The sequence below is a fragment of the Oncorhynchus tshawytscha genome, linkage group LG16, assembly GCF_018296145.1.
Source record: "Oncorhynchus tshawytscha isolate Ot180627B linkage group LG16, Otsh_v2.0, whole genome shotgun sequence".
Taxonomy (NCBI): Eukaryota; Metazoa; Chordata; class Actinopteri; order Salmoniformes; family Salmonidae; genus Oncorhynchus; species Oncorhynchus tshawytscha.
This window is the reverse complement of record NC_056444.1, coordinates 29,688,285-29,832,463: the sequence shown is the minus strand read 5'-3', so window position 1 is coordinate 29,832,463 and position 144,179 is coordinate 29,688,285. Positions and strand designations below refer to the sequence as shown.

At 42.2% G+C, this 144,179-nt stretch overlaps 2 protein-coding genes and 1 long non-coding RNA gene across 3 annotated transcripts; 1 reads left to right on the top strand and 2 right to left on the bottom strand.

The window, feature by feature from the left end:
- The first annotated feature begins 26,653 nt into the window (after positions 1-26,653).
- Positions 26,654-93,014, top strand: LOC112253442. The gene is made up of 7 exons (XR_006079058.1): positions 26,654-27,468; positions 37,486-37,615; positions 50,816-50,935; positions 51,632-51,852; positions 90,509-90,668; positions 91,237-91,373; positions 91,591-93,014. It is a non-coding gene; the product is annotated as an uncharacterized LOC112253442 (long non-coding RNA).
- Positions 93,015-110,587: 17,573 nt separating this feature from the next.
- LOC112253443 (myelin and lymphocyte protein-like) lies at positions 110,588-112,907 on the bottom strand. Its single transcript, XM_024425420.2, has 4 exons — positions 112,727-112,907; positions 111,484-111,648; positions 110,965-111,096; positions 110,588-110,850 (listed from the first exon to the last, which is right to left on the bottom strand). The coding sequence occupies exons 1-4, from the start codon at positions 112,811-112,813 to the stop codon at positions 110,773-110,775; spliced, it is 462 nt and encodes a 153-aa protein (XP_024281188.2). The 5' UTR covers positions 112,814-112,907; the 3' UTR covers positions 110,588-110,772.
- A 10,748-nt stretch (positions 112,908-123,655) lies between these two features.
- LOC112253159 (myelin and lymphocyte protein) lies at positions 123,656-125,908 on the bottom strand. Its single transcript, XM_024425143.2, has 4 exons — positions 125,725-125,908; positions 124,478-124,642; positions 124,043-124,174; positions 123,656-123,928 (listed from the first exon to the last, which is right to left on the bottom strand). The coding sequence occupies exons 1-4, from the start codon at positions 125,809-125,811 to the stop codon at positions 123,851-123,853; spliced, it is 462 nt and encodes a 153-aa protein (XP_024280911.1). The 5' UTR covers positions 125,812-125,908; the 3' UTR covers positions 123,656-123,850.
- Between the last annotated feature and the right edge of the window lie 18,271 nt (positions 125,909-144,179).

Below are 144,179 nucleotides of genomic sequence, written 5' to 3'. Positions count from 1 at the left end.
GCTGCTGTCATCCTGACATTGTATTATGTTTGCTTTACGTTCTCCCACAATAAAGAAATACACTTTTTACAGCCAGGCTGTACTAACACTAATGGAATCGCCTGTGTGTGAGTGAGAGAGAGAGCGAGTGAGTGATTGACCTGTGCATTTTGTCTTTATGACTTTTTTCCCCCTTGTGATAGGGGAGATCCATTATAGGGGAGATCCATTGCTCTCTGTCTCTGGGCAGACTGTATGCCAGAGCAGTTATAAAAAGACTAGATATGTGCTTGTCATATAAATGCATTAGCTGCAGAGGGTGAAATGTTGTCCAGGATTGAGTCTCAAAGCCCTTGTCTTGTGAAAACCAAGCTTTTAAGCCTCAGAAAGTGAGGCCATCATCTCTAATCCAGGCACCACAAATATATGCCATTTAGCAGACGCTTTTATCCAAAGCGAGGTACAGTCATGCATGCATATATTTTACGTATGGGTGGTCCTGGGAATCGACATGTGCCTGGGATAAATCAGAGCACCAGAGAGAAAAGAAAGAAAAATCATTTCTTCCTCCCTCTCCCTCTCTCTTGCACTCTTTCTTTCTTTCTCTCTCTCTCTCTCTCTCTCTCTCTCTTGTTCTTTTTCAGGAAGAGAGTGAGAGAGAGAGAGAGAGAGAGAGAGAAAAGAAAGAAAGAAAGAAAGAAAGAAAGAAAGAGTGCAAGAGAGAGGGAGAGGGAGGAAGAAAGGATATTTCTTTCTTTGCTCTCTGGTGCTCTGATTTAGCCTCCCTAAATCCTAGGGATTTTGGCCCAGAGACAAGAAAGAGTGTCAGCCGGCTGTCAGACCGTGGGATGGAGTACCATGAAGGACGAAAGAGGGGAAAGAGGATAAGAACAAGGTGGGGGAGGGGAGATTTCTGTGATGTAGGTAGTAAGGGAGTTGTGCCCGGGGTCCATTTTCTAGTCTGGTCATGTTTCAGAAGAGTGAAGAAAAAGACAGGAAGTAATTTGTCAATTCTAAAAATAAGCACTGCAGTAGCAGTAAAGAAGTGTGGAACTCCTGGTCGGCTGTCGAAACCTTCAGTCGCCTGTGGGATGGCAAAGGCATATGTAATTAACACACAATCATGTAATCTGTCTGTGAGTAATGGGGTGAAAGGAGAGACATGAGAGGGACAGATCTTTTTAAGACACAGAAAGTGCCAACACATCCAACAATCAAAGATAGAATAGAGACAATAGAGTTGCTGACTGAATGATGAATATATCTGCTAAGAGCACTTATAGCTTTCCCACTGGGCACAGCCATCAGTTCAACATCTAGTTCTGATTTACATTTGGTTGAGTGAATTTAACATGAAATCAACAAAAAAAATATAAATTGGGTGAAAAAAAGACAAAATGCCCTTATGTAGCTGACTTTTTGCAAATATAATCAGTTTTCCACATTGATTCAATGTCATTACACAGAATTGGGGGGTTTAAATGATATGGAAACAATGTTGATTCAACCAGTTTTTGCCCACTGGATTATCATACCTCATCTCTCTGAGTCAGCACTTGTGGTGTATATCTCAGACCTTAGCATGCTGTCAACGTAGAACAGATACTGAGGTATTAACCACTTCATCATGCATTTGTTGCTTTTAGCGTATAGTAGCATAGCCTGCAGTAGCCAACAGCTGATGCTACACAGCCAAAAGTAGCTAAAATAATAGTTTTGTTGTGTTCTGAGTAGCTGAATGTAGTTGCTGTTTGCAGCTTTGCCTCACAGCCATGTCATATAAAGCTATAGTTGATGGTTGACCCTAACTATAGCATACAGCTTAAGCCTCAGACACAGATAACTTTTACAGAAACATTTTGCTTACTCTTGACGTCACATCCATTTATGCAGCTTTTAAACAGCTAGGAGCTCTGTTGAACAATAGGACTATTAGGACCCGTTGAGCATTGGCGAGGGGCTTAGGGGAGAAAACAGTCAAGTTAGTAGCAAAGAAAGCAGGGTTTTTATGTACTGTAGCATGAGACCCCTAGGGAATCCTTACACTTGAGTTAGGCCTACCTCTGTTGGCTATGCTCAAGTCTGAAGGCCCATTCTAATACATCACCCTAAACAATCATCATGAATTAAATCAAATCACATTTTATTGGTCGCATACACATGTTTAGCAGGTGTTATCGTGAGTGTAGCGAAATGCTTATGTTACTAGCTTCAACAGTGCAGTAATACCTGGCAATACAAAACAATACACACAAATTCCCAAAATAAAAATAAAGGAATTAAGAAATATAGAAATATTAGAATATAAATATATACAGTACATTACCAAAAATATTTGGACACCTGCTCGTCGAACATCTCATCCCAGACAACTTTTACACACTACGCCCTACAGCACTCGGCCGTCCCGTTCTGTGAGCTTGTGTGGCCTACCACTTCGCGGCTGAGCCGTTGTTGCTCCTAGGCAATTCCATGTCACAGTAACAGCACTTACAGTTTTATTTTATTTAACCTTTATTTAACTAAGCAAGTCAGTTAAGAATAAATTATTATTTGAAATGACGGCCTACCAGTTGACCAGGGCAGCTCTAGCAGGGCAGACATTTGACAAACTGACTTGTTGGAAAGGTGACATCCTATGACAGTGCCACATTGAAAGTCACTGAGCTATTCAGTAAGGCCATTATACTGTCAATGTTTGTCTATGGAGATTGCATGGCTGTGTACTCAATTTTATAAACCTGACAGCAACAGGTGTGGCTGAAATAGACGAATCCACTCATTTGAAGGGGTGTCCACTTACTGCTGTATATAAAGTCTATGTATAGACGTTATGGGCAGTATATGAATAGAAAAGGTGTGTACAGCAGTAGTTATATAGGATAGGCCTTGACTAGAATACAGTATATACATACAGTACACTATGAACAGTAAAACAGTATGTAAAAATTGTCAGTGATGTGCATACAAGGAACTTGAATATTTATACCCTCTCCACTGTGGCTCATCAATGTGGATTGGGGCGTGCTCCCTCTGCTGTCTTCTGTCCACGATCAGCTCCTTCATTTTGTTGACGTTGAGGGAGAGGTTATTTTCCTGGCATCACTCCACCAGGGTCCTCACCTCCTTCCTGTCGGCTGTCTTGTCATTGTTGGTAATCAGGTTTACCACTGTTGTGTCTTCCGCAAACTTGATGATTGAGTTGGAGAAGTGCGTGGCCTGTCAGGAAGTCCAGGACCCGGTTGCATGGGGCAGGGTTCAGACCAAGGTCCCTGAGTCTAGTGATGAGCTTGGAGGTTACAAGGGTGTTAAAGGCTAAACTGTAATCGATGAACAGCATTCTCACATAGGTATTCCTCTAGTCCTGATGGGATAGGGCAATGTGCAGTTCGATTGCTTCATCCGGGGATCTGTTGGGACAGTATGCAAATTGCAAGGGGTCTAGGGTGTCAAGTAAGGTGGAGCTAATATGATCCTTAACTAGCCTCTCAAAGCACTTCATGATGACAGAAGTGAGTGCTATGGGGCGATAGTCATTTAGTTCAGTTACCTCTGCTTTCTTGAGTACAGGAACAATGGTGGACATCTTGAAGCAAGTGGGGACAACAGACTGAGATAGGGACAGGTTGAATATGTCTGTAAACACTTCAACCAGCTGGTCTGCACATGCTCTGAGGACGTGGCTAGGGATGTCGTATATGCCGGCAGCCTTGCGAGGGTTAACATGCTTAAATATCTTACTCACGCCAGCCACGGAGAACGAGAGCTCACAGTCCGACGGTGGCCAGCGTCGGCGGCACTATGTTTTCCTCGACGTGGCTGGTTTTCCCTTTAAAATCTGTGATTGTCTGGAGTCCCTGCCACATGCGTCTCGTGTCTGAGTAGTTGAATTGCGACTCCACTTTGTCTGTGTACTGACATTTTGTCTGTTTGATTTCCTTTGAACTTTCAGTTTAGCGCGAACGCTGCCATCTATCCATGGTCTTTGGTTTGGATACGTTCTAATCATCACCGTGGGAACAACATCTCCTATGCACTGCCTGATGAACTCAGTCACGAGTCAGCGTACACACTCATTGGCCAGATTATTAGGTACACCCATCTAGTGCCGGGTCGCAACCCCCTTTTGCCTCCAGAAAATCCAGATTTTTTGGGGGGCATGGAAACTTTGCTTAATTGGTATCAAGGGACCTAACGTGTGCCAGGAAAACATTTCCCACACCATTACACCACCGCCACCGGCCTGTACCGTTGACACCAGGCAGGATGGGCCATGGACTCGTGCTGTTACGCCAAATCCTGACCCTGTCATCAGCATGACGCAACAGGAATGTGAATTCTTTGGACCAGGCAATGTTGTTCTACTCCTCAATTGTCCAGTGTTGGTGGTCTCGTGCCCACTTGGGCCGCTTCTTTTTGATTTTAGCTGATAGAAGTGGAACCCGGTGTGGTTGTCTGCTGCAATAGCCCCTCCATGACAAGGACTGAAGAGTTGTGCTTTCCGAGATGCCGTTCTGCACACCACTGTTGTACTGCGCCATTATTTGCCTATTTGTGGCCTGCCTGCTGGCAAGTGCGATTCTTGCTATTCTCCTTCGACCTCTCATCAATTAACTCTTTTCGCTCACAGGACTGCCGCTGACCGGATTTTTTAAATTTTGCACCATTCTTGAAAAAAACCCTAGACATATTGTGAGTGAAAAGCCTCATGAGGCCAGCCGTTTCTGAGATACTGGACTGGCAACTGCGACCATATCACACTCAAAGTTGCTTAGGTCACTCGTTTTGCCCATTCTAAAGTTCAATCAAATAGTAACTGATTGCCTCGCTTGCCTGTCTGCCTGCTTTATAAAGCAAGCCACGGCCACGTGACTCACTGTCTGTAGGAGCGAACCCTTTTCGTGAACGGGGTGGTATACCTAATAACCTGTTAAGATCTGAATCCAGAGTGATCTGTTAATTGCAATTTGTCGTCTGTGACATTTCAGATTTACATATGATAATTTATCACAAAGTAGTTTGGATGTAGCAAACTACTTTTTCAAAGAAGTTAAGTAAACTATATTTTATTAAGTGTAGCTTTAGTGTAGCTTGGTGAACTATATTTTCAGAGTAGCTTCCCCAACACTGGTTGATTTAAAAACAAAACAAAGCTAAAATATTTCTCATCTAGCCTACGGGTAGGGTCTCGCACCCATCATCCCTCGGAAATGTGCCAATAAATTCCTGTATTGTTTATCTTGCGCGGTCTTGTGTAATTTTAGTTAGGTGTTCTAGACAGCACACCCTATCTCATGCACTACTTTAAGTTTACCAAGAAGAGTGTGTGCAGTGTTTGGGATTATCCATTCTAAAATGTCAATGACAACGTTTTGTGCTATGCATTATACTATTATCATTATATTTGTTTTTATGTCAAATAATCTCATTTTGAGGGATCTTTTTGTTTCATATGAGGATCCACCTGTCATTGGTATTGGTTGTGTTCTAGGCAGACTATATTCAGAGATATGGATATAATGATGCTTGTGTCGCCACCCTAACAATGGGATTGGTTGTCCACAGAGTGGAATGGCAGGCTGTCCATCTCCCGCCTATTTCTCTCTTTGGATTGGTGGATTCATCTCGTTATTTGAAGAAAAAAAATGAATGAGATGTGTTGACATCAACTGCCAGTATTCAATGGAGTGATATGCTATACTAGCCTCAGGAATATGCATAGACATCTCGAATTTCAACAGGGACAACTTCCGATATAAAGTGTTTTTTTTATCAAGTTGCCGGGATGACGGGTTCATCGCACTTATATCAGTACATTAGTAAAAACCTAAGCATTATGGAACTTCTATTAAATCAAATAAGCCTCACATATCAAAATAGCAATTCATGTTTAACTTGACTTAATTTGACACTCTCTCATTGCTCCCCATACAAAATCTCAGCACCTGCTTAATAATTAAGGATCTGCTTAACGTGGATAAATTTTGGGCAGAGGTAGGGCTCTCGTTTCGCCTCCCTCTCTCTGCTACAATGCAAACGTTCTATTGCATCAACCAATGGTTGCAAGCCACATCATCGACTGTGTGCTCCAAAACCCAAATAACTAGGCTACCTGAATGTTATTCTTGACAAACTGGAAACATAAATCGTAGTAATGAAAAATAAATAAAAGTGCAAAAATAAAAAATATCCCCGGAACCATCAGATCCTCCTCTCCACTCTCTCAAGACTGGGCTTTTCAGGCTCTGCACACTCTTGGATGGTATCCTACCTGGCAGGCCACTCCTACGTACTCTCACTACTGGTGTTCCCCAGGGCTCAGTTCTAGGTCCTCTCCTCTTCCCTCTATACACCAAGTCACTCGGCTCCGTCATATCCTCACATGACACTCAACTACTTTTCTGCTTCCCCCCTCCATCACGGTTGACAACTCCACAGTGTCCCCCTCCCAGAGTGCAAAGAACCTTGGTGTGACCCTGGACAACACCCTGTCGTTCTCTGCAAACATCAAAGCAGTGACTCGCTCCTGCAGATTCATGCTCTACAACATCCATAGAGTACGACCCTGCCTCACACAGGAAACGCTGCAGGTGCTAATCCAGGTACTTGTCATCTCCTGTCCAGACTACTGTAAATCACTGTTGGCTGGGCTGCCCGCTTGCGCTATAAAACCCCTGCAACTTATCCAGAATGCTACCGCCCACCTGGTGTTCCACCATCTCAAGTTCTCCCATGTCACCTCGCTCTTCCGCACACTCGAAGCTCCCATCCATTACAAGTCCATGGTACTTGCTTATGGAGCAGCAAGAGGAACTGCCAGTCCCTACCTTCAGGCTATGCTCAAACCCTACACCCTAAGCCGAGCACTCAATTCTCTGTCCTGGCACCCCAATGGTGGAACCAGCTTCCCCCTGAATCCAGGACAGCAGAGTCACGACCTAAGACTCACACTTGACTTTTCTCCACCTTACTAGCTCTGACTTTACAGATAGCTACTTTATTGATGAAAATGTACTAATTGTGACTGTGATATGTGGTTGTCCCACCTAGCTATCTTATGATGAATGTACTAAATGTAAGTTGCTCTGGATAAGAGCGTCTGCTAAATGACTAAAATGTAAAATGTAATACCAATTTTAGTGAGGTGAAGAATGAATAAGTAACACTTGTCCTGCTCTTCAGAGCCCACTAGAATCCACCTGTGTAGGAGTGAAGATGAACCTGAGGGTTTTCAGCCTGGTAACCTGGGGATCAGGAAGTCCTCATGGTCTATTCATTTCCAGCAGGCTGATTGTGTGGCTGACAGTTGTGTTTGTGTCTGGGGGCAGTAGGGGGTCACTCTTATGGACTGTACCAGTGATTTATCCCAACCCCCTACCCTCAGGTGTCAGGGAGCCCTACCAGCTCCATCCACATCGGAGAGAAACAAATTATCGTCCCAGCTGACCCCCATTCCTAACCCCGCCATCTATGAAACAAGAAGTGTGTGTATGTCTGTGTGTGTGTGTGTCCTTTCCTTATTCCTACAACCTAGACATAGAGTGCCTATATAGAGTATCTCACCTTATTTGTGATGATTACAGTGGAATTGCTGCACCATTTACACATTTCTCAATTGAAATGTCCTTAAATCTTTGTGCCTCATGCATGACAGACCCCATCATTAACTCTACTTTTTGTATGTATTTTGCAGATCATTTTTAACATCCTCTCAGAGGGCCTGTTAGCATCTTTATAGCCAAACTCTCGTTTATTTCTCCTTTAGTTACACCATTGAGCCGTTGTAATCCAGGCTGGACACAGGGGCAGCCCTCCATCCTCTCATTACCATAATGGCAGACACTGCTTTGAATGAGAGAGAGAGGCTCCTAGAAACCAACCATTTTCCTCCGTTGGTAAAGCCTTCCGCTCTGCTCAAATCAGTCAGTCATGCCAAGGCCCATCTCCTTGGTGACATGTTTGATGGCAGTCGTTTTTTTATCTTTCTTTTTCTTTATTAGTCTGACAGCTTGTTTGTTATGTAGATAAATGCATTTTATACACCCATTCGGAAACAGATGCTCCATCTACTGCTTGATTTATGCAGCGAGTGATAATTAAAAACAACATGTAATAGGAATCACTACATTGATAAATGATCACACAATGTTTTTATACAGTATCAATTGCACCATGCCTTGACCACACTCATCGCCACACGATATACGATAATTATGGGGTAAACATTTATCATATTTTAAAGATGTACATGGTGTAGAATGATTGTGTGTTTGTGTACTGTATGTGTGGACTTGAGTGAGAACGCACACACACACACACACACACACACACACACACACACACACACACACACACACACACACACACACACACACACACACACACACACACACACAGTCAGATGTGAGGGGACACTAGTCTGTGAACTATAAGGTGAAATAATACTAGATAGAACATTTTCTGATCTGGTCCTGGGTTTAGCAGCAGTGGGTCTCTGGATGTGATTACTGTGCTGCATCTTCTCCCTCAACCACAGTCAATAACTACTGACCTGTTTGTGTTGTGTGTGTGTGTGTGTGTGTGTGTGTGTGTGTGTGTGTGTGTGTGTGTGTGTGTGTGTGTGTGTGTGTGTGTGTGTGTGTGTGTGTGTGTGTGTGTGTGTGTGTGTGCGTGTGTGTGTGCATGGCCAGATTAATGCAGGGGCTTACCGGGGCTGAAGCCCCTGGGCCCAGGCCTGTGGGGGGCATAAGAGACAGCAACATTTTAAAATATATATATATACACTATATCTTAGATAAGTAGTAGATATTTTTCTTTTTTTACTGCAACCGCCAAAAAGGATTCAGGAGCCCTTTCTCAATGAGTGTACACAGCCTGCTGCTGCCTGCCGCCACTCTGCTAATCATCAGATGGGGGAGTTGAGGATGTAGGGGGCCCACGTGGGTAACTGGGTGGCCCTGCCTTGATTGGCTAACTGATTAATACAAATAAAGTAAATCAACTGCATAGTAAATACATGTGACTGGTCAATTGTGTCAGGCACTGGGCCCAAGAGGAGCCTGCTCTCTCACACAGGAGCCTGCTCTCTCACACAGGAGCCTGCTCTCTCACACAGGAGCCTGCTCTCTCACACAGGAGCCCACTCTCGATGTTCAAAATACACCAGAGAACATAACTTAGATACAGAGGATCAACAGTTTCAAAAAAATATATGTGGATTACATTTTATCATAAGCTCATACAGGTAACTGCCATAATAAAGGAAACAGCAACATAAATTGTCTTAAAAGGGTGTTGGGCCACCACGAGCTGCCAGAACAGCTTCAAAGCTCCTTGGCATAGATTCCACAAGTGGACCTAAACCATGCCAGGAAAATGCACCTCACACATAAACTTCATATCCCCCATTTACTCAAGTGTATCCTTTATTTTGGCAGTTACCGGTCAAATATACAGCTTGTTGAGTTGCTGCCATAGACATATAATCCATAGAAGGGTTTTACCCTGGCAATTTGACTGTTAAACTCATTGGTACACTGGTAATGGCTGCCAGTCCTGACTTGAATGGGTATGGTTATCTTTGAATTATATTTCTATGGTATGTTGGTCTGTTAGCTTTTTGCAAATGTCAAAATACAATCGCGGGAAAAATGAACAGTTTGGAAAGCAAATGCCTGCCGCTGAAAAGAGAAGACTAATCTGTCTATAGAACCAATTGAATTTTAAGGAACATCAGAATGCTGCACTTTGTTTCTTCCAGTTACTGATAGACATGCGCCCATCAAGAAACTGACTGTTAGAACGGCCAAATGGATAGATGATGAATTGAAAAAATGTATGGCTGAGAGGGATGAGGCAAAGGGAATAGAAAATAAGTCTGACAACACAGCAGACAGGCAAACATACAGGAAACTGAGAAATCACGGAACTAAACTAAACAAAAAGAAGAAGAACTATACTATGGAAGAAATATAAATTATATAAAGAATGATAGTAAAAAGCTCTGGAGTACTTTAAATGAAATTCTAGGCAAGAAAGCAAACTTGGTTCCATCTTTCATTGAGGCAGATGGCTTTTTATAACAAAACCCTTTGATATTGACAACCACTTTATTACATTTTTTGTTGACAAGATTAGCAAACAATATCTATTTTTTTCTCAACAACTCTCAATTGTTTTGCAAACAGCAGCACTGTTTTTCAAAATACCTCATCTTGAGATGAGCTATTGCCAAGAGGAGTACATCGGCCATCACCGTGAGTAGTAGCCTACGGCTTCATGTTCATCATTAGGTGAGTTAGTGTGCCACTGGAAATTGTATTTAGTCGCCTACTGCAGGATATATATGTATATATATATATATATATATATAAGTATGTGGACACCCCTTTAAATGAGTGGATTTGGATACTTCAGCCACACCGTTGCTGACAGGTGTGAAAAATCCAGCACACAGCCATGCAGTCTCCATAGACAAACATTGGCAGTAGAAGGGGCCATACTGAAAAGCTCAGTGACTTTCAACATGGCACCGTCATAGGATGCCACCTTTCCTACAAGTCAGTTTGTAAAATTTCTGTCCTGCTAGAGCTGTCCCGGGTCAACTGTAAATACTGTTATTGTGAAGTGGAAACGTCTAGGAGCAACAATGGCTCGGCCGTGAAGTAGTAGGCCTCACAAGCTCACAGAGCGGGACCTCCAAATGCTGAAGAGCGTAGTGCGTAAAAATCTTCTGTCCTCAGTTGCAACACTCACTACCGCGTTCCAAACTGCCTCTTGAAGCAACGTCAGCATAAGAACTGTTCGTTGGTAGCTTCATGAAATGGGTTTCCATGGCTGAGAAGCCTCACACAAGCCTAAGATCAGCATGCGCAATGCCAAGCGTCGGCTGGAGTGGTGTAAAGTTTACCACTATTGGACTCTGGAGCAATGGAAACGCGTTCTCTAGAGTGATGAATCACACTCCAACATCTGGCAGTCCAATGGACGAATCTAAGTTTGGCGGATGCCAGGAGAACACTACCTCCCCCAATGCTTAGTGCCAACTGTAAAGTTTGGTGGAGGAGGAATAAGGGTCGGGGGCTGTTTTTCATGGTTCGGTCTAGAACCCTTAGTTCCAGTGAAGGGAAATCTTAATGCTACAGCATACAATTACATACAACTTGACTGGTCTACAAGCAAAGCCCCGGGGCCTATGATTTCTTATTCCAGCTCTGTGTGTGTGTGTGAGACTCATCCCATTCCCATAACAAACACACACAACATGTAAATGAAAAAAAACAACAACATGTAATTGAAAATCATAAGTTGCAGACAAGAACCCACATGAAGACAAATGAGCGAGAAAGACAGAGTTTAAATCGACCTAGTCATACTTTCCCCAACATATATGTTGTAATGGACGTTTTTGTTATGAGTAGATGGCATTACATAAAAAAATGATCTCCCCATGTTCATGTCAAGCAACACAATGTCAACAACATGTTCCAAGTCATAAGCTACATAATATCAGATCATCGTCACAGCATGGTAATAAATTACTTTCGTCACACACTTTTAAAAACCGTCAGTCAGTGGCTCTCTAACTGTCCCAGTCTAATTATTAACCATGTTAACCCAGCCCATGTTTATCTCATTTTGAATTATTAACCTGCTTTAAATATTCAACAGCCGTAATAAGTCCTGAATGTGCGCTAATGAATAATGAAGGGACGATAATTTAAAAGCACATTTTCTGGGGAACGGTAACTGCCTGCCTGGCAGTGTATAAATAGGAGCTGCCATTTTAGAGACAGAGCGATGGGTCCAAGCCGGGGCGAGGTCACTGTCTGTCCACTGATAATGATTTACATCATGTCTCCCTGGATATATTTATTATAGCTAGCCCCCATCAGATCCAACAGACAGACCGTTAGATAACTGCATGAGCACAGTAATGAAAGGAAGTTTTCTCACTCTATTTCTCTCTCCGTTATGTCACTATTCATGAAAATGGTTAAGAAAGATAAATTCCACCGTTTCCTCAGGATTATAATGGAATGAATAATTCATGGACAGTCAGGGAGAAATTCTAGAATGCTTTTAGCTTGCAGTTACCGTGGATGCAGCTCTTTAGAAGTAATTACGGCCTGGTTAGCTGCTGAATGGGAGATAGCAGTTTACTTCATCAATCGTACCGGCTTTAGTACATCCGATCTGCCATTCCCCTGGGCACAGACGTCAGTTCAACGTTTAGTTGATTGGTTCAGTTGTTGGTTCAGTTGTCAAACTAACGTTCAATCAACAAAACATTTCACCATATCATTGGATTTAGGTTCAAAGTTGGTTCCACGTTGATTCAACGTCATCACATAGATTTTGGCAGTTGAAATGACGTGGAAACAATGTTTTGCCCAATAGGATCAATTAGTCTAGTGTGGTCTGGCTCGGTTTGCTCCAATTTGCTCTACTGTGTCTGGTTTGTTGTAATATTTTCTAATTATTACACAACTGAGAAAAACAGACCAAATATAACTTCAGACAACTCTACATACAGTATCAGTCAAAAGTTTGGACACACCTACTCATTTAAGGGTTTTTCTTTATTTGTACTATTTTCTACATTGTACTGTAGAATAATAGTGAAGACATCACAACTATGAAATAACACATGTATTAACCAATAAAAGTGTTAAATAAATCAAAATATATTTAATATTTGAGATTCTTCAAAGTGGCCACCCTTTGCCTTGATGACAGCTTTGCACACTCTTGTTATTCTCTCAACCAGCTTCATGAGTTAGTCACCTGGAATGTATTTCAATTATCAGGTGTGCCTTGTTAAAAGTTAATTTGTTGAATTTCTTTCCTTCTTAATGTGTTTGAGCCAATCAGTTGTGTTGTGACAAGGTAGGGGTGGTAAAACCAAGATAGCCCTATTTAGTAAAAGACCAAGTTCATATTATGGCAAGAACAACTCAAATAAGTAAAGAGACCGTCCATTATTACTTTAACTCAGGAAGATCAGTCAATCCGGAAAATTTCAAGAACTTTTAAAGTTTCAAGTGCAGTCGCAAAAACCATCAAGCGCTAAGATGAAACTGGCTCTCATGAGGACCTCCACAGGAAAGGCAGACCCAGAGTGACTTCTGCTGCAGAGGATAAGGTCATTAATTGCACCTCAGATTGCAGCACAAATAAATGCTTCACGGAGTTCAAGTAACAGACACATCTCAACATCAACTGTGTGAATCAGGCCTTCATGATCGATTGCTGCAAAGAAACAACTACTAAAGAACACCAATAAGAATAAGAGATTTTCTTGGTCCACGAAACATGAGAAATAGACATTAGACCGGTAGAAATCTGTCATTTGGTCTGTTGAGTCCAAATGTTTGATTTTTGGTCTTTGTGAGACACAGAGTAGGTATTTGGATGATCTCCACATGTGTGGTTCCCATCATGAAGCATGGAGGAGGAGGTGTGATGGTGTTGGGGTGCTTTGTTGGTGACACTGTCTGTGATTTATTTAGATTTCAATGCACACTTAACCAGCATGGCTACCACAGCATTCTGCAGCAATCCGCCATCCCGTCTGGTTTGCGCTTAGTGGCACGATCATTTGTAAAGGTCATTTGTAAAGGTAATTTGACCAAGAAGGAGAGTGATGGAATGCAACATCAGATGACCTGGCCACAATCACCCGACCTCAACCCAATTGAGATGGTTTGGAATGAGTTGGACTGCAGAATGAAAGAAAAGCAGCCAACAAGTGATCAGCATACTGTATGTGGGAACTCCTTCAAGACTGTAGGAAAAGCATTCCAGGTGAAGCTGGTTGAGAGAATGCCAAGAATGTGCAAAATTCCCATCAAGGCAAAGGGTGGCTACTTTGAAGAATCTCAAATAGAAAATATATTTAGATTTTTTTAACACTTTTTTGGTTACTCATGATTCCATATGTTATTTCATAGTTTTGATGTCTTCACTGCTATTCTACAATATAGAAAATAGTAAAAATAAAGAAAAACCCTTGAATGATTAGGTGTGTCCAATCTTTTGACTAGTACTGTATTTGCAGTTGCAAAATATATTATAATTTTGTCACCAAATCCAGGCTTCTAAAAAATAATGTTGAAGTGATGTTTGAGAGGAGCTGATCCTAGATCAGGACGTTGGGATGAACTCCTCCTGGAGCAGGTGCTACTGTTGAGTTAATCACCATTTAGCCATGTCCAAGAGTTATGAGGGTGGGGGGATAATAATCTGGACAGAGAAGTGTGGAGAAACATGTCATCATGAATTAATTTTTCCTTTAACTTGTGAATGTGTAAAGTGAACACATAAGTTAGCTCATCTTTCTTTCCCCTCTTGAGGCTGTGTTTCTTCATTTGCATCTTTTAAGTATTATGTACATGTATTTTTCATGTGTTCCCATGTGTTGCGATCTTTTCTCTGAAGCCCAATCTTTCAGCTCAGGAAGATGTCCGAGAGGGTTTCACTGAACCCACACAACAACAAGGCATAGAAATCAGTGCCAAGGCTTTTAAAACAACTAATGTGTGAGGTCAGGTTAAAGGTCAACGATAAAGGCTACATTACACTTGCCATTGTGATCACAGGTCAAGTAGATCACATGACCTTCGTCCTTCTCCCCCTGGCCAGTGATGATGACCTTATTGTACGGTTGCTCTATGTACAGTTGTTGCTGACTCACCAGGAGAGGTTTAGAACAAAAATCTACCCAAACACCAGGAGAGCTGTTCCATTCCATTCCACCCACAGTCCCTCAATTCATCCAGCACATTACAGCCTTGTCCTTTTAATTCAGCCACTTGAAAAGAGCCGTACTTACTCAATAAAACCATAAAACCATGACTGTGACTCCTGCTCATTCATCTATGCCAAAATCAAACAGTCCACTCATGAATTCATATACCTGCATAAAGAGATCACAATTGAGACACATGTCCTTTAGCTCAGAGGTAAAAGTGAATCATTGCTTGACTAATATCTTATGACTAATGTCTGTTTGTCCCCATCAGTGCTGACTGCCCAGACATCAATGATTATTTGATGTTCTATAGCCTTCATACTCAACTGGTGTACAGCAGGACCGGATCCGGACCCAGAACGGGTTAAATACAGACTGCAAGTCCTCCCCAAAAAAACTTGGTCGAGCTTTGACCCCTTGTATCATATAAACACAGATAAGACATGGAAGAATGCATAGAATTGAAGGAAATTAGCTTTAAATAGAGCAACATTTTCTCTCCGCCAACAAGAGGGGTGTGAACAGTTTGGGATGGCATGGGTTGCGAGGTGGGGGTTTGTTACTAAGCCGATAAATTACATTATTCATCCAGACCTTTGTCACCTAGGACATTTGTGTAACTTGACCTTCTGAAATAGTACTTGAGTACCCCTGCTCGATAGGTTTGAATGGATTGTTTGTTGTGAATCTCCATTTCTCTGTGTTCATATGCTTCTTCTCCAAAGACTCTGTACAGTATATATTTGTGTTCATATGCCTCATCTCACAAAACTCTGTACAGTATATCTCTGTGTTCATATGCCTCTTCTCCCAAGACTCTATACAGTATATCTGTGTGTTCAAATGACTCTTCGCCCAAGACTGTACACATCTCTGTGTTTATATGCCTCTTCTCCCAAGACTCTGTACAGTATGTCTGTGTTCCTATGCCTCTTCTCCCAGACTTTACAATGTATCTCTGTGTTCATATGCCTCTTCTCCCAAGACTCTGTACAGTATGTCTGTGTTCCTATGCCTCTTCTCCCAGACTTTACAATGTATCTCTGTGTTCATATGCCTCTTCTCCCAAGACTCTGTACATTATATCTCTGTGTGCATATGATTCTTCTCCCAAGACTTTACAATGTATCTCTGTGTTCATATGCCTCTTCTCCCAAGACTCTGTACAGTATATCTCTGTGTGCATATGATTCTTCTCCCAGACTTTACAATGTATCTCTGTGTTCATATGCCTCTTCTCCCAAGACTCTGTACATTATATATCTGTGTGCATATGATTCTTCTCCCAAGACTTTACAATATATCTCTGTGTTCATATGCCACTTCTCCCAAGACTCTATACAGTATATCTCTGTGTTCAAATGCCTCTTCTCCCAAGACTCTGTACATTATATCTCTGTGTGCATATGATTCTTCTCCCAAGACTTTACAATATATCTCTGTGCTTATATGCCTCTTCTCCCAATACTCTATACAGTATATCTCTGTGTTCAAATGCCTCTTTGCCCAAGACTGTACAGTATATCTCTGTGTTCATATGCCTCTTCTCCCAAGACTTTACAATATATCTCTGTGTTCATATGCCACTTCTCCCAAGACTCTGTACATTATATCTCTGTGTTCATATGCCTCTTCTCCCAAGACTGTACAGTATATCTCTGTGTTCATATGCCTCTTTGCCCAAGACTGTACAGTATATCTCTGTGTTCATATGCCTCTTCTCCCAAGACTTTACAATATATCTCTGTGTTCATATGCCTCTTCTCCCAAGACTCTGTACATTATATCTCTGTGTGCATATGATTCTTCTCCCAAGACTTTACAATATATCTCTGTGCTTATATGCCTCTTCTCCCAATACTCTATACAGTATATCTCTGTGTTCAAATGCCTCTTTGCCCAAGACTGTACAGTATATCTCTGTGTGCATATGCTTCTTCTCCCAAGACTTTACAATATATCTCTTGGTTAATATGCCTCTTCTCCCAAGACTCTGTACAGTATATCTCTGTGTTCAAATGCCTCGTCGCCCAAGACTGTACAGTATATCTCCGTGTTCATATGCCTCTTCTCCCAAGACTATACAGTATATATATGTGTTTATATGCCTCTTCTCCCAAGACTCTGTATCTCTGGCCTCTCTGTGTCCCTGTTGTCCATGGTACTCTACAAGTCTGTCTGTGTCTAGGAACATAAAGTGTGTCATGTTCCAGGTCTGTGTCTGTCTGTTTGTTTTCTCTGGGTGTCTATATGTTCTCCCTGGGTGTCTGTATGTTCCCTCTGGGTGTCTGTTTGTTCTCTCTGGGTGTCTGTATATCCTCTCTGGGTGTCTGTATGTTCTCTCTGATAGTCTATATGTTCTCTCCCATAGTCTATATGTTCTCTCTGAGTGTCTATATGTTCTCTTTGGGTGTCTATATGTTCTCTCTGTGTGTCTATATGTTCTCCCTGGGTGTCTGTATGTTCTCTCTGGGTGTCTGTATGTTCATTTTGGGTGTCTATATGTTCTCTCTGTGTGTCTATATGTTCTCCCTGGGTGTCTGTATGTTCTCTCTGGGTGTCTGTATGTTCTCTTTGGGTGTCTATATGTTCTCTCTGGGTGTCTGTATGTTCTCTCTGGGTGTCTGTATGTTCTCTCTGGGTGTCTATATGTTCTCTCTGATAGTCTATATGTTCTCTCTGAGTGTCTATATGTTCACTCTGGGTGTCTATATGTTCTCTCTGTGTGTCTATATGTTCTCTCTGGGTGTCTATATGTTCTCTCTGGGTGTCTGTATGTTCTCTCTGGGTGTCTATATGTTCTCCCTGATAGTCTATATGTTCTCTCTGGGTGTCTGTATGTTCTCTCTGGGTGTCTGTATGTTCTCTCTGGGTGTCTATATGTTCTCTCTGATAGTCTATATGTTCTCTCTGTGTGTCTATATGTTCTCTCTGTGTGTCTATATGTTCTCTCTGGGTGTCTGTATGTTCTCTCTGAGTGTCTATATGTTCTCTCTGGGTGTCTGTATGTTCTCTCTGGGTGTCTATATGTTCTCTCTGATAGTCTATATGTTCTCTCTGGGTGTCTGTTTGTTCTCTCTGAGTGTCTATATGTTCTCTCTGATAGTCTATATGTTCTCTCTGATAGTCTATATGTTCTCTCTGGGTGTCTATATGTTCTCTCTGTGTGTCTATATGTTCTCTCTGGGTGTCTATATGTTCTCTCTGGGTGTCTATATGTTCTCCTGATAGTCTATATGTTCTCTCTGGGTGTCTATATGTTCTCTCTGGTAGTCTATATGTTCTCTCTGGGTGTCTATATGTTCTCTCTGGGTGTCTATATGTTCTCTCTGGGTGTCTATATGTTCTCTCTGGGTGTCTATATGTTCTCTCTGGGTGTCTATATGTTCTCTCTGGGTGTCTATATGTTCTCTCTGGGTGTCTATATGTTCTCTCTGGGTGTCTATATGTTCTCTCTGGGTGTCTGTATGTTCTCTCTGGGTGTCTATATGTTCTCTCTGGGTGTCTATATGTTCTCTCTGGGTGTCTATATGTTCTCTCTGGGTGTCTATATGTTCTCTCTGGGTGTCTATATGTTCTCTCTGGGTGTCTGTATGTTCTCTCTGATAGTCTATATGTTCTCTCTGGGTGTCTATAAGTTCTCTCTGATAGTCTATATGTTCTCTCTGTGTGTCTATATGTTCTCTCTGGGTGTCTATATGTTCTCTCTGATAGTCTGTATGTTCTCTCTGGGTGTCTATATGTTCTCTCTGGGTGTCTATATGTTCTCTCTGGGTGTCTATATGTTCTCTCTGGGTGTCTGTATGTTCTCTCTGGGTGTCTATATGTTCTCTCTGGGTGTCTATATGTTCTCTCTGATAGTCTATATGTTCTCTCTGGGTGTCTATATGTTCTCTCTGTGTGTCTATATGTTCTCTCTGGGTGTCTATATGTTCTCTCTGGGTGTCTATATGTTCTCCCTGATAGTCTATATGTTCTCTCTGGGTGTCTATATGTTCTCTCTGATAGTCTATATGTTCTCTCTGGGTGTCTATATGTTCTCTCTGGGTGTCTATATGTTCTCTCTGGGTGTCTATATGTTCTCTCTGGGTGTCTATATGTTCTCTCTGGGTGTCTATATGTTCTCTCTGTGTGTCTATATGTTCTCTCTGGGTGTCTGTATGTTCTCTCTGAGTGTCTATATGTTCTCTCTGGGTGTCTGTATGTTCTCTCTGGGTGTCTATATGTTCTCTCTGGGTGTCTGTATGTTCTCTCTGGGTGTCTGTTTGTTCTCTCTGAGTGTCTATATGTTCTCTCTGATAGTCTATATGTTCTCTCTGATAGTCTATATGTTCTCTCTGGGTGTCTATATGTTCTCTCTGTGTGTCTATATGTTCTCTCTGGGTGTCTATATGTTCTCTCTGGGTGTCTATATGTTCTCCCTGATAGTCTATATGTTCTCTCTGGGTGTCTATATGTTCTCTCTGATAGTCTATATGTTCTCTCTGGGTGTCTATATGTTCTCTCTGGGTGTCTATATGTTCTCTCTGGGTGTCTATATGTTCTCTCTGGGTGTCTATATGTTCTCTCTGGGTGTCTATATGTTCTCTCTGGGTGTCTATATGTTCTCTCTGGGTGTCTATATGTTCTCTCTGGTTGTCTATATGTTCTCTCTGGGTGTCTATATGTTCTCTCTGGGTGTCTATATGTTCTCTCTGATAGTCTGTATGTTCTCTCTGGGTGTCTATATGTTCTCTCTGGGTGTCTATATGTTCTCTCTGGGTGTCTGTATGTTCTCTCTGGGTGTCTATATGTTCTCTCTGGGTGTCTATATGTTCTCCTGATAGTCTATATGTTCTCTATGGGTGTCTATATGTTCTCTCTGGGTGTCTATATGTTCTCTCTGATAGTCTATATGTTCTCTCTGGGTGTCTATATGTTCTCTCTGGGTGTCTATATGTTCTCACTGGGTGTCTGTATGTTCTCTCTGGGTGTCTATATGTTCTCTCTGATAGTCTATATGTTCTCTCTGATAGTCTATATGTTCTCTCTGGGTGTCTATATGTTCTCTCTGGGTGTCTATATGTTCTCTCTGGGTGTCTGTATGTTCTCTCTGGGTGTCTGTATGTTCTCTCTGGGTGTCTATATGTTCTCCCTGATAGTCTATATGTTCTCTATGGGTGTCTATATGTTCTCTCTGGGTGTCTGTATGTTCTCTCTGGGTGTCTATATGTTCTATATGTCCTATATGTTCTCTCTGGGTGTCTATATGTTCTCTCTGTGTGTCTATATGTTCTCTCTGGGTGTCTATATGTTCTCTCTGGGTGTCTGTATGTTCTCTCTGGGTGTCTATATGTTCTCCCTGATAGTCTATATGTTCTCTCTGGGTGTCTGTATGTTCTCTCTGGGTGTCTGTATGTTCTCTCTGGGTGTCTATATGTTCTCTCTGATAGTCTATATGTTCTCTCTGTGTGTCTATATGTTCTCTCTGGGTGTCTATATGTTCTCTCTGGGTGTCTGTATGTTCTCTCTGTGTGTCTATATGTTCTCTCTGGGTGTCTATATGTTCTCTCTGGGTGTCTATATGTTCTCCCTGATAGTATATATGTTCTCTCTGGGTGTCTATATGTTCTCTCTGATAGTCTATATGTTCTCTCTGGGTGTCTATATGTTCTCTCTGGGTGTCTGTATGTTCTCTCTGATAGTCTATATGTTCTCTCTGGGTGTCTATATGTTCTCTCTGATAGTCTATATGTTCTCTCTGGGTGTCTATATGTTCTCTCTGTGTGTCTATATGTTCTCTCTGGGTGTCTATATGTTCTCTCTGGGTGTCTATATGTTCTCTCTGTGTCTATATGTTCTCTCTGGGTGTCTATATGTTCTCTCTGATAGTCTATATGTTCTCTCTGGGTGTCTATATGTTCTCTCTGTGTGTCTATATGTTCTCTCTGTGTGTCTATATGTTCTCTCTGGGTGTCTATATGTTCTCTCTGGGTGTCTGTATGTTCTCTCTGTGTGTCTATATGTTCTCTCTGGGTGTCTATATGTTCTCTCTGGGTGTCTATATGTTCTCTCTGGGTGTCTATATGTTCTCTCTGTGTGTCTATATGTTTCTCTGGGTGTCTATATGTTCTCTCTGATAGTCTATATGTTCTCTCTGGGTGTCTATATGTTCTCTCTGTGTGTCTATATGTTCTCTCTGGGTGTCTATATGTTCTCTCTGGGTGTCTATATGTTCTCTCTGGGTGTCTATATGTTCTCTCTGTGTGTCTATATGTTCTCTCTGGGTGTCTATATGTTCTCTCTGTGTGTCTATATGTTCTCTCTGGGTGTCTATATGTTCTCTCTGATAGTCTATATGTTCTCTCTGGGTGTCTATATGTTCTCTCTGTGTGTCTATATGTTCTCTCTGTGTGTCTATATGTTCTCTCTGGGTGTCTATATGTTCTCTCTGGGTGTCTGTATGTTCTCTCTGTGTGTCTATATGTTCTCTCTGGGTGTCTATATGTTCTCTCTGGGTGTCTATATGTTCTCCCTGATAGTATATATGTTCTCTCTGGGTGTCTATATGTTCTCTCTGATAGTCTATATGTTCTCTCTGGGTGTCTATATGTTCTCTCTGATAGTCTATATGTTCTCTCTGGGTGTCTATATGTTCTCTCTGGGTGTCTATATGTTCTCTCTGGGTGTCTGTATGTTCTCTCTGGGTGTCTGTATGTTCTCTCTGGGTGTCTATATGTTCTCCCTGATAGTCTATATGTTCTCTATGGGTGTCTATATGTTCTCTCTGGGTGTCTGTATGTTCTCTCTGGGTGTCTATATGTTCTCTCTGATAGTCTATTTGTTCTCTCTGGGTGTCTATATGTTCTCTCTGGGTGTCTGTATGTTCTCTCTGGGTGTCTGTTTGTTCTCTCTGATAGTCTATATGTTCTCTCTGGGTGTCTATATGTTCTCTCTGGCTGTCTGTATGTTCTCTCGGGGTGTCTATATGTTCTCTCTGGGTGTCTGTTTGTTATCTCTGGTAGTCTATATGTTCTCTCTGGTAGTCTATAAGTTCTCTCTAGGTGTCTATATGTTCTCTCTGATAGTCTATATGTTCTCTCTGATAGTCTATATGTTCTCTCTGATAGTCTATATGTTCTCTCTGATAGTCTATATGTTCTCTCTGATAGTCTATATGTTCTCTCTGATAGTCTATATGTTCTCTCTGATAGTCTATATGTTCTCTCTGGGTGTCTGTTTGTTCTCTCTGGGTGTCTGTTTGCTCTCTCTGATAGTCTGTTTGTTCTCTCTGGGTGTCTGTTTGTTCTCTCTGATAGTCTATATGTTCTCTCTGATAGTCTATATGTTCTCTCTGGGTGTCTGTTTGCTCTCTCTGATAGTCTGTTTGTTCTCTCTGGGTGTCTGTTTGTTCTCTCTGATAGTCTATATGTTCTCTCTGGGTGTCTGTTTGTTCTTTCTGATAGTCTATATGTTCACTCTGATAGTCTATATGTTCTCTCTGATAGTCTATATGTTCTCTCTGATGGTCTATATGTTCTCTCTGGGTGTCTGTTTGTTCTCTCTGATAGTCTGTGTGTTCTCTCTGATAGTCTATATGTTCTCTCTGATGGTCTATATGTTCTCTCTGGGTGTATGTTTGTTCTCTCTGATAGTCTATATGTTCTCTATGGGTGTCTATATGTTCTCTCTGGGTGTCTGTATGTTCTCTCTGGGTGTCTATGTGTTCTCTCTGTGTGTCTGTTTGTTCTCTCTGGGTGTCTGTTTGTTCTCTCTGATAGTCTATATGTTCTCTCTGATAGTCTATATGTTCTCTCTGATGGTCTATATGTTCTCTCTGGGTGTCTGCTTGTTCTCTCTGGATCTGTTCCTCCTCTACCTCCCTCTGTTTTCTGTCGCTCCTCTCCCAGAATCTTTCTTTTTCTACATCTGTTCCTCCTCTACCTCCCTCTGTTGTTTGTCGTTCCTCTCTCTGGGTGTTTCTCTGTAGGTCACCTCTGCTCCTGTTTCATTCATCTCCAGTTAGTCTGCTGTCGTTTCTGATCCTCCTGCTGTTCTTACAGCCTCGGTCACCTTCCCTGCTCGGCCTGTCAGCCTCCTAACAGCACATTCAAGTTCCTTCCTGTCATTACCCTATCATGCTCTATCTCTCATTCTCCCTCATTCCCTCTTTCCCATCTCTCTTTTTCAACCTTTCATTCCCTCTTCTCATCTCTTTTTCTCATTACCTCTCCATCACTTTATCTCATGTAGCTTTTCTTCCCAACCTCCCCGTACTTGGTCTGACTATGTGTCTAATTCGGCCCCACAGTGCAGGGACATTCAAATGCCTGTCTTAATAAAGAATCCTTCCGGTGCATTCATTTTGTTTTCTTTGTCAATCCCTCCGACGATGTGATTCGCCCCCAGCACTTTAATCAGTGACAATGTTGCTCTCATCTGATGAAATATTGTGTCACGCTCGTCATAATGAATGGACAAGGCGCAGCGTGCGTAGAGTTCCACATATTTTAATAAATCAAAACTCACCAAACAAAAACGGACTCCGACCGCAAAACGCCAGACTCAATAGGGGAGGGTCCGGGTGGGCATGTACCGTCGGGGGCGGCTCCGGTGCAGGACGAAGTACCCACTCCGCTCACAGATACGTTGTCCTCCATGGCGGCTCCGGTGCAGGACGAAGTACCCACTCCGCTCACAGATACGTTGTCCTCCATGGCGGCTCCGGTGCAGGACGGGTACCCACTCCGCTCACAGATACGTTGTCCTCCATGGCGGCTCCGGTGCCGCTCACAGATACGTTGTCCTCCATGGCGGCTCCGGTGCAGGACGAAGTACCCACTCCGCTTACAGATACGTTGTCCTCCATGGCGGCTCCGGTGCAGGACGAAGTACCCACTCCGCTCACAGATACGTTGTCCTCCATGGCAGCTCTGGTGTAGGGATCGTCGCTGGAAGCTCCGGACAATGGGTCGTCGCCGGAGGACCTGGAACGTGGGTCGTCACCGTAGGAACAGGACCTTGGATCGTCGCCGTAGGAACCGGACCGTGCATCGTCGCTGGAGGCTCCGGACCGCGGACCTGTCGGAGGAGGAACCGGACCGTGAAACGTCGCCGGAAGCCCTGGACTGGGAACTGTCTCCGGAGACTCCAGCGGGATTCTCAGTCCAGAGCCTACTGCGAGGGTTCCCAGTACGGAGCCTCCAGCGACGATCTACGGTGTGGAGTCCCCTGCAACGATCCACAGTCCGGAGCCTCTGGCGACGATCTACGGTGCGGAGTCCCCTGCGACGATCCACGGTCCAGAGTCTCTGGCGACGCGCCCCGCCCCCGATGGTAGATGCTCACCCGGACCCTCCCCTATTGAGTCAGGTTTTGCGGTCGGAGTCCGCACCTTTGGGGGGAGGGCCATAGAAAGCTGTTTGTTCTCTATGTTGGTTGGGTTGGGGTGTGATTTAGGGTGGGTTATCTAGGGGAATTGTATTTCTATGGTGGCCTGATATAGTTCCCATTCAGATGCAGCTGTTTATCGTTGTCTCTGATTTAGCCATTGTCCCCATTGTGATTTGTGGGATCTTGACTATGTTTGTGTGTAGTTGCTTTCTGCACTGCATGTAGCGTCAAGTTTCGTTTATTCGCTTTTTTGTTTTAGTGCTTTAAGTTTCTCTTCTAAATAAAAGGATGGAAACAATTCATATGAAATTGTTTTTCACAATCAATATTTAATCTGACAGAGTTGGTTCAATTATTTGTCGGTCATGTGAGATTTTATTTTAAATTATGAAGAAATGACTCTTGAAAGGCCAAAAGGCCATCATGTAAGCTTTAACAAAAATAAGTGATACGAGCAAGAGCATTGTGCTAGTTTGTCTTTTCTTTAAAGTAATCACATTGTTCCCATGCACCTGCAACGAGATAACTCAGATGTTCAAGTGCTTTTTTTTCCATTTGAAATTATGAAGAAAGCAAAGAGAATAGCTATTTTAATGCATTCTGTTATGGTTATTAGGCTCTCGGGTTTGATCCTGTGCTGTTGGAGTTAACGGAAGTTCTCAGTTTTGACTGGGAAGTTTCACTTGAACAACTCTCCAAGTCGTAATTATAAGTGCATGGGAAACTCAGAGAAAATGTTGTTACACGAGTTCTGACAATTCACCACTTTTCAACCAAAAGATGAAAACAAAACAGTTTTTGACCATTCCAAACTCATCAATGTGGAGAATGTAGATGTCACGTGTCCCTCTCCAGCCTCTAGGTCACATGGCTGCTCGTTATGGTGCACACCTGTCACCAGTAGAATGTAGATAGTTTGACCATATTCTTACACGCATTATGACATTATGACACGCACCTGGACTCCATCACCTCCTTGATTACCTGCCCTATATACAGTATGTCACTCCACACGGTTCCTTCCCCAGGCATCATTGTTTCTGTTTCTTGTTTTGTATTGTGTTATGTTTATTTATTAAAACACTCACTCCCTGAACTTGCTTCCCGACTCTCAGCGCACATCGTTACAGTAGAATGTAGATAGTTTGACCATATTCTAAATGTTAAGCAAGCTAGCTAACTTTATTAGCAACGTCAGCTAGCTTATCTAGCGATCTAAAATCTTATTGGTTGAAGAATTCTTCCAACTTCAAAAGCACTTGAACACAATCATGTCAGACATAAGACTTCCAACAAGCACGTGAATGTCCCATCACTCATCAATTATTATTCCTATAATCATCGGCTGAGACGGCGCTTTCATTTAGAACAAAACAAAGGGGTTACCCTCAAACAGAAACATGGCTGTGTTTACACAAGCAGCCCAATGCCGATCTTTTTTCCACTAATTGGCATTTTGACCAATCACATCAGATCTTTTTACATCAGATATTTTTTAGAGCTGATCTGATTGGCCAAAATACCATTTTGTAAAAGAAATATCAAAATTGGGCTGCCTGTGTAAATGCAGCCAAAGTGATGCTTTCTTCATCACTAATATATTTAATGGCTGTTTCAGGGACATCAAAACAATAGCAGAAAGATGGCCAGTGGACCTGCCAACACTTTGTTTCATGTTTAGCCAAGCCCTAATGTGACAACCTTCAATTTCACTATTGCTGGACTATCACTTTAGTTAAATTTAGCCTTTGTGTTTCCAGCTAACCAAGTACACAGACTAGTTTTCCTCTAAATGGAACTGGATACACTGAGTTAGTCTCTTTGGTCGTGTTCCCAGAAAAGCCATTATTTCATATCAATAATCTTGAATAAAAACTCTGGGGCAGAATGGCTAGGGAGCAATTTCCCTGGCGAGGAAAACAGCATATGCCTGACAGTCAACATTGCTCACAGCAGCGCAGTAACACTGATAACCCCAAAGCAGGGAAAATTCATCCAAAATGAAAAGACTGTGTCCTTATGGAATGTCAGCAGTTGACAATTTACTGTAATGAAAAGTGCATCCTAGGTGTGCTTTCATTTGTGTCCTGATGAACTGGTTCCCAAAATAAAATGAATGATATACAATGGTCTGTTGAGAAGAGGTACTGGGTGATTTGATAGAGATGCTTCTGGGTGATTTGATAGAGATGCTTCTTGCAATATTGGTCAGGAACACTGATGCTCTAAATTGCACCGGTGGACTATCTTGAATGCTATTGTGTCACTATTGATGTTTTCTCCCTCCTCCCCCTCTCTATTTTCTCTCTCCTCACCACTCTCTTTTCTCCCTCCTCCCCTCTCTCTCTTTCTCTTTTCTCCTTCCTCCCCACTATTTCTCTTTTCTCAATTCTCCCCCTCTCTCTGTTATCCCTACCCCCATCTCCCTCTCTCTCTCTCTCTCTTTCCTCCTTCCTCCCCCTCTCTTTTCTCCCTCCTCCCCCTCTCTCTTTCTCCCTCCCCTTTCTCTTTTTCTTTCTCCCCTCCTTCCCTCTCTCTCCTCAGTAGCTGCCAGAGTCAGTGGCTTGGTCCAGGGCTGCATGGTGCCAACAGGGATGCATCGATCCCTGTCAGGTTGTGCCCAGAGTGGCCTCACTAAATCAGACTTCACCAGGTGGCTATGGAGATTACAGGCTGACATCAATCAGCGTGAGGGCTGGAGGTTTGCTCCTCATCAACCCCTTCAGGGTCCCCTAAGGGTCTCTTCAGGAAATGCCTGGCCTGGACAATAGACTCTGGACTAGATATGGATAAGAGGAATGGGGACTCTGTGTGTATGGATAAACTGTGTGTGTGTGTGTGTGTGTGTGTGTGTGTGTGTGTGTGTGTGTGTGTGTGTGTGTGTGTGTGTGTGTGTGTGTGTGTGTGTGTGTGTGTGTGTGTGTGTGTGTGTGTGTGTGTGCTAATGCAAAACTTGCTTTAACTCACCTCAGTTAGTCAGTTATCTCTTGATAACAGTATCACACTGCAGCACAGCAGTTACCCCTCCCTTACAAAATAACTTGATACCATTACCTTCATTATCAAACAGAAAAGGAATATAATGCTGCCACATTTACACTGAATGCAATTGTGACACACTCTATATTTTCCCTCGCCACGAGTCCTCTAGCGGGAGTGATGGGTGACCCGCCACACACAAAACCACTTCCTGTGGCTGAGGGCCCAGCTGGTAGCCTGAGGAAGGGTAATTATACAGAGCACGGTGAATTGAGACTGATTATGGAAGCGTCTGTCACAGACCAGAGGAACAGGCATGGAGATCTGAGGAAAAAGAGCATGCAGCACTACTGGACCGAAGCTTGAAGAGGGGTCAGACAGAGCGGGTAAAGTGATAGGGTTATCCCTCTTGTAAGAGAAGAGTCATTACAGTGTCATTACAATGTCTTTACAGTGGTGTTTCATTACAACGTAATATTGCCAATGCTCCAGGACATATGAATGGACATGGTTCATTTTCTGCAAAGTAATCAAAGTAGCAATATGTCACACTTGATTAACATCAAGAGATACTCTGTGGAGTGAGTCAGTATAATTGACAGAGGAAAGTTATCCCCTCTATGACCTGAATACAGCATGGATTGAGAAACATACAGCTATTTGTTCCTTTAGATACTTAATGGATTATGGTTATGCAACACCTGAATCATTATTATAAGACAAACTGTAGCTCTCCTGCCTTCTACACTGCCCCATACTAGTGCTGCAGCTACACTCATGTCTAACACAGTAAACACTCATATTTACACTTAGAAAAGGGCTGTAAATTATGAAGAAAAGCCTCAGAGTCATTTGTAATCAAACCCCAAGGAGAGCGAATAATAAACCCGGAAAGATGTTTGTCACATGTACAACGAAATTGCCATATTCGAACCCTGTAGATTTTTAAGTGTATTTTAAGCTTCAACTCTGCTCGTTGCACTGGCAGTGGGAGAGGGACCTTCCAGAATATTTTTAATTTGTTTCCTGTCTCCTGTCATATTTTCTGACAGCTTCGGCTGTCAGACAGAACATTTTAGAAGCCTGGGTCTGGGATGAGGTTTATCCTGTTGAACAGCAGTTTATCCTGTTGAACAGCGCCGGCAGAGATGGCCACCTCGCTTCGCGTTCCTAGGAAACTATGCAGTATTTTGTTTTTTTTACGTGTTACATTGGTACCCCAGGTAATCTTAGGTTTTATTACATACAGTCGGGAGGAACTACTGGATATAAGAGCAACGTCAACTCACCATCATTACGACCAGGAATACGACTTTCCCGAAGCGGATCCTCTGTTTTGCCCACCACCCAGGACAATGGATCGGATCCCAGCCGGCGAACCAAAACAACGACGCCGTAAAAGGGGCAGAGGAAGCTGTCTTCTGGTCAGGCTCCAGAGCCTGGTTAGGCACATCTATGGCCCTGAACTAACTTTATTGGACTCTATGTAAACTGGAAACCACATATCCTAAGGCTGCATTCATTGTAGCTGGGGATTTTAACAAGGCTAATCTGAAAACAAGACTCCCTAAATTCTACCAGCATATTGATTGTGCTACCAGGGCTGGTAAAACCCTGGATCATTGTTATTCTAACTTCCGCAACGCATATAAGGCCCTCCCCTGCCCTCCTTTCAGAAAAGCTGACCACGACTCCATTATGTTGCTCCCTGCCTATAGACAGAGAATAAAACAGGAAGCTCCCACGCTCAGGTCTGTTCAACGCTGGTCCGACCAATCTGATTCCATGCTTCAAGATTGCTTCCATCACGTGGATTGGGATATGATCCGCATTGCGTCGAACAACGACATTGATGAATACGTTGATTCGGTGAGCGAGTTTATTAGCAAGTGCATCGGCGATGTCGTACCCACAGCAACTATTAAAACATTCCCAAACCAGAATCCGTGGACTGATGGCAGGATTCGCACGAAACTGAAAGCGTGAAGCACTGATTTTAACCAGGGCAAGGTGACCAGAAACATGACCGGAAACATGACCGAATACAAACAGTGTAGCTATTCCCTCCACAAAGCAATCAAACAAGCTAAGCGTCAGTATAGGGACAAAGTAGAGTCACAATTCAACGGCTCAGACACAAGAGGTATGTGGCAGGGTCTACAGTCAATCACGGATTACAAAAAAGAAAACCAGCCCCGTCGTGGACCAGGATGTCTTTCTCCCAGACAGACTAAACAACTTCTTTGCTCGCTTTGAGGACAATACAGTGCCACTGACACGGCCTGCTACCAAAACCTGCGGACTCTCCTTCACTGCAGCCGACTTGAGTAAAACATTTAAACATGTTAACCCTCGCAAAGCTGCAGGCCCAGACGGCATCCTCAGCCGCGTCCTCAGAGCATGCGCAGACCAGCTGGCTGTTGTGTTTACGGACATATTCAATCAATCCTTATCCCAGTCTGCTGTTCCCACATGCTTCAAGAGGGCCACCATTGTTCCTGTTCCCAAGAAAGCTAAGGTAACTGAGCTAAATGTTGTGTCACAATGTTGTGCCCCGTAGCACTCACTTGCGTCATCATGAAGTGCTTTGAGAGACTAGTCAAGGACCATATAACCTCCACCCTACCTGACACTCTAGACCCACTCCAATTTGCTTACCGCCCCAATAGGTCCACAGATAACGCAATCGCAACCACACTGCACACTGCCCTAACCCATCTGGACAAGAGGAATACCTATGTGAGAATGCTGCTCATCGACTACAGTTCAGCATTTAACACCATAGTACCCTCCAAACTCGTCATCAAGCTCGAGACCCTGGGTCTCGACCCCGCCCGGTGCAACTGGGTACTGGACTTCCTAACTGGCCGCTCCCAGGTGGTGAGGGTAGGTAACAACATCTCCACCCCGCTGATCCTCGACACTTGGGCCCCACAAGGGTGCTTTCTGAGCCTTCTCCTGTACTCCCTGCTCACCCACGACTGCGTGGCCTTGCACGCCTCCAACTCAATCATCAAGTTTGTGGACGACATTACAATGGTAGGCTTGATTACCAACAACGACGAGACGGCCTACAGGGAGGAGGTGAGGGCCCTCGGAGTGTGGTGTCAGGAAAGTAACCTCACACTCAACGTCAACAAAACAAAGGAGATGATCGTGGACTTCAGGAAACAGCAGAGGGAGCCCCCCCCTATACACATCGACGGGACAGTAGTGGAGAGGGTAGTAAGTTTTAAGTTCCTCGGGGTTCACATCACGGACAAACTGAATTGGTCCACTCACACAGACAACATCGTGAAGAAGGCGCAGCAGCGCCTCTTCAACCTCTGGAGGCTGAAGAAATTTGGCTTGTCACCAAAAACACTCACAAACTTTTACAGATGCACAATCGAGAGGATCCTGTCGGGCTGTATCACCGCCTGGTACGGCAACTGCTCCGGCCCACAACCGTAAGGCTCTCCAGAGGGTAGTGAGGTCTGCACAACGCATCACCAGGGGCAAACTACCTACCCTCCAGGACACCTACACCACCCGATGTCACAGGAAGGCCATAAAGATCATCAAGGACAACAACCACCCGAGCCACTGCCTGTTCACCCCGCTATCATCCAGAAGGCGAGGTCAGTACAGGTGCATCAAAGCAGGGACCGAGAGACTGAAAAACAGCTTCTATCTCAAGGACATCAGACTGTTAAACAGCCACCACTAACATTGAGTGGCTGCTGCCAACATACTGACTCAACTCCAGCCACTTTAATATTGGAAAAATGTATGTAAAAAATGCATGACTAGCCACTTTAAACAATGCCACTTAATATAATGTTTACATACCCTACATTACTCTTCTCATATGTATATACTGTACTCGATACCATTTACTACTTCTTGCCATCTTTATGTTATACATGTATCACTAGGCACTTTAAACAATTCCACTTTTATATGTTTAAATACCCTAAATTACTCATCTCATATGTATATACTGTACTCGATACCATCTACTGCATCTTGCCTATGCCGCTCTGTACCATCACTTTATGTACATATTCTTCATCCCTTTACACTTGTGTGTATAAGTTAGTAGTTGTGAATTGTTAGGTTAGATTACTCGTTGGTTATTACTGCATTGTCGAAACTAGAAGCACAAGCATTTCGCTACACTCGCATTTAACATCTGCTAACCATGTGTATGTGACAAATACATTTTGATTTGATTTGATTTGGAACTGTGTTGAGTTGTATTCACATCCACTGGTTCATTTCCTGAGCTTTCTCTCTCTCATTCGACGCTTCTGTCTTTGTCCAACAGCAGACAAGGTAGATAGATAAATTGTCAAAACGCCAACAAGAAAATGCACGTACATACCCTCACTTTTCCATGTTCAGTGCCCTGCTGCTGGGAGTCATTTCCGAAGCTGCAGCACACATGGCAGCTGTCACAGATATGAGAGACATGATCTGTAACAGGATGTTCTGTTCTAGAGGCCTTTTTTATTTTCACAGTTCCTTGCCTTCTGCAGGTGTGAGAAGTCTCAAGAAATGCTGAAACGCATTGTAATAGAACACACAGTGGCAATAAGCATAGCATGAGCTTTGCTCTTTAAGTTGAACCTGTGAGTACATTCAACAGAAACAGGCATCAGAAATCAAGCTAATTTAACAGACAGAAAATGCATTTGTACAGCTATTTCACACAAAATAGCAGGATTATATCACCCAATAATTCTTTACCAGTCACCCATGTAGCCTAATACCAGGTCCAGGTCAGATGAAGCCGACATGCTTATAATTTAAACACTTCATTATAGCTTTCCTAATAATCATATTTACCTGTACATTATCCATAATGTAATGTTATCTCATCTTCTGATGAGGAGTAAGAGATATCGGACCAATGTGCAGCGTTGGAAGTGTCCATTTTAATATGTAAATCTGAACACTACAAAATACAAAATAACAAAGTGAAAGAACGACACAAATGAAACAGTCCCGTGTGGCACAAACACAGACACGGGAAAATAATCACCCACAACTCAAAAGTGAAACCAGGCTACCTAAGTATGGTTCTCAATCAGGGACAACGATTGACAGCTGCCTCTGATTGAGAACCATACCAGGCCAAACACAGAAATCCCAAAACATAGAAAAAGGAACATAGACAACCCACCCAACTCACGCCCTGACCATACTAAAACAAAGACATAACAAAAGAACTAAGGTCAGAACGTGACAAAATTAAACAAAATCTTATTTTTTAACCGGCACATCTCAGTCTACTTGTTGTGCTGTTCAGGACCTTTCATAACTTCAAAATGGCGCCGTCCATACGGATGGGCTGTGCCATCCGGATTACACTAGGAACTGAATATATTTCCCAAATTACTTGTTTTAACCCTAGAATATGTAATTGGGTTGCATACTGAACCGTGTAGTCTGTTTTGAAGGACAAAGGCTGCACGCTATGCTATGGCTAATGCTAACTTGTCATACTCAGCTTGTCAGATTTAGCGAGACAGTCGGCAAGCTAACTATTTAAGATCACCATTCCATCAGAAATCATGTCTTATCGATAATAATATATTATCGGGATGTACGTTGCTCAACAAATCCGTTCTTATCTTTCGTTTACATGTCTTTCTTGATGAATGCCTAGCTCTGGTCCATCGCGTGAAGACAATCCGTTGTCCCCGTGCTCTGTCGCTTTCCACGTCCTTTCGTGGAGGATTTCTTGACTGCGTACCAAGACTCCGAACCTCATGTCCACTAGATGCATCAAACTCTTTGCATTCCGGTGGAAGTCATTCATTTTCAATGGAACAGGCCGCAACGGGTGCACTCTGTGTACACATGCGTTAAATATTTGACTGTTTTTTTACCTTTATTTAATTAGGCAGTAAGAACAAGTAAGTTAAGAACAAATTTTTATTTACAATGACGGCCTACCCCGGCCTAACCCGGGAGGAAGCTGAACCAATTGCACTACAGACCCTGGAAACGAACCAGGGTCTGTAGTGACGCCTCTAGCACTGAGATGCAGTGTCTTAGACCACTGTGCAGTGGTACAAACGGAGGTACACACCGACTCCAACTAGCTAGCTTTTAGCAAGTTAAAAAAGTGGAGCACGTGCATCAAATCAAATTGTATTGGTCACGCACACATGGTTAGCAGATGTTGATGTGAGTGTAGCGAAATGCTTGTGCCTCTAGTTCCGACAGTGCAGTAATATCTAACAAATAATCTAACAGTTCCACAACAACTACCTAATACACACAAATCTAAGTAAAGGGACGGAATAAGAATATAAATATATGGATGAGCGATGACCGAGCGGCATAGGAAAGAGGCAATAGATGGTATAAAAACACAGTATATACATATGGAATAAGTAATGCAAGATATGTAAACCTTATTAAAGTGGCATTATTAAAGTGACTAGTGTTCCATTTATTAAAGTGGCCAGTGATTTTGAGTCTGTATGTAGGCAGCAGCCTCTCTGTGTTAGTGACGGCTGTTTAACAGTCTGTTGGCTTTGAGATAGAAGTTGTTTCTCAGTCTCTCGGTCCCAGCTTTGATGCACCTGTACTGACCTCACCTCCTGGATGGTAGCGGGGTGAACAGGCAGTGGCTCGGGTGGTTGATGTTCTTGATAATCTTTTTGACCTTCCTGTGACAGCGGGTGCTGTAGGTGTCCTGTACAGAAGATGTGGGCTAGACATCCAGAAAACAAAGGGGGCATAACTCTGGCCAAATGCTATGCAACACCCAAGGACGTACAGTACCAGTCAAAAGTTTGGACACACCTACTCATTCAAGGTTTTTTTAGTGAAGACATCAAATAACACATGGAATCATGTAGTACCCAAAAAAGAAAGTGTTAAACAATCAAAATATATTTTAGATTCTTCAAAGTAGCCACCTTTTGCCTTGATGACAGCTTTGCACGTTCTTGGTATTCTCTCAACCAGCTTCATGACATAGTCACCTAGAATGCATTTCAATTAACAGGTATGCCTTGTTAAAAGTTACTTTTGTGGAATTTCTTTCCTTAATGCGTTTGAGCCAATCAGTTGTGTTGTGACAAGGTAGGGGTGGTTTATATTTGGTAATAGACCAAGTCCATACTATGGCAAGAACAGCTCAAATAAGCAAAGAGAAACGACAGTCCATCATTACTTTAAGTAATGAAGGTCAGTCAATTTGGAAAATTTTGAGAACTTTTAAAGTTTCTTCAAGTGCAGTCGCAAAAACCATCAAGCGCTATGATGAAACTGGCTCTCATGAGGACCGCCACAGGAAAGGAAGACCCAGAGTTACCTCGGCTGCAGAGGATACGTTCATTAAAGTTACCAGCCTCAGAAATTGCAGCCCAAATAATGCTTTGCGGAGTTCAAGTAACAGACACATCTCAACGTTAACTGTTCAGAGGAGACTGAATCAGGTCTTCATGGTCGAATTGCTGTGAAAAAAACACTACCAAAGGACAACTATAATAAGAAGAAACTTTCTTGGAGATTTTTGGTTCCATCCGACGTGTCTTTGTGAGACGCAGAGTAGGTGAACGAATTATCTCCACATGTGTGGTTCCCACTGCGAAGCATGAGGGAGGAGGTGTGATGCTGTGGGGGTGCTTGCTTGTGACACTGTCTGTGATTTATTTAGATTTCAAGGCACACAACCAACATGGCTACCCCAGCAATGTTATATGCTTGATGCGCTGCAAGTCCCGCCTCTCCCATCTACTCTTTGGCTTTTATGAGCATATACTTACAGTATGTGGGTGATTGAAATAATGAGGTCCACAGTCCAGTCCAACTGGTGTCAGTAAAGCACCTTAAAGTTGGTTGCCAACTGCCATATAAAATCCACAGAAGAGGAATGAGGAGAGAGAACTAACTATACTGAGAAAAAACACAAATGCAACAATTTCAGTTCATATAAGTAAATCAGTCAATTGAAATAAATTAATTGGGCTCTAATCTATGGATTTCATATGACTGGGAATACAGATATGCATCTGTTGGTCACAGATACCTTGAAAAAAGGTAGGAGCATGGTTCAGAAAACCAGTCAGTATCTGGTGTATCCATCATTGCCTCATGCACTCTTTGCATAGAGTTGATCAGGCTGTTGATTGTGGCCTGTGGAATGTTGTCCCACTCTTCAATGGCTGTGCGAAGTTGCTGGATATGGGCAGGAACTGGAACACGCTGTTGTACACATTGGTCCAGAGCAGAGCCTGCTGGTTGTGCGGGATTGTTTGGTGTACACTTCTGTGTGGGTCACGGTTTTCCCATTTTCTTGGGTTTTGCTGGACTGTTTAAGTCCCCCATGTTTGGGGCATTTGTTTTGGTGTGTGCCCTGTGTTTCGTGGGGTTGGCATATGTTCACAGGTTTTTGTGCATTAAAAGGTATGGCACTACCCTGAACTCTCTGCTTCCTGCGCCTGACTTCTCACCCACGACACCCCGGACGTTACAGAACACACAATTTTGCATAAAGATCCAGCAACAAAAAAAAGGACCATGTGCATTTCAGGTAAAATAATCCAATGTTTATCTCCCAGGACAAATTAGCTAGCAACACAAAGCTAGCTAAATGTCCATGAATGTTTCATGTGTTTCGACCTGTTCCCAAATTAATATCGTTGGTCCACAGTTGGTTTTGATATAATAACCTGTGTGTCATGAACGGTTCTGGTGTGGTTGGACAAAATCAACATGCACACGATGGTGGAGGCACTTTGGTCAGCATGTTTGTTTCTTTTGAGCAATGTTCTGGATCTGAGCACAGAGTTTCTAAACCCTGAGGCTTCGCTAGCCAACCTCGCCATGACATTGCCTACAAGTGTGATCAGGGATTTCTTTTGGAGAAGCAGTTTTAGCCTTCAGTTTTAATCTTCAAGGTAAATGTCAAACATTTTGAACTTCATATTCATCATCTCCCAACATCAACATATGTGAAAATGGAGTGTTTCTATGTTTCTATGTAACAAATATAGAGGAAGATAAGTGTTTCCAATGACATCATCAACCAATTAGTAGGCAATGCCAACTCCTAAATGGTTCAAATCACACGATGCACACCGATGTCATTGGAAACGCTTATCTTTCTCTATTTCTTTTACTACAAAACATAGAAAGACGCAATTTTCACATGTTGCTGTTGAGGTGGTGCTGGAGATGATGAATATGAAGTTGAACATTTTTTACATTTCCCTTTCATACTGTACTGTCTTTTGATCTGAGTACCTTACCGAACATGAACACATTCGTGGCCATCTGATTGGTCCAGAAACCGATGCGTTGGGCCAGAACACACGTGGGTAATGCCAGAGAGGAAGAGGCAAAGAGAGGGGGATAACTCCAAAGATTACACGTTTGCTAGCATAATGGAAGGAAGTGGGGGTTTATTCGAACGCCTTCAAATTCTCAGAAGGCAGTCGGCCCTTTGGCCCCCTCTTCTCCGCCTCCTCTTCACACATATCACAGGGATCTGGGCCTGTTCCAGAGAAAGCAGTGTATTGTTCCCTTTGGGCTCGTCAGACTCATTAAAGGTAAAAAAGGATTCTGCCTGTCCGTGTTGAGTAATCGCAGTCCTGGCGTCTGAAGTTATTTTAGGTCATAAGAGACGGTAGAGGCAACATTATGTACAAAATACATTTTCAATTTTTTTTTTACTAAATACGCTAATAAATGAACAAAAAAACACAATCGGTTGGGGACACGTAAAACCTTCTACTTCGGCAGCATTTTAATAAAAATAAATAATCAAAAATCAACAAATCTTTTTTAATTCTGGCCAATTTAGTGGATAATGTGGAGAAGTGGCGGTTAGAAAATGTGTCATTAGATACTCTGATTGGTTAGAGACAATCCAATTGCTGATGGCTTTGTTTTGTACAACACCCCTCATTCCTCGCGGCACTACAGACAACTTCAATGAGTCTCAGACTAAAGTATGTAGCGAACAACAGTGCAGCGGCAGAATTTAGTGTGAGTCGCCAGGCCCCCATTTTGTTTAGCTACCCCAAAAAATTATGAAATAAATAGCAAATTAAGTCATATAATCTAAATCTTTAACTCACCAAAGTAAAGACGTTGAGTGCTGGATAACCTTTCTTTGTATGCACAGGGTGTAATTTCTCCAAAATACTAAATGAATGACAATCCATAGAATTAGCATACTTAATAATTATAGTAGGATCTCTATGCGACCAGACTCTTTGGCCCCTGCATATCTAAGGACCAGACGGTTGCGTGGACTAGAGCTAGTTTGGCGGTATACAAAGTGCTCAAAAGTCGTTGACACCCAAATCCAAAATTAAGAAGATTGGCTCATTCGTAGCTGTTCTAGGTCATTTAATGTGCAGTAAATAACATTCCCTGTCTGTGCTGTGTTTCAGGGGTAGCGCCACTTCGGACAGCACGGGGTGCCCTGCCTCTCTCACCTGGCCAGACCCACTGGCTCTCTACGGACCCCTGCTGCCCCTGCTACCTGGATACAGACCAGACATAGCAGCTTCTTCAACAAGCGTAAGTACTGGTGTTCCCGAACTCTGAAGAGTTGATAGAGTACCTATATTAAAGCATATCTATTATTTTCATGTTAACTCATTGTCATTATCAGCCAAGCTCTTATGTCAAATGCTTATTTTTTTTATCAACAGAACACACTTCCTTTCCACATTACTCTATCAAGTGAAGAAATTGATTCATTCTAATATTAGCTGACATCAGCTCTGATACAGTATGTGCTCAACCCTCACTATAATGGTGCTGTTATTCACAATGCGAATCATCCTGACTCTGGTCTACGACTTGAACCTCTCGATACTGCCCCAGTATTACCAGAGACGGCACTATTTGGTATTTTATTAGGATCCCCATTGGCTGTTGCAAAAGCAGCAGCTAATCTTCCTAATCTTCCAGAAGCTAATCTTCCTGTTTAAAAACATGAAACATAATACAGAAGGACATAATACAGAACATCATTAAACAAGAACAGCTCAAGGACAGAACTACATACATTTTTAAAAAGTCACACGTAGCCTACATATCAATGCATACACACAAACTATCTAGGTCAAATAGGGGAGAGGTGTTGTGCCATGAGGTGTTGCTTTATCTGTTTTTTGAAACCAGGTTTGCAGTTTATTTGTGCAGTATGAGATGGAAGGAAGCTCCGTGCACTATAATATAGACCAGGGATGGGCAACCCCTCCTCCCCCAGCAAGAAATACTGCTGATGCACAATAAAATAATTGCACCATGTATATTCTACTAGTCTGACGCTAAACAGTAAGTTGAGACCCCGAGACTGAGTTCAGAGAAATTGATCCGCAGGCCTGCAAGAGGCCAGTTGCCCATCCCTGACATAGACATATCTACTTGAGCATTTCAATAGGACACATTAAAAAAGGCCCGAGCCAAGTGAGACTTAATCACAGTGGGTGAACCTGTCAAACGGAGAGCTTCCATTGGTGTGTGTCTGTCAGCTCAACTCAGCACAACACAGGCAGGCAGCCCACTCTCTCTTTCAGCTTCTCTCTGAGATAATTACCCATGCTTCGTCTGTCACCACCAGCTCTGTCTCAGCCTATGCAAGAAAACCCAAACATACACCCAACGTTCCTGACTTTATTAACCTGCCACCTTCAGTTGACACTCTCTCTGCATTATATTTCTATTTATACATACTCAAGACAAGTTGCTACTTTAATTGCGTTGCATCTCCAGACTTATTATTGGAAATTATATGCCTCTTAAATAGTTGAGAAACTGCTTTGGTGTGTATTATGATGTTTCAGCATACTTTTTAAAGATTTTGCTGGCAAATGATTCTTTAGCAATGGGTTTTCAAAACTGACTGACATCCTGTTGAATTGTTTTGGGAAGACTTCTTTAGTTATTTTTTGATATGGAAAGGTACACTTTTCCAAGAGATGTCGAATGCCAGAATTGTCACTAGATTCTATGTTAACTTAAGTGTGTGATCTTTAGCACAAGGAAGGCTAAGACTAATCTGATGAGATGCTATGTACTACACTGAACAAAAATATAAATGCAACATGCAACAATTTCTAAGATTCTACTGAGTTACAGTTCTTATAAGTAAATCAGTCAATTGAAATAAATGAATTGGGACCTAATCTATGAATTAGTCATTATTCCCATGACTGTGAATACAGATACAGTATACATCTGTTGGTCACAGATACCTTAAGAAAATAGTAGGGCGTAGATCAGAAAACCAGTCAATGCCTAATGAGTATGGAGGCCATGGAAGAACTGGGACATTATCAGCTTCAAGGACTTGTATACAGATCCTTGCGACATGGGGCTGTGCATTATCATGCTGAAACATGAGGTGATGGTGGTGGATAAATGGCACGACAATGGGCCTCAGGATCTCGTCACGGTATCTCTGTATATTCAAATTGCCATCGATAAAATGAAATTGTTTCTGTTGTCCGTAGCTTATGCATGTCCATACCATAACCCCATCGCCACCATGGGGCACTCTGTTCACAACGTTGACATCAGTAGACTGCTCGCCCACACACACTGTCTGCCATCTGCCCAGTACAGTTGAAACAGGGATTCTTCCGTGATGAGTACACTTCTCCAGCGTGCCAGTGGCCATTGAAGGTGAGCATTTGCCCACTGAAGTCTGTTACAATGCCAAACTGCAGTCAGGTCAAGACCCTGGTTAGGACAACGAGCAGGCAGGTGAGCTTCCCTGGTTTCTGACAGTTTATGCAAAAAGTCTTCGGTTGTGCAAACCCACAGGTTTATCAGCTGTCCGGGTGGCTGGTCTCAGACAATCCTGCAGGTGAAGAAGCGGGATGTGGAGGTCCTGGGCTGGCGTGGTTACACGTGGTATGCTGTTGTGAGGCCGGTTGGACGTACTTCTGAAACAACGTCGGAGGCGGCTTATGGTAGCGAAATTAACATTCTCTGGCAACAGCTCTGCGGACATTTCTGCAGTCAGCATGCCAATTACACACTCCCTCAACTTGAGACATCTGTGGCATTGTGTTGTGAAAACTGCACATTTTAGTGGCCTTTTATTGTCCCCCGCACAAGGTGCACCTGTGTAATTATCATGCAGTTTAATCAGCTTCTTGATATGCTACACCTGTCAGGTGAATGGATTATCTTGGAAAAGGAGAAATGCTCACTGACAGGGATTACACAAATGTGTGCAGAACATTTGAGAGGAAATAAGCTTTTTGTGTGTATGGAACATTTCTGGGATCTTTTTTTACTTCAGCTCATGAAACTTGAAACCAACACTTTACGTGTTACGTTTTATATTTTTGTTCAGTGTAATGTGAAAGATGAGTGAAATTATTGGGCCAAGTAGAACTCGGTTGTCTCTCTGCCTGACGCCAAATGTTCTAATAGCTGGTCATGGCAGCCTAGCCCAGGATTATTACTACTGCTAATGAAAGAGATGCTGGGCCGCCTGACTGACTCGCTGATTGATTGACTGACTGGCTGGCTGACTGGTGGCACAGCAGATATGGCTGCTGAATCTAATGAATGTGTCAGACATGTCTGATATGAGCATCTGAGTGGCCAGCTTCACTGACTGGGCGTGTACAGGGAGTCAAGAGAGAACAGAAAACAGGGTCCCTATGCTTGTATACGGTGTCCATGTAAGACATTTTGTGAAAAGGCCATGCTCTGTTAGATCACAGAGTGATTCATTTTTTAAGACTCATTTGTGTTCTATAGGCTCTTTTGCCTGAGGGCTTGGTTCTTTTGAAGATACTATTTTCACTAGGTCATGACAAATTGTTGGAGATGAGCTGGAGTTTTAGTTTTATACTCACTCAGAACTCTGTTCAGACCTCTTTGATTGTATTTTGTCTGTGAACAAACTGTTTAGATATGCAGTACGCCTGTTTACTGCTTTAGTCTGTGTCCAATTTGAAGACTTCTAGCATAGAATTCTCATAGCCATGAGCAAAGTAAGGCAAAATAAAGTGTGTGTACTGTAGGAGAGGGAAGCGTGGCTTGTTGTTCTTTTCATGCCTTTCAACTTTTTTTGTGTGCCTCATTCCTTTTGTGACATAACTGGCATCTGTTGTAGCGTGGTTGTGCCAATATATAGGAGAGATGGAGGGAAGGGATAAAGGTTATGGGTGTGTACAGGCCTAAAGGAGACTGTGGAAGCATTCTAAGCTGCTAGCATATGCTACACAGTTTTTGTATGGGTTTGTACAGGCCTAAAGGAGACTGTGGAAGCATTCTAAGCTGCTAGCATATGCTACACAGTTTTTGTATGGGTGTGTACAGGCCTAAAGGAGACTGTGGAAGCATTCTAAGCTGCTAGCATATGCTACACAGTTTTTGTATGGGTGTGTACAGGCCTAAAGGAGACTGTGGAAGCATTCTAAGCTGCTAGCATATGCTACACAGTTTTTGTATGGGTGTGTACAGGCCTAAAGGAGACTGTGGAAGCATTCTAAGCTGCTAGCATATGCTATGGGTGTGTACATGTCACACCCTGACCAGTTTTTTGTATGGATGTGTACAGGCCTAAAGGAGACTGTGGACTGTGTGTTTGTGGGTGAGCATTCTGAAGCTGCTATTTTGGTCCGACTCTCCTTCACCAAAAGAGAACCGTTACAGTACAGGCCTAAAGGAGACTGTGGAAGCATGCTGCTGCTAGCATATGCTACAGGCCTAAAGGAGACTGTGGAAGCATTCTAAGCTGCTAGCATATGCTACACAGTTTTTGAATGGGTGTGTACAGGCCTAAAGGAGACTGTGGAAGCATTCTAAGCTGCTAGCATATGCTACACAGTTTTTGTATGGATGTGTACAGGCCTAAAGGAGACTGTGGAAGCATTCTACAGTTTTTGCTGCTACAGCATATGCTACACAGTTTTTGTATGGTGTGTACAGGCCTAAAGGAGACTGTGGAAGCATTCTAAGCTGCTAGCATATGCTACACAGTTTTTGTATGGGTGTGTACAGGCCTAAAGGAGACTGTGGAAGCATTCTAAGCTGCTAGCATATGCTACACAGTTTTTGTATGGGTGTGTACAGGCCTAAAGGAGACTGTGGAAGCATTCTAAGCTGCTAGCATATGCTACACAGTTTTTGTATGGGTGTGTACAGGCCTAAAGGAGACTGTGGAAGCATTCTAAGCTGCTAGCATATGCTACACAGTTTTTTGATTGACCAGTATTATCACTCTAGAATGGATTCATTTCAACACTGTCTATAGTATCTACAGCACCTTTAAGAATGTATTCACACCCCTTGACTTTTTCCACAATTTGTTGTGTTACAGCATGCATTTAAAATGGATTAGATGTAGACATTTTGTCACTGGCCTACACACAATACCCCATAATGTCAAAGTGGAATGTTTTTCAAAATGTTTACAAATTAATTAAAAATTCAAAGCTGAAATCTCTTGAGTCAATAAGTATGTAATCACAGTGTTATGTCAAGGCTAAATAAGTTCAGGAGTAAAAATGTGCTTTAACAAGTCACATAAGTTGTATGAACTCACTCTTTGTGAAATAATAGTGTTTAACTTGATTTTTGAATGACTACCTCATCTCTGTACCCCACACATACAATTATCTGTAAGGTCCCTCAGTCAAGCAGTGAATTGCAAACACAGATTCAAACACATTGGTTTTCCAATGCCTCGCTAAGAAGGGCACATATTGGTAGCAGACATCGAATATCCCCTTAAGCATGGTGAAGTTATTAATTATACTTTGGATGGTTTATCAATACATTTACTACAAAGATACAGACGTCCTGCCTACCTCGGTTGCAGGAGAGGAAGGAAACCACTCAGGGATTTCACCATGAGGCCAATTGTGACTTTAAAACAGTTACAGAGTTGAATGGCTGTAATAGGAGAACTCAGGATGGTTAACAACATTGTAGTTACTCCACAATCAGGGTGGGAAATTAACTTTTTGGTCCACCAACCACTGTGAAGGGTAGATTTAAAAAAAAAAATCTACCAGACAATTATTTTTTCCTCCATAATTGTACAAATTATTTATTTTTAAATGGATGAGCATGCTTTCTGTTTCAAAAACAACAAATATGTTACTAGTAAGAAGTAAATGGGTATATTGCTTAATTTCATTTCATTTTTGTGACCTGTGTCTATTAACCATTGTATGTTCAAATAAATAAAAACAGATCAATCTCAGACTGAAATGTTTTCCTAGCAGCAGACAGTTGCAGCAAACTCAAATTAACTTTGAAAACAACCTAGCATGTGAACAAAACGAGGTAACTGGCCAAGATACAGGACAAAGTCAGACTTTTTTTGTAATATTTCTTGTCAATTCGACTAACTTCTACATGTGGGCTTTGGATAAAAACATCTGTTCCCAAATGCTCTGTGTGACCACCCACCACAGTGGCTGGTGAAATCTACATTCTTACCCGCAAATAACAAAATCTACCTGCATGTGGCGTCACAAGTAGGGGCGAGCCGGGACGAAAGTAACCCGCCCACATTCTCAGATAAGATAGGAGCTAGAATGAAATAGTGACGTCAGCATATTCCTAATGCGGAGGAGTTCCCTGCAAAAAAACAGCCAGTCCAACCATGTTTTGCCAAGTTATCAACTAAAAAAAAAGTTGCCCGGAATCGCCCGGAATTGCTTTCAATTGTGGAGTTGTTTAATAAGGTTCCAAACATATGCCATTTTCTTAACCCATCTAGTGAATAAATTACTGCATAGGTTTCAAGTACCATGCTAGCTAGTCTTGGGTGTTATCCTGGGAGACGTTACAGGAGAGACTGGTGGGACAAAGGTATTAGCTGGGTATACAGAAGATAGCCCTATTTGGTAACAGACCAAGTCCATATTATGGCAAGAACAGCTCAAATAAGCAAAAAGAAACGACAGTACATCATTACTTTAAGACATTAAGGTCAGTAAATCCGGAACATTTGTGCAGTCGCGAAAACCATCAAGTGCAATGATGAAACTGGCTCTCATGAGGACCGTCACAGGAATGGAAGACCCAGAGTGACCTCTGCTGCAGAGGATAAGTTCATTAAAGTTACCAGTGTTAGGTTCTAATTCTCAGAGTCAAAAACTCAATGGACACTATGAAAGCTAAACCAAGTTTATTCTTCCCAGAGGGTCAATACAGCTGTACTAGACAATGACATTTCACACAAGCACTGATATTTAACCCTTCCTCCTAGGCCGAGTCTCCTGATACACATCTGAACAGCCAATGCATCTCTGTTGCTAGACAGAACCTTAGTGATATCTGTTCTTCCTCACTTCATCTGACCTGGCCTCTGTGGTCACTATTCCCCAAATCAAGGCTATCATGGTGCCTAGTACCAGACTGTGTCTCTTCTCCTCCCAGAGGATCCCTGATGGCTAACAATAAAAATCATATCTTGACATAAGGTCATGTATAACATTTACATTATCTCCCTCAGTGACATAAGTATATTTCATATTCTCAGAACCCAACACCAGCCTCAGAAATTGCAGCCCAATAAATGCATCCCAGAGTTCCAGTAACAGACACATCTCAACATCAACTGTTCAGAGGAGACTGTGTGAATCAGGCCTTCATGGTTGAATTGCAGCAAAGAAACCACTACTAAATGACACCAATAAGAAGACTTGCTTGGGCCAAGAAACACGAGCAATGGACATTAGACCGGTGTAAATCTGTCCTTTGTTCTGGAGTCCAAATTTGGGATTTTGGTTCCAACCAACGTATCTTTGTGAGATGCGGTGTGGGTGAACGGATGATCTCTGCATGTGTATTTCCCACTGTGAAGCATGGAGGTGTGATGGTGTGGGGTGCTTTGCTGGTGACATTGTCAGTAATTTATTTAGAATTCAAGGCACACTTAACCAGCATGGCTTCCACAGCAATCTGCAGCGATCTGCCATCACATCTGGTTTGGGCTTAGTGGGACTATTATTTGTTTTTCAACAGGACAATGATCCAACACACTTCCAGGCCGTGTAAGGGCAACATTTTTTTACCAATAATTAAAGTGATTGAGTGCTGCATCATATGACCTGGCCTCTACAATCCCCCGACCTCAACCAAATTGAGATGGTTTGGGATGAGTCGGACCGCAGAGTGAAGGAAAAGTAGCCAATAAGTGCTCAGCATATATGGGAACTCCTTCAAGACTGTTGGAAAAGCATTACAGGTGAAGCTGGTTGAGAGAATGCCAAGAATGTGCAAAGCTGTCATCAAGGCAAAGGGTGACTATTTGAAAAATCTCAAATATAAAATCTATTTTGATTTAGCCATTTTTGGTTACTACATGATTCCATATGTGTTATTTCATAGTTGTGATGTCTTCACTATTATTCTGCAATGTAGAAAATAGTTAAAATAAAAACCCTTGAATGAGTAGGTGTTCTAAAACTTTTGACTGGTGGTATATCTAGAGGTTATTAACATTCTGTCAAGCCTTGGAAATGTGATAAACCTGATGAGTTTGCCTTGTGAAGATATACAGGTATATTTTTTTATTCTATCAAGACACGAGGAGTGTGCATGACAAGGACAGCTGGAGCACACCTGATTGGTAGGGCTAAGCATGAATAGTCATTCTAAATGGTGAGAAAGATATCCTACTACATTCTCATTAGTGAGATGAGAACATTATGGTTGATATAGGTATTATGTGACCTATTTTAGTCTTATAATATTGCAAAATATGGTGGTTGTACAACATTGTGATGTTGATGCATGGTGAATTTACATAAATGTAGAACCTTTATGAATTATTAAAATCGCCGAAAGCATGAAATGATGGATGATGACACGTTTGTTGAAAGTAACAAGCGTTACAAACCAGAAACATGGAGATACACTATATAAACACCAAAGTTTGTGGACACCCCTTCAAATTAGTGGATTAGACTATTTCAGCCACATCTGTTGCTGACAATTGTATAAAATTGAGTACACAGCCTTGCAATCTCCATAGACAAACAGTGACAGTAGAATGGCCTTACTGAAGAGCTCAGTGACTTTCAATGTGGCACCGTCATAGGATGCCACCTTTCCAACAAGTGAGTTTGTCAAATTTCGGCCGTGCTAGAGCTGCCCCGGTCAACTGTAAGTGCTGTTATTGTGAAGTGGAAACGTCTAGGAACAGCGATGGATCAGTCACAAAGTGGTAGGCCACACAAGCTCACAGAATAGGACTGCCCAGTGCTGAAGCGCGTAGTGTATAAAAATCGTCTGTCCTCGGTTGCAACACTCACTACCGAGTTCCAAACAGCCTCTGGAAGCAACGTCAGCACAATAACTGTTTGTCTGGAACTTCATGAAATGGGTTTCCAGTCGGACACAAGCCAAGATCACCATCCGCAATGCCAAGCACCAGCTGTAGTGGTGTAAAGCTCGCCGCCATTGGACTCAGGAGCAGTGGAAACCTGTTCTTTGGAATGATGAATCACGCTTCACCATCTGGCAGTCCGACGGAGGAGTCTGGGTTTGGCGGATGCCAACAGAACGCTATCTGCCAGGAGGACGCTATCTGCCCCAATGCATAGTGCCAACTGTAAAGTCTGGGACTGTTTTTCAAGGTTCGGGCCCCTTAGTTTCAGTGCAATGAAATTTTAACGCTACAGCATACAATGACATTCTAGATGATTCTGTACTTCCAACTTTGTGGCAACAATTTGGGGAAGGCCCTTACTTGTTTCAGCATGACAATGCCACCATGCACAAAGCGAGGTCCATACAGAAATGGTTTGTCGATCGGTGTGGAAGAACTTGACTAGCCTGCACAGAGCCCTAACATCAACTCCATCGAACATCTTTGGGGTGAATTGGAAAGCTGACTGCGAGCCAGGCCTAATCGCCCAACATCAAAGCCCAACCTCACTAATGCTCTTGTGGCTGAATGTTATAGCAACATATTAATGACCATGATTTTGGAATGAGATGTTCAACGAGCAGGTGTCCGCATACGTTTGGTCATTTCTTTTTCAGCTCATGAAATGTTGCGTTTTATATTTTTTGTTCAGTGGATATAGCAGACGCAGTAGTCTAAGGATTAAGAAATGCATGTCAGTGTTGTAGCATGCTGCCGGCATATCATTCTCTCTGGGGCCTAAGCTTCTCCCCCTTTCTTTAGATCATTTTCTTTTCAATGGTGGACACCTAAGCCTATTGGTCTGTGCATGCAATGTCCTGATGCATTTAGTGCTCAAATCTCTGACAGCTGAACTGTGAGGTGGACAATTATTATTTTAGGAAATGAAAAAACAATTAAACAATAGGCTATAGAGTTTTGCAAATGCTGCACAAGGAATAGTGTTTTTGTTATTTGTTATAGGCTGTTTTTAAAGATGTAGATGCCGTTCATTTGACCAATATCCCTTGTTTATTGATGGTGCTTACTGGATGGGTGGATGCCCTAATGCCTATGGAGTACTGGTAAATTTATCATATGTCCAATACATTTTTATCTTCCTACTCCTAACGGAAACCCTGATATAGATATATAGTATAGAATACAGTAGGCTACAAAATGTACTTTCCAGTGACACTGACTCACCCAATGATGAAGACAAACTCTCTTTTCAGACGTATCCTCACAGCAAGGACACTAGAATTAGCCTCAAGCAATGTTTGGCTTATTGACAGTGTTTTGTTTCTTTGCTGTAGTACAAAGCCTCATTAAATGCTCAAGCACACTCGTTACATCTCCCTTCTCATGCTTTAATGAACTCATAATCAAATCTCAGAGCGGCACCGAGCATCTCCTCCTGAATCCTCGAGAACCAAGCAAACTGGCTGAAATGAGCTTTTCTTTTACAAAAACAAGCCAGCATTCTCTCTCACTGAGTAATACCGGGTGTTTGTTTGCTGAAATTCAGTGCGCTCCAGCAGGTTTGATTAGTTCATGACTGTAGCTGCAGATTGTATTTTCGGGGCTCTTGTGTTGGAGGTCGATCCCAGCCGTGTTGCAGAGAGATTTGTTTACAGCAGCAACACCAGCAGCACGACAGACCCTGCGAAAAACAGATTTGTACTTGCAAATGTGTTTCCAAATGGTAATATTATGCTGTCTGTTCAGACATTCAGGTGGTTGAGGGGACAAGGAGGGCCTGTAGCGAATTTAAAACTGAAGTTATTTTTTATTTCTTTTTTTGTCTAGACAAGTAGAGCTACATTTAAAGAAGAAATTCAATATATTTCAAACTCTTTAGCCTTGTTGTAATTTTCTATTCCTAGAGATCGTATTAACGCCACAACAGCGGTCACAAGTCATGAAGTCAGACAAATTCCATGTGACCGTTTAGTCACGGTAAATAGGCTCCTCCAAGCTCTGATGCTGCTGATGGTCATTAGTAGCCTACCAAACTTGCTAGTGCACTCTATTGTCCCTCTATATCACTCTGACATCAATGCAAATGTAATCAGAAATCTAATCAAACACTACATGAGGGCCCATGAGCTCATGTTGCGCAACATTTCTATAGGTTATGTAATTGCGGGAGAAAACAGGGTGATGTCCACTAATAAAAAGAGGAGGATCCCATCAGCTTTTTATAGGCTAGGCCTACTATATTTATTACTCAACTTTCCTAATGTTAATCACGTTGTTTATCGTTATGATAGGAGTATAGCCTACCTGGCTGTCATGAAGATAAACCACCGGAAAAGCATCCTCCATTTGCTTTTTATTGCATTTTCTTCCCACTGCCCCTGTTTCAAGACAGGTGCATGATAATGGTCCATTCTAAATCAAAACTAATTTCACACACATATAATATTTAGTATATGTAAAGATGAGATTAAATCAAGAATAGTCTGATGGGTGACAATGTTAGCCTATCACTTGTGAATGATGCCCAGCAGAAGAAACTGCCTTTTTTTTGTTAATTTTTCTAATGATAGTCTCACACCTCATGTAGCCTAGCCTATAGGCCTATATGTTTTGATAAGGTTTGTATCACAACTAAAGTGGACAAAAAAACTTTTCAAAATGAAGCACATTAATCCACTTTACAAGGGGTGCAGAGCCTAACTGGTATATATACGCAGCACGTGAGTTTCAAGTTCAGAGAAGATCATTTTCACCGTAAAAATGCACCTTTTATAATAAAAGCATTTACATGCATAATCGCATTTGCGTTCAATTTTGATAATGTTTTTCTGCTAATGGAACATTTGAGCTTATAGCCTTCTGCCGTGTACACATTACTGAGCTTATAATGTGAAGAAATAGCCTAATAATGTATCAACAATTTCAGCTAAATGTTCTGATCTGTTGTGTCAGCCACATTATCAACAAAAACAAATTACGCAGTGGTTGTATTAATTTGGGATCTATTGAATCCTACAACTGTCCCAGACTATGTTTGGAATATTTATTTCTCGCACAGAATAGAATAGGTCGACTTTTGTAATATGGGGAATAGGAGATTGACATAGGCTAGTGCTTTTGCTGTTCATTAGGCCTCCTCATCTTGTTGGCTGATGAAAAGTAAATGTGGACAGTTCTTCCAATATCTTCAAAATGCACCTTGGAATTGGATCCGTCTGATTGAGAGGTGCTAATGGAGTGTGCAGCACTCAGGGAGAAGGGCACAACGCAGCACTCCGGGTCAGAGCGGCCACTGGTTGCAAAAGGCATGGATTTTTTGGGGTGCATTACAGCCACAAAGGGGATGCAGCTGGGAAATTCAAGGCATTATCAAGTGCTTGTCAAATTGTGAATGAGAGACTGATGAAGTGTGTACAGCCTGCGCAAAAAAACAACAAATCAGAAATCATGCCTTTCAAGCTACTTTTTTCAAATCATCATTAGAGTCTCATCATGCAGCCTTACAATGTATTAAAAATCTAAACATATAGTCCACCATTTGTAGAACAACTAAAGTTACATAACTATAAATTAAGCACATAGGAGTATCTATTTCTATGTTAACTGCTCAACACAGAATAGCCCATGTGTTCACTCCCTGAAATCGTTTGGAAAAAATGTCCTTTCTATTTTATTCAGCTTTGTTCAATTGTATTCTTCATACTATAAAATAATATCAAATAATGCCATGGAATAATAAGCAAATCTTGTCTACTAAATGAACTAGTGTAGCCCACAGCCATTTAGCATAGCCAGATCAGGACCTAACATAAGGACAACTCAGAGATTGCTATTCTGTTCTTCTGAAATAGACTACATTTTCTTCATATCATATTTCTTTAGACCTATCTGAAATAAATAATGGATTTATTGTGAAGGTGTAGGCTATATTACATGGATTTATTAGACTTTTTCAAATGTAGATGTTCCAAAGGTCTGCATCAGTGGCCTGTAGGCTGTGTGTGGAAGCCAGGAGATGCTAAATGTGTTCATGTTAATTAATAGTCAATTACTGTGAGACTGACAGTTATTTGCTTGACAATCACCGGCTGATGACATTTCGTGACTGCCACAGCCCCATACACATGCAGATCTCTGTGACATTTTGTGACTGCCACAGCCCCATACACATGCAGATCTCTGTGACATAGGGCTATATAAGCTGGGTTCTGTGTGCCATTGGATACTCGTCATCAGTATCCTACAGGTAACCAGACGTCTAGTTTATTCACTGGATATTTAGCTTTCGATATTCTAAACATAGAGGGATGAGAAAACACATACTGCGTTGAGGTTGCCAGATTGGTCAGATTTCCCAATTAAATCCCCCTTTTGGTGTGTTATCATTGCAATGACAGCAGAGGAGCTTTGGAGGGGAGTTCTGGCGGAGACTGGCGCCGGAGCTCGGAAGGGTCGAGGGAAGAGGACCAAGAGGAAGATGAAGAAAAATCTGAACTGAGGCCAGAACATCGGAGAAGGTAAGATTGATATATTGGATAGATCTATTTAATTCATAGCTATTTATATATCCCTATAACTCAATAATGTTACTTTATGTTGGAGACGGAGAGTAAATCCAAACCCCTGAGAAAACCAACACAAGCATTGGTTGGTATCATGTTTCTTTCCATCTTTGATGCCAAAGCTGAATTCGAGTTTGTGTATCGATGGCTAAAGTTTGATCTGAATTTCATTCTTCTAATGGGCATTAAACAGGCACTGTGTAGACTATTCATCTGTTATCAGTATTATTTTATTAATTACACTCATTTATAATGTCTCTTATAAAAAGTGGAAATTAATCAGGTTATTTTATTGCTGACCTGTCTGCTACCCAGACGGTCTCCCTGTCTTTCTTCTCCGGCTTTGTTCAAATCCTTCAAACCCTACAGCTGTGACAAGATTGTGTAATCAGTGCCCTATTGGAAGAGAATAGGCGTGACTTCTCTTCCTATGTTCTTTTGATTTTTGGCTGCACCTCGTCACAGTGGTTGAAGTGCTGTCTACTCCCCTCCTAATCAGTGCCCCATCTGTCCCGTCTGTCCTGGTCTCTCTGTAACGACTATTCTTCAGACAGTCTGTAAGGTAAAATAAAGTTGCTGCTTTGTTTCAGTTAGGATTGCAGTGGAGTTTAGAACAAAGCAATGCTCCTTCCTACCCTCTTTCTCTGTCAGGGCATCGGGGGGTTCCTGTGGCTGGGGTTGAACGCAGCCCATCCTGAAGAGTGGGGCCATACAGAACATGTCCTGCCGTGTGGAGTCGGAGCAACAGGAACTGCAGGGGGAGCTTCTGCGGCAGCGTGACGAATGAGATCGCAGGAGGAAGATGAGGGTGAAGAGGGAGCGAGGGTGGACTGGCATCAGTCTGGGGCCCCCTGACCCTGGACCCAACGGAGGTATGTGTGTGTGTGTATGTGTGTGTGTGTGTGTGTGTGTGTGTGTGTGTGTGTGTGTGTGTGTGTGTGTGTGTGTGTGTGTGTGTGTGTGTGTGTGTGTGTGTACCGCGTGCACACACTTTGAAGGTCCGTTTTGCCACCAAACATCAATCACTGTTACTGTATAGTGATATTACCTTAGATCAGATTGAATATTGTTGGTATATTATTGAAGCAAAGCAATCTGCATCCACCACACAGCGTCACCTCTGGCCTTGCTTTACTGGTAAAGGTTGTGAAACAGTAATGACAGTGTCATCCTCCAGCCAGGCATATTACAACACTGGGCCGTTCCTCACAGCATTTTGTCAGCATTCTATCTGCTGTGGTGATCAATACCCCTCTGGTAATCAATACCCCTGCTAGTGAAAAGGGCAGGTTGGGTCACTCTTTTCCTTCTGAAAGCTCCAAATGCCTGCAGCCTCCACGACGATGATTCTTTCAATTGCCGCACCACACGGTAAAAGCTCAGTCCACTGTCCGTACCGCTGTCTGGAAGGAGGGTAAATGTCATCTGGCTAGCAGGGTTTAAAACAAGAAACTGTAAACCAATGGAGCCTAGCGAAACACAATGAAAGGCCCGGCAGACTGACAGGACTCTTTCCCTTACACCTCTCTAACCCTCTAACCCCCAACACCTGTGATGGTCTAAATTCACTATATTTCTATGAAGTGATCAATGAACTTTATTTTGATCAAGTCTTTGACATTTAAAATGATATATCAGGTCTTTGATACATTCTAGATAATGTGAGAAGTCTGTGTTTTTGAGGGAGGGAGGGTGTGCAGGGCCATCAGACTCACTCTCACTGTACTGTAGTCTGAGAGAGGAAGAGTGGAGGCTGTCTGTAGGGCTGGGGGATAGCCCTGTATTCCTTTAGCACCTCATGACTGATGGAGAGCAAGATTAAAAAGAAGGTACAGTGGGGCTTTGTCCACATTTAGAAACTAATCCCTCTACTACACACTCACCCCTTCCCTCTTGTTTCTCAGCTCTGTCCATTTGGCCCTTAACCCCTTCCGATGGAGAACTTATTGTAGGGCCTGAATATTACAGTAGTCAAAAAGCTCAAACTTTCAGAATTGCAGAACTTGAGAATAAGTAAGATTTGTGGTGTTCCTCTGTCAAGGAAAGACATATCTGAAATAGAACACTCTCTCTGCCTCTCCTCTCCTCATCTCCCTGTGAGATGGAACACAATCAAACTGGTATTGTTCATCTGCCTCTCCAATCTTTCCTCATCCCCCACCACTCCCACCTCTGTTTACGACTGAAACGCACCACAGAGAGAACAATCAAGTTTAATTTTAGTCGTTCCCACACAGCACGACCAAGATTTATTTGTTATACATTTATTTTTTATATTTATTTCTTCCAGTTGCCCAGGCAGCGCTTGGTTGGTTATTACATTTCCTGTTTTCCATTGTCTCTCTCTCTCTGGCTAGTCCAGCTGCAGTGTCAGCTCTGGCTCCTAGTCCCCACGGTGATTGATTGCCGTGCGTCTGCGTAGACAGGATCCTAAATCACGGCTCTGGATTGGAGCAGGAAACGCACAACCTTTGACCTTCACCCTCCTATTCCTCAACCTGTGGTTAACCCCACCTCCTAACAGACACCTTTGCCAAGCCCGGCTCTAAAATCAAGGAAATGTCCTGTCGCCTCCCATCTCTTTCAGAATCCCATGTTAGAGCGTAGTGAGGGAATTACTGATACACCACTGCAGAGCCAAATCATTGACAGATTATTTACGTTTATTTCCAGATATATTTACATGGCATCAAAGGGGGTGAAATGAATACTGTTATGGTGGCTTACAACATTCCATTTAAACTAGCTCCATGTAGTGAATGTCATGTGTTTGTTAACAATTGGTTTTGGATTCGTGTGGGTTTCCCACAGAAATGATTCTCTACTGTGTTAGCCGTGGAGTACACTACTAAACAATATCCACACAAGTCCGATTTCCCTGTGTTGTAAACAACAAATCTAACTTTTCCCTCTATCCCACTCTCCCTTCTGAGAAGCCTGCCTCATCACCCCCTTATTTGTCTGGCTGAAAGGCGGCTGCTAATTCGCTTTGATTCGCTCTGAGATTTGCTTCTGTAGCTCCTATTCCCAATTTAATTATACATTTAATCCAATGCCCATTTGTTTGGATTGAATTTACCTCATAAACCCGAGCAGCACAAATACAGCATCCAAAGATGAGAAGCCCAGCTGCTAACAAGGTGAACCTCTCATGTCCTGTTCAGAGTCTGATAGAAGGTGATGTTAGTTTAACAGTATACAATCAGAGGTATTCACCGTTAGTCTGGGTAGCAGTCGTTTTAGCTAACACACACCCCCTAAAAGGACCCATCAATCAACACCACCAGCGTATCTCAAACACAAAAATCGAATTTATCATTTCTTAAAAACGTATTAAAAACCTAGGTTCAACTTCAAATCTTGGCTGTAGTCCATCAGAAAGTAAGCCTTGGCTATATTTATAGCATAATTCAAAAATAATGTAGCCTATCAAATAAATTGACAAGGAAAGTTTGAAGGGGAGGGAGAGACAGCTATAGTAGCCTATTACTAGAGACGTTGGTTATGTAATTATTATCCCAGCATGTGCCTAATTTCAGAGGAAGATTCGCACAGGATTAGTTTTTCCAAACTGCCCTGTAATTCTAATAGGTTTTCATTGGATTGAGTCTATGACAATAAAAAGCTATACTGATCACTCATGCTTGGCTGCCAAATGTGTAGGTGTCCCCAAAGGCCTAATATTTAATTTGAGCAAATGTGTGATGGCGCTGAACGGGATGGCTGCCGTTTTACGGGCTCCTAACCAACTGTGCTATTTTGTTAGTTTTTTTGCATTTTTTGTAACTTATTTTGTACATAAAGTTGCTGCTACCGTCTCTATTGACCGAAAAGAGCTTCTGGACATCAGAACAGCGATTACTCACCTAGAACTGGACAGAGATTTTTTCTTTAATGAGTCCGATGCGAAAGATATACTGCTTTCCGCAGAACAGGTCCAAATCCCTGTCATTCGCGTGAAGAAAAAGCAGAGATACCGAGGGAGAAGGTCGGGATGCCTTGTTAGGATTTGTGGGCGAGTGAGTAAATTGCCATTACCATCGGTTGTAAGAGAAAGGGGGACACCTAGTCAGTTATACAACTGAATACCTTCAACTGAAATGTGTCTTCCGCATTTAACCCAACCCCTCTGAATCAGAGAGGTATGTGGGGCTGCCATAATCAACATGGATGCTGTCCAACAGTCTGATGGTAATAGAAGCTGGTCAACAGTCTGATGGTCTGGTAAGAGAAGCTGTCCAACAATCTGATGGTCTGGTAAGAGAAGCTGTCCAACAATCTGATGGTAATAGAAGCTGTTCAACAGTCTGATGGGAATAGATGCTGTTCAACAGTCTGATGGTAATAGATGCTGTTCAACAGTCTGATTTTTATTTTACCTTTATTTAACTAGGCAAGTCAGTTAAGAACAAATTCTTATTTTCAATGACGGCCTAGGAACAGTGGTTAACTGCCTGTTCAGGGGCAGAACAACAGATTCGTACCTTGTCAGCTCGGGGATTTGAACTTGCAACCTTCCGATAACTAGTCCAATGCTCTAAGCACTAGGCTACCCTGCCGCCCCATGATGGTAATAGATGCTGTTCAACAGTCTGATGGTAATAGATGCTGTTCAACAGTCTGATGGTAATAGATGCTGTTCAAAAGTCTGATGGTAATAGATGCTGTTCAACAGTCTGATGGCAATAGAAGCTGTTCAACAGTCTGATGGTAATAGATGCTGTTCAACAGTCTGATTGTAATAGAAGCTGTCTAACAGTCTGATGGTAATAGAAGCTGTTCAACAGTCTGATGGTAATAGAAGCTGTTCAACAGTCTGATGGTAATAGAAGTTGTTCAACAGTCTGATGTTAATAGAAGTTGTTCAACAGTCTGATGGTAATAGAAGCTGTTCAACAGTCTGATGGTAATAGAAGCTGTTCAACAGTCTGATGGTAATAGAAGTTGTTCAACAGTCTGATGTAATAGAAGTTGTCCAACAGTCTGATGGTAATAGAAGTTGTCCAACAGTCTGATGGTAATAGAAGTTGTTCAACAGTCTGGTGGTAATACAAGCTGTTCAACAGTCTGATGGTAATATAAGCTGTCCAACAGTCTGATGGTAATAGAAGCTGTTCAACAGTCTGATGGTAATAGAAGTTGTTCAACAGTCTGGTGGTAATAGAAGCTGTTCAACAGTCTGATGGCAATAGAAGCTGTTCAACAGTCTGATAGTCTGGTAATATAAGCTGTCCAACAGTCTGATGGTAATAGAAGCTGTTCAACAGTCTGATGGTAATAGAAGCTGTTCAACAGTTTGATGGTAATAGATGCTGTCCAACAGTCTGATGGTAATAGATGCTGTCCAACAGTCTGATGGTAATAGAAGCTGTTCAACAGTCTGATGGTAATAGAAGCTGTTCAACAGTCTGATGGTAATAGAAGCTGTTCAACAGTCTGATGGTAATAGAAGCTGTTCAACAGTCTGATGGTAATAGATGCTGTCCAACAGTCTGATGGTAATAGAAGCTGTTCAACAGTCTGATGGTAATAGAAGTTGTTCAACAGTCTGATGGTAATAGATGCTGTCCAACAGTCTGGTGGTAATAGAAGCTGTTCAACAGTCTGATGGTAATAGAAGCTGTTCAACAGTCTCATGGTAATAGAAGCTGTTCAACAGTCTGATGGTAATAGAAGCTGTTCAACAGTCTGATGTAATAGATGCTGTTCAACAGTCTGATGTAATAGAAGCTGTTCAACAGTCTGATGTAATAGAAGCTGTTCAACAGTCTGATGGTAATAGAAGTTGTTCAACAGTCTGATGGTAATAGAAGTTGTTCAACAGTCTGATGGTAATAGAATTTGTTCAACAGTCTGATGGTAATAGAAGCTGTCCAACATTCTGATGGTAATAGAAGCTGTTCAACAGTCTGATGGCAATAGAAGTTGTTCAACAGTCTGATGGTAATATAAGCTGTCCAACAGTCTGATGGTAATAGAAGCTGTTCAACAGTCTGATGGTAATAGAAGCTGTTCAACAGTCTGATGGTAATAGATGCTGTCCAACAGTCTGATGGTAATAGAAGCTGTTCAACCGTCTGATGGTAATAGAAGTTGTTCAACAGTCTGGTGGTAATACAAGTTGTTCAACAGTCTGATGGCAATAGAAGCTGTTCAACAGTCTGATGGTAATATAATTAGTTCAACAGCCTGATGGTAATAGAAGTTGTTCAACAGTCTGATGGTAATAGAAGTTGTTCAACAGTCTGATGGTAATAGAAGTTGTTCAACAGTCTGATGGTAATAGAAGCTGTTCAACAGTCTGATGGTAATAGAAGCTGTTCAACAGTCTGATGGTAATAGAAGTTGTTCAACAGTCTGATGGTAATAGAAGCTGTTCAACAGTCTGATGGTAATAGAAGCTGTTCAACAGTCTGATGGTAATAGAAGTTGTTCAACAGTCTGATGGTAATAGAAGTTGTTCAACAGTCTGATGGTAATAGAAGTTGTTCAACAGTCTGATGGTAATAGAAGTTGTTCAACAGTCTGATGGTAATAGAATTTGTTCAACAGTCTGATGGTAATAGATGCTGTCCAACAGTCTGATGGTAATAGATGCTGTTCAACAGTCTGATGGTAATAGAAGTTGTTCAACAGTCTGATGGTAATAGAAGTTGTTCAACAGTCTGATGGTAATAGAAGTTGTCCAACAGTCTGATGGTAATAGAAGTTGTTCAACAGTCTGATAGTCTGGTAATATAAGCTGTCCAACAGTCTGATGGTAATAGAAGCTGTTCAACAGTCTGATGGTAATAGAAGCTGTTCAACAGTCTGATGGTAATAGATGCTGTCCAACAGTCTGATGGTAATAGATGCTGTCCAACAGTCTGATGGTAATAGAAGCTGTTCAACAGTCAACAACAGTCTGATGGTAATAGAAGCTGTTCAACAGTCTGATGGTAATAGATGCTGTCCAACAGTCTGATGGTAATAGAAGCTGTTCAACAGTCTGATGGTAATAGAAGCTGTTCAACAGTCTGATGGTAATAGAAGCTGTTCAACAGTCTGATGGTAATAGAAGTTGTCCAACAGTCTGATGGTAATAGAAGCTGTTCAACAGTCTGATGGTAATAGAAGCTGTTCAACAGTCTGATGGCATTAGAAGCTGTTCAACAGTCTGATAGTCTGGTAATATAAGCTGTCCAACAGTCTGATGGTAATAGAAGCTGTTCAACAGTCTGATGGTAATAGAAGTTGTTCAACAGTCTGATGGTAATAGAAGTTGTCCAACAGTCTGATGGTAATAGATGCAGTCCAACAGTCTGATGGTAATAGAAGTTGTTCAACAGTCTGATGGTAATAGAAGTTGTTCAACAGTCTGATGGTAATAGATGCTGTCCAACAGTCTGATGGTAATAGAAGTTGTCCAACAGTCTGATGGTAATAGAAGCTGTTCAACAGTCTGATGGTAATAGAATTAGTTCAACAGTCTGATGGTAATAGAAGCTGTCCAACAGTCTGATGGTAATAGAAGCTGTTCAACAGTCTGATGGTAATAGAAGCTGTTCAACAGTCTGATGGTAATAGAAGCTGTTCAACAGTCTGATGGTAATAGATGCTTCCAACAGTCTGATGGTAATAGAAGTTGTTCAACAGTCTGATGGTAATAGAAGTTGTTCAACAGTCTGATGGTACTAGATGCTGTCCAACAGTCTGATGGTAATAGAAGCTGTCTAACAGTCTGATGGTAATAGAAGCTGTTCAACAGTCTGATGGTAATAGATGCTGTCCAACAGTCTGATGGTAATAGAAGCTGTTCAACAGTCTGATGGTAATAGAAGTTGTTCAACAGTCTGATGGTAATAGAAGTTGTTCAACAGTCTGATGGTAATAGAAGTTGTTCAACAGTCTGATGGTAATAGAAGTTGTTCAACAGTCTGATGGTAATAGAATTTGTTCAACAGTCTGATGGTAATAGATGCTGTCCAACAGTCTGATGGTAATAGATGCTGTTCAACAGTCTGATGGTAATAGAAGTTGTTCAACAGTCTGATGGTAATAGAAGTTGTTCAACAGTCTGATGGTAATAGAAGCTGTCTAACAGTCTGATGGTAATAGAAGTTGTTCAACAGTCTGATGGTAATAGAAGCTGTTCAACAGTCTGATGTAATAGAAGCTGTTCAACAGTCTGATGGTAATAGAAGCTGTTCAACAGTCTGATGGTAATAGATGCTGTCCAACAGTCTGATGGTAATAGATGCTGTCCAACAGTCTGATGGTAATAGAAGCTGTTCAACAGTCTGATGGTAATAGAAGCTGTTCAACAGTCTGATGGTAATAGAAGCTGTTCACACAGTCTGATGGTAATAGAAGCTGTTCAACAGTCTGATGGTAATAGAAGCTGTTCAACAGTCTGATGGTAATAGAAGCTGTTCAACAGTCTGATGGTAATAGAAGCTGTTCAACAGTCTGATGGTAATAGTTCAACAATGGCATTAGAAGCTGTTCAACAGTCTGAGTCTGGTAATATAAGCTGTCCAACAGTCTGATGGTAATAGAAGCTGTTCAACAGTCTGATGGTAATATAAGTTGTTCAACAGTCTGATGGTAATAGAAGTTGTCCAACAGTCTGATGGTAATAGATGCTGTCCAACAGTCTGATGGTAATAGAAGTTGTTCAACAGTCTGATGGTAATAGAAGTTGTTCAACAGTCTGATGGTAATAGATGCTGTCCAACAGTCTGATGGTAATAGAAGTTGTCCAACAGTCTGATGGTAATAGAAGCTGTTCAACAGTCTGATGGTAATAGATGCTGTTCAACAGTCTGATGGTAATAGAAGCTGTCCAACAGTCTGATGGTAATAGATGCTGTCCAACAGTCTGATGGTAATAGAAGCTGTTCAACAGTCTGATGGTAATAGAAGCTGTTCAACAGTCTGATGGTAATAGAAGCTGTTCAACAGTCTGATGGTAATAGATGCTGTCCAACAGTCTGATGGTAATAGAAGCTGTTCAACAGTCTGATGGTAATAGAAGCTGTTCAACAGTCTGATGGTAATAGAAGCTGTTCAACAGTCTGATGGTAATAGAAGTTGTCCAACAGTCTGATGGTAATAGAAGCTGTTCAACAGTCTGATGGTAATAGAAGCTGTTCAACAGTCTGATGGCATTAGAAGCTGTTCAACAGTCTGATGGTAATAGAAGCTGTTCAACAGTCTGATGGTAATAGAAGCTGTTCAACAGTCTGATGGTAATAGAAGCTGTTCAACAGTCTGATGGTAATAGATGCTGTCAACAGTCAACAGTCTGGTGGTAATAGAAGCTGTTCAACAGTCTGATGGTAATAGAAGCTGTTCAACAGTCTCATGGTAATAGAAGTTGTCCAACAGTCTGATGGTAATAGAAGCTGTTCAACAGTCTGATGGTAATAGAAGTTGTCCAACAGTCTGATGGTAATAGAAGCTGTTCAACAGTCTGATGGTAATAGAAGCTGTTCAACAGTCTGATGGCATTAGAAGCTGTTCAACAGTCTGATAGTCTGGTAATATAAGCTGTCCAACAGTCTGATGGTAATAGAAGCTGTTCAACAGTCTGATGGTAATAGAAGTTGTTCAACAGTCTGATGGTAATAGAAGTTGTCCAACAGTCTGATGGTAATAGATGCAGTCCAACAGTCTGATGGTAATAGAAGTTGTTCAACAGTCTGATGGTAATAGAAGTTGTTCAACAGTCTGATGGTAATAGATGCTGTCCAACAGTCTGATGGTAATAGAAGTTGTCCAACAGTCTGATGGTAATAGAAGCTGTTCAACAGTCTGATGGTAATAGATGCTGTTCAACAGTCTGATGGTAATAGAAGCTGTCCAACAGTCTGATGGTAATAGAAGCTGTTCAACAGTCTGATGTAATAGAAGCTGTTCAACAGTCTGATGGTAATAGAAGCTGTTCAACAGTCTGATGGTAATAGATGCTGTCCAACAGTCTGATGGTAATAGATGCTGTCCAACAGTCTGATGGTAATAGAAGCTGTTCAACAGTCTGATGGTAATAGAAGCTGTTCAACAGTCTGATGGTAATAGAAGCTGTTCAACAGTCTGATGGTAATAGAAGCTGTTCAACAGTCTGATGGTAATAGAAGCTGTTCAACAGTCTGATGGTAATAGAAGCTGTTCAACAGTCTGATTGTAATAGAAGCTGTTCAAGAGTCTGATGGTAATAGAAGCTGTTCAACAGTCTGATGGTAATAGATGCTGTCCAACAGTCTGATGGTAATAGAAGCTGTTCAACAGTCTGATGGTAATAGAAGTTGTTCAACAGTCTGATGGTAATAGATGCTGTCCAACAGTCTGGTGGTAATAGAAGCTGTTCAACAGTCTGATGGTAATAGAAGCTGTTCAACAGTCTCATGGTAATAGAAGTTGTCCAACAGTCTGATGGTAATAGAAGCTGTGCAACAGTCTGATGGTAATAGAAGCTGTTCAACAGTCTGATGGCAATAGAAGTTGTTCAACAGTCTGATGGTAATAGAAGCTGTTCAACAGTCTGATGGTAATATAATTAGTTCAACAGTCTGATGGTAATAGAAGCTGTTCAACAGTCTGATGGCAATAGAAGCTGTTCAACAGTCTGATGGTAATAGAAGCTGTTCAACAGTCTGATGGTAATAGAAGCTGTTCAACAGTCTGATGGTAATCAACAGAAGCTGTTCAACAGTCTGATGGTAATAGACAGCTGTTCAACAGTCTGATGGTAATACAAGCTGTTCAACAGTCTGATGGTAATAGAAGCTGTTCAACAGTCTGATGGTAATAGAGTTGTTCAACAGTCTGATGGTAATAGAAGTTGTTCAACAGTCTGATGGTAATAGAAGCTGTTCAACAGTCTGATGGTAATAGAAGTTGTTCAACAGTCTGATGGTAATAGCTGTTCAACAGTCTGATGGTTGTTCAACAGTCTGATGGTAATAGAAGTCTGTTCAACAGTCTGATGGTAATAGAAGCTGTTCAACAGTCTGATGGTAATAGAAGCTGTTCAACAGTCTGATGGTAATAGAAGCTGTTCAACAGTCTGATGGTAATAGAAGTTGTTCAACAGTCTGATGGTAATAGATGCTGTTCAACAGTCTGGTGGTAATAGAAGCTGTTCAACAGTCTGATGGTAATAGAAGTTGTTCAACAGTCTGATGGTAATAGAAGCTGTTCAACAGTCTGATGGTAATATAATTAGTTCAACAGTCTGATGGTAATAGAAGTTGTTCAACAGTCTGATGGTAATAGAAGTTGTTCAACAGTCTGATGGTAATAGAAGTTGTTCAACAGTCTGATGGTACTAGATGCTGTCCAACAGTCTGATGGTAATAGAAGCTGTCTAACAGTCTGATGGTAATAGAAGCTGTTCAACAGTCTGATGGTAATAGATGCTGTCCAACAGTCTGATGGTAATAGAAGCTGTTCAACAGTCTGATGGTAATAGAAGTTGTTCAACAGTCTGATGGTAATAGAAGTTGTTCAACAGTCTGATGGTAATAGAAGTTGTTCAACAGTCTGATGGTAATAGAAGTTGTTCAACAGTCTGATGGTAATAGAAGTTGTCCAACAGTCTGATGGTAATAGAAGTTGTTCAACAGTCTGATGTAATAGAAGTTGTTCAACAGTCTGATGGTAATAGATGCTGTTCAACAGTCTGATGGTAATAGAAGTTGTTCAACAGTCTGATGGTAATAGAAGTTGTCCAACAGTCTGATGGTAATAGAAGTTGTTCAACAGTCTGATGGTAATAGAAGTTGTCCAACAGTCTGATGGTAATAGAAGTTGTTCAACAGTCTGATAGTCTGGTAATATAAGCTGTCCAACAGTCTGATGGTAATAGAAGCTGTTCAACAGTCTGATGGTAATAGAAGCTGTTCAACAGTCTGATGGTAATAGATGCTGTCCAACAGTCTGATGGTAATAGATGCTGTCCAACAGTCTGATGGTAATAGAAGCTGTTCAACAGTCTGATGGTAATAGAAGCTGTTCAACAGTCTGATGGTAATAGAAGCTGTTCAACAGTCTGATGGTAATAGATGCTGTCCAACAGTCTGATGGTAATAGAAGCTGTTCAACAGTCTGATGGTAATAGAAGCTGTTCAACAGTCTGATGGTAATAGAAGCTGTTCAACAGTCTGATGGTAATAGAAGCTGTTCAACAGTCTGATGGTAATAGAAGCTGTTCAACAGTCTGATGGTAATAGAAGCTGTTCAACAGTCTGATGGTAATAGAAGTTGTTCAACAGTCTGATGGTAATAGAAGCTGTTCAACAGTCTGATGGTAATAGAAGTTGTCCAACAGTCTGATGGTAATAGAAGCTGTTCAACAGTCTGATGGTAATAGAAGCTGTTCAACAGTCTGATGGTAATAGAAGTTGTTCAACAGTCTGATGGTAATAGAAGTTGTCCAACAGTCTGATGGTAATAGATGCTGTCAACAGTCTGATGGTAATAGAAGTTGTTCAACAGTCTGATGGTAATATAAGCTGTCCAACAGTCTGATGGTAATAGAAGCTGTTCAACAGTCTGATGGTAATAGAAGTTGTTCAACAGTCTGATGGTAATAGAAGTTGTCCAACAGTCTGATGGTAATAGATGCAGTCCAACAGTCTGATGGTAATAGAAGCTGTTCAACAGTCTGATGGTAATAGAAGTTGTTCAACAGTCTGATGGTAATAGATGCTGTCCAACAGTCTGATGGTAATAGAAGTTGTCCAACAGTCTGATGGTAATAGAAGCTGTTCAACAGTCTGATGGTAATAGATGCTGTTCAACAGTCTGATGGTAATAGAAGCTGTCCAACAGTCTGATGGTAATAGAAGCTGTTCAACAGTCTGATGTAATAGAAGCTGTTCAACAGTCTGATGGTAATAGAAGCTGTTCAACAGTCTGATGGTAATAGATGCTGTTCAACAGTCTGATGGTAATAGATGCTGTTCAACAGTCTGATGGTAATAGAAGCTGTTCAACAGTCTGATGGTAATAGAAGCTGTTCAACAGTCTGATGGTAATAGAAGCTGTTCAACAGTCTGATGGTAATAGAAGCTGTTCAACAGTCTGATGGTAATAGATGCTGTCCAACAGTCTGATGGTAATAGAAGCTGTTCAACAGTCTGATGGAAATAGAAGCTGTTCAACAGTCTGATGGTAATAGAAGCTGTTCAACAGTCTGATGGTAATATAAGTTGTTCAACAGTCTGATGGTAATAGAAGTTGTCCAACAGTCTGATGGTAATAGATGCTGTCCAACAGTCTGATGGTAATAGAAGTTGTTCAACAGTCTGATGGTAATAGAAGTTGTTCAACAGTCTGATGGTAATAGATGCTGTCCAACAGTCTGATGGTAATAGAAGTTGTCCAACAGTCTGATGGTAATAGAAGCTGTTCAACAGTCTGATGGTAATAGAGCTGTTCAACAGTCTGGATGAAGCTGTTCAACAGTCTGATGGTAATAGAAGCTGTCCAACAGTCTGATGGTAATAGATGCTGTCCAACAGTCTGATGTAATAGATGCTGTCCAACAGTCTGATGGTAATAGATGCTGTCCAACAGTCTGATGGTAATAGAAGCTGTTCAACAGTCTGATGGTAATAGAAGCTGTTCAACAGTCTGATGGTAATAGATGCTGTTCAACAGTCTGATGGTAATAGAAGTTGTTCAACAGTCTGATGGTAATAGATGCTGTTCAACAGTCTGATGGTAATAGATGCTGTTCAACAGTCTGATGGTAATAGATGCTGTTCAACAGTCTGATGGTAATAGAAGTTGTTCAACAGTCTGATGTAATAGAAGTTGTTCAACAGTCTGATGGTAATAGATGCTGTCCAACAGTCTGATGGTAATAGATGCTGTCCAACAGTCTGATGGTAATAGATGCTGTTCAACAGTCTGATGGTAATAGATGCTGTCCAACAGTCTGATGGTAATAGATGCTGTTCAACAGTCTGATGGTAATAGATGCTGTTCAACAGTCTGATGGTAATAGAAGCTGTTCAACAGTCTGATGGTAATAGATGCTGTCCAACAGTCTGATGGTAATAGAAGCTGTTCAACAGTCTGATGGTAATAGAAGCTGTTCAACAGTCTGATGGTAATAGAAGCTGTTCAACAGTCTGATGGTAATAGAGCTGTTCAACAGTCTGTTCAACAGTCTGATGGTAATAGAAGCTGTTCAACAGTCTGATGGTAATAGATGCTGTTCAACAGTCTGATGGTAATAGAAGCTGTTCAACAGTCTGATGGTAATAGAAGCTGTTCAACAGTCTGATGGTCAACAGTCTAGATGCTGTCCAACAGTCTGATGGTAATAGAAGCTGTTCAACAGTCTGATGGAAATAGAAGCTGTTCAACAGTCTGATGGTAATAGAAGCTGTTCAACAGTCTGATGGTAATATAAGTTGTTCAACAGTCTGATGGTAATAGAAGTTGTCCAACAGTCTGTAATAGATGCTGTCCAACAGTCTGATGCTGTTCAACAGTCTGATGGTAATAGAAGTTGTTCAACAGTCTGATGGTAATAGATGCTGTTCAACAGTCTGATGGTAATAGAAGCTGTCCAACAGTCTGATGGTAATAGAAGTTGTTCAACAGTCTGATGGTAATAGAAGCTGTTCAACAGTCTGATGGTAATAGAAGCTGTCCAACAGTCTGATGGTAATAGATGCTGTCCAACAGTCTGATGGTAATAGATGCTGTCCAACAGTCTGATGGTAATAGATGCTGTCCAACAGTCTGATGGTAATAGAAGCTGTTCAACAGTCTGATGGCAATAGAAGCTGTTCAACAGTCTGATGGTAATAGATGCTGTTCAACAGTCTGATGGTAATAGAAGTTGTTCAACAGTCTGGTGGTAATAGAAGTTGTTCAACAGTCTGATGGTAATAGATGCTGTTCAACAGTCTGATGTAATAGAAGCTGTTCAACAGTCTGATGGAAATAGAAGTTGTTCAACAGTCTGATGGTAATAGAAGCTGTTCAACAGTCTGATGTAATAGATGCTGTTCAACAGTCTGTTCAACAGTCTGATGGTAATAGAAGCTGTTCAACAGTCTGATGGTAATAGATGCTGTTCAACAGTCTGATGGTAATAGAAGCTGTCCAACAGTCTGATGGTAATAGATGCTGTCCAACAGTCTGATGGTAATAGATGCTGTCCAACAGTCTGATGGTAATAGATGCTGTCCAACAGTCTGATGGTAATAGAAGCTGTTCAACAGTCTGATGGCAATAGAAGCTGTTCAACAGTCTGATGGTAATAGATGCTGTTCAACAGTCTGATGTAATAGAAGCTGTTCAACAGTCTGATGGTAATAGATGCTGTTCAACAGTCTGATGTAATAGATGCTGTTCAACAGTCTGATGGTAATAGAAGCTGTTCAACAGTCTGATGGTAATAGAAGCTGTTCAACAGTCTGATGGTAATAGAAGCTGTTCAACAGTCTGATGTAATAGAAGCTGTTCAACAGTCTGATGGTAATAGAAGCTGTTCAACAGTCTGATGTAATAGAATTTGTTCAACAGTCTGGTGTTATTAGGATATTTTAAAGAAGTCTGATGGTAATAGATGCTGTTCAACAGTCTGATGGTAATAGAAGCTGTTCAACAGTCTGATGGTAATAGAAGTTGTTCAACAGTCTGATGGTAATAGAAGTTGTTCAACAGTCTGATGGTAATAGAAGTTGTTCAACAGTCTGATGTAATAGAAGTTGTTCAACAGTCTGATGTAATAGAAGTTGTTCAACAGTCTGATGTAATAGAAGTTGTTCAACAGTCTGATGTAATAGAAGTTGTTCAACAGTCTGATGTAATAGAAGTTGTTCAACAGTCTGATGTAATAGAAGTTGTTCAACAGTCTGATGTAATAGAAGTTGTTCAACAGTCTGATGTAATAGAAGTTGTTCAACAGTCTGATGGTAATAGAAGTTGTTCAACAGTCTGATGGTAATAGAAGTTGTTCAACAGTCTGATGGTAATAGAAGTTGTTCAACAGTCTGATGGTAATAGAAGTTGTTCAACAGTCTGATGGTAATAGATGCTGTCCAACAGTCTGATGGTAATAGAAGCTGTCCAACAGTCTGATGGTAATAGAAGCTGTTCAACAGTCTGATGTAATAGAAGTTGTTCAACAGTCTGATGTAATAGAAGTTGTTCAACAGTCTGATGTAATAGAAGTTGTTCAACAGTCTGATGGTAATAGAAGTTGTTCAACAGTCTGATGGTAATAGAAGTTGTTCAACAGTCTGATGGTAATAGAAGCTGTTCAACAGTCTGATGGTAATAGAAGTTGTTCAACAGTCTGGTGTTATTAGGATATTTTAAAGAAGTCTGATGGTAATAGAAACTATTCAACAGTTTGATGGTAATAGAAACTATTCAACAGTTTGATGGTAATAGAAACTATTCAACAGTCTGATGGTAATAGAAACTATTCAACAGTCTGATGGTAATAGAAACTATTCAACAGTCTGATGGTAATAGAAACTATTCAACAGTCTGATGGTAATAGAAACTATTCAACAGTCTGATGGTAATAGAAACTATTCAACAGTCTGATGGTAATAGAAACTATTCAACAGTCTGATGGTAATAGAAACTATTCAACAGTCTGATGGTAATAGAAACTATTCAACAGTTTGATGGTAATAGAAACTATTCAACAGTCTGATGGTAATAGAAGTTGTCCAACAGTCTGATGGTAATAGAAGTTGTTCAGCAGTCTGGTGTTCTGGTATTAGAAGCTGTACAACAGTCTGATGGTAATAGAAGTTGTTCAACAGTCTGATGTAATAGAAGCTGTTCAACAGTCTGATGTAATAGAAGCTGTTCAACAGTCTGATGGTAATAGAAGTTGTTCAACAGTCTGATGGTAATAGAAGTTGTTCAACAGTCTGATGGTAATAGATGCTGTCCAACAGTCTGATGGTAATAGAAGTTGTCCAACAGTCTGATGGTAATAGAAGCTGTTCAACAGTCTGATGGTAATAGATGCTGTTCAACAGTCTGATGGTAATAGAAGCTGTCCAACAGTCTGATGGTAATAGATGCTGTCCAACAGTCTGATGGTAATAGATGCTGTCCAACAGTCTGATGGTAATAGATGCTGTCCAACAGTCTGATGGTAATAGAAGCTGTTCAACAGTCTGATGGTAATAGATGCTGTTCAACAGTCTGATGGTAATAGATGCTGTTCAACAGTCTGATGGTAATAGAAGCTGTTCAACAGTCTGATGGTAATAGATGCTGTTCAACAGTCTGATGTAATAGATGCTGTTCAACAGTCTGATGTAATAGAAGCTGTTCAACAGTCTGATGTAATAGAAGCTGTTCAACAGTCTGATGGTAATAGAAGCTGTTCAACAGTCTGATGTAATAGAAGCTGTTCAACAGTCTGATGGTAATAGAAGCTGTTCAACAGTCTGATGTAATAGAAGCTGTTCAACAGTCTGGTGTTATTAGGATATTTTAAAGAAGTCTGATGGTAATAGAAACTGTTCAACAGTCTGATGGTAATAGAAGCTGTTCAACAGTCTGATGGTAATAGAAGTTGTTCAACAGTTTGATGGTAATAGAAGTTGTTCAACAGTCTGGTGTAATAGAAGTTGTTCAACAGTCTGATGGTAATAGAAGCTGTTCAACAGTCTGATGTAATAGAAGTTGTTCAACAGTCTGATGGTAATAGAAGTTGTTCAACAGTCTGATGTAATAGAAGTTGTCCAACAGTCTGATGTAATAGAAGTTGTTCAACAGTCTGATGTAATAGAAGTTGTTCAACAGTCTGATGTAATAGAAGCTGTTCAACAGTCTGGTGTAATAGAAGCTGTTCTACAGTCTGGTGTAATAGAAGTTGTTCAACAGTCTGATGTAATAGAAGCTGTTCTACAGTCTGATGTAATAGAAGTTGTTCAACAGTCTGATGTAATAGAAGTTGTTCAACAGTCTGATGTAATAGAAGTTGTTCAACAGTCTGATGTAATAGAAGTTGTTCAACAGTCTGATGTAATAGAAGCTGTTCAACAGTCTGATGTAATAGAAGTTGTTCAACAGTCTGATGTAATAGAAGTTGTTCAACAGTCTGATGTAATAGAAGTTGTTCAACAGTCTGATGGTAATAGAAGTTGTTCAACAGTCTGATGGTAATAGAAGCTGTTCTACAGTCTGGTATAATAGAAGTTGTTCAACAGTCTGATGGTAATAGAAGTTGTTCAACAGTCTGATGTAATAGAAGTTGTTCAACAGTCTGATGGTAATAGAAGCTGTTCAACAGTCTGATGGTAATAGAAGTTGTTCAACAGTCTGATGGTAATAGAAGCTGTTCAACAGTCTGATGTAATAGAAGTTGTTCAACAGTCTGATGTAATAGAAGTTGTTCAACAGTCTGATGGTAATAGAAGTTGTTCAACAGTCTGATGGTAATAGAAGCTGTTCAACAGTCTGATGGTAATAGAAGTTGTTCAACAGTCTGATGGTAATAGAAGCTGTTCAACAGTCTGATGGTAATAGAAGTTGTTCAACAGTCTGGTGTTATTAGGATATTTTAAAGAAGTCTGATGGTAATAGAAACTATTCAACAGTTTGATGGTAATAGAAACTATTCAACAGTCTGATGGTAATAGAAACTATTCAACAGTCTGATGGTAATAGAAACTATTCAACAGTCTGATGGTAATAGAAACTATTCAACAGTCTGATGGTAATAGAAACTATTCAACAGTCTGATGGTAATAGAAACTATTCAACAGTCTGATGGTAATAGAAACTATTCAACAGTCTGATGGTAATAGAAACTATTCAACAGTCTGATGGTAATAGAAACTATTCAACAGTCTGATGGTAATAGAAACTATTCAACAGTCTGATGGTAATAGAAACTATTCAACAGTCTGATGGTAATAGAAACTATTCAACAGTCTGATGGTAATAGAAACTATTCAACAGTTTGATGGTAATAGAAACTATTCAACAGTCTGATGGTAATAGAAGTTGTCCAACAGTCTGATGGTAATAGAAGTTGTTCAGCAGTCTGATGTAATAGATGCTGTTCAACAGTCTGATGTAATAGAAGCTGTTCAACAGTCTGATGTAATAGAAGCTGTTCAACAGTCTGATGGTAATAGAAGCTGTTCAACAGTCTGATGTAATAGAAGCTGTTCAACAGTCTGATGGTAATAGAAGCTGTTCAACAGTCTGATGTAATAGAAGTTGTTCAGCAGTCTGGTGTTCTGGTATTAGAAGCTGTTCAACAGTCTGATGGTAATAGATGTTGTCCAACAGTCTGATGGCAGTTGAAGCTGTACAACAGTCTGATGGTAATAGAAGTTGTTCTACAGTCTGATGTTAATAGAAGCTGTCTAACAGTTTGATGGTAATAGGAGCTGTTCAACAGTCTGATGGTAATAGAATCTGTTCAACAGTCTGATGGTCTGGTAATGGATGCTGTCCAACCATCTGATGGCCTGATAATAGAAGCTGTTCAACAGTCTGATGGTAATAGAAGCTGTCTAACAGTCTGATGGTAATAGAAGCTGTTCAACACTCTGATGGTCTGGTAATGGATGCTGTCCAACTGTCTGATGGCCTGATAATAGAAGCTGTTCAACAGTCTGATGGTAATAGAAGATGTCTAACAGTCTGATGGTAGTTGAAGCTGTAGAACAGTCTGATGGTAATAGATGTTGTCCAACATTCTGATCGTAGTTGAAGCTGTACAACAGTCTGATGGTAATAGAAGCTGTCCAACAGTCTGATGGTAATAGAAGCTGTCCAACAGTCTAATGGTAATAGAACCTGTCCAACAGTCTACTGGTCTGGCGCTAGTTGATTTCTGGACTCTCAAGCCCATTACCTGCACTTTCTCTGTCTGTCAAACTGTAGCCGAGTGAACAGTCTGTGGCTCGGGTGACTGAGTTCCTTCATGATCTTCTTGGTCATCCTTTGACATCACCCCGGTTATGCGTTGTGCCTAACGTTGAGGGCGGTGTTGTTGCCGTACCAGACGGGGATGCAGCCCGACAGAATGCCCTCGTGCATCTGTATAAGTTTGTGAGGGTCTTAAAGGGCAATGCCAAATTTCTTCAGCCTCCTGAGGTTGTAGAGGCACTTTTGCACCTTCTTCACCATGATGCCTGTGTGGCGAGACCATTTCAGGTCCTCAATGATGTGCACGCAGAGGAACTTGAAGATTTTGACCCTATCCACTGCGGCCTCGTCGATGAGGATGGGGGCATGCGCCCTCTGTCTCCTGTAGTCCATGATCAGCTCCTTCGTTTTGTTGACGTTGAGGGAGAGGTTATGTTCCTGGCACCACTCTTCCAGGGCTCTAACTTCCTCCCTGTACGCCATCTCGTCATAGTTGGTAACCAGGCCTACCACTGTAATGTCGTCTGCAAACTTGATGATTTGAGTTGGAGTCGTGCGTGGCCACGCAGTCATGGGTGAACAGGGATTACAGGAGTGGGCTGAGCACGCACCCCTGAGCCCCTGTATTGAGGGTCAGCATGGAGGAGGTGTTGCCTACCCTCACCACCTGGGATCAGCCCATCAGGAAATCTAGGATCTAGTTTTTCAGGTCAGGGTTCAGACCCAAGGCCCTGTTCTTAGTGACGAGCTTGGAGGACACTATGGTGTTGATAGCTGACCTGCAGTCGAGGAACAGCATTCTGACATCATCAGTCCTAATAGCTCCTCTCTTATAGGTCATATGAAATTCATTTTATATTACATTTCTTGTTTATTGGAAGCTGTAACCTGGGTTAACATGCATATTCATTCCACTGGAATTCACCTTTTATATCCATGTTTTTTTTACTGCTTTGTTATTTCATGTTTTTACTGAGACTTACGAAGACTTTGACTCCTGAGTGATCGAGGTGAGTGCTCTTCAAATACTAACCTAAAATGTTGGAATCTGGTACCATGATATTAACTCCGCCCAAAACAGTGTATCAGGGCATGTAGCAATGTCTGTAGTTTGACAAAGCAGGGCAGACACCACGCTGTAGCGTAGTGATATTTGGTGGCTTTGAAGAAAAGCGGCTAGGATCCCTTTGATGGTTGATGTTCCCGGTCCCTGGGAGAGATGGGTTTGATCCGTGGAGACTGGCTGGGAGGATGTCTGTGTCTCCCCTGCTGCTTACCGGAACTCCTTGCTTGGTGAGGAACATCACTTGGTTGAGGAGCCAGCTGCCAATGGGCCTCTCAACATCCCTGATCAAAGAGCCTGAACCACAGCTGAACTCACTGAGGGAAATTGGAAAGGATATGACCCCGGAGCGCTCACACATAAACACAGGCCCTAGCACAGTCATGCTGAAATCTGTGTATCACACACTGTATGAAAAAGGGCAAACGACTCGTATGTTTACACTCACAATACATCTCACCTGCTTCACTCCTACTCAGACACTCACAATACATCTCACCTGCTTCACTCCTACTCAGACACTCACAATACATCTCACCTGCTTCACTCCTACTCAGACACTCACAATACATCTCACCTGCTTCACTCCTACTCAGACACTCACAATACATCTCACCTGCTTCACTCCTACTCAGACACTCACAATACATCTCACCTGCTTCACTCCTACTCAGACACTCACTGATATATCTCACCTGCTTCAATCCTACTCAGACACTCACAATACATCTCACCTGCTTCAATCCTACTCAGACACTCACAATACATCTCACCTGCTTCACTCCTACTCAGACACTCACAATACATCTCACCTGCTTCACTCCTACTCAGACACTCACAATACATCTCACCTGCTTCAATCCTACTCAGACACTCACAATACATCTCACCTGCTTCACTCCTACTCAGAGACTCACAATACATCTCACCTGCTTCAATCCTACTCAGAGACTCACAATACATCTCACCTGCTTCAATCCTACTCAGACACTCACAATACATCTCACCTGCTTCACTCCTACCCAGACACTCACGATATGTCTACATTAGGGCTGGGGATTGTCAGGGGCCTCATGATACGATATTTTCACGATACTTAGGTGCCGATACGATATGTATTGCGATTATCATGATTCTATATATATTACGATTCGATGCTGGGATTCGATGCTGGGATTTGATGCTGTGAAGAGATGAGAGAGAGCATGAGCAAATTAGTTTTGATCAGTCATGGAAATAAAAGTGCTGAAAACATGTTGAACTATAGGATGAAAGTTACCAGAGTTTTGACAAAAGTTCAGCCAACTAATGTAGCTATCGCTACCTAACATCATTCCTACTCCAGCACTAACTGAGGGTTGGTGGGGGTAGGGGGCTAAAGGTAATCTCTCCACATCCCCCCACCCCCCCAGCATTGATAACAACATGATTCCTAATCATGCACCTACATGATCTCTGTCTTCAAAGGACAGTTTTATGCCTTCTGGCTGCCAGAGAGAGACTGTAGGCACAGACAGCCATGTTGTCAGCACCGAGGTCTCACTGCAACACTACCCCCCTAATGGAGGAAATGATGTGACTTTTCCATTTTGGTAAATGAAGGGAAGTACGGTGATATGAATATGGCGGTGATATGGATATTGCTAATACAGTTTCTTGTTATCAGAGGCACCCCTCAGAGAGGATATTGGAATATAGACAGAGTCGATTACAAAATGTTTTGATAAACAGACACAACAGTCAACTGGCACCCAAAACAAACTCCTCGTCATCCTCATCAATCCTTATTATGGGACCGAGAGAGAGAGAAGAGAGGGGCTTCGGAGATTCAGAGATACATTTAGCTTCCCCATCCAGTTGGAGTAGATCTCTTCCGGTAATGATGGTGCTTTCCATTTAGACTAATTGAAAACAAATGGATGTAGTGGAGGGCCTAAACTAACATGGACCATCCATAGAGGTTATCTTGCAGGGGTGTGATACACAGAGCTTCTGAAATCCACCCCAAAGTATTAAGCCGCTGTAATAAAATCAATTTATACCTGCGATAATGGACTCCCTTATCGTGTGCCACAGACACGAGCACACACATGGCACAGACACACACACCACTAATTCCACAGTGATTCATAAGGCTAGGTGAATTTGTTGGCAGTTCATTTTTCATCCCGGATTTAAGGTGTATTATGCATTACACAGGTTCTAGATTAAAAGTTGGATGAAAATATATCCTCTGATAATTGGAAAAAAACACTTGTACCTGAATTCTAAGGTAAAGTAGGGCTGTGGGGAAATGTCAGCGTATAGATAGGTCTGCAGACATCCGGTTTAAGATGGTTAACGTGGGTCGGAAGGCTGCCATCCTTTCCATTGCACTCCTAGACCCCCTACACTCTGCTTTGTGGTACAGTCCACATGAGATGTTATTCTCAATGACCCGTGAGCCACTGTGTTTGTTCTGTTCTAATTCTGAAGACACTCCTGCCTGACCAGGTTTCACACACCTCCCCTATACAATCTGCAAATCAGGTCCTTGAGCTGTGATTGGCCAGTGAGGGCTGAATGGTGCCGCCAGCCACCTGGCAGATGCTTAGATGACAGATGAGTCACATGGATGAAAGCCAGAGCAGAGAGATGTCCCTACGTCTATTCTTTATAAAAAGAAATGGTGGTGATGTTGCTTTTGAATATTAACATGCTGAGTACTTGACTTCCCCCTTAATGCCTGGCAGGCTGATTTAAAGCCTAACATGTGAGCTGTGGTTGCCTGAACCGTACTCTCCTCTTGATCATAGAAGCACAACTATAGATTCGTATTGAAAGAGGGAGAGTACCGGTGAGAAGAGCACTTAGAGACCGAGATAAAAACAGTGGAAAAAGAGTGTTTTTCCATGGGACCCAAATTAGACCAGGTTGTGTCGCAACTTAATATTCACATCACCATTTTTTCTCCAAAATGCAATCTAGAAAGCTGTTTTTAATGCTATATGAATAGTAAATGTAGCAATTATAAGGGAACAACATTCCCACTTTCTCCATCAATAATTAAATCTGAGAGAAAGTTAGTAAACTCACTGGTTTGAGACCACAAAATCAACCAAATAGCTCTGTTGAAAATAGTAATTTAAAAAAAAATCTGAGATTAAATTCAAAAAATATATACATATATTGAACACTCAATAAAAATATAAACGCAACATGTAAAGTGTTGGTCCCATGTTTCATGAGCTGAAATAAAAGATCCCAGAAATTGTCCATACGCACAAAAAACTTATTTCTCTCAAATGTTGTGCACAAATGTGTTTACATCCCTGTTAGTGAGCATTTCTCCTTTGCCAAGAAGCTGATTTAAACAGCTTGATCATTACAAATCTAATTTTATTAGTCACATGCGCCGAAAACAACAGGTTACAGTGAAATGCTTACTTACGAGCCCCAGGCAACAGTGCAGTTTCAAAAAATACTGATAAGAATAAGAGATAAAAGTTACAACTAATTAAAGAGGGGCAATAAAAATAACAATATATATACAGGGGGGTGCCGGTACAGAGTCAATGTGCGGGGGCACAAGTTGGTTGAGGAAGTATGTACGTGTAGGTAGAGTTATTAAAGTGACTATGCATTGATGAAAACAGATAGTGGCAGTGGTGAGGGGAGGGCAGGGGGAGGGCAGGCAATGTGAATAGTCTGGAAAGCCATTTGACTAGATGTTCAGGAGTCTTATGGCTTGGGGGGGTAGAAGCTGTTTAGAAGCCTCTTGGACCTAGACTTGGCGGTCCGGTACCGCTTGCCGTGTGGTAGCAGAGAGAACAGTTTATGACGAGGATGGCTGGAATCTTTAACAATTTTCTGGGCCTTCCTCTGACACCGCCTGGTGTAGAGGTCCTGGATGGCAGGAAGCTTGGCCCCAGTGATGTACTGTAGTGCCTTGAGGTCGGAGGCAGAGCAGTTGCCATACCAGGCAGTAATGCAACCCGTCAGGATGCTCTCGATGGTGCAGCTGTATAACCTTTTGAGGTGCCAAATCTTTTCAGTCTCCTGAGGGGGAATAGGTTTTGTCGTGCCCGCTTCACGACTGTCATGGTGTGCTTGGACCATGTTAGTTTGTTGGTGATGTGGACACTGTTAAAGGAATTCTAAATTCCTCTGTATTATTTCCCAATCAGAATTCATTACTCTGTCAATGCATTCGAAGGGCTTGTAAGACCCTATATTTTTATAAGAATGGACAGAGCCCCGGTCTTAAAGTCAGGTAACAGCGTTTAATTCAAGAGAGTACTGGTACATACACATTTTTCCACAGGTTATAAACTGAAAATGATGTCAGCGTTTTCTAAATGTTCTATCTCTTCATGACACTAGTAGAGAGGCCCTATAGTTCTCGAGCCTTCCCTCCTCGCCTGAAGCCAAGGTCAGTCATTGTAAATCAGCATTCTAGACAGTCTGGAGATAGTCCTTCCCTGCCATCTGGAGATAGTTCATTCATTTGTACAAAGGAACAGACCGTCATTGTTACCAAACTCCTGACTATATTATATACAATTGGGAATGGGAGCAAGAGAGAAAATTCATATATGTACAGTACACAATAGCATTTGGACTAGTCAGTCCTGATTGAAATGTATACATAATTAGTCATCATTGATAAAAATTCCCTTAACAGACACCAAGGAACTTGAAGCTCTCAACTTGCTCCACTGCAGCCCCGTCGATGGAGAGTGGGGGCATGCTCGGTCCTCTTTTTCCTGTAGTCCACAATCATCTCCTTTGTGTTGATCGCATTGAGGAGGCTGTTGTCCTGGCACCACACGGCCAGGTCTCTGACCTCCTCCCTATAGGCTGTCTTGTTGTTGTTGGTGATCAGGTCTACCACTGTGTCATCGGCAAATTTAATGATGGTGTTGGAGTCATACCTGGCCGCGCAGTCATAAGTGAACAGGGAGTACAGGAGGGGACTGAGCACGCACCCCTGAGGGGCCCCTGTGTTGAGGATCAGCGTAGCGGATGTGTTGTTACCTACCCTTACTACCCGGGGGCGGCCCATCAGGAAGTCCAGGATTCAGTTGTGGAGGGAAGTGTTTAGTCCCAGTGTCCTTAGCTTATTGATGAGCTTTGAGGGCATTATGGTGTTGAAAGCTGAGCTGTAGTCAATGAATAGCATTCTCACATAGGTGTTCCTTTTGTCCAGGTGGGAAAGGGCAGTGTGGAGTGCAATAGAGACTGCATCATCTGTGGATCTGATGGGGCGGTATGCAAATTGGAGTGGGTCTAGGGTCTCTGGGATGATGGTGTTGTGAGCCATGACCAACTTTTTAAAGCACTTCAAGACTATGGACGTGAGTGCTACAGGTCGGTAGTCATTTAGGCAGGTTACCTTAGTGTTCTTGGTCACAGGCACTATGGTGGTCTGATTAAAACATGTTTCCATTACATACTCGGCAGGGAAAGGTTGAAAATGTCAGTGAAGACACTTGCTAGTTGGTCCGTGCATGCTCGCAGTACACGTCCAGGTAATCTGTCTGGCCCTGCTGCCTTGTGAGTTTTTATCTGTCTAAAGGTCTTACTCACATTGGCTGTGGAGAGCGTGATCACACAGTCTTCCAGTACAGCTGGTGCTCTCATGCATGTTTCAGTGTTATTTGCCTCGAAGCGGGCATAGAAGTAGTTTAGCTCGTCCGGTAGGCTCCTGTCACTGGGCAGCTTTTGGCTGTGTTTCCCTTTGTAGTCTATAATAGTTTGCAGGCCCTGCCACATCCGACGAGCGTCAGAGCCGGTGTAGTACGACTCAATCTTAGTTCTGTATTGACACTTTTTTTGATGGTTCGTCGGAGGGCATAGCGGCATTTCTTATAAGCTCCCGCGTTAGAGTCCTGCTCCTTAAAAGCGGCAGTTCTAGCCTTTAACTCAGTGCTGATGCTGCCTGTAATCCATGGTTTCTGGTTGGGGTATTTGCGTACGGTCACTGTGGGGACGACGTCATCGATGCACTTTTTGATGAAGCCAATGGCAGATGTGGTGTATTCCTCAATGCCATTGGAGGAATCCCAAAACATATTCCAGTCTGTGTTAGCAAAACAGTCCTGTAGCTTAGCATCTGCTTCATCTGACCACTTTTTTTATTGATCTAGTTAGTCACTGGTGCTTCCTGCTTTTGCTTGTAAGCAGGAATCAGGAGGATAGAATTATGTTCAGATTTGGAGGGCGAGGGAGGGCGAGGGAGCGCTATGTATGCATCTCTGTTTGAGGAGTATAGATGGTCCAGAGTTCTTTTTCCTCTGGTTGCACATTTAACATGCTGGTAGAAATTTGGTAAAACTGATTTAATTTTCCCAGCATTAAAGTCCCCGGCTACTAGGAGCGCCACCTCTGGGTGAGCGTTTTCTTGTTTGCTTATGGCAGAATACAGCTCATTCAATGCTATCTTAGTGCCAGCCTCTGACTGTGGTTGTATGTAAACAGCTACAAAGAATATAGATGAAAACTCTCTTGGTAGGTAATGTGGTCTGCAGCTTATCATGAGATATTCTACCTCAGGCGAGCAATGGCTCGAGACTTCCTTAGATATCATGCACCAGCTGTTGTTTACTAAAATACATAGACCGCCGCCCCTTGTCTTATCAGACTCCGCTGTTCTATCCTGCCGGTACATCATATAACCAGCCAGCTGAATGTTGATATTGTCGTCGTTCAGCCACGACTCTGTGATGCATAAGATGTTACAGTTTTTAATGTCCCGTTGGTAGTTTAGTCTTCCCAATAACTTGTCCATTGTATTGTCCAAAGATTGCATGTTTGCGAGCAGAATTGAGGGGAGTGGGGGTTTATTTGATCACCTCCTACTCCTCAGAAGACAGCCCGCCCTTCGGCCTCTCTTTCTCTGCCTCCTCTTCACGCAGATCACGGGGGTCGGGGTCGGGGTCTGTTCCCGAGGGAGCCGTATATCCTCCGCCTCGGGCTCGTCAAAAGGATTCTGCTAGTAATCGCAGTCCTGATGTCTTGAAGTTATTTTCGGTCATAAGAGACGGTGGCGGAAAGATTATTTACAAAAATAGTAAAAAATAAGTTACAAACAACGCAGATAAACTAATAAAAAAACACAATTGGTTGGGGGCACATAAAACGTCTGCCGTCTGCTCTGGCGCCATTTTAGTCACACAGGTGCTGAAGACAAAAAAATGCCACTCTAAAATGTGCAGTTTTGTCACATAACACAATGCCAACAAGTTAATATCTCTTCCATAAGCTGCCTCCAACGTTGTTTTAGAGAATTTGGCAGTACGTCCAACCACGGACCATGCAGGACCATGCAGGACCATGCAGGCCCACCCATGGCTGCACCCCAGCCCAGTCATGTGAAATCCATACATTAGGGCAGGGGTAGGCACTGTTCCTCGAGTGCTGCAGGTACTGCAAGATTTTGTTCCAACTAGGCACCACACAACTGAGCTAATTGATCAGTTCAATGATTGCCTAAATTCAACCCACGGGTCTTCCAGTTTGCTTAAATCAAAAACACGAAGTGCCTGTGGCACTCTAGGACCAGGGTTGCCTACCGCTGGATTAGGGCCTAATTTATTTATTTCAAATGACCGATTTACTTTTATGAACTCAGTAAAATCTTTGAAATTGTTGCATTTTGCATTTATATTTTTGTTCAGTAGATTTTAGTGATGTATAATTTATCAATCTACACATGTTCTACCTGGTTTTAGTTGTTTAAGTTCAGACTGGAGGATTTTTTCATCTTTTAATAGTTAACTTTTAAACAAATCCTTGGAGAAGCGATTTGCCGGCGCACCCACTAACTCGAGTTAACTCTGTATGAGGGTTCAGGACACAATGCTTGTTCATAATTGTATTCGGGTGAATAGAAAAACATATCATGCATGTGGCTGTTTCTGTGCTGTTCTCTGCAGCTGAGAGAGAGACTGCAACAAATGGTAACAAGAATATAATGACGAAGTGGCTTCACGGTGCTGCCAATACCATTAGCATGCAACTGGAGCTCTCTTAGTCTGACTCTCCTCTCTTTCTTTCTCTCCTTCTGTCTCTCTCTCTGGGGGTCTCAACACATTGTCCTGGGAGTCATATTTCTCTTGTTTAATACCCAGCTGTTATGGTTTCTTCTGAATGGAGTCATAATACTGTATGTTGGGTTTAGGTTTCAGCAGACTTTTAATGTATTCTCCTCTTCACACACACACACACACACACACACACACACACACACACACACACACACACACACACACACACACACACACACACACACACACACACACACACACACACACACACACACACACAGGACAGTGATGGGTTCAGTACAGGCTGAGTTAGCAGCAGGTCTGGGTTTACTGTTACAGAGTTTAGGAGCAGAATGAAAGAACTCATGAATGAATAATAATATACTCTACTGATCCCCAAAGCGAAACTTCTCTTCTGGAGTAAGTGTTGTTGATTTAGGAGCAGAGTTCTGTTGGACCAGTACAACTCTACATCTGTTCTCTCCAGCTCTACTGGTCCTACTGTCTGTTGTGTCCTGTCGTGCCCTGGTCCTACTGTCTGTTGTGTCCTGGTCCTACTGTCTGTTGTGTCCTGGTCCTACTGTCTGTTGTGTGCTGTCCTGGTCCTACTGTCTGTTGTGTCCTGGTCCTACTGTCTGTTGTGTCCTGGTCCTACTCTCTGTTGTGTGCTGTCCTGGTCCTACTGTCTGTTGTGTCCTGGTCCTGCTCTCTTTTGTGTCCTGTCCTGGTCCTACTGTCTGTTGTGTCCTGTCCTGTCCTGTCCTGGTCCTACTGTCTGTTGTGACCTGGTCCTACTCTCTGTTGTTTCCTGTCCTGTCCTGGTCATACTCTATGGTGTGTCCTGGTCCTACTCTCTGTTATGTCCTGGTCCTACTCTTTGTTGTGTCCTGTTGTGTCCTGGTCCTACTCTCTGTTGTGTCCTGTCCTGGTCCTACTGTCTGTTGTGTCCTGTCCTGGTCTTACTGTCTATTGTGTCCTGGTCCTACTCTCTGTTGTGCCGTGTCCTGTCCTGGCCCTACTGTCTGTTGTGTCCTGTCCTGGTCCTACTGTCCTGTCCTGGTCCTACTGTCTGTTGTGTCCTGTTCCTGCTGTTTTGTCCTGGTCCTACTTTCTGTCCTGTCTTGGTCCTACTGTCTGTTTTGGGGGGTAGTTGGTGCTGATAATTCTGTCCCTCTGCTGTGCCAATCAATCTGAACAGTTGGCTCTGTATGCTACCATTACTGCAACAGCCTTCATGTGGGAGTCCAGCTCTTTCCCTCCCTCTATTTCTCTCTCTCCTACCCTCTCTCTCTCCCTCGCTATCTTTATCCCTCTCTATTCCACTCTCTCTCCCTCCCTCTTTATCCCTCTCTATTTCTCTCTCTCCTACCCTCTCTCTCTCTCTCCCCCACTCTCTGCTGTCTCCCGCTCTCTCTTTACTCCTATCAATCTCCCCCTCTCTCTTTCTCCCCCTCTCATCCTCTTGCTTATGTATCGGCCTCTCCATGTCCTCCTCTCTCTCCATGTCCTCCTCTCTCTCTGTGTCCTCCTCACTCTCCGTGTCCTCCTCTCTCTCCATGTCCTCCTCTCTCTCCGTGTCCTCCTCTCTCTCCATGTCCTCCTCTCTCTCCGTGTCCTCCTCTCTCTCCATGTCCTCCTCTCTCTCTGTGTCCTCCTCTCTCTCCGTGTCCTCCTCTCTTTCTGTGTCCTCCTCTCTCTCCGTGTCCTCCTCTCTCTTCGTGTCCTCCTCTCTCTCTGTGTCCTCCTCTCTCTCCGTGTCCTCCTCTCTCCGTGTCCTCTCACTTGTCTCTCTTTACTCATGTCTCATAAAGATGATCATTTTTTCACACCCATCGTTCCTCTCTTTCATCTCTCTCCCTGTTCTGGGTTGGGCCTCTCCTACAGCACACTACTGCCATCATGATCTGTCTCATCGTCTCATCTTTGTATCTGAAGACAGTTCAGAGGCTGTGTATGGCTACAGCTTCAGAGGTTTGCACTCAGCTGTAGTCAGGAATGCAGCCATTTTAGACCGAGGATGCTGAGAAGGCAGAAACATCTACCCTAAGAGATGGATGGATAAAAGTGTGTGTGTGTGTGTGTGTGTGTGTGTGTGTGTGTGTGTGTGTGTGTGTGTGTGTGTGTGTGTGTGTGTGTGTGTGTGTGTGTGTGTGTGTGTGTGTGTGTGTGTGTGTGTGTGTGTGTGTGTGTGTGTGTGTGTGTGCGCGCACGCAGGAGGGCAAAGTGGAGTTCTTTAGGTTCATGATACCAGTCTTAGGTTCTGGTCCTCACTGGTGTTAGCCCTGTAAGAAAAAAATATCCCCTCTCTCTCTCTCTCTCTCTCTCTCTCTCTCTCTCTGTGTGTGTTTGTGTTAGTTACGTAACTATTGCTGCTCTCTGAGCTCAGGGCAGCTCTTTCCTTTGATGTTCTCTCAGCACCAAATCCCTGCCTGGGTTTCTGCTTTATCATTTACACTGAAACTAGCATGGGGACAAGTCCTATTCCCACTTAACACTCCCACTTTCTGGATGGAGGGAGCACAGGTGGACACTTGTCACAGTCAGACTGGATTTAATTCCACATGTATTTGAGTATCTGGTATTTAAAATAGTGTATTTTAGTCGATTCAAAATGCACAGTCCAAAATAAGTACTTTTATTTGAGTATTTGAATGGTTATTTGAAAAACCAAATAACGGAACTGAAAGGGGGATACCTAGTCAGCTGCACAACTAAATACATGTATTTCAGATACCTAGTCAGCTGCACAACTAAATACATGTATTTCAGATACCTAGTCAGCTGCACAACTAAATACATGTATTTCAGATACCTAGTCAGCTGCACAACTAAATACATGTATTTCAGATACCTAGTCAACTGCACAACTAAATACATGTATTTCAGATACCTAGTCAGCTGCACAACTAAATACATGTATTTCAGATACCTAGTCAGCTGCACAACTAAATACATGTATTTCAGATACCTAGTCAGCTGCACAACTAAATACATGTATTTCAGATACCTAGTCAGCTGCACAACTAAATACACGTATTTCAGATACCTAGTCGGCTGCACAACTAAATATACGTATTTCAGATACCTAGTCAGCTGCACAACTAAATACATGTATTTCAGATACCTAGTCAACTGCACAACTAAATATACGTATTTCAGATACCTAGTCAACTGCACAACTAAATACACGTATTTCAGATACCTAGTCAACTGCACAACTAAATACAAGTATTTCAGATACCTAGTCAACTGCACAACTAAATACAAGTATTTTAGAGGCAACCGTATACTGCCCTACTACCTGAGTCTACCTCAAGAACAGTGATTGATTTTGATTGACATGGTGAACAACAGTGTCCACTCACATTAGTGCAGTACAAGGACAGAGTACATGTTGAACACTGCTCATCCCTGTACACCAGAGAGCATAAAGTTTGTTTCTTAGTATTCTGCTCTTCCTCACACAGTCATGCGTGTAGCTGCAGAGATGGAAATGGCCTCTGACACTGCTTCTCAAGAGTAATGCTCACATAACTACTTCAGTCACTTTGTGTTGCCCTGGGTCTGTTTCCCATCTCTTCTCTGATCCTCCAACTCACGGGTCTGTGGCAGTGATGGTCTAGATCAGAGAATCTTGGCTCAGTATGTTTGCTGTTTGTGTATTGCAGTATATGTGTGTGTATTGCAGTGTGTGTCTGTGTGTAAATGTATGTTCTAGGTCAGTTTGTGTATGTCTGTGTTACAGGTGTGTGGATGTGTGCAGAGCAGGGCTGTATGTATGGCTAACCCTCGTCTTGTCCCCTGGTCCTGTCATATGCTCACACTGCCCTCTGCTGCCTCCCAGGTCACACTGCAGCTCGTAAATCTGTCCGGAGTGAGGAGAACAGAGTGAATGGACGGGAAGGGCAGCATTCGTCTCTCTATCCAGACCACTGTAAAGCTCTTACATTTTGAGAGGGTGTCAAGGAGGGATGAGATGGGTTGTCTCCCCAGGGGCAAACACACACACACCGCCGCCCAGACACCAGCAGGAACTTTAACTCAGTCCAAACATCAGACATAAAGTGTAAACAGTGGCGACTGAGGCCTTGAAGGAAAGATCAATCACTCTTAAAAAGCCTGAGGTTTAATAAGGTGCTACCTGCATTTTGTTTGGTAACCATTGATTATTTGTTCGTTTGACTATAGTCTCTGGTCAGTTTATTTGATGGGACTTTTAGGAGGATAGCAATAACCGAGAAGAGGAAGGGAAGGGAAGATTATCACCAAATGCAGTGAACCAGGGGCCTGCCTACTCCCTTCAGTTCTCCACCAGGGCTCATCCTCTTCTTTATAATAGCATGTCTAAGTTAATGGGCTCTTTCTGCCTCCCATAAAGAGGGGCTGTTTCACATTGTTCTGCTCTGCAGTGTCGGCAGTAATGGGTCGTTTTAAATGGTCTTGTTAGAAGTCATTTCTCAGTGTGGACGGTTTTGGGATTCTAGCCCGGAATCTGCTAAACTATATTGACCTGGTTGATGTTGGAATCTGCTAAACTATATTGACCTGGTTGATGTTGGAATCTGCTAAACTATATTGACCTGGTTGATGTTGGAATCTGATAAACTATATTGACCTGGTTGATGTTGGAATCTGCTAAACTATATTGACCTGGTTGATGTTGGAATCTGCTAAACTATATTGACCTGGTTGATGTTGGAATCTGCTAAGCTATATTGACCTGGTTGATGTTGGATTCTGTTACTCTTGTTGTTTGATTGACAGGTGAAGAGTGTGTTCAGCATGACGGCTAAAAGATGTCAATCAGCACACACGGAGTATAACAAACATTAGGAACACCTTCCTAATACTGAGTTGCACACCCCTTTGCCCTCAGAACTGCCTCAATTCGTTGGGGCATGGACTCTACAAGGTGTCGAACGCGTTCCACAGGGATGCTGACCCATGTTGACTCCAATGCTTCCCACAGTTGTGTCAAGTTGGCTGGATGTCCTTTAGGTGGTGCACTGTTGAGCATTTAAAAACCCCACCAGCAATGCTGTTGTTGACACAAACCGGTGGACCTGTCACCTACTACCATACCCCATCCAAAGGCAGTTCTATTTTTTGTCTTGCCCATTCACCCTCTGAATGACACTCATACACAATCCACGTCTGTTGTCCCAGCATCCTTCTTCAACCTGTCTCCTTCCCTTCATCTACACTGATTTGAAGTGAATTTAACTTCTTATGGCTGCGGTCAGTATTGAGTAGCTTGGATTAATAAGGTGCCCAGAGTAAACTGCCTGCTACTCAGGCCCAGTTGCTAATATATGCATATTATTAGTAGATTTGGATAGAAAACACTCTGAAGTTTCTAAAACTGTTTGAATGATGTCTGTGACTATAACAGATCTCATATGGCAAGCAAAAACCTGAGAAGAAATCCAACCAGGAAGTGGGAAATCTGAGGTTTGCAGTTTTCATTGCCTATCGAATATACAGTATCTATGGGGTCATATTGCACTTCCTAGGGCTTCCACTAGATGTCAACAGTCTTTTGAACCTTGTTTGAGGCTTCTACTGTGAAGTAGGGGGGAATGAGAGCTGATTGAGTCAGGGGTCTGGCAGAGTGCCATGAGCTCATTCAGGCGCGCTCCCGTGAGAGATAGCTGCGTTCCATCGCATTTCTAAAGACATAGGAATTCTCCGGTTTAAACATTATTGAAGATTTATGTTATAAACATCATAAAGATTTATTCTATACATCGCTTGACATGTTTCTACGAACTGTAATGGAATTGTTTTACTTTTCGTCTGGCCTGCGTGTCGTGAATTTGGATTTGTGAACTCAAGAAGGAAGTATTTGGACTTAAATTATGAACTTTATCAAACAAATCAATCATTTATTGTGGAACTGGGATTCCTGGGAGTGCATTCTGATGAAGATCATCAAAGGTAAGTGAATATTTATAATGCTATTTCTGACTTCTGTTGACTCCACAGCATGGCGGATATCTGTATGACTTGTTTTTGTGTCCGAGCGCCGTACTCAGATTATTGCATGGTGTGCTTTTTCGGTAAAGCTTTTTTGAAATCTGACACAGCGGTTGCATTAAGGAGAAGTTTATCTAAAGTTCCATGCATAACACTTGTATTTTCATCAACAGTTATGATGAGTATTTCTGTAAATTGATGTGGCTCTCCGCAAAATCACCGGATGTTTTGGAAGCAAAACATTACTGAACGTAATGCGCCAATGTAAACTGAGATTTTTAGATATAAAAATGAACTTTATTGAACAAAACATACATGTATTGTGTAACATGAAGTCCTATGAGTGTCATCTGATGAAGATCATTTAAAGGTTAGTGATTCATTTTATCTCTATTTCTGCTTTTTGTGACTCCTCTCTTTGGCAGGCTTTTTCCTATGTTTATTCTGACTGTCTGAGCAGTGAATCAGGCTTTTTCCTATGTTTATTCTGACTGTCTGAATAGTGAACCAGGCTTTTTTTCTATGCAAACCCCTGTACTTTAAGTGAGCGAACTCAAAGAATATATCATCTATTCCCTCAACAGACTAATCAAACTGCAAACAGCACTGCACAAAATAAGTTTAATATTGATCACATAAAAAAATGTGTGAACAGTAATATTCTTGTTAAAGGTTTTCTGCAGAGGGGATGTTGCTGCAAATTGCTAGATGAAAGGCACGTTTTTCTCTCTGTGGGGTTTTGTTTAATTCTCTTGCTGTAAGTTGGTCTCTGTGTTAGTCACACACACACTGAAAGAGGCTGTTCCTAACAGGCCCGGACCTCCTGCAGCTACTGTAAGTGTTCTGTTCTGTGGGTGATGTGTTTGTGCCATGCCGTCCCAGACTAACACAGGACAGGCTGGCTCTTTGACTCCTGTCACTAACCCACTAAGTCACACTCACTCAAGGTCCTGACTCATCCCCCATTGCTCATCGGGAGAAATGAAAAAATGTCCCCCTATTCCCTATTTAGTGCACTTTGTTGGCCAGAGGGAAAGGGTCATACTGACTAGGGTGAGCTGATCTTCCGGCGCCGACAGAGATGGCCGCCTCGCTTCGCGTTCCTAGGAAACTATGCAGTTTTTTGTTTTTTTACGTGTTATTTCTTACACTAGTACCCCAGGTCATCTTAGGTTTCATTACATACAGCCGAGAAGAACTACTGAATATAAGATCAGCGTCAACTCACCAGCAGTACGACCAAGAATATGTTTTTCGCGATGCGGATCCTGTGTTCTGCCTTACAACCAGTGTAACCGAGTGGATCACATGCAGCGACCAAAAAAAAAACGACTCAGAAAAAGAGGGAAATGAAGCGGTCTTCTGGTCAGACTCCGGAGACGGGCACATCGTGCACCACTCCCTAGCATTCTTCTTGCCAATGTCCAGTCTCTTGACAACAAGGTTGATGAAATCCGAGCAAGGGTAGCATTCCAGAGGGACATCAGAGACTGTAACGTTCTCTGCTTCACGGAAACATGGCTAACTGGAGAGACGCAATCCGAAGCGGTGCAGCCAGCGGGTTTCTCCACGCATCGCGCCGACAGAAACAAACATCTTTCTGGTAAGAAGACGGGCGGGGGCGTATGCCTTATGGCCAACGTGCCATGGTGTGATGAAAGAAACATACAGGAACTCAAATCCTTCTGTTCACCTGATTTAGAATTCCTCACAATCAAATGTAGACCGCATTATCTACCAAGAGAATTCTCTTCGATTATAATCACAGCCGTATATATATCCCCCCAAGCAGACACATCGATGGCTCTGAACGAACTTTATTTAACTCTCTGCAAACTGGAAACGATTTATCCGGAGGCTGCATTCATTGTAGCTGGGGATTTTAACAAGGCTAATCTGAAAACAAGACTCCTAAATTTTATCAGCATATCGATTGTGCAACCAGGGAGGAAAGACCCTGGATCATTGTTACTCTAACTTCCGCGACGCATATAAGGCCCTGCCCCGCCCCCTTTCGGAAAAGCTGACCACTACTCCATTTTGTTGATCCCTGCCTACAGACAGAAACTAAAACAAGAAGCTCCCACGCTGAGGTCTGTCCAACGCTGGTCCGACCAAGCTGACTCCACACTCCAAGACTGCTTCCATCACGTGGACTGGGAGATGTTTCGTATTGCGTCAGACAACAACATTGACGAATACGCTGATTCGGTGTGCGAGTTCATTAGAACGTGCGTTGAAGATGTCGTTCCCATAGCAACGATTAAAACATTCCCTAACCAGAAACCGTGGATTGATGGCAGCATTCGTGTGAAACTGAAGGCACGAACCACTGCTTTTAATCAGGGCAAGGTGTCTGGTAACATGACTGAATACAAACAGTGCAGCTATTCCCTCCGCAAGGCTATCAAACAAGCTAAGCGCCAGTACAGAGACAAAGTAGAATCTCAATTCAACGGCTCAGACACAAGAGGCATGTGGCAGGGTCTACAGTCAATCACGGACTACAGGAAGAAACCCAGCCCAGTCACGGACCAGGATGTCTTGCTCCCAGGCAGACTAAATAACTTTTTGCCCGCTTTGAGGACAATACAGTGCCACTGACACGGCCTGCAACGGAAACATGCGGTCTCTCCTTCACTGCAGCCGAAGTGAGTAAGACATTTAAACGTGTTAACCCTCGCAAGGCTGCAGGCCCAGACGGCATCCCCAGCCGCGCCCTCAGAGCATGCGCAGACCAGCTGGCCGGTGTGTTTACGGACATATTCAATCAATCCCTATACCAGTCTGCTGTTCCCACATGCTTCAAGAGGGCCACCATTGTTCCTGTTCCCAAGAAAGCTAAGGTAACTGAGCTAAACGACTACCGCCCCCGTAGCACTCACATCCGTCATCATGAAGTGCTTTGAGAGACTAGTCAAGGACCATATCACCTCCACCCTACCTGACACCCTTGACCCACTCCAATTTGCTTACCGCCCAAATAGGTCCACAGACGATGCAATCTCAACCACACTGCACACTGCCCTAACCCATCTGGACAAGAGGAATACCTATGTGAGAATGCTGTTCATCGACTACAGCTCGGCATTCAACACCATAGTACCCTCCAAGCTCGTCATCAAGCTCGAGACCCTGGGTCTCGACCCCGCCCTGTGCAACTGGGTACTGGACTTCCTGACGGGCCGCCCCCAGGTGGTGAGGGTAGGCAACAACATCTCCTCCCCGCTGATCCTCAACACTGGGGCCCCACAAGGGTGCGTTCTGAGCCCTCTCCTGTACTCCCTGTTCACCCACGACTGCGTGGCCATGCACGCCTCCAACTCAATCATCAAGTTTGCGGACGACACAACAGTGGTAGGCTTGATTCCCAACAACGACGAGACGGCCTACAGGGAGGAGGTGAGGGCCCTCGGAGTGTGGTGTCAGGAAAATAACCTCACACTCAACGTCAACAAAACTAAGGAGATGATTGTGGACTTCAGGAAACAGCAGAGGGAACACCCCCCCATCCACATCGATGGAACAGTAGTGGAGAGGGTAGCAAGTTTTAAGTTCCTCGGCATACACATCACAGACAAACTGAATTGGTCCACTCACACAGACAGCATCGTGAGGAAGGCGCAGCAGCGCCTCTTCAACCTCAGGAGGCTGAAGAAATTCGGCTTGTCACCAAAAGCACTCACAAACTTCTACAGATGCACAATCGAGAGCATCCTGGCGGGCTGTATCACCGCCTGGTATGGCAACTGCACCGCCCTCAACCGTAAGGCTCTCCAGAGGGTAGTGAGGTCTGCACAACGCATCACTGGGGGCAAACTACCTGCCCTCCAGGACACCTACACCACCCGATGCTACAGGAAGGCCATAAAGATCATCAAGGACATCAACCACCCGAGCCACTGCCTGTTCACCCCGCTGTCATCCAGAAGGCGAGGTCAGTACAGGTGCATCAAAGCTGGGACCGAGAGACTGAAAAACAGCTTCTATCTCAAGGCCATCAGACTATTAAACAGCCACCACTAACATTGAGTGGCTACTGCCAACACACTGTCAATGACACTGACTCTACTCCAGCCACTTTAATCATGGGAATTGATGGGAAATGATGTAAATATATCACTAGCCACTTTAAACAATGCTACCTTATATAATGTTACTTACCCTACATTGTTCATCTCATATGCATACGTTGATACTGTACTCTATATCATCGACTGCATCCTTATGTAATACATGTATCACTAGCCACTTTAACTATGCCACCTGGTTTACATACTTATCTCATATGTATATACTGTACTCGATATCATCTACTGTATCTTGCCTATGCTGCTCTGTACCATCACTCATTCATATATCCTTATGTACATATTCTTTATCCCCTTACACTGTGTATAAGACAGTAGTTTTTTTTGGAATTGTTAGTTAGATTACTTGCTCGTTATTACTGCATTGTCGGAACTAGAAGCACAAGCATTTCGCTACACTCGCATTAACATCTGCTAACCATGTGTATGTGACAAATAAAATTTGATTTGATTTGATTTGATGACTGACAGCTGGGTTGAAATGGATGTTTTTTTTTCTTTGTAACAGTTTACCATGACATCAACTCCACCTTCAAGAGGACCACCCTACTCATGAAGAAACAGCACCGAGGGGTGGTAGAGCATTTTGGGGCGGCAGGATAGCCTAGTGGTTAGAGCGTTGGACTAGTAACCGAAAGGTTGCAAGTTTGAATCCCTGAGCAGACAAGGTACAAATCTGTCGTTCTGCCCCTAAACAAGGCAGTTAACCCACCGTTCCTAGGCTGTCATTAAAAATAATAATTTGTTCTTAACTGACTTGTCTAGTTAAATAAAGGTTAAACATTTGTGTGTGTACGGCTGCCCTAACAAGCTGTGCTCAACCCACACACACACACACACACAAAGTGTCTCTGATATGGTTCACACATTTACTCAAACACATACACACAGTCTTGAATAGAAATCTACTCACACCCACATCTCTCTCATTTACATCCTATCATGTGAACAGTCTCACATCGGACGCAGGTGTGTTATGTAAAGGATAATGAAACTCCAATGTAGTAGTGTTAGAGACACAGGGGCCTCCAGCTTCAGGAGGAGTATCAACTCAGAGGACCTTTGACCTTACATGCAACACTAGAGTCCCTTGTGCGTCTGGGCCGGCAACGTATTATGTTATGAGTTCCTTTTCATTTTCAATTTTCATTTGTTTGCAATGGAAGAGTCATTAACACTGTGATAGGCATGGAGGTTGTCTGCTAGTCTGGCTAGTCTAACATGTTGCTGTGTCAGGTTACGGACTACACTGTCACCGCGCGGTCATCACCATCTGTAAGCTGATTGGTGTAGAGGACATGTACGCCAAGGAAGAGGGCTCCGTCAACCTGCTCAACATCACCATGGCTCTGTTCACCAGACTGGCCAATCAGGTGAGCCATTGTCAGGGTTGCTTGCTGGTTCTCGGCCAATCTCCGGGAATCTTCCTGTAAAAACATAGTCATGAGCTCTGAACATAAACACACACACACACACACACACACACACACACACACACACACACACACACACACACACACACACACACACACACACACACACACACACACACACTGCTTTAGACTAACCGTCTACTCTTCTCTCTGTAAGAGACCCAACAGTTTCTGGCTGGTGAGTTTCAGCCGGAGCGCGGGCCCCTGCCCCTCATCGTGGCCACCCCTAAGAATGGAGTGCATCCTGACCACAAACCCGAGGAAGAGACAGGACATGAAACGCATGACAGGGCATGTGACGTTGTCGAAAATGAGAGCTGTCTAATAAAAATGTAAACTCTCCAAAATGGCTTGTGTTGTGTGCAATTGCTTTTGAAGGAGCTGTCAGGACATGTCATGCTTTGATGACAGTTATAGTGATCATTTCCTCAGCAGCTGTCCACTGCTCGCTCCGGAGGCTCTTGCTGCTTTAGCTTTTCAGTTCATTTCCGCCTACATTCCAGTATGCAACTACTAACAGTCACCACCTTCCACAAGCAGCAAGAAAACGAAACAATGCAGCAAGAAAATAGCATCAAACAACTCAAGAGCTTTAAACAGTGAATGACGTTGTAAAGTCAAAGTATACATTTCTGCTGTACTTTTCCGTACTCTGACTTTCCATGTTATCTCTCCTTGACTCTATTTTCAGACTCTAATGGTCCCTTTAGTCAACTTATGAGTTATTAACAATTATGTGTCCTGTTTACCTCAACTTGGCAACCCCTTGGCAGGGAGTCTCTAGTTTGTAGTCTGAAGAAGCATTAATTCAGACATGAACAGCTCTCCAAAAAGGGATCCTTCCAATAGTGCTGTCTGTCTTAAGCCAGACAGGCCAGACAGGCATTTATTTCAATAGTGTTCTCTTAATATGGTCTTGAACTTGATGGTTGAACTAATGGTAGGATTCAAACTAAGTAGTTCTTTGAAGACTTTCAGCTGAATGGTTTGTGCAGTACAGGTGTAATGTGTTATGTGACATCTCCACCACTTGGGGGTGCTATTAGCACCTGATATTCAGGCTTCTTATATTGTTAACCCTTATTATGGATAAAATGTGGATTTTTATGTCAGTCATGAGACTACAATATTGTACATATACTGTATATGATATGACATCTCGTAGTTAAGTTCCTTGTTTTTCACCTTTCATGAAGTATCATTCGATTTATTGTATTCCAACGAATCTAACAACAAATCCTGTTCCACTGGGCACAGGTGTAATTCCAAAGTCAAGGTTTGATTTACATTTGTTTGAGTTGTCAGCTAACGTGATTTCAACGTGAAAATTTGAAAAAATGGCACCATGTCATGGCACCATGATTAGATTAAAAGTTGGGTGGGGGAAAAAATGTATTCCCTTGCGTTGATGTCTTTGCATATCCAATCAGTTTCCGACATAGATTCAGCATCATCATATTACATTTCAGTGGATGCCTCCTGCCCTGGGGCGGCAGGGTAGCCTAGTGGTTGGAGCGTTGGACTAGTAACCGGAAGGTTGCAAGTTTAAATCCCTGAGCTGACAAGGTACAAATCTGTCATTCTGCCCCTGAACAGGCAGTTAACCCAATGTTCCTAGGCTGTCTTTGAAAATATGAATGTGTTATTAACTGACTTGTCTAGTTAAATCAAGGTAAAAAAAAAAAAAAAATTTATGACCACACAGTGGGTGCCCCTATAGCCTGTCAACATCTATTTGGTTTAAAAGCCATGGAAACTGTGGATGTTATTATTATAAACAGCGCATTGGGTCATGTGACCAAGAAAGGTATGTATTGGATCTTGTCAGTTACCTTTATTTTTATGTTCTGTTCTACCTTATGTTATTTGTAGTATTACATTGTTATTGATTACTGCATTGATTACGGCAAGAAAGGCATTTCACTGTACTTGTGCACGTGACAATAAAACCTGAAACGTATAAGGTGCAATCCAAGAGTGATTGTCAAGGGTCCTTCGCTTCTTTGGTTCCTGGCACATAAGAACTCTTTCCCCTTCCTGATACCCCTTCCCCTACCTGCCTACACACACACACAATACCATTCATTCCATTCCAGACATTACTATGAGCCTGTCCTCCCCAACTATGGTGCCACCAAGAGCCTGTGACAGACACACACGCACATTCCATGTCATGACTGTCACCTACATGAGATGGAGACAATATCTGCTTTTCAAAACACAAGTCAACATAAATTTGTGCATGAAAAACAATTTTCAAGATTAAAATCTCTGGCCTGTGAACAAATATGTATCTACTAAGCAACATTAGGAACTAAAGGAGAGAAGAGATTCAGCATCACTGCAACAAACCTTGGAATGGAATTCAATAAAAAAAAGCATCTTCATTAATAAAAGTAGAACCAAAGATTCGGCTTTCGGTCTTCATCTGGGTTTTTGGTCAAACTAAACAACAGAGAATGAGTCCATTTGTCCTGCAATGATACAGTTTAGACATGATTAATTCACCTGTAAAGTTACTGTAGCATCAGAGTGACTCGGTTGCTTTCTATAGGGAGCACATGTGGCTAAAAACAGATATGTCACACCTATTGTTAATAGTGGGGACTAAAGTCCTATGCTACTTATTGTTTCTGTAGTGCTAGCTGAGCAGATACCTCAGACTGTGTAATGGATCCATGGTTCACTAGAAATGCCAGTATGTCTACTCCACCCATGGGTCCTTTGTGTGGGGTGAGGGCCTACAGATAACCCACTTATCACGTTGACATATTTACCTGCACCTTTACTTGGCCCTGGTGCCTGCATACAGCCAAGCATGCCAGCTATCTGGTGGAGAATGATGGACATAGGGTTAAACTCAGGGTTACAGATGAGGCTGGGGTTAGCGTTGAGCTAACAGATAGAACATCCATTACCTCTGTTGAGGAAACACACAACTTGCCCTAAACAAACCTGGATACTTAGTAGTTTACTGATAAGTAACACGCAATCAAGATCATTAACCATATAACAAAACAGATTTTATACAATATCATAAAAAATACAACAGCAGTGACAAAATGAATTGTGCAATAATTCATAATAATAATAAAAATAGATTGAATTTGTATTGCGCTTTTCATTACAGCAAGATTCTCAAAGACACTCTTAAAACAACAAAAACATTTCAGTTAGCCTATTGACAGTTTTGGGTGGAATATCTTCCAGTCATCCACAGAGGCAGGTGCAAGTCCAACAGGTTGCATCCTGTGTCCGATCCACTCTCAATGCGCAGCTTCCTGACCCGTGCTGTCCATGTCTTTTCCGACTGAGACCCAGATGAAGGGGGGAAATTATGTTCAGATCCAGGAGGGGAACAAGTCAGAAGCCAGGACACCTCTTGCCAACACAGTCGTAAACTATTTGGTAAACACCTCCGAAAAACATGTAGCACTCACCTGGGTGAAGCTGTGTAGCCACCAAGATTGGGGCGTATAAAGCTCACTACAGTCAATAGGAATAGTCCACGAATAGTCCATGAAATAAACCATTGTGGAAAAACATTAGTGATCCTCTGCCATCTTCAAAAGCCTCCAAGCCACTGCCTAAAGAATGTAATAATAATAAAATAATATTTATATGTATATATACAATGGGGCAAAAAAGTATTTAGTCAGCCACCAATTGTGCAAGTTCTCCCACTTAAAAAGATGAGGCCTGTAATTCATCATAGGTCCACTTCAACTATGACAGACAAAATGAGAAAAAAAAAAAAATCCAGAAAATCACATTGTAGGAATTTTTATTAATTTATTTGCAAATTATGGTGAGCTCTTGTTGGCTGCTTTTCCTTCACTCTGCAGTCAAACTCATCCCAAACCATCTGAATTGGGTTGAGGTCAGGTGATTGTGGAGGCCAGGTCTTCTGATGCAGCACTCCATCACTCTCCTTATTGGTCAAATAACCCTTACACAGCCTGGAGGTGTGTTGGGTCATTGTCCTGTTGAAAAACAAATGATAGTCCGACTAAGTGCAAACCAGATGGGATGGCGTATCGCTGCAGAATGCTGTGGTAGCCATGCTGGTTAAGTGTGCCTTGAATTCTGAATAAAAATCACAGAGAGTCACCAGCAAAGCACCCCAACAACATCACACATCCTCCTACATGCTTCACTGTGGGAACCACACATGTGGAGATCATCTGTTCACCTACTCTGCGTCTCACAAAGACACAGCGGTTGTAACCAACAATCTCAAATTTGGACTCATCAGACCAAAGCTGTCATCCAGGCAAAGGGAGGCTACTTTGAACAAGCTTAGATAAACATGAGCTGGCGCACACCCAGAATAATAGTTTGTGTGGAGGTGCTGACTAGCGGGGAATAAACTATAAACTATCAAAACAAAGAAAGTCGCACTGTAATGGCAGATTTCCTCTTCGTCTGAAGAGGAGTAAGGATCGGACCAAGATGCAGCGTGGTAAGTGTTCATGACGATTTATTAAAAACTAACTGAACACTGAAATACAAAACAATAAACAATGTGATGAAAACGAAAACCGAAACAGTACCGTGTGGCGACAAACACTCACACGGAAACAAACACCCACAAACCAACAGTGAAACCCAGGATACCTAAATGTGATTCTCAATCAGAGACAACTAACGACACCTGCCTCTGATTGAGAACCATACTAGGCTGAACACAAAAACCAACATAAAAAACAAACATAGACTGCCTACCCCAACTCACGCCCTGACCATACTAAATAAAGACAAAACAAAGGAAATAGAGATCAGAACGTGACACGCACACTCCATGTATAATCTCCCAGCAATTTAATGTGTATTTACCAATGTTTCGGCATCACTGTGCCTTCCTCAGGGTAATGTCATGGATACTTGAACCAGGTTATGTAGACACACAGTGCAATTAGTGTAACCAATGACAGTAGTGAGGGGTGTGTCATAATGATTAAGTTAATTAAAATTCATTAGAGAAACTGTTTTGAATTAAATATAAAATTAAAATGAAATATATTATGCTATTTTTATCATATAGAAACATAATGGAATATTGTACATCATATTAGCATCAACATACATTATTGTTTCATTCAGTTTCACATAATAATTTTGTATTTCTTTTCATTTTTGTTACATGTAATGTTTTGGTTCAACCTTAATATATAATGAGCATCATCAACAGGGGGAACATATTAGGTGTATGCTAATAAACTGTAAAAAATATTTTTTCAATTTATAAGACTTCATGAAGGAAAATGTGTTCATAAGAAGGGTTTGGAATCAAAGTCAATATTACCTCCCTTATCCTACCTCATTTGCACACATTGTATATAGAATTTTTATATTGTATTATTGACTGTATGTTTGTTCATTCCATGTGTAACTCTGTGTTGTTGTTTGTGTTGCACTGCTTTGCTTTATCTTGGCCAGGTCGCAGTTGTAAATGAGAACTCGTTCTCAACTAGTCTACCTGGTTAAATAAAGGTGAAATTAAAAAGAAGATAATAAAAAACAATTAGAGTGGCCCTTTATTGTCCCCCAGCACAAGGCGCTTGTGTGTAATGATCATGCTGTTTAATTATCTTATTGATATGCCACACCTGTCAAGTGGATGGATTATCTTCACAAAGGAGAAATGCTCACTTACAGGGATTAAACACATTTGTGCACAAAATTTGAGCAAAATATGCTTCATGTGCATATTGAAAATCTCTGGGATCTTTCATTTCAGGTCATGAAACATGGGACCAACACTTCACATGTTGCGTTAATTTTTTTGTTCAGGGTACTAATATGTGAATAGACTGAAGAGGGACAAAGTAAGTTCATTATTGCTTTCACCTCTCCAGCCATAACAAAGCAGTCGTCCCCAAGCAGAGTAACTGAGGACCATTGGGACACAACTTGATGCCATTCCAAGTCAATGAAGGCTTCAGCAGACCTTTGTAGTAGGTATGGACTGGATTGTTGTGCTTAGATGTTATTGAGCAGGCTGGTGTGGTTGTGTGTGCGTGCGTGTGTGTCTCTCTGTGTGTGTGTGTGCTTGCGTGAGAGTGTTTAAGTGGCTAAATGAATGGCCGAGTGTGTGTTTTATAAGTTTGTCAGTATGCGTGTCTATTAATGTGATTTTGTGTGAGATAGTGTGTGCCTAATGGTCTCTTTGTATCTCTCCAGGACTTTGCGTACCATTGACTGGCAGCCTTCCCCTACCTCAGTGTATCAAAAGCCCTGGCGAAGGTCACCACTCATTTTAAAGAAGATATGGCCATCTTGAAAGAGTACCAGATAGACATTGCGGCTGTGGTAAGTGCTACACAGATACCAGTGCTTAGAAAGAGCTGAATTAATATTCCTTTGAAGAAATATCAGACAAATTCAATTTACTGATACTTTGTTGAGAGCATTATTAACATTATAACAGCTACAGTATATGTGCATTGTTGGGAAGGTAAGTAAGCATTTGACTGTTAGTCTACACCTGTTGTTTAAAAAGCATGTGATGAATACAATTTGATTTGATTTGTGTGTTTCTGTATAGTTTGTGCTGCTTACATTGTTAGCCCAGAAAATGTTGGGTCCCTGGATAACAAAGTTGACGAGATCAGGGCAAGGGTTTCTTTCCAGAGAGTTATCAGGGATTATAACATACTCTGTTTCACTCTGGCTCTCTCGGGATATACTGTCGAAGCCATTTGGATTCTGAGTTTATCTTGCCGACCGGAATCTCTCCGGGAAGAAGAAGGGCGGGGGGGTGTATGTTTCATGATTAATGACTCATTGTGTAATTGCAATAACAAACATACAGGAACTCAAGTTCTTTTGTTCACTTGACATAGAATAACTCACAATCAAATGCCGACTGTATTATCTCCCAAGACAATTCTCTTTGGTTATTGTCACAGCCGTGTATATCCCCCCTCAAGCCGATACCACGACAGCAATTTAGGAACTTCACTGGACTTTATGCAAACTGGAAACCAGATATCCCGAGGCTGCATTTATTGTAGATGGGGATTTTAACAAAGAAAATTTGAGGAAAAGGCTACCTAAATTCTATCAGCATATAGACTGTAGTACTCGCGGTGAAAAAACACTTGACCATTGTTACTCCAACTTCCGGGATGCATACAAAGCCCTCCTTTGGCAAATCTGATCACGACTCCATGTTGTTCCTCCCTTCCTATATGCACAAACTCAAACAGTAAGTTCCCGTGCTAAGGACTATTCAACGCTCGTCTGACCAATCGTAATCCACACTTCAAGATTGTTTTGATCATGCGGACTGGAATATGTTCCAGGTACCTTCTGGGAATAATATTGACGTGTACACTGAGACAGTTACTGAGTTTATCAAGAAGTGTAGAGGAGCCACCCGGGTGGCGCAGTGGTTAAGGGCGCGGTACTGCAGCGCCAGAGCCACCAGAGACTCTGGGTTCGCGCCCAGGTTCTGTCGTAACCGGTCGCGACCGGTCCGTTGGGCTATGCACAATTGGACTAGCGTTGTCCAGGTTAGGGAGGGATATCCTTGTCTCATCGCGCACCAGTGACTCCTGTGGCGGTCCGGGCGCAGTGGGCGCTAACCAAGGTTGTCAGGTGCACGGTTTTTCCTCCGACACATTGGTGCGGCTGGCTTCCGGGTTGGTTGGGTTGTGTATCGGAGGATGCATGACTTTCAACCTTCGTCTCTCCCGAGCCCGTATGGGAGTTGTAGCGATGAGACAAGATAGTAGCTACTAAACAATTGGATACCACGAAATTGGGGAGAAAACGGGGTAAAAAAATTCAAGTGTAGAGATGTTGTACCCACTGTGACTATTAAAACCTACTCTAACCAGAAACCGTGGATAGATGGCAGCATTCGCACGAAGCACCCCATTTAACCATGGCAAGGTGACTGGGAATATGGCAGTATGCAAACAGTATTCTGTAGTCATTCCCTGCATTCCCTGCATTGCAGTCAAACAGGCAAAATGTCAACAAAAGGAGAAAGTGGAGTTGCAATTAAACGTCTCAGAGACGAGTTGTATGTGGCAGGCCTCTTTGAGGCTAACACAGTGCCACCTACGCGGCCAGCTACCATGGACTCCTTTTTACATTTTTTCTATTTTTTATTTTACCTTTATTTTACCAGGTAGACTAGTTGAAAACACGTTCTCATTTACAACTGTGACCTGGCCAAGATAAAGCAAAGCAGTGCGACAGAAACAACAACACAGAGTTACACATGGAATAAACAAGCGTACAGTCTATAACACAATAGAAGAAAAAAATAAAGTCTATATACAGTGTGTGCAAATGGCCTGAGGAGGTATGGCAATAAATAGGCCATAGTAGCAAAGTAATTACAATTTAGCAGATTAATACTTGAGTGATAGATGAGCAGATGATGATGAGCAGATGATGGTGTGTAAGTAGTGATACTGGTGTGCAAAAGAGCAGCAAAGTAAATAAAAACAATATGGGGATGAGGTAGGTAGATTGGGTGGGCTATTTACAGATGGACTATGTACAGCTGCAGCGATCGGGTTAGCTGCTCAGATAGCTGATGTTTAAAGTTAGTGAGGGAAATGTAAGTCTCCAGCTTCAGCGATTTTTGCAATTCGTTCCAGTCACTGGCAGCAGAGAACTGGAAGGAAAGGCAGTGTTGGCTTTGGGGATGACCAGTGAGATATACCTGCTGGAGCTACTCCGTGGTCGAAGTGAGTAAGACATTTAAACGTGTTAACCCTCGCAAGGCTGCCGGCCCAGACGGCATCCCTAGCCGCGTCCTCAGAGCATGCGCAGACCAGCTGGCTGGTGTGTTTATGGACATATTCAATCTCTCCCTATCCCAGTCTGCTGTCCCCACATGCTTCAAGATGACCACCATTGTTCCTGTACCCAATAACGCAAAGGTATCTGAATTAAATGACTATTGCCGCGTACCAGGTGGTGAAGGTAGGAAACAACATCTCCACCTTGCTGATCCTCAACACTGGGGCCCACAAGGGTCCTTTACTCCCTGTTCATCCATGACTGCCTGGCCATGCACGCCTCCAACTCAATCATCAAGTTTGCAGATGCCAAAACAGTAGTAGGCTTGATTACCAACAACGACGAGACAGCCTACTGGGAGGAGGTGAGGGCTCTGGGAGTGTGGTGTCAGGAAAATAACCTCTCACTCAACGTAAACAAAACAAAGGAGATGATCGTGGACTACAAGAAACAGCAGAGGGAGCCCCCCCTATCCACATTGAAGGGACAGCAGTGGAGAAGGTAGACATTTTTAAGTTCCTCTGTGCACACATCACGGACAAAATGAAATGATCCACCCACACTGCAACACCAAGATGAGTCCCTCGCCACTTTGATGGCGTTCCTGTCAGATCCTGTCAACCACGCAGTGTCCGAACTAGCTTTGGCAGATTCACACGACATGCGTTCGCTGTACACAACTAAACAGCACCTCACACTTGTAGATGACCTACTGGTGTATGTTTCAGAAACTGACACGGCTCGAAGGTGGGTGGTTCCTAAAACACAGAGGGGGATAATGATAGCCCAAGCCCACGAGGAGCCATGTGGAGGCCATAGGGGGGTCAAGGCTACATGTGAAACATTGCGACGGGTGTTCTACTGGCCCTCACACGGAACAAGATGTGGCACAATACGTGAGGGGGTGTCTAGTTTGCTGCCAGTTTCAACCCTCCAAGCCACTTCACAGAGCACCCCTGCAATGTAAAGGTGTGGCTTACCACTGGAGCTCGATCCAGATCGACTGGGTCGGCCCAGTTGCCAGGTCAGCCAGAGGCAACAAGTATCTCCTCACAGTGACTTGCACCTTCACAAAGTGGGTGGAGTGCCTGCTGGCGACCAATGACACAGTGGAAACCACGGCCGTTCTTTTTGCTAAACCACGATTTCAGTCGTTTCGGCCTGCTAGCAGAAACCGTGGACAGCGACAGAGGAACCCACTTTTTGGAAGCTGTAATGACCGAACTGTGGAGGCTTCTGGGAGTTAAAGCTAAACTCCACATCGCATACCAACAAGGGACGCATCCAATAATCCAGAGGGCGCGATCAGAGAATTCATGAAATCCGCATTGAAACTTCCTATAGAGACTGTAAACAAGGTGGCTTTCCACCGAGTACACAGACTTGGAGCTCGGAGCGACAAGACCAAGGATCCCCAACCGATCATCGCAAAATTTGAACACTACCAACAAAAGGAGCTGAACAAAAGCAGAGGAAGGGAGCTAAAAGGGACCAAATTCGGTCTCAATGACCAATTTCCAAGGGAGATGAACGAACGTCGCAAGAGACTGTATCCGGTACAAAGACAAGAAAGGAAGGATGGTAGGCGTGCCTTTATCATGTGGACAAACTCTTTATAGATGGACAGCTATTCCGAGACAGCTCCATAACACCGTGGCTGTACTAAATTCTACAGGGACTTCAGGTTACGAAAAAAAAGAAGGTATGGGAACTGTTTAAAATATCTGAACATTATGAAGTGGAAATGAACACACACGTACTCAACTACATGCTTGCTTACACATACAGACTTATACATACACACACACACACACCTGATCTCGCTCTCTTCTCTCACTCTCTTTCTCTCTTTTCTCTTCTCTTCTCTCCCTCTCTTTCTATTGTCGAGAACTGTTTTATAGTTTAATGTGTTTATTGTTTGTTTATCTTTTTTATGTATCTGTCTACAAGTTTATATATGTTTACAACAAGCAAGGGGAAGATATCAGAATAGGGGCATTGGGGAATAATAACATATTGTATGGAATACATTTGTACTGTAGTGGAGTCGTCTCTAGAGTAATGCAAGGTCTCTTTCATGATCATGTGAAACGCCAATTGCTATGGAAATGCTGGGATGTGTTTTTCAATTATGTTAAAGGTTAAAGTTAATTATGGTGCAACTATGATGGTGATACGATATGGATTACAATTATGAATATTAAGGCTATACGCACTACATGTTACACACATAGACACTCAAACATGCAAATTGGCAGAGTTATTATTTATTTGGACATCACACATTATAGTCCAAATACAGACATCATACACACTCTCATTATATCATATCCAATATCATACACATCAACCTACTCAGATTTGTTACACACATAATTTGTCTCAATTTTCTAACATCTGTGGCATTGGCTCACAGGCAAACAGGCAAACAGGCAAGGGAATTTAAAAAATATTGCTATAACCTATTTCTTGAATTGTAAATATCAGACATTTGAAAGCTCTAGTTTTGACCTTTTTTATTTATTTTTATTTCACCTTTATTTAACCAGGTAGGCTAGTTGAGAACAAGTTCTCATTTACAACTGCGACCTGGCCAAGATAAAGCATAGCAGTGTGAGCAGACAACACAGAGTTACACATGGAATAAACAATTAACAAGTCAATAACACCGTAGAAAACAAAGGGGGAGTCTATATACAATGTGTGCAAAAGGCATGAGGAGGTAGACGAATAGTTACAATTTTGCAGATTAACACTGGAGTGATAAATGATCAGACGGTCATGTACAGGTAGAGATATTGGTGTGCAAAAGAGCAGAAAAGTAAGTAAATAAAAACAGTATGGGGATGAGGTAGGTGAAAATGGGTGGGCTATTTACCAATAGACTATGTACAGCTGCAGCGATCGGTTAGCTGCTCAGATAGCTGATGTTTGAAGTTGGTGAGGGAGATAAAAGTCTCCAACTTCAGCGATTTTTGCAATTCGTTCCAGTCACAGGCAGCAGAGTACTGGAACGAAAGGCGGCCAAATGAGGTGTTGGCTTTAGGGATGATCAGTGAGATACACCTGCTGGAGCGCGTGCTACGGATGGGTGTTGCCATCGTGACCAGTGAACTGAGATAAGGCGGAGCTTTACCTAGCATGGACTTGTAGATGACCTGGAGCCAGTGGGTCTGGCGACGAATATGTAGCGAGGGCCAGCCGACTAGAGCATACAAGTCGCAGTGGTGGGTGGTATAAGGTGCTTTAGTGACAAAACGGATGGCACTGTGATATACTGCATCCAGTTTGCTGAGTAGAGTGTTGGAAGCCATTTTGTAGATGACATCGCCGAAGTCGAGGATTGGTAGGATAGTCAGTTTTACTAGGGTAAGCTTGGCGGCGTGAGTGAAGGAGGCTTTGTTGCGGAATAGAAAGCCGACTCTTGATTTGATTTTTGATTGGAGATGTTTGATATGAGTCTGGAAGGAGAGTTTGCAGTCTAGCCAGACACCTAGGTACTTATAGATGTCCACATATTCAAGGTCGGAACCATCCAGGGTGGTGATGCTAGTCGGGCATGCGGGTGCAGGCAGCGATCGGTTGAAAAGCATGCATTTGGTTTTACTAGCGTTTAAGAGCAGTTGGAGGCCACGGAAGGAGTGTTGTATGGCATTGAAGCTTGTTTGGAGGTTAGATAGCACAGTGTCCAATGACGGGCCGAAAGTATATAGAATGGTGTCGTCTGCGTAGAGGTGGATCAGGGAATCGCCCGCAGCAAGAGCAACATCATTGATATACACAGAGAAAAGAGTCGGCCCGAGAATTGAACCCTGTGGCACCCCCATAGAGACTGCCAGAGGACCGGACAGCATGCCCTCCGATTTGACACACTGAACTCTGTCTGCAAAGTAATTGGTGAACCAGGCAAGGCAGTCATCCGAAAAACCGAGGCTACTGAGTCTGCCGATGAGAATGTGGTGATTGACAGAGTCGAAAGCCTTGGCAAGGTCGATGAAGACGGCTGCACAGTACTGTCTTTTATCGATGGCGGTTATGATATTGTTTAGTACCTTGAGTGTGGCTGAGGTGCACCCGTGACCGGCTCGGAAGCCAGATTGCACAGCGGAGAAGGTACGGTGGGATTCGAGATGGTCAGTGACCTGTTTGTTGACTTGGCTTTCGAAGACCTTAGATAGGCAGGGCAGGATGGATATAGGTCTGTAACAGTTTGGGTCCAGGGTGTCTCCCCCTTTGAAGATACCTCTGATACCTCTGACCTTCATAATACCTCTGATGGCAGTAACTTTACAAGCACTAATTATGGCCAATTTAGCCTGAGAATATTATCTAGTTATGGTAAGGGGTGAAATAAGTACAGCTAGTTATAATTGTAACGGTTTGGCAGATTATAAAAAAAGAAGAGCAGTCTTTACATGGCTAAAAGAAAAGGAATATAACATATACTGTTTGCAGCAAACTCACTCTACATCCTTAGATGAAGTTGTGCGAAAAAAGGAATGGGGTGGTGAAATCATTTTCTGTCATGGACAAAGGAAGGTGTGATGATATTAATTAACAAAAATGTTGATCTGAAGGTGCAAATAATCGGGAATGATTCGTAAGGACGGTGGATCCTTTTGAATATGAAAGTGGACGAAAAAGAGATTTGGCTCATCAATCTATATGGTCCAAATCAGGATGATCCACACTTCTTCGAAAAAATGTTTACCAATTTATTGATCTAATCATTATGGTAGGAGACTATAACTCAGTGTTAAGTACCTTAATGGACCGTAAAGGTAATCACTCTACAAACTATCATCACCGTGCCCTTAAGGAAATCACAAATATTATGGACACATTAGAAATAGTGGATATTTGGAGACTAAAAAACAGAGTAGTGAGATATATATATATATATGGTATATGATATATATATATATATGGTGGAGACATAATCAAGCTAGTCATCTTGACTACTTTCTTGTCTCTTTCTCTCTTGCATCAAAGGTCAAAAAAGTTTTAATAGGGGACAAAATGCTATCGGATCATCATCTAATTGGCATTCACATAACTCTTATAGATTTTCCACTTGGACGGGGATATTGGAAATTTAATCAAAGTTTACTGAGGGACAACTTATTTTTAACTAAGACAAAATCATTTATAACTGAATTTTTCCAGTATAATATAGGTTCAGTAAATCCCCTTATTGTTTGGGATACCTTTAAATGTACCTTAAGGGGTCATTCAATTCAATATTCATCAATAATAAAAAAGCAGTTTCTGGCTAAAGAAACAAGACTAACAAGGGAAATCCATGAACTAATAGTACAGGTAGATAGCAATAAAAATGACACTACAGAGATGCAAAATAAGTTAGAGGAAAAACAAAAAGTGTGCTGGTTGATAAAATACCTGTATTTATGGGAAAGATGTTTGAGAAGGGTATTTTGTTCTTAAATTATATTGTAAATTGCAATGGTAAAGTTATGTCCTTCATGGAGTTATCAGAATTGTACGGGAAGGTCTGCTTAATCCAAGAGTACAACCAATTGATTTACAGCATTGCCCCAAAAAATGGAGGAGGTGGGTGGCAGTGGGAGGAGGTAGGGAACTGGTCTGTCTGCCCAATATAAAGGAACAAAACTGGCAGAGGAATAAAAATAGCATAAATAGGAAAGTATACCAGTTTCATTTGAGGACCAGGATGTTGACAACTGTGCCATACAGATTGCAAAATAGTTGGGAAGAGATTGTTGATGTACCGATTCCATGGTACAGGGTGTATGAGTTGATAAATAAAACAACACAAGATTCAAGACTTCGTGCTTTTCAGCTAAAATGATTATATAGAATTCTTGCCACCAACAAAGTGTTGAATATTTGGGACATAAAATCATCGAAGCTCTGCAGAATTTGTTGTGAGGATGCAGAATCAATAGACCATTTATTTTGGTATTGCCCTCATGTAGCCTGTTTCTGGCCTCAGGTTCAGGAATGGCTGAAAATGCATAGCATTGATCTAAAATTGACCCTAGAAATAGTACTGTTAGGAGATCTGGAGAGACCGGGTCAGTCAATTACTAATATACTAATACTCTTAGTAAAAGTATTTATCTTCAACACGCAATCTGTAGATTCTCTTTGATTAGATAGATTGACATTGTACGTTAAACATCATAGTATAGTTGAAAGATAAAGATATGTGTTGCGTAGAAACACAAAGTGGGTGGCCAGCAGAGATAGATGGGCTGAAGGAAGCTGAGGGTTGGTATGTGGAATTGGAGACAAGTGGGAGTGGAGTTGTTGTGTGAGAGAGAGAATGATGGGATGGGCTGAGGGGAAGCTGAGGGTTGGGATTTGGAATTGGAGACAAGTGGGAGTGGAGTTGCTGTGTGAGAGAGAGAATGATGGGATGGGCGGAGGGAAGCTGAGGGTTGGTCTGTGGTATTGGAGACAAGTGGGAGTGGAGTTGCTGTGTGAGAGAGAGAATGATGGGATGGGCTGAGGGAAGCTGGTATGTGGAATTGGAGACAAGTGGGAGTGGAGTTGAGAGTGGAGATCATTTAAACCAGGTCAGGTCACTGCATGTGTAGGAGGTGGAACTAAGGCGTATTGAGCAGGGCTAGAGGCTCTACAGTGAAGTAATGCAATAATTACTAACCAAAACAGCATATTGACATTAGGGAGAGGCATGCATAGCCAAGTGATCATAGGGGTCCAGTGAGTGGCTCAGGCGGACCGGAGACACGGCGATTCAGGCAGTTATAGCGGGCCGGGGAAAAGGCATTAGAGGGACGTCGCGACAGAAGAAGTCAGTTTTGTCAGACAACACAATGACACAGATGTCTCACATTTTGAGGGAGCGTCAAATTGGCATGCAGGACTGCAGTGAGCTGTTTGCTGATGTCAACATTGTAAACAGAGTGACCCATGGTGGTGGTGGGGTTTTGGTATGGCCAGGCATAAGCTACGGACAACAAACACAGTTACATTTTATTGATGGCAGTTTGAATGCACAGAGATACAGTGACAAGATCCCAAGGCCCATTGTTGTTCATCTGCTGCAATCACCTCATGTTTCAATATGATAATCTGGATCTGTACACAATTCTTGCAAGCTGAAAATGTTACATGTCTTCCATGGCCTGCATACTCACCAGACATGTCACCCATTAAGCATGTTTGGGATGCTCTGGATTGACGTGTACGAACGTGCGTTCCAGTTCCCGTCAATATCTAGCAACTTTGCACATCCATTGATCCACAGGCCACAATCAATAACCTGATCAACTCCATGCGAAGGAGATGTGTCACACTGCATGAGGCAAATGGTGGTCACATCAGATACTGACTGGTTTTCTGATCCACGCAACTACATTTTTTAAAGGTATCTGTGACCAACAGATGCATATCTGTATTCCCAGTCTTGTGAAATCCATAGATTAGGGCCTATTTAATTCATTTCAATGGACTGATTTACTTAAATTAACTGTAATTCAGTAAAATCTTTGAAATTGTTGCATGTTGGGTTTACATTTTTGTTTAGTATAGTTCTAACAGAAAGGGCAATAGAGGATTCCAATTCAAGCATTCTTTGAGAAACTGCCTTGAGATGAAGAAAATGATTCTGACGTTACCTGTTTAGTGAGTTTCTTGCAGGTCTCAAATCTAGATCTTCAATGAATAAAGCTTCTAAGTTTCGATGGGTTAATAGCAGTATGGCCAAATTCAATGTTTCATCAAATATTTTTTAATATTTTAATTGAATACCTAAAGGAATCCTACAATTAAATGTTGAATTGCTAAATGATCCTTGGTATGACCATCTTACAACAATTCCCCTCCTGGCTTAGACTCTAGAGAAGGGGTGTCGAACTTATTCCATGGAGGGCCAAGTGTCTGCTTGTCTTTGGTTCCTCCTTTCAATTTGTGTCCAATTAGGAACTAGACAACCAGGTGAGGGGAGTTTCTAACTAATCACTGACTTTCATTCATCAATCAAGTACAAGGGTGGAGCGAAAAAACCCGCAGGCACTCGGCCCTCCATGGAATGAGTTTCACACATACTCTAGGGTGTTGAAGCATTCTCTGGGAGACAGCTTTGAGATGAAGAGAGAGATGTGACGTGATGTTTACTGGGTTTCTTGCAGGTGGCAAATGCAGATTTTGAATGAAGCTCCGAAAGACCAAGTTATAACAATAATTCATTGGTTTTATATATTTATATTTAAATTATTTAAAGTCTACTGTACAAAAGCAACTTGTACTGCAGAGCATATTACAAAAAAGAGACAGAAATGATGTATTTTGTTGTCACCAAACAATGATTGCATTCCTTCTGTGATGTAACACTTAGATAAGTGAAATCTGCCTCTTATGGAATGATGTCTGTGAGGCATCATGATCAGGCACGAATGATCATGCATCATATTTGTAACAACAGTTACAAAAAATAAAAGAGATCATGCCTACATGTGGAATGGAATAAATAAAGAGTGGAATAAAGTTTCATTGTAAGAACATCCACCACAACATATTATCAGCCGACGCTTAACTGACAAACTGTTGGTGTGGTGCTTTTCCAAAGAAACAAGTAAGGCATAGGTTATTACTATGTAATGAGTGTTTTACCATGTTGTTCAGCAGCCTGCATTTTAAACCTTTATTTAACTAGGCAAGTCAGTTAAGAACAAATTCTTATTTACAATGACGGCCAACCTCGGCCATACGTGGATGAGGCTGGGCCAATTGTGCAATGCCCTATGGGATTCCAGATCACGGCTGGATGTGATTCAGTCTGGATTTGAACCAGGGACTGTAGTGACACCTCTTGCACTGAGATGCAGTGCCTTAGACCGCTGCGTCACTCGGGGGCCCTCAAGGCTGGGGCAGACTGGGCATCTAGCATTTCTAGCTCATGCCAGAAGGCCTGGTCCAATTTTGCCTAGCGGGCCTGTCTAACCTGGATGAGTTGCTTAAAATGATCAGTATCTGGATAATAATGGGGGCCTCAAGGGAAGAAAATGGGCCGTTGTGTTTCTGTTCCCTGTCTGCCCCTGGCCTAAAGCGTTCCATACTATTTTAAATTCCTTGTAATTTCTCTAGCATAACAAATGAATACCATAGGCTAGGCTGCATACTCTGCAATCAATGCGCTATGCCTACTATTTGCTTTCAACTATTACAGTGAACTAACGGAGCGACAGCTGTTCCCTTATAAGAAGGATGACTTGCAAAACCTGCTGCGGCATTGTGGTAGGCAGTCCACCTTTTGCCAACTGGACACACCCTACACAAATAAGACTACATGTTGACCTTTTTGTTCAAGAAAATTACTAAAGAAAACTGTGTGTGCAAAATGCATTGCTGAGGAATTCAGTCCTTTGTTTGCCTCTACACTATGTTCTGGTGATAGCGTATACATTTTTCACGAGAGCAGCCACCGAGACCTCTTCAGTTCCTATGTTCATCACCATAACAAAATGCATTGCTTCCCATCAGCATTTTTATTGAACATTGTTGTAATAGTTTTTGCTACACCTGGACATAATATTATGCACCCCCCTATCCACATCGAAGGGACAGCAGTGGAGAAGGTGGAAAGTTTTAAGTTCCTCGGCGTACACATCACGGACAAACTGAAATGGTCCACCCACACAGAAAGCGTGGTGAAGAAGGCACAGCAGCGCCTCTTCAACCTCTGGAGGCTGAAGAAATTTGGCTTGTCACCTAAAACCATGACAAACTTCTACAGATGCACAATTGAGAGCATCTGTATCACCGCCTGGTACGACAACTGCACCGCCCTCAAACTACCTGCCCTCCAGGAGACCTACAGTACCCGATGTCAAAGGAAGGTCAAATAGATCATCAAGGACAACAACCACCCGAGTCACTGCCTGTTCACCCCACTACCATCCAGAAGGTGAGGTCAGTACAGGTGCATCGAATCTGGGAACGAGAGACTGAATAACAGCTTCAATCTCAAGGCCATCAGACTGTTATACAGCAATCAATAACTCAGAGATGCTGCTGCCTACATAGAGACTCACTATTCACTTTAAACAATGGCACTTTTAAAAAATGAACATTGTTTACAATTGTATATACTATATCTTATACCATGTATTATATCTTGCCTAAGCCACTCGGCCATCGCTCATCTCTATATTTATATGTACATATTGTTATTCCATCCCTTTACTTAGATTTGTGTGTATTACGTAGTTGTTGGGGAATTGTTAGATTACTTGTCAGATATTACTGCACTGTCAGAACTAGAAGCACAAGCATCTTGCTACACTCACATTAAAATCTGCAAACCATATGTATGTGACCAATACATGATTTGATATTCACTTTTTCTATCGAATTCGATCTCAGCAACTGAAATAGGCACTTGGTTAAGTATAAAATATATTTATTTTTATTTTTATTTATACTGTATATGCATTTCACTCCAAATTGGTTTACGGCATTTGCAGGAAGAAATTAATGTAGAAATAAAGATAGATTACAATTGATGTCATATCAAAGCCTTCGCTAATGTCTGTTGCCCCATTGTCTGTTGTCTTGTGGATACTGGTCTTCATGAGGAACTCTTCCATCTCATCGTAGAGAAGATGGCATGGAGGGCGTAGAGCAGAGTCACCACATAACACATCACCTACAGGAAAAATACAAGATACAGAAAGGTGAGGAGTGGGATGGACCACTAGAACATGCAGTAAGCTTCAGTTGAAGAACACTTTGTTTGAATCACAGGAGTGAAGGAACCTACCACTGCAGCAATATCCAATTGGTATTCTTTGAAGAACATACTGGTAACTGATTTCAGACTAATGGTGATGTATGCCTGTACCACTGCTGCACTGAGGTAGAAGAAGGCTGCAAGGGAATGATACACAACATCCTGAAGAGAGAGAGAGAGAGAGAGGGAAAGAGAGAGAGAGAGAGAGCGAGAGAGAGAGAGAGAGCGAGAGCGAGAGAGAGAGCGCACGAGAGAGAGAGAGAGAGAGAGATGGGAGAGAGAGAGCAAGGGAGAGAGAGAGAGAAGCAACATGATAGTTAGTCATCATCCTGTTATATTACCTGTTATAACACTACATCCATTCAATAGACAGAAAGTTCATTATACTCTCATCATCATCATCATCACCATCGTCATCATCACCATCATCATCATTCTGTTTGATTAGACATTTAGGATGGGAAGAAAATCTGTTCCATTGTCATTTTCATCCTTTTTGAGTAAATCACTTTTATCAAAGATGGCTGTATGAATGTCTCTCAGACTCACCAGTGTAGGCCAGATGCTGCTCTTATTGGCTCCACTGATGAAGATGAGGAACCACAGGGTAGTGAAGATGAAGCAGAACACAGAGACAAACATCACCCAGCCCTGAGGGTTCGCAATCAGCACCTTTGTGGAGGCTACCAGAGTCCACACCAGACCTCCGAATATCTGCCACACACACACGCGCACGCGCACATGCACACACACACACACACACACACACACAGGAGAAAGACACACACACACACACACACACACACACACACAGGAGAAAGAGAGAGAGAGTGAACACAGAACACGTACGGTCATAATGTAAACATCAATGCATTTAGTTGACAAGTTGTTAGTCATGGGATTTGATGGTTCAATCAGCCATCCACTTCTTAATGTCACCCCAATAGTGTCAGTCCATGTGTTGTGGTAAGACCACAGAGAGCAGGCCACAGTAACAGGGTAAGTAAACATGCACCTCTAGGCAAGGTCTGATAGCTTTAACTTACTAAAGCTAATTTCGTCAGGGGTTCAACCATTTGCATAGAACATTTCACCAGGTAATGGCTGTGACAGCTAGTGCATGCAACAGTCAGTAGGCTAACATTTATGAGTTCTATGTTATCCGTCAAAAACATCCATAATCATACGCCTTTCGATTAGTTACTAGATACCACTGCCACAATTTCTCCATAGAGAATCTGGCACTCCGTCGTACATGGTCATTTCTAAACTCACACACACATTCTACCCCTCCTTCAACAAACATGCCAGTAAAGAGAGGATGAATGGTGTTTGGATACAGCGCGGATCATGCCATAACCATAGTTTGGTTTCAGATAAGGATTTAGCTGATATTCACAAACCACAAACCTGAAATCAACATATTTTCAAATACTATGGCAATAATTACCAGCGGAAGTAAACCAACATTTATTTAGCCAGGAAAAGTCCATTGTCACACATAGTCTCTTCCACAAGGGATACCTGACAAGGGATACCTGCAGCAATCAAAGAAGTGCTTGGTATGAGTCTACACACAGTGTCTACCACTCTAAAGTAATACTCCTTTCAGTGCACTCTGAATTACATCATGCATACATACCCAAATATTACCTTGAACAATCAAATGTCTTATCTCCCTCTGGTAAATGAGAAGGGCATTAGAGTAAATAATATTTCTAGAGTAAAGAGCAATGCCAGTAGTCCAGTCACAGCTGAGAGCAGAACACTTATTTGATTTGTCTGTACTCACAAACTCAGGGATGAAGAAGAGGTCTGGAACAGTGGTGAACACACTGGTGCCACTGGACAGAGGGTTACTGGAGGTGCTGGAAGCCATATTCCCAAAGTGTTAAGGTCTACCTGTGTGTTGGCGTTTTGTTGATGTGGGAGTGTGCCCAACACAGTTCTCCCTAAAGTGAGACCTGTGACCTAAACACTTGTGCTTTTAAAGCCCTGCTTCCTTAACCCACACCTGTTCCTCCTCCTCCAGTCTTTCTCTTGTCGTTTTATTTCTTCATTACATTGAAATACCAGTTGGTTGTGTCAGCTTGTGTACAGATGTAGGATCTGAATTTGATCACTATTTTGTTTTTAGGAGAACCAGGAAATGCAAACTTGTCGTGTATTTGAGTTTAAAAAAGGCTTCTAAAGTGTTACATTTCTGACATGATTTGCCCTAACAAAAAATGGATCAACAACTACAAAACTCTCCAAAATGGCTTGTGTTGTGTGCTATTGCTTTTGAAGGAGCTGTCAGGACATGTCATGCTTTGATGACAGTTATAGTGATCATTTCCTCAGCAGCTGTCCACTGCTCGCTCCGGAGGCTCTTGCTGCTTTAGCTTTTCAGTTCATTTCCGCCTACATTCCAGTATGCAACTACTAACAGTCACCACCTTCCACAAGCAGCAAGAAAACGAAACAATGCAGCAAGAAAATAGCATCAAACAACTCAAGAGCTTTAAACAGTGAATGACGTTGTAAAGTCAAAGTATACATTTCTGCTGTACTTTTCCGTACTCTGACTTTCCATGTTATCTATCCTTGACTCTATTTTCAGACTCTAATGGTCCCTTTAGTCAACTTATGAGTTATTAACAATTATGTGTCCTGTTTACCTCAACTTGGCAACCCCTTGGCAGGGAGTCTCTAGTTTGTAGTCTGAAGAAGCATTAATTCAGACATGAACAGCTCTCCAAAAAGGGATCCTTCCAATAGTGCTGTCTGTCTTAAGCCAGACAGGCCAGACAGGCATTTATTTCAATAGTGTTCTCTTAATATGGTCTTGAACTTGATGGTTGAACTAATGGTAGGATTCAAACTAAGTAGTTCTTTAAAGACTTTCAGCTGAATATTTTGGTTGGTGTGGACGGGTGTAATGTGTTATGTGACATCTCCACCACTTGGGGGTGCTATTAGCACCTGATATTCAGGCTTCTTATATTGTTTGTCTTTATTATGGATAAACATTTAGATATTTTTATCAGTCATGAGTGATACATAAAAAATATATATATATTGTACATATATTGTATATGTTATCACATCTCGTAGCTCAAGTTCCTTGTTTTTGACCTTTCAACCTCATGCTAATCACATTAGCGCACGTAAGCTCAACTGTAGAGATTAACAAGTGATCAGATATACTCCTATTTAGGATCGAGGTCCTATCCCACTGTGCACAAATGTAATTTCAACATCAAGGTTTGATTTACATTTGTTTGAGTGTGTCAAACATGTTAGGTTAAAAGTTGGGTGGGGAAAAAATTAATTCCCTGACACTGATGACTTTTTGCACATCCCCCCCCAAAAAACTGTGGATGTTATTATTTATATTATTATAAACAGCGCATTGGGTCATGTGACCAAGAAAAGTATGTATTGGATCTTGTCGGTTACCTTTATTTTTATTTTCTGTTCTACCTTATGTTATTTGTAGTATTACATTGTTATTGATTACTGCATTGATTACGGTCCTCCGCTTCTTTGGTTCCTGATACATAGGAACTCTTTCCCCTTCCTGATACCCCTTCCCCTACCTGCCTACACACACACACACACACACACACACACAGTCAGTCAGTCAGTCAGTCAGTCACACACACACACAGGAGGCTGGTGAGTGGAGGACAGCTCATAATAATGACTGGAATTAAGTATATGGAACGGTATCAAGCACAAGGAAACAATGTGTTTGTTGTGTCGATACCATTCCATTTATTTAATTTCCAGACATTATAATGAGGGCCCGTCCTTCCCAACTAAGGTGCCACCAACCGCCTGTGACACACACACACACACACACACATTCCATATAATGACTGTCCCCAACATTAGATGGAGACAATATCTGGTTTTCAAAACACAAGTCAACAGAAACTAGAACACAGATTAAAATCTGAGTCTCCATGGCCTGTAAACAAAAACAGCTCTGGAAGAAATGAAGAGACCTGTCAAGTTCTGACCTTTATTTCCTTTGTTTTGTCTTTATTTAGTATGGTCAGGGTGTGAGTTGGGGTGGGTAGTCTATGTGTGTTTTTCTATGTTGGGGTTTTGAGTTCAGCCTAGTATGGTTCTCAATCAGAGGACGGTGTCGTTAGTTGTCTCTGATTGAGAATCATACTTAGGTAGCCTGGGTTTCACTTTTGAGTTGTGGGTGTTTGTTTCCGTGTGAGTGTTTGTCACCACACGGTACTGTTTCGTTCATGTTCACATTTATTGTTTTGTATTTCATAGTGTTCTGTTTATGTCTTAAAATAAACGTTATGGACACTTACCACGCTGCGCATTGGTCCTACGATCCTTCTCGCTACTCCTCCTCCTCAGAAGAGGAGGAATGCCGTTACCAGACCACTGCAAAATGATCAGTTTCTCTGGTTTTACTATTTATAGGTATGTGTTTGGGTCAAATTAAAATTGTTGTTTTATTCTATAAACTACTGACAATGTTTCTCCCAAATTCCAAATAAAAATATTGTCATTTAGAGCATTTATTTGCAGAAAATGACAACTAGTCAAAATTACAAAATATATGCTGTGTTGTCAGACCTTGAATAATGTAAAAAAAAATAAGTTCATATTCATTTTTAAATAACACAATACTAATGTTTTAACTTAGGAAGAGTTCAGAAATCAATATTTTGTGGAATAACCCTGATTTTCAATCACAGCTTTCATGCGTGACTTTATGCCCCTTCTGGAGCAAAAATTCAAGCAGCTCGGCATTGTTTGATGGTTTGTGACCATCCATCATCCTCTTGATCACATTCCAGAGGTTTTCAATGGGGTTTAGGTCTGGAGATTGGGCTGGCCATGACAGGGGCTTGATCTGGCTGTCCTCCATCCACACCTTGATTGACCTGGCTGTGTGGTATGGAGCATTGTCCTGCTGGAAAAACCAATCCTCAGAGTTGGGGAATATTGTCAGAGCAGAAGGAAGCAAGTTTTCTTCCAGAACAACCTTGTACGTGGCTAGATTCATGTGTCCTTCACAAAGACAAATCTGCCTGTTTCCAGCCTTGCTGAATCACCCTAAGATCATCACTGATCCGCCATCAAATGTCACAGTGGGTGCGAGACACTGTGGCTTCTATGCCTCTCCAGGTCTCGCACCCACTGTGAGATTTGGTAGGTAGTATATACAGTTGAAGTTGGAAGTTTACATACATCTTAGCCAACTACGTTTAAACTCAGTTTTCACAATTTCTGACATTTAATCCAAGTAAACATTCCCTGTTTTAGGTCAGTTAGGATCACCACTTTATTTTAAGAATGTGAAATGTCAATAATAGTAGAGAGAATTATTTATTTCATCTTTTATTACTTTCATCTCATTCCCAGTGGGTAAGAAGTTTACATACACTCAATTAGTATTTGGTAACATTCCCTTTAAATTGTTTAACTTGGGTCAAATGTTTTGGGAAGCCTTCCACAATCTTCCCACAATAATTTGGGTGAATTTTGGCACATTCCTCCTGACAGAGCTGGTGTAACTGAGTCAGGTTTGTAGGCCTCCTTCCTCGCACACGCTTTTTCAGTTCTGCCCACAAATTTTTGATAGGAGTGAGCTCAGGGCTTTCTGATGGCCACTCCAATACCTTGACTTTGTTGTCCTTAAGCCATTTTGCCACAACTTTGGAAGTATGCTTGGGGTCATTGTCCATTTGGAAGACCCATTTGTGACCAAGCTTTAACTTCCTGACTGATGTCTTGAGATGTTGCTTCAATATATCTCCATACCTTGCTGCCTCATGATGCCATCTATTTTGTGAAGTGCAACAGTCCCTCCTGCAGCAAAGCACCCACACAACATGATTCTGCCACCCCCGTGCTTCACGGTTGGGATGGTGTTCTTCGGCATGTAAGCCCTCCCCTTTTTCCTCCAAACATAACGATGGTCATTATGGCCAAACAGTTCTATTTTTGTTTCATCAGACCAGAGGACATTTCTCCAAAAAGTACGATCTTTGTCCTCGTGTGCAGTTGCAAACTGTAGTCTGCCTTTTTTTATGGCGGTTTTGGAGCAGTGGCTTCTTCCTTGCTGAGCGGCCTTTCAAGTTAAGTCGATATAGGACTTGTTTTACTGTGGATATAGATACTTTTGTACCTATTTCCTCCTATATCTTCACAAGGTCCTTTGCTGTTTTTCTGGGATTGATTTACACTTTTCGCACCAAAGTACATCTCTAGGAGACAGAACACGTCTCAATCCTGAGTGGTATGACGGCTGCGTGGTCCCATGGTGTTAATACTTGCATTCTATTGTTTGTACAGATAAACATGGTATCTTCAGGCGTTTGAAAATTGCTCCCAATGATGAACCAGATGATTGGAGGTCTACAATTTTTTTCTGAGGTCTTGGCTGATTTCTTTTGATTTTCCCATGATGTCAAGCAAAGAGGCACTGATTTTGAAGGTATGCCTTGAAATACATCCACAGGTACACCTCCAATTGACACAAATTATTTCAATTAGCCTATCAGAAGTTTCTAAAACCATTACATCATTTTGGGGAATTCTCCAAGCTGTTTAAAGGCACAGTGAACTTAGTGTATGTAAACTTCTGACCCACTGGAATTGTGATACAGTGAATTAAAAGTGAAATAATCTGTCTGTAAACAATTGTTAGAAAAATGACTTGTGTCATGCACAAAGTAGATGTCCTAACTGACTTTTCAAAACTCTAGTTTGTTAACAAGAAATGTGTGGAGTGGTTGAAAAACGAGTTTTAATGACACCAACCTAAGTGTATGTAAACTTCCGACTATATATATATACAGTACCAGTACATATCAAAAGTTTGGACACACCTACTCACTCAAGGAATTTAATTTATTTTGTACTATTTTCAACACTGTAGAAAAATAGTGAAGACATCAAAACTATGAAATAAAACATATGGAATCATGTAGTAAACAGAAAAGTGTATGCTGAGCTTGTCACGACCTGACCTGAGATATCTCCTCCCAGTCCGGGGTCTCCAGCGACGGTCCTCAGTCCGAGGCCTTCGACGATGATCCGCAGTCCAGAGCCTCCGACAATGATCCATGGTCCAGGGGGGTGGATATCGCTGTTTTCTTTATATTTTGGTTAGGTCAGGGTGTGACTAGGGTGGGTACGCTAGTTTTTGTATAGTCTAGGGGTTTTTGTATGTCTAGGGTGGCCTGATATGGTTCCCAATCAGAGGCAGCTGTTTATCGTTGTCTCTGATTGGGGATCATATTTAGGTAGACATTTCCCTTTGGTGTTTGTGGGATCTTGTCTATGTGTAGTTGCCTGTCAGCACTTGTTTGTATAGCTTCGTGGTTTGTTTTGTTATTTTGTTAGTTTGTTCAGTGTTCATTCTTTTAATAAATAAGAATGTACGCATACCACGCTGTGCCTTGGTCCGATCCTTATAACAAACGTGACAGAGCTCTTGTTGGCTGCTTTCCCTTCAGTCTGTGGTCCAACTCATCCCAAACCATCTGAATTGGGTTGAGGTCGGGTGATTGTGGAGTCCAGGTATTCTGATGCACCACTCCATCACTCTCCTTCTTGGTCAAATAGCCCTTACACAGCCTGGAGGTGTGTTAGGTCATTGTCTTGCTGAAAATAAATGATAGTCCCACTAAGCGCAAACCAAATGGGATGGCGTATCGCTGCAGAATGCTGTGGTAGCCATGCTGGTTAAGTGTGCCTTTGAATTCTAAATAAAGTGTGCCTTTGAATTCTAAATAAATCACTGACCGTGTCACCAACAAAGCTACCGCCACACCATCACACCTCCTCCTCCATGATTCACGGAGGGAACCACACATGTGCGGAGATAATCTGTTCACCTACTATGCTTCTCACAAAGACACGGCGGCTGAAACCAAAAATCTCAAATTTGGACTCATCAGACCAAAGCTATCAACAAGGCAAAGAGTGGCTACTTTGAAGAATCTCAAATATGAAGTATAATTTGATTTGTTTAACAATTCTTTGGTTACTACATGATTGCATATGTGTTATTTCATAGTTTTGATGTCTTCACTATTATTCAACAATGTAGAAAATAGTAAAACTATAGAAAAATCCTGGAATGAGTAGGTATTGTTGGGGATTAATCAGAATTAGTTGGGTAACATAGATAAAATGTTTTATTTTCATGATATGCTTATGAGTTATTTCTCATAAGAATGTATTTTGTTGTACTATAGTGGTGGCCATTGGCAGTTATCTGTTCTCTGTCAGGACTAAGTTGCTTGGGCCGCAGAGAGGGGAGAGGTCAAGGTTTCATCATGTGTAAACATATATTTTAAACCATGTGAAGGGATGATTGATGGGGAACCAATTATCTCTTGGCTCCACTGTGTCTGTGTGCCAGTCACTCCCTACTTTTCCCATCGGGGAGAGGAGGATGGCAGTGTCTGGAACCATTCTATGTTCCCTCTCTCGTTGCCCTATCTTGACCTAGAGGCTCACTTTCCTCTCCGTGAGCTTGTCCAGAATTGGTTGTATTTAGGATGGGAGTATCTAAAATGACAATTTGATATATATCATTAGGTGGGTGTAATGTCTTGGTACCATTTTGTACCAAGGACGAGATAAGAGCTTTGTTTAGGAGACTAAACTGAACGATAATTTATAGCCAATTCTGTCTGACTAGGGGATATTCCTCTGAAGTAAAGTCTTTCTTTGTGTAAGTTCCTAAGACCTTTGGTTTGTCATGTCGACTAGGGGGGTGGGTCTTTGCTATAAAGGATCCCAGTTGCCATTATGTTGACCACTCTCAACTTTTCATTAGAGATACTGAACTGTTGAAAGTCAAAATGCTATTGCAAAAGCTTAATTATTATTAAAGGTGAAGATTAAGCATAACTCTGACTGGTGTGTGATTTGCTCTCTCATCATTTGGTAATTAAGGAAATTTCCACGACAGTATTCTAAAACTTTTGACCGGTATATATATATAGATGGTATACAAATCGTATAAAAAGTGATGGGAGAAGATGGGGTGCCCAGATAGTAGGTGTTAGGTAAGTCATGATCAATCATAGTGTCATTTTACTAAAATAATTACAGGCATACAGAGATCACCCATTGATTACAGTATGTGACAATATGGCATATCAATAATAAAAACTTAATGAGACATTCCTTAACATATCTATGCAAACCGTTTATTAAAATGTCTGGTTTTGTGCCTCTGGTTCAAATCTATGATTTTGGGGTGTGAGAACAAAGAGGTTGATTGTAACTTACGCCTCTTGATTGATTACACATTGCTTACACATTCAGTGTCATCAATGGAGATAACTCGTCATCAAAAGGCATTCCACCGAATGGAAGACAGGAGGAAATGGAGGAAAGATAACAATGTGGCCATGTAGGAAAACACCTGAGAGAAGTCCAAGATACAAAGAGAGATACAAAGAGACCATTAGGCACACACTATCTCACACAAAATCACATTAATAGACACGCATACTGACAAACTTATAAAACACACACTCGGCCATTCATTTAGCCACTTAAACACTCTCACGCAAGCACACACACACAAACACTCAGAGACACACACGCACGCACACACAACCACACCAGCCTGCTCAATAACATTTAAGCACAACAATCCAGTCCATACCTACTACAAAGGTCTGCTGAAGCCTTCATTGACTTGGAATGGCATCAAGTTGTGTCCCAATGGTCCTCAGTTACTCTGCTAGGGGACGACTGCTTTGTTATGGATGGAGAGGTGAAAGCAATAGTGAACGTACCTTGTCCCTCTTCAGTCTATTCACATATTAGTACCCTGAACAAAAATGTAAATGCAACATGTGAAATGTTGGTCCCATGTTTCATGACCTAAAATGAAAGATCCCAGAGATTTCCAATAAGCACACAAAGCGTATTTTGCTCAAATTTTGTGCACAAATTTGTTTAATCCCTGTTAGTGAGCATTTCTCCTTTGCAAAGATAATCCATCCACCTGACAGATGTGACATATCAATAATCTGATTAAATAGCATTATCATTACACAGTTGCACCTTGTGCAGGGGGATAATAACAGGACACTAAACTGTGCAGTTTTGTCACACAACACAATGCCATAGATGTCTCACATTTTGAGGGATCGTGCAATTGGAATGCTGACTGCAGGAATATCCACCAGAGCGTTTACAGAGAATTGAATGTTCAATTCTCTACCCTAAGCCGCCTCCAATGTCATTTTAGATCATTTGGCAGTACGTCCAACAGGTCTCACAACCGCAGACTACATGTAGGCGTCGTGTGAGTGAGCTGTTTGCTGATGTCAACGTTGTAAACAGAGTGCCCCATGGTGGTGGTGTGGATTTGGTATGGCCAGGCATAAGCTACGGACAACAAACACAATTGCATTTCATTGATGTCAATTTGAATGCACAGAGATACAGTGACAAGATCCCAAGGCCCATTGTTGTACCATTCATCTGCTGCAATCACCTCATGTTTCAATATGATAATGCATGGCCCCATGTTGCAAGGATCTGTACACAATTCTTGGAAGCTGAAAATGTTACTGGTCTTCCATGGCCTGCATACTCATCAGACATATCACCCATTGAGCATGTTTGGGATGCTCTGGATCGACATGTACGACAGCATGTTGCATAAGGTCACACCAGATACTGACTGGTTTTCTGATCCACGCCCCTACATTTTTTATAAGGTAGCTTGACCAACAGATGCATGTCTGTATTCCCAGTCTTGTGAAATCCATAGGTTAGGGCCCAAGGAATTCATTTCAACTGACTGATTTCATTAAATTAACTGTAATTCAGTAAAATCCTTGAAATTGTTGCATGCGGCCATTACATTTTTGTTCAGTATAGTTCTAATATAAATGACAATTTATATTTCTTTGAGAGACTGCCTTGAGATGAAGAAAATGATTCTGACGTTACAATTCCTTCTTCCTAGCTTAGACTCTGGAGAAGGGGTGTCGAACTCATCAAACTCATCAAGCAGAGTGTCTGCTTGTCTTTGGTTCCTCCTTTCAGTTTGTGTCCAATTAGGAACTAGACAACCATTTGAGGGGAGTTTCTAACTAATCACTGACCTTCATTCATCAATCAAGCGAAAACCCGCAGGCACTCGGCCCTCCGTGGAATGAGTTTCACACATACTCTAGGGTGTTGAAGCATTCTCTGGGAGACAACTGAGGTGAAGAGAGAGATGTGACGTGATGTTTACTGGGTTTCTTGCAGGTGGCAAATGCAGATTTTGAATGAAGCACCAAAAGACCAAGTTATAACAATAATTCATTGGTTTTATATATTTATATTTAAATTATTTAAAGTCTACTGTACAAAAGCAACTTGTACTGCAGAGCATATTACAAAAAAGAGACAGAAATGATGTATTTTGTTGTCACCAAACAATGATTGCATTCCTTCTGTGATGTAACACTTAGATAAGTGAAATCTGCCTCTTATGGAATGATGTCTGTGAGGCATCATGATCAGGCACGAATGATCATGCATCATATTTGTAACAACAGTTACAAAAAATAAAAGAGATCATGCCTACATGTGGAATGGAATAAATAAAGAGTGGAATAAAGTTTCATTGTAAGAACATCCACCACAACATATTATCACCCGACGCTTAACTGACAAACTGTTGGTGTGGTGCTTTTAAAAAGAAACAAGTAAGGCATAGGTTATTACTATGTAATGAGTGTTTTACCATGTTGTTCAGCAGCCTGCATTTTAAACCTTTATTTAACTAGGCAAGTCAGTTAAGAACAAATTCTTATTTACAATGACGGCCTACCTCGGCCATACGTGGATGACGCTGGGCCAATTGTGCAATGCCCTATGGGATTCCAGATCACGGCTGGATGTGATTCAGTCTGGATTTGAACCAGGGACTGTAGTGACACCTCTTGCACTGAGATGCAGTGCCTTAGACCGCTGCGCCACTCGGGAGCCCTCAAGGCTGGGGCAGACTGGCCATCTGGCATTTCTAGCTAATGCCAGAAGGCCTGGTCCAATTTTTGCATAGTGGGCCTGTCTAACCTGGATGTGTTGCTTAAAATGATCAGTATCTGGATAATAATGGGGGCCTCAAGGGAAGAAAATGGGCCGTTGTGTTTCTGTTCCCTGTCTGCCCCTGGCCTAAAGCCTTCCATACTATTCTAAATTCCTTGTAATTTCTGTAGCATAACAAATGAATACCATAGGCTAGGCTGCATACTCTGCAATCACTGCGATATGCCTACTATTTGCTTTCAACTATTACAGTGAACTAACGGAGCGACAGCTGTTCCCTTATAAGAAGGATGACTTGCAAAACCTGCTGCGGCATTGTGGTAGGCAGTCCACCTTTTGCCAACTGGACACACCCTACACAAATAAGACTACATGTTGACCCTTTTTGTTCAAGAAAATGACAAAAGAAACTGTGTGTGAAAAATGCATTGCTGAGGAATTCAGTCCTTTGTTTGCCTCTACACTATGTTCTGGTGATAGCGTATACATTTTTCACGAGAGCAGCCACCGAGACCTCTTCAGTTCCTATATTCATCTAATAGGTCTACCCTACCATAACAAAATGCATTGCTTCACATCAGCATTTTTATTTAACATCGTTGTAATAGTTTTTGCTACACCTGGAAAAACTATTATATAATCAATTTATTCTATCTCAGCATCTGAAACAGGCACTTGGTTAAATATAAAATATATTTATTTATCTTTTTATTTATATTGTACATGCATTTCACTCCAAATTGGTTTATGGTATTTGCAGGAAGAAAATAATATAGAAAAATATTTGAATATGTATAGATTACAATTGATGTCAATACGAAGCATTCGCTAATGTCTGTTGCCCCATTGTCTGTTGTCTTGTGGATACTGGTCTTCATGAGGAACTCTTCCATCTCATCGTAGAGAAGATGGCATGGAGGGCGTAGAGCAGAGTCACCACATAACACATCACCTACAGGAAAAATACAAGATACAGAAAGGTGAGGAGTGGGATGGACCACTAGAACATGCAGTAAGCTTCAGTTGAAGAACACTTTGTTTGAATCACAGGAGTGAAGGAACCTACCACTGCAGCAATATCCAATTGGTATTCTTTGAAGAACATACTGGTAACTGATTTCAGACTAATGGTGATGTATGCCTGTACCACTGCTGCACTGAGGTAGAAGAAGGCTGCAAGGGAATGATACACAACATCCTGAAGAGAGAGAGAGAGAGAGAGAGAGAGGGAAAGAGCGAGAGAGAGAGCGCGAGAGAGAGAGAGAGGGAGAAGCAACATGATAGTTAGTCATCATCCTGTTATACTACCTGTTATAACACTACAGTCATTCAATAGACAGAATGTTCATTATACTCTCATCATCATCATCATCACCATCATCATCATTCTTTTTGATTAGACATTTAGGATGGGAAGAAAATCTGTTCCATTGTCATTTTCATCCTTTTTGAGTAAATCACTTTTATCAAAGATGGCTGTATGAATGTCTCTCAGACTCACCAGTGTAGGCCAGATGCTGCTCTTATTGGCTCCACTGATGAAGATGAGGAACCACAGGGTAGTGAAGATGAAGCAGAACACAGAGACAAACATCACCCAGCCCTGAGGGTTCGCAATCAGCACTTTTGTGGAGGCTACCAGAGTCCACACCAGACCTCCGAATATCTGCCACACACACACGCGCACGCGCACACACACACACACACACACACACACACACACAGGAGAAAGAGAGAGAGAGAGAGAGAGAGAGAGAGAGAGAGAGGGAGAGAGAGAGAGTGAGAGTGAACACAGAACACGTACGGTCATAATGTAAACATCAATGCATTTAGTTGACAAGTTGTTAGTCATGGGATTTGATGGTTCAATCAGCCATCCACTTCTTAATGTCACCCCAATAGTGTCAGTCCATGTGTTGTGGTAAGACCACAGAGAGCAGGCCACAGTAACAGGGTAAGTAAACATGCACCTCTAGGCAAGGTCTGATAGCTTTAACTTACTAAAGCTAATTTCGTCAGGGGTTCAACCATTTGCATAGAACATTTCACCAGGTAATGGCTGTGACAGCTAGTGCATGCAACAGTCAGTAGGCTAACATTTATGAGTTCTATGTTATCCGTCAAAAACATCCATAATCATACGCCTTTCGATTAGTTACTAGATACCACTGCCACAATTTCTCCATAGAGAATCTGGCACTCCGTCGTACATGGTCATTTCTAAACTCACACACACATTCTACCCCCTCCTTCAACAAACATGCCAGTAAAGAGAGGATGAATGGTGTTTGGATACAGCGCGGATCATGCCATAACCATAGTTTGGTTTCAGATAAGGATTTAGCTGATATTCACAAACCACAAACCTGAAATCAACATATTTTCAAATACTATGGCAATAATTACCAGCGGAAGTAAACCAACATTTATTTAGCCAGGAAAAGTCCATTGTCACACATAGTCTCTTCCACAAGGGATACCTGACAAGGGATACCTGCAGCAATCAAAGAAGTGCTTGGTATGAGTCTACACACAGTGTCTACCACTCTAAAGTAATACTCCTTTCAGTGCACTCTGAATTACATCATGCATACATACCCAAATATTACCTTGAACAATCAAATGTCTTATCTCCCTCTGGTAAATGAGAAGGGCATTAGAGTAAATAATATTTCTAGAGTAAAGAGCAATGCCAGTAGTCCAGTCACAGCTGAGAGCAGAACACTTATTTGATTTGTCTGTACTCACAAACTCAGGGATGAAGAAGAGGTCTGGAACAGTGGTGAACACACTGGTGCCACTGGACAGAGGGTTACTGGAGGTGCTGGAAGCCATATTCCCAAAGTGTTAAGGTCTACCTGTGTGTTGGCGTTTTGTTGATGTGGGAGTGTGCCCAACACAGTTCTCCCTAAAGTGAGACCTGTGACCTAAACACTTGTGCTTTCAAAGCCCTGCTTCCTTAACCCACACCTGTTCCTCCTCCTCCAGTCTTTCTCTTGTCGTTTTATTTCTTCATTACATTGAAATACCAGTTGGTTGTGTCAGTTTATGTTAAGATGTAGGATCTGAATTTGATCACTATTTTGTTTTTAAGAAAAGCAGGACATGCAAACTTGTAGGCTATTTCAGCTTAAAAAAGGCTTCTAAAGTTTGTAATTTCCAACTTCATTTGCACTAACAAAAAACTGTATCAACAAAAATGTCTGTTAATTATGATCCACATAATAATTCACATTTCCTGTTGCTGCAGGATTATTCCGTAGCAAACTGGATCAAATTAAGATCCTTCATCTTTATGTAGGCGGGAGGTCCAATTTGGCCCACATCACATCTGAAAAGTAACCGTTGTCATCAATCACTTGCCAAAATCTGGATGAAAATGGATAAGGTGTGCCATTGACCTCAGTGGATTTGGATCTTGTGTATGTAGACAGGAGGCCCATTGTGTGTGGTAGGCAGGAGTGTTCCCGAGAGTGTTGCCTCCACATTTCCAAATTAGTGTGCCATCTGTCAACCTGACAGTTGGTAGAGGACATACCACAGAAAAACACTATTCCTATTGTAGAGAGGGGACATTACTTCCGGCGCCGACAGAGATGGCCGCCTCGCTTCGCGTTCCTAGGAAACTATACAGTTTTTTGTTTTTTTACGTGTTATTTCTTACACTAGTACCCCAGGTCATCTTAGGTTTCATTACATACAGCCGAGAAGAACTACTGAATATAAGATCAGCGTCAACTCACCATCAGTACGACCAAGAATATGTTTTTCGCGATGCGGATCCTGTGTTCTGCCTTACAACCAGTGTAACCGAGTGGATCACATGCAGCGACCAAAAAAAAAAAATGACTCAGAAAAGAGGGAAACGAAGCGGTCTTCTGGTCAGACTCCGGAGACGGGCACATCGTGCACCACTCCCTAGCATTCTTCTTGCCAATGTCCAGTCTCTTGACAACAAGGTTGATGAAATCCGAGCAAGGGTAGCATTCCAGAGGGACATCAGAGACTGCAACGTTCTCTGCTTCACGGAAACATGGCTAACTGGAGAGACGCAATCCGAAGCGGTGCAGCCAGCGGGTTTCTCCACGCATCGCGCCGACAGAAACAAACATCTTTCTGGTAAGAAGACGGGCGGGGGCGTATGCCTTATGACTAACGTGACATGGTGTGATGACAGAAACATACAGGAACTCAAATCCTTCTGTTCACCTGATTTAGAATTCCTCACAATCAAATGTAGACCGCATTATCTACCAAGAGAATTCTCTTCGATTATAATCACAGCCGTATATATCCCCCCCCAAGCAGACACATCGATGGCTCTGAACGAACTTTATTTAACTCTCTGCAAACTGGAAACGATTTATCCGGAGGCTGCATTCATTGTAGCTGGGGATTTTAACAAGGCTAATCTGAAAACAAGACTCCCTAAATTTTATCAGCATATCGATTGCGCAACCAGGGGTGGAAAGACCCTGGAACATTGTTACTCTAACTTCCGCGACGCATATAAGGCCCTGCCCCGCCCCCCTTTCGGAAAAGCTGACCACGACTCCATTTTGTTGATCCCTGCCTACAGACAGAAACTAAAACAAGAAGCTCCCACGCTGAGGTCTGTCCAACGCTGGTCCGACCAAGCTGACTCCACACTCCAAGACTGCTTCCATCACGTGGACTGGGAGATGTTTCGTATTGCGTCAGACAACAACATTGACGAATACGCTGATACGGTGTGCGAGTTCATTAGAACGTGCGTTGAAGATGTCGTTCCCATAGCAACGATTAAAACATTCCCTAACCAGAAACCGTGGATTGATGGCAGCATTCGTGTGAAACTGAAGGCACGAACCACTGCTTTTAATCAGGGCAAGGTGTCTGGTAACATGACTGAATACAAACAGTGCAGCTATTCCCTCCGCAAGGCTATCAAACAAGCTAAGCGCCAGTACAGAGACAAAGTAGAATCTCAATTCAACGGCTCAGACACAAGAGGTATGTGGCAGGGTCTACAGTCAATCACGGACTACAGGAAGAAACCCAGCCCAGTCACGGACCAGGATGTCTTGCTCCCAGGCAGACTAAATAACTTTTTTGCCCGCTTTGAGGACAATACAGTGCCACTGACACGGCCTGCAACGGAAACATGCGGTCTCTCCTTCACTGCAGCCGAAGTGAGTAAGACATTTAAACGTGTTAACCCTCGCAAGGCTGCAGGCCCAGACGGCATCCCCAGCCGCGCCCTCAGAGCATGCGCAGACCAGCTGGCCGGTGTGTTTACGGACATATTCAATCAATCCCTATCCCAATCCCTGTTCACCCACGACTGCGTGGCCATGCACGCCTCCAACTCAATCATCAAGTTTGCGGACGACACAACAGTAGTAGGCTTGATTACCAACAACGACGAGACGGCCTACAGGGAGGAGGTGATGGCCCTCGGAGTGTGGTGTCAGGAAAATAACCTCACACTCAACGTCAACAAAACTAAGGAGATGATTGTGGACTTCAGGAAACAGCAGAGGGAACACCCCTCCATCCACATCGATGGAACAGTAGTGGAGAGGGTAGCAAGTTTTAAGTTCCTCGGCATACACATCACAGACAAACTGAATTGGTCCACTCACACAGACAGCATCGTGAGGAAGGCGCAGCAGCGCCTCTTCAACCTCAGGAGGCTGAAGAAATTCGGCTTGTCACCAAAAGCACTCACAAACTTCTACAGATGCACAATCGAGAGCATCCTGGCGGGCTGTATCACCGCCTGGTATGGCAACTGCACCGCCCTCAACCGTAAGGCTCTCCAGAGGGTAGTGAGGTCTGCACAACGCATCACCGGGGCAAACTACCTGCCCTCCAGGACACCTACACCACCCGATGCTACAGGAAGGCCATAAAGATCATCAAGGACATCAACCACCCGAGCCACTGCCTGTTCACCCCGCTGTCATCCAGAAGGCGAGGTCAGTACAGGTGCATCAAAGCTGGGACCGAGAGACTGAAAAACAGCTTCTATCTCAAGGCCATCAGACTGTTAAACAGCCACCACTAACATTGAGTGGCTACTGCCAACACACTGTCAATGACACTGACTCTACTCCAGCCACTTTAATCATGGGAATTGATGGGAAATGATGTAAATATATCACTAGCCACTTTAAACAATGCTACCTTATATAATGTTACTTACCCTACATTGTTCATCTCATATGCATACGTTGATACTGTACTCTATATCATCGACTGCATCCTTATGTAATACATGTATCACTAGCCACTTTAACTATGCCACTTGGTTTACATACTTATCTCATATGTATATACTGTACTCGATATCATCTACTGTATCTTGCCTATGCTGCTCTGTACCATCACTCATTCATATATCCTTATGTACATATTCTTTATCCCCTTACACTGTGTATGACAGTAGTTTTTTTGGAATTGTTAGTTAGATTACTTGCTCGTTATTACTGCATTGTCGGAACTAGAAGCACAAGCATTTCGCTACACTCGCATTAACATCTGCTAACCATGTGTATGTGACAAATAAAATTTGATTTGATTTGATTTGATTTGGAGGGGGGACAATCCCAGAAACTGCAGCATGAGTGCTATTGCTGGGGCAACCCAAGCCTACACACACGTGCATGGGCATGAGAATAAGTATTATTTGATAAACACAGGGAGGACTTGTTTCATCTGCCCCATTGTCATTTTTTCATTTTTTGGTTGCAATATCCTGAGTCATATAGTTACATGTCATGTCTACACTACTAGAAAAAAGGGATCCAAAATGGTTATTCAGTTGTTGTAACGGCTTTCTTCCTGGGAAGGAGAGGCGGACCAAAACGCAGCATGGTTAGGGTTAAACATCTTTAATCAAGACGAATACTGAGAAAACACTACAAATATACAAAACAATAAACGTGAAAACCGAAACAGTCCTGTGTGGTGAAACAAACACAGACACGGAAATAACCGCCCACAAAACCCAACACAAAACAGGCTACCTAAATATGGTTCCCAATCACAGAAACAGACAAACTAGACATCCAACATAGAATGCCCACTCAGATCACACCCTGACCAAACAAAACATAGAAACATGGTCAAACTATGGTCAGGGTGTGACAGCTGTCCCCATAGGATAACACTTTTTTGATACCAGGTAGAACACTTTTTGGTTCCATGTAGAACTATTTTGGGTTCCATGTAGAAACGTCTGTGGGAAGTGTTTTACATGGAACCAAAAAAGGTTCTTCAAAGGGTTCTCCTATGGGGACAGCCGAAGAACCATTTTAGGTTCTAGATAGCACCTTTTTTTCTATTGTTCATATAAATGTTCTGTCCTGACCACTAGTCAAGTGAGGCATGACAATGGCTACTCTGTAGGGCTCTATCTGTCTCCATTAGGTGATGGTTGCTAGGCAGAGGCTTAAGAAAGGGCACAGCATATAAAGGTTTGTCACTCCTGTTTTGAGTACATTGGAAAGAAACAAATTTGACACTTTAAAGAGCTGGACAATCCCACCCCCTTATATCTATCTATCTATCTATCTATCTATCTATCTATCTATCTATCTACAGTATGTCTTTCTCTCTCTCTATCCATCAGATATTTATTTATTTTTCCCTTACCATGACTCTGCTGTGACAGTTTGTCTTTCTCCCCCAAACAAATGGCCCACGAGCAGTCCCCTTCATGCTATCTATTTGAGTATGTTTTCTTGTTATGTTTACCATCTTTTCCTTACACAAAAGAGAGGGCCTGTTCTTGGCCCAGAGATCACTCCTCTGGTGTGTTTGAGTAGAGAGTAAGCTACTCCCTGAACCCTGCTCAGCGAGGCCTTTGTTATGGCGGCATGACAGCATGTCTTCTCTGTGAACGCCCAGTACAAACCTTTGACCCTATACCTAGAGCAATGTTCATCCAAGCATGTTTAAAGGCCTTTGTCATACAGACCTAAGTCATACAGATCTAAAGACTGGGTGGGGAGGAGGACTAGACATCAAAGAGCTTTCCCATAAACCCACTGGAGTACCACAGCCTTTGAACTGGGACGATGGATTCTCACTGATAAGACATTCCACCGGTCTCCCAGGCAGAGAAACAGATTGAACAAGTGATTAACTTTTTTTCTTTCAGTCTGCTATTTCCATTCAGCTTGTAAATAGGAGAAAGCAACGAGATGCAAAAATAACTTAGGGTCTCGATTCATTCCGTATTGCGGAAATTCATTGCTAAAGCGTGATTGCAATTCCTGCGTTCGCGGAGACTGCATTCGCTGTAAAATCTGAGTATGTTGGCTTAAGACCCAGACACACCCATTTGCTCATGGAATAGTGTAGATGCAAATAAGGTCTGCAATTTGACATCAATAACATGACAGTAATTCTACCTCAAAAACAAACACGTGAATACCAATGAATTTTAAACCCACAATAGCAGGTAGCACTAAATAAAGTTACATATTGCCTATTAGGGCTGGGAATTACCAAGGACCTCACAATACAACATTATCACGATAATTAGGTGCCGATACGATGTGCACTGCGATTCTCACAATTATATATGTATTGCGATTCCATAATGCCATTTTATAGCATTTTGATGTTCCAAACACACTGCTCACAGAGGCACAAATAGAACATGAGAAAACAAGTCTTAATCAGTCATGAAAATAAAAGTGCTTAAAATGTGTTGGCTCACTATTTAAAAAGAAGATGGAGAACTGCCCTTGATCCTGACTCTCAGTTCCATTACATTACACATAAGAGCCATTGGACTAAGGCATCTTCTGAACAGTGAAGTTTTGTTAAGAGCTGCAACGCTCAATCTGAACATTAACACGCGTCGCTTGTGGTACGGTTTTAGAAGCATAAGGACAATATCTTTCATATCAGCGAGAAATAATAAATTTAAAAAACAATAGGATAAAACCTCTCTGGGATATTCGGGACGGTAGTGTCCCACCTCAACAACAGCCAGTGAAAGTGCAGGGCGCCAAATTCAAAACAACAGAAATCTCATAATTAAAATTCCTCAAGCATACAAGTATTTTACACCATTTTAAAGATAAACTTCTTGTTAATCCAGCCACAGTGTCCGATTTCAAAAAGGCTTTACAGTGAAAGCACACCAAACGATTATGTTAGGTAAGCACCTAGTCACAGAAAAACACAGCCATTTTTCGAGCCAAAGAGAGGAGTCACAAAAAGCAGAAATAGAGATCACTAACCGTTGATGATCTTCATCAGATGACACTCATAGGACTTCATGTTACACAATACATGTATGTTTTGTTTGATAAAGTTCATATTTATATCAAAAAATCTGATTTTACATTGGCGCGTTATGTTCAGTAGTTTCAAAACATACAGTGATTTTGCAGAGAGCCACATCAATTTACAGAAATACTCATCATAAATGTTGATGAAAATAAAAGTGTTATACATGGAACTTTAGATAAACTTCTCCTTAATTCAACCGCTGTGTCAGATTTCAAAAAAGCTTTACCGAAAAAGCACACCCTGCAATAATCTGAGTACAGCGCTCAGACAACAAAACAGCCAAACAGATATCCGCAATGTTGTGCAGAAGTCAAAAATAGCATTATAAATATTCACTTACCTGTGATGATCTTCATCAGAATGCAATCCCAGGAATCCCAGTTCCGCAATAAATGTTTGATTTGTTCGATAAAGTTCCTCATTTATGTCCAAATACGTCCTTTTTGTTCGCGCATTTAGTACACAATCCAAAATCGTGGCGCGCAGGCAAGTCCATGCGAAAGTTCAGATGAAAAGTTATATTACAGTTCGTAGAAACAAGTCAAACAAAGTATAGAATCAATCTTTATTAAAGATTTATGATAAAAACATCCTAATGTTCCAACCGGAGAATTCCTTTGTCTGTAGAAATGCAATGGAACGCAAGCTAACTCTCAAGTGAATGCGCCTGAATGAGCCAGGTGCCAGACACCTGGTTCAAACAGCCCTTATGAGCCCCCACTTCACAGTAGAAGCATCAAACAAGGTTCTAAAGACTGTTGACATCTAGTGGAAGCCTAAGGAAGTGCAATATGACCCCATAGACACTGTGTTTTCGATAAGGAATGAGTTGAAAAACTACAAACCTCAGATTTCCCACTTCCTGGTTGGATTTTTTCATTCAAACAGTTTTAGAAACTTCCGAGTGTTTTCTATCCAAATCTACTAATAAAATGCATACATTAGCAACTGGGCAACTGGGCAACTGGGCCTGAGTAGCAGGCAGTTTACTCTGGGAACCTTATTCATCCAAGCTACTCAATACTGCCCCCCAGTCCCAAAGAAGTTAAATTGATACACACCTTTATAGGGTTAGAGTTCCCACATGGCCATAACTCCATGTTACACGGTTTGTTACACGGCCATAACTCCATGTTACACGGTTTGTTACACAGCCATAACGCCATGTTACACGGTTTGTTACACAGCCATAACTCCATGTTACACATTTTGTTACACGGCCATAACTGTTACACGGCCATAACTGTGCAGGTTAGCTGTCTTGCATGCTCTGAACACCTGTCTATAATCGTAACGTAAGGGGTTTTGTATTGTCTAGGGGTTTTATATTGTCTAGGGTTTTGTAGGTCTAGGTGATTTGTATGTTTATGGTGGCCTGACATGGTTCCCAATCAGAGGCAGCTGTTTATCGTTGTCTCTGATTGGGGATCATATTTAGGTAGCCATTTCCCTTTGGTGTTTGTGGGTTCTTGCGTATGTGTAGTTGCCTGTCAGCACTAATTTGTATAGCTTCACGTGTCATTTTGTTATTTTGGTTAGTTTGTTCAGTGTTCATTCTTATAATATTAAAGAATGTACGCATACCACCCTGCACCTTGGTCCGATTCATACGACAAACGTGACAATGGATCTGTAACTGCTACAGTGTAGTTTTGTCAGATGGAGGCTCCATAGCTGTATGGATCTGTAACTGCTACAGTGTAGTTTTGTCAGATGGAGGCTCCATAGCTGTATGGATCTGTAACTGCTACAGTGTAGTTTTGTCAGATGGAGGCTCCATAGCTGTATGGATCTGTAACTGCTACAGTGTAGTTTTGTCAGATGGAGGCTCCATAGCTGTATGGATCTGTAACTGCTACAGTGTAGTTTTGTCAGATGGAGGCTCCATAGCTGTATGGATCTGTAACTGCTACAATAAGTGTGTCTTTTTTATTTGAAGGATTCTTTCTTGCTGATGAAAGATAAGGGCCATATGTTTCGAAAGCTTTATTGCAAGCAATGATCTTTGAAGTTTCTAAAGGTTAAACCACAGTGCAGTGATTGTAGTTCACATGAGGTAGTCGTGGGCAAAGCTAATGGCTGAAAACTGTAGGGAGAAGACAGAATGCCGCCTACAGTTTTTGAGAGCTAATATAGAACAAGATATAGGATGAAAAATACAGGAATTTTGGCGCAGGTACAGCCGACTAGCGCTAGCTAGTAAACAGAGGCTTAGACGATGTTATATGTTTTGTTCTTCAGCTAACGTCACTTGTGAATCTTTAAGCATTTATGTCATTTAAAAAACACAACGTACATACCTGTACAGTAAAGGCTTCATAATTCATAAAGTTCATGTTAACTGGCGGATATTATCTCCTAAAACAAAACATATAAGATCTCCTATGCCTGCATTAACCTCGGACCTTATTTTCTGCGTTTATTCCAAAACCCTATTCGTTCACCATTCATTTTCCACATTTTCCAAACCATTTTCATTTACTTCCGGCGCCGACAGAGATGGCCGCCTCGCTTCGCGTTCCTAGGAAACTATGCAGTTTTTTGTTTTTTTACGTGTTATTTCTTACACTAGTACCCCAGGTCATCTTAGGTTTCATTACATACAGCCGAGAAGAACTACTGAATATAAGATCAGCGTCAACTCACCATCAGTACGACCAAGAATATGTTTTTCGCGATGCGGATCCTGTGTTCTGCCTTACAACCAGTGTAACCGAGTGGATCACATGCAGCGAACAAAAAAAAAAATGACTCAGAAAAAGAGGGAAACGAAGCGGTCTTCTGGTCAGACTCCGGAGACGGGCACATCGTGCACCACTCCCTAGCATTCTTCTTGCCAATGTCCAGTCTCTTGACAACAAGGTTGATGAAATCTGAGCAAGGGTAGCATTCCAGAGGGACATCAGAGACTGCAACGTTCTCTGCTTCACGGAAACATGGCTAACTGGAGAGACGCAATCCGAAGCGGTGCAGCCAGCGGGTTTCTCCACGCATCGCGCCGACAGAAACAAACATCTTTCTGGTAAGAAGACGGGCGGGGGCGTATGCCTTATGACTAACGTGACATGGTGTGATGACAGAAACATACAGGAACTCAAATCCTTCTGTTCACCTGATTTAGAATTCCTCACAATCAAATGTAGACCGCATTATCTACCAAGAGAATTCTCTTCGATTATAATCACAGCCGTATATATCCCCCAAGCAGACACATCGATGGCTCTGAACGAACTTTATTTAACTCTCTGCAAACTGGAAACGATTTATCCGGAGGCTGCATTCATTGTAGCTGGGGATTTTAACAAGGCTAATCTGAAAACAAGACTCCCTAAATTTTATCAGCATATCGATTGCGCAACCAGGGGTGGAAAGACCCTGGATCATTGTTACTCTAACTTCCGCGACGCATATAAGGCCCTGCCCCGCCCCCTTTCGGAAAAGCTGACCACGACTCCATTTTGTTGATCCCTGCCTACAGACAGAAACTAAAACAAGAAGCTCCCACGCTGAGGTCTGTCCAACGCTGGTCCGACCAAGCTGACTCCACACTCCAAGACTGCTTCCATCACGTGGACTGGGAGATGTTTCGTATTGCGTCAGACAACAACATTGACGAATACGCTGATACGGTGTGCGAGTTCATTAGAACGTGCGTTGAAGATGTCGTTCCCATAGCAACGATTAAAACATTCCCTAACCAGAAACCGTGGATTGATGGCAGCATTCGTGTGAAACTGAAGGCACGAACCACTGCTTTTAATCAGGGCAAGGTGTCTGGTAACATGACTGAATACAAACAGTGCAGCTATTCCCTCCGCAAGGCTATCAAACAAGCTAAGCGCCAGTACAGAGACAAAGTAGAATCTCAATTCAACGGCTCAGACACAAGAGACATGTGGCAGGGTCTACAGTCAATCACGGACTACAGGAAGAAACCCAGCCCAGTCACGGACCAGGATGTCTTGCTCCCAGGCAGACTAAATAACTTTTTTGCCCGCTTTGAGGACAATACAGTGCCACTGACACGGCCTGCAACGGAAACATGCGGTCTCTCCTTCACTGCAGCCGAAGTGAGTAAGACATTTAAACGTGTTAACCCTCGCAAGGCTGCAGGCCCAGACGGCATCCCCAGCCGCGCCCTCAGAGCATGCGCAGACCAGCTGGCCGGTGTGTTTACGGACATATTCAATCAATCCCTATACCAGTCTGTTGTTCCCACATGCTTCAAGAGGGCCACCATTGTTCCTGTTCCCAAGAAAGCTAAGGTAACTGAGCTAAACGACTACCGCCCGTAGCACTCACATCCGTCATCATGAAGGGCTTTGAGAGACTAGTCAAGGACCATATCACCTCCACCCTACCTGACACCCTTGACCCACTCCAATTTGCTTACCGCCCAAATAGGTCCACAGACGATGCAATCTCAACCACACTGCACACTGCCCTAACCCATCTGGACAAGAGGAATACCTATGTGAGAATGCTGTTCATCGACTACAACACCATAGTACCCTCCAAGCTCGTCATCAAGCTCGAGACCCTGGGTCTCGACCCCGCCCTGTGCAACTGGGTACTGGACTTCCTGACGGGCCGCCCCCAGGTGGTGAGGGTAGGCAACAACATCTCCTCCCCGCTGATCCTCAACACTGGGGCCCCACAAGGGTGCGTTCTGAGCCCTCTCCTGTACTCCCTGTTCACCCACGACTGCGTGGCCATGCACGCCTCCAACTCAATCATCAAGTTTGCGGACGACACAACAGTAGTAGGCTTGATTACCAACAACGACGAGACGGCCTACAGGGAGGAGGTGATGGCCCTCGGAGTGTGGTGTCAGGAAAATAACCTCACACTCAACGTCAACAAAACTAAGGAGATGATTGTGGACTTCAGGAAACAGCAGAGGGAACACCCCTCCATCCACATCGATGGAACAGTAGTGGAGAGGGTAGCAAGTTTTAAGTTCCTCGGCATACACATCACAGACAAACTGAATTGGTCCACTCACACAGACAGCATCGTGAGGAAGGCGCAGCAGTGCCTCTTCAACCTCAGGAGGCTGAAGAAATTCGGCTTGTCACCAAAAGCACTCACAAACTTCTACAGATGCACAATCGAGAGCATCCTGGCGGGCTGTATCACCGCCTGGTATGGCAACTGCACCGCCCTCAACCGTAAGGCTCTCCAGAGGGTAGTGAGGTCTGCACAACGCATCACCGGGGGCAAACTACCTGCCCTCCAGGACACCTACACCACCCGATGCTACAGGAAGGCCATAAAGATCATCAAGGACATCAACCACCCGAGCCACTGCCTGTTCACCCCGCTGTCATCCAGAAGGCGAGGTCAGTACAGGTGCATCAAAGCTGGGACCGAGAGACTGAAAAACAGCTTCTATCTCAAGGCCATCAGACTGTTAAACAGCCACCACTAACATTGAGTGGCTACTGCCAACACACTGTCAATGACACTGACTCTACTCCAGCCACTTTAATCATGGGAATTGATGGGAAATGATGTAAATATATCACTAGCCACTTTAAACAATGCTACCTTATATAATGTTACTTACCCTACATTGTTCATCTCATATGCATACGTTGATACTGTACTCTATATCATCGACTGCATCCTTATGTAATACATGTATCACTAGCCACTTTAACTATGCCACTTGGTTTACATACTTATCTCATATGTATATACTGTACTCGATATCATCTACTGTATCTTGCCTATGCTGCTCTGTACCATCACTCATTCATATATCCTTATGTACATATTCTTTATCCCCTTACACTGTGTATAAAACAGTAGTTTTTTTGGAATTGTTAGTTAGATTACTTGCTCGTTATTACTGCATTGTCGGAACTAGAAGCACAAGCATTTCGCTACACTCGCATTAACATCTGCTAACCATGTGTATGTGACAAATAAAATTTGATTTGATTTGATATGAATGCCTGAATGAACCAGAGGAAACTCATTTTCCACATATGAATGCCTGAATGAACCAGAGGAAACTCATTTTCCACATATGAATGCCTGAATGAACCAGAGGAAACTCATTTTCCACATATGAATGCCTGAATGAACCAGAGGAAACTCATTTTCCACATATGAATGCCTGAATGAACCAGAGGAAACTCATTTTCCACATATGAATGCCTGAATGAACCAGAGGAAACTCATTTTCCACATATGAATGCCTGAATGAACCAGAGGAAACTCATTTTCCACATATGAATGCCTGAATTTTCCACATATGAATGCCTGAATGAACCAGAGGTAACTCATTTTCCACATATGAATGCCTGAATGAACCAGAGGAAACTCATTTTCCACATATGAATGCCTGAATGAACCAGAGGAAACTCATTTTCCACATATGAATGCCTGAATGAACCAGAGGAAACTCATTTTACAAAATATGAATGCCCGAATGAACCAGAGGTAACTCATTTCCATTTTTTAAGACTACAAGCTGACGAGCTCTATTGTCAGAGGAGAATACAATGCACACATAAAAACAACCCACTGGGCACACACTGGTTGAATCAAGGTTGTTTCCACGTCATTTCAATTAATTTACATTGAACCAATTTGGAATAGACGTTGAATTGAAATCTGTGCCCAGTGGGAATATGCTACTTATTGTTTTATCTATAAAATGTATTGCACAATTAAACATGGTGCTATACAGGAGCACCAGTACAGGACATCAATAATTGATTTTAAGAAATTTGGCTTAATTAATTTGATTAATATTATGGTGTATCCATTCAGAGAAAAATTGTCCGTTTGTAAATTCTGACTGCTTCGCTCTCGGAGCTCACACTGGACGTTCAGGCCGTGGAGTAGGGTTGATTTGAGCGTTCTGGCCTTACAACTTCTATCAAGCACCCAAGCTAACGTTGGCTAGCTACTTCCAGACACAAATGAGATCACTCTGACCATTTTACTCGCCCTAGCAGAGCTGGTAAGGCAGTTTTCGTGTTAACCAGAGCGTTGGTGACTGTAAATGTAATGATGGAAACAATTTAATTCTGCTTTTTTCCGACGTTTATTGACACCAGCCATATTCAACGGATGTTGGGCGTTCGTAACATTTTAAACCAGCACCAGGAAATGTAGTCTATCATAGTTCATTACGAAGGGCAGCTCAGAACAGCTAAAGAGGGATTTAAAAGAACTGATTGGTTCTCTGCTTGACACCAATAAACCCCCTACAATATCTGGCCCACTCCCCTCCCTAAATCGTGGCATTGAACATGCCAGACTTTTATCCCTCCATAACTGGCTACGAGACTACTGCAGCTCTGTGGGTATAACATTTATTGACCATTTTGATACCTTCTGGAAACAAAGCTTGTATTATAAGGAGGATGGGATCCACCCAGATCATTTAGGTTCCTGGATCCTTTCACAGCATTATAAGGCTGCATTGAGACAATGACTTACCAATGACCCAAGCCCAGCTCAGTTAACCCTACCATTGTGTTGCTGAGTTGTCATAATGCTTCAGCAAATGTGCATTATATCCCAGGGGCGTTGAAAGACACAATGTAATTTAATGTATGTCCCTCTAACTGCCCTGAAAGCCTCTGCTGATCCCACATCAACTCTATGCAGTAATCATGTGCCTATGAACCAGTTCTACTGTTAGCACTGAGGCAGTGTGCCCTAGCAGGAAGTCCACTATGTGAAGCTCACCCTGCACTAACACAAATAGCATGAGCATGACTACTTCTGCTAAGCTTCCCAGTAAAGCAATGAAAACAATTAAGCATCCCAGGAAAGTGCAAAAATAGCCCACGTTAACATATGTAGCCTAAAAAACAAGGTTCATGAAGTTAATAACTTGCTAGTAACAGATGACATTCATGTTCTGACTACCTCTGAAACTCACTTAGATAATAACTTTGACACAGTGGTAGCAATACATGGTCATACCATTTACAGAAAAGACAGAAATGGGGGTGGTGTTGCGGTCTATATTAAGAACCACATTCCTGTAAAGCTTTGAGAGGATCATCTCACCTTAAGCCCATTATTGTGGGAAGCTGCTATATACCACCAAGTGCTAACAGTCAGTACCATTCTATACATTGTAAAATAATAGTGAAGGCATCAAAACTATGAAATAACATATATGGAATCATGTAGCAACCAAAAAAGTGTTAAATCAAAATCTTTTTTAATATTTCAGATTCTTCAAAGTAGGTACCCTTTGCCTTGATGACAGCTTTGCACACTCTTGGCATTCTCTCAACCAGCTTCACCTGGAATGCTTTTCCAACAGTCTTGAAGAGGTGCCCATATTCTGAGCACTTGTTGGCTGCTTTCCTTCACTCTGCGGTCCAACTCATCCCAATTGCGTTGAGGTTGAGTGATTGTGTAGCCCAGGTCATCTGATGAGGCACTCCATCACTCTCCTTATTGGTCAAATAGCCCTTACACAGCCTGGAGGTGTTGGGTCATTTTCCTTTTGAAAAACAAATGATAGTCCCACTAAGCGCAAACCAGATGGGATGGCGTATCGCTGTAGAATGCTGTGGTAGCCATGATGTTTAAGTGTGCCTTGAATTTAAAAGAAATCACTGACAGTGTCACCAACAAAGCTACCCCACACCATCACACCTCCTCCTCCATGCTTCACGGTAGGAACAACACATGCAGAGATAATCTTTTCAACCTACTCTGCAACTCACAAAGACACAGCGGTTGGAACCAAAAATCTCACATTTGGACTCATCAGTCCAAAGGACAGATTTCCACCAGTCTAATGTCCATTGCTCATGTTTCTTGGCCCAAGCAAGTCTCTTCTTCTTATTGGTGTCCTTTAGCAGGGGTTTATTTTCATCTATTCGACCATGAAGGCTTGATTCATAGTCTCGTCTGAACAGTTGATGTTGAGATGTGTCTGTTACTTGAACCATGTGAAACATTTATTTGGGCTGCAATTTCTGAGGCTGGTAACTCTCTGCAGCAGAGGTAACTCTGGGTCTACCTTTCCTGTTGCGGTCATCATGAAAGCCAGTTTCTTCATAGCGCATGATGGTTTCTGCGAATGCACTTGAAGAAACGTTCAAAGTTCTTGAAATGTTCTGGACTGACTGACCTTCATGTCTTAATGTAATGATGGACTGTCATTTCTCTTCGCCTACTTGAGCTGTTCTTGCCATAATATGGACTTGGTCTTTTACCAAATAGGGCGATCTTTTGTATAACACCCCTACCTTGTCACAACACAACTGATTGGCTCAAACGCATTAAGGAAAGAAATTCCACAAATTAACTTTTAACAAGGCACACCTGTTAATTGAAATGCATTCCAGGCCACTTCCTCATGAAGCTGGTTGAGAGAATGCCAAGAGTGTGCAAAGCTGTCATCGAGGCAAAGGGTGGCTACTTCTGAACTTTTAAGGTTACTACATGATTCCATATGAGATATTTCATAGTTTTGATGTCTTCACTATTATTCTACAATGTAGGAAATAGTCAAAATAAAGAAAAACCCTTGAAGGAGTAGGTGTGTCCAAACTTTTGACTGGTACTGTATGTGATATCAACAGAGAGGTATATGTACAATATTGACTGGCTTTCATCAAGCTTCCCACTCAAGAAAAAACGTCAAACTGTAACCAGCGCCTGCAATCTGGTTCAGGTTATCAGTCAACCTATTTTTTATTATTTTATTGAATGTATGGTGAGAGGAACGAGGCAAACGGTATGGTAAATAAGTCTGGCAGCACAACCGATTAGCAAACGTACAATTGAAAAATCATGTGACTAAACGGAATAAAAAGAAGAAACTATATTATGAAACAAATATAAATGATATAAAGAATTATAGTAAAAAGCTTTGGAGAACCTTAAATGCAATTTTGGGCAAAAAGGCAAACTCAGCTCCATCATTCATTGACTCAGATGGCTCATTCGTCACAAAACCCACTGATTTTGCCAACTAGTTTAATGATTTTTTAAAACGATTAGCAAACTTAGGCATGACATGCCAGCAACAAACACTGACACTACACATCCAAGTATATCTGACCAAATTATGAAAGACAAGCATTGTCATTTTGAGTTCCATAAAGTGTGTGTGGAAGAGGTGAAAAATTGTCTATTAACAATGACAAACCACCGGGGTCTAACAACTTGGATGGAAAATTTGAGGATAATATCGGATTATATTGCCACTCCTATTTGCCATATCTTCAATTTAAGCCTACTAGAAAGTGTGTTCCCTCAGGCCTGGAGGGAAGCAAAAGTCATTCCACTACCTAAGAATAGTAAAAAAAACTTTTACTGGCTCAAATAGCCGACCAATCAGACTAACCAACCCTTATTAAACCCTTGTGTTTGACCATATTCAGTGCTATTTTACAGTGAACCAATTCACAACAGACTTTCAGCACGCTTATAGAGAAGGACATTCTACAAGCACAGCACTTACATGGGTAACCTAGTGGTTAGGGCGTTGGGCCAGTAACCGAAAGGTTCCTAGATTGAATCCCCGAGCTGACAAGATAAAAATCTGTCATTCTGCCCCTGAACAAGGCAGTTAACCCACTGTTCCTAGGCTGTCATTGTAAATAAGAATTTGCTCTTATCCGACTTGCCTAGTTAAATAAATATACAAATGATTGGCTGAGAGAAAATTAGATTCAAAAGATTGTGGGGGGCTATGTTGTTAGACCAGTGCGGCTTTTGACATTATCAATCATAGACTGCTGCTGGAAAAAAAACTGTTATGGCTTTACACCCCCTGCTATATTGTGGGTGTTCTTAATGGAAGCCTGATTTAATGTCCCCAGGGCAGCTGTCTAGGCACCTAACTTTTTTCAATCTTTACTAACAACATGTGTCGTGGAAATTTCCTTAATTACCAAATGATAACCTTTAATAATATTTAAGCTTTTGCAATAGCATTTTGACTTTCAACAGTTCAGTATCTCTAATGAAAAGTTGAGAGTGGTCAACATAATGGCAACTGGGATCCTTTATAGCAAAGATCCCCCCCCCCTCCCCAACACATGCCACTGCCCTTGAGTAAAACCAGTGTGTCTATGTATGCGGATGACTCAACACTATGCATGTCAGCTACTACAGCGACTGAAATGCCTGCAACACATAACAAAGAGCTGCAGTTAGTTTCAGAATGGATGGCAAGGAATAAGTTGGTCCTAAATGTTTCAAAAACTAAAAGCATTGTATTTGGGATAAATCATTCACTAAACCTCAACTAAATCTTGTAATGTGGAAATTGAGCAAGTTAAGGTGACTAAACTGCTTGGAGTAACCCTGGAGTGTAAACTGTCATGATCAAAACATAGTGATACAACAGTAGCTCAGATGGGGAGAAGTCTGTTCAAAACAAAACGCTGCTCTGCCTTATTAACATCACTATCAACAAGGCAGGTCCTATAGTTTTGTCGCACCTGGACTACTGTCTAGTCGTATATTTTTAAAATATAAAAATACGCCTTATGGAACAGCGGGGACTGTGAAGAGACACAAACACAGGCACAGAAACAATTATATACACACACACGATAACATACGCAAGTACACATGGATTTTGTGTTGTAGATATGTGGTAGTAGAGTAGTGGCCTGTGGGCACACAATTCATCTGTTGTGAATGTATTGTATTGTTTTTAAAATTGTAGAACTGCCTTAATTCTGGTGGACCCCAGGAAGAGTGATTCAGTAACTAATGGCGGTCCATAATAAATACAATTACAAACCATAGAGACCCCTTAGAGCCTTATTCTAAAATGTATTTAATAAAACATTTTCCTAATCAATCTACACACAATAGCCCATAATGACAATGCAAAAACAGGTTTTTAGAAATGTTTGCACATTTCTCACCAATTAAAAACAGAAAAAACATATTCACATAAGTAT

Coding starts and splice junctions, on each gene's coding strand:
- LOC112253159 (XM_024425143.2), bottom strand. CDS start 125,811: ATGGCTTCCAGCACCTCCAGTAACCCTCTGTCCAGTGGCACCAGTGTG. Junction 124,643..125,724: donor TCTTCTTCATCCCTGAGTTT/GTGAGTACAGAC, acceptor TGTGTGTGGCAG/ATATTCGGAGGTCTGGTGTG. Junction 124,175..124,477: donor GCAGCATCTGGCCTACACTG/GTGAGTCTGAGA, acceptor CTCTCTCTTCAG/GATGTTGTGTATCATTCCCT.
- LOC112253443 (XM_024425420.2), bottom strand. CDS start 112,813: ATGGCTTCCAGCACCTCCAGTAACCCTCTGTCCAGTGGCACCAGTGTG. Junction 111,649..112,726: donor TCTTCTTCATCCCTGAGTTT/GTGAGTACAGAC, acceptor TGTGTGTGGCAG/ATATTCGGAGGTCTGGTGTG. Junction 111,097..111,483: donor GCAGCATCTGGCCTACACTG/GTGAGTCTGAGA, acceptor CTCTCTCTTCAG/GATGTTGTGTATCATTCCCT.